This window comes from Oncorhynchus masou, chromosome 30 (assembly GCF_036934945.1).
Source record: "Oncorhynchus masou masou isolate Uvic2021 chromosome 30, UVic_Omas_1.1, whole genome shotgun sequence".
Lineage (NCBI taxonomy): Eukaryota > Metazoa > Chordata > Actinopteri > Salmoniformes > Salmonidae > Oncorhynchus > Oncorhynchus masou.
The window spans coordinates 58,595,958-58,740,136 of NC_088241.1; the positions used below are offsets into that span (position 1 = coordinate 58,595,958).

The following is a 144,179-nucleotide window of genomic DNA, read 5'->3' on the forward strand; positions in this document are numbered from 1 at the left end:
CATCACTCTTTAATCCCTTTTCTTTCTGTCGCGGTTTGAACTGTTGATTACGATCCGACTGTTTGATGTCAGGCAGATAATTACATTGAACTGCCTGGCGGGGAGACACGTTCCAGGCGTTGTTCGTTCTTGGCGTGCGTCGGTCGGAGCCTCCGGGTTCGTCTCTGTCTTTACTCTGTCAGAAATGCCTGTGATCTGCCTTATCTGGCCTCTGAGGTCTGTCATTGGTCCACTGTGTCACTGTTAATAAAATCTGAAGTGACAGCCCCATCCGTACCCCTAAAGGATGCCAACTGATGAGGATGTCACTCACAAGCTTTTTCATGTTGCGACTGACTGTAATAATATCACACTGCACTCAGTGCGCTCCATAGACGTACTATCAGGGAGCAGCAGTAACTAAAGAGGCGTTGCGATGGCGTGGTTGAAATAATGGTGATGATCCGGATATGACGAGCAGTGAATGCCAATCTCTGAGAAAAGAGCCCTCTTGTGTAGGGTGGAAAGCTAGAAGACCGGCATAGTCTCATGATCAACTTGTGCACTTAAAGAACCCTTCATTCCTCTGACAGGTCCACTAACTGCTTCTGGTGGCTATGGTCAGGATCTTAACCAGGGATCTCCAACCCTATTCCTGGTTAACTACCCTCCTGTAGGTTTTTGCTGCCACCCCAGTTGTAACTAACCAGATTCAATTTATCAACCAGCTAATTATTAGAATCAGGTGCGCTAGATGTGGGTTAGACGGTAGCTCTCCAGGAAAGGGGTTGGAGAGCCCTGATCTAAAGTATGCCTGCAATTGAAACATAACTATTCTTCTACTTCAAGGTGATCATATAGCTATCTACTTTGAACTTTTTTTGCTTCTCATTTGAATATTTTATCATAGCTAACGTGAAAACCAGTTATTGCTTTTGCCAGTACAGAGGACTGCAATGGTTGTAATGACACTGTTGAGTCAGACGGGCAACGGACAAAGACAGCAATGCATTCTAAATGAGGGGCATACAACAACCGTTCGCGACTCACAAAAGAGTTGACTTGCCTCTAAGGTGTAATGTAGATTTTTGCCCAATCCGGTAAAGAGCAGATGGCTGAGGTTGTGTGATTGATTGGCCTGATTGCCTCCCCATCTCAAAGAGACAAAGAGGACTTGCAAAAAGTACCATATGCATGAACGTTGCAGAGCATATGTTGCTATCTCCATGGGACGTAACAACGTCAGTGGTGTAATGAGGTTTCTTGTCAAAGCGTCCAATGCACTTCAACCTGGATGCTGGCACGGACCTGGACTTCAGTCACAGTCCAGAAGGTTCAACTTTAGCCATGAAATTGTAAAGGATGATATGATTCACCTGTGCCATCGTTGATGATTCATGATTCATTACACAAGTCACAACCCAACCTCATGCTGAATAGAAGTAAAAATTAATACCCTGACACAGAAGTGGTGTATTACTTCTATTGGCTCTTGGGACATTGGTGTCTATGACCTCAGTCATTACAATGAAACTGATTAAAACCGTGTCAATGCACCATTGGCTGTACAGCATGAGCGGAAGCTACTATTATTCATCACCCATTCCTTAGTCACTTGTTCGGTGGAGAACAGAGCACAGGGTCAAGATTATTCGAGGTTGTGGGGTTTTACGAATGAGAGAAAGAGTACACTACTGTTGGTATAGACTTTTTACAACAATAAAAAACATTGATAGAATGTTGAAGCAATGTTTACTGCCAAAAGCCCGAAGTGGGCCGGGTCCTCCGAAGACAGAGCGAGGCCTTATGGGAGCGTGGGCCTGTGGGTAGTACCCTTCACAATGGAAAATGTATCTGTGTATTTAAAGTATCATTCCGTAGGAGCAAGCAACTGAAAATCAATAGAATGTTAGTAGCCTTCAAGCAAGACTGATTATCTTTCGACGGATGTAAAGAATCTCTGTCTCAAATTGAATAACCTCCAAACTCCCACACACCATGAGCAGACTGTGCGTGAAAGGGTAACTGGCAGTGTTAAGCCTAGTATGTAACAGTATAGGCTTACCCACCGCAGCGAGGCAACCAGCACTGTCACTTTATACTGTATATTTCCAAGATGAAAAATAAACAGTTCATTTTCAAATGTATTGCATGTAGGCCTTGTCATTGAAGTTCACATAGTGTTTTGAACTACTTGAATGAACATTTCCCAGCACGTGTCAAGTTCTGACCTCAGTTCCTTTGTTATGTCTTTGTATTATTATGGTCAGGGTATGAGTTGGGTGGGTTGTCTATGTTCCGTTTTCTATGTTGTGTTTTTGCGTTTGGCCTGGTATGGTTCTCAATCAGAGGCAGGTGTCGTTAGTTGTCTCTGATTGAGAATTATACTTAGGTAGCCTTTTCCCACTTCCCACTGTTTTGTGGGTGTTTATTTTCTGTGTCAGTGTGTTCCACACGGAACTGTTTCGGCTGGTATTTTCACGTGTCGTTTATTGTTTTGTTTCAGTGTTCGCTTGTTGTAATAAAGAGCATGAACAAGTACCACGCTGCGCATTGGACCTCCGATCCTTCTTACTACTCCTCCTCAGAAGAGGAGGACGACGACCGTTACAACATGAAGGGGAATGGGTTTCCAGGACGCCGACAATTTCCTCAAACATGGTGTCACAATGTACTCTTGTTCCATTTCCTCAACATCCTATAGTTGCAATGAATATGCCACATAAGGTGGAGATTAGGTCTTCAAAACTGTAGTCAATAGGCTGCATGAAGTTGTAATGGAAAGGGTATGGAGCTGTCATAAATGTGTTTCCAAAAAGCTTCTCAGAAATACACAATGTTTCTCAGGGTGGCGTTCACCTCTTACTAATGACATTTTCTGTGTAGCTGCTCCAATCACTGGACTTATTTATCCTAAGGATCCGCCCCTTCTTTTCAATTTTTGCCTAAAATGACATAGCCAAATCTAAAAAATGACATATCCTAACTTCCTGTAACTGAGGCTCTGAAGAAAGGATATGCATATTATTGGTACCATTTGAAAGGAAACACTTTGAAGTTTGTGGAAATGTGAAAGGAATGTAGGCGAATATAACACATTAGATCTGGTAAAACCGTTCTTTTGTATTTTTTTGTACCATCATCTTTGAAATGCAAGAGAAAGGCCATAATGTATTATTCCAGCCCATCTGCAATTTATATTTTTGCAACTAGATGGCAGCATTGTTTGTGAAACGTTTTAGACTGATCCAATGAACCATTGAGTTTCTGTTCAAAATGTTGCATTAAGACTGCCCAAATATGCCTAATATATTTATTAATAACTTTTCATGTTCAAAACTGTGCACTCTCCTCAAACAATAGCATTGTATTATTTCACTGTAATAGCTTGTCACGAACGTCGTCTCCAAACTGTCCGGACCAAGGTACATCGTGGTGAGCGTACATTTTTTTCTTTATTTTTTAAATGTCGCCAACCAAACAATAAACAACAAAAATGAACGTGAAGCTCCATAAGGCTATACATGCATTAAACGAAGACAACAACCCACAAATGAGAAAAGGAAAAAAGGCTGCCTAAGTATGATTCCCAATCAGAGACAATGATAGACAGCTGTCACTGATTGAGAATCATACCTGGCCAAAAACAAAGAACCAGAAAGCATAGACTTTCCCACCCGAATTACACCCTGACCAAACAAACAGAGAATAAAAGGATCTCTACGGTCAGGGCGTGACATAGCTACTGTAAATTGGACAGTGCAGTTAGATTAACAATAATTTAAGCTTTCTGACATTATCAGATATGTCTATGTCCTGGGGTCCAACTCATCGAAAAAAGAACAATCACAATTGGGTTGAGGTCGGGTGATTGTGAAGGCCAGATCATCTGATGGAGCACTCCATCACTCTCCTTCTTGGACAAATAGCCCTAACACTGCCTGTGTTTTGGGTCATTGTCCTGTTGAAAAGCAAATGATAGTCCCACTAAGTGGAAACTAGATGGGATGGCATAACGCTGCAGAATTCTGTGGTAGCCATGCTACTAAAATGTGTCTTGAATTCTAAATAAATCACTGAAAGTGTCACCAGCAAAGCACCCCCACACCATCACACCTCCATGCTTCACGGTGGGATCTACACATGAAGATGAAGACGATCATCCGTTCACCTACTCTGCGTCTCACAAAGACATGAGGGTTGGAACCAAAAATCTCAAATTTGGACCCAGACCAAAGGACAGGTTTCCACTGGTCTAAGGTCCATTGCTCGTGTATCTTGGCCCAAGCACATCTCTTCTTATTATTTATGTCCTTTAGTATTGGTTTCTTCGCAGCAATTCAACCACAAAGACCTGATTCACGCAGTCTCCTCTGAACAGTTGATGTTGAGATGTGTCTGTTAATTGAACTCTGTGAAGCATTTATTTAGGCTGCAATCTGAGGTGCAGTAAACTCTAATGAACTTATCCTCTGGAGCAGAAGCAACTCTGGGTCTTCCTGTGGCTGTTAAAGAAACTTTTGCACTTAAAGTAACTTTAAAAGTTATTGAAATTTTCTTAATTGACTGACCTTCATGTCTTCAAGTAATGACGGACTTATGTTTCTCTTTGCTTATTTGAGCTGTTCTTGCCATAACATGGACTTGGTATTTTACCAACATCAACTGACTTTCTTCTGTATACCACGCCTACCCTCTCACAACACAACTGATTGGCTCAAACGCATTAAGAAGGAAAGAAATTCCACAAATTAACAAGGCAGCTTTTAACTTTTAATCTGTTAATTGAAATGTATTCCAGGTGACTACCTCGTGAACCTGGTTGAGAGAATGCCAAGCGTGTGCAAAGCTGTCATCAAGGCAAAGGGTGGCTACTTTGAAGAATCTAAAACATATTTTGATTTGTTTATTACTTTAGTTACTGCATGATTCCATATGTGTTAAAACTCTACTTTGGTATTTGTTTTATTAGTCCACTGTTGATACAGTTGATATAGTTTTTGAGTGGATTTTTCCTTTAAGCAGCTAAGGATGTAGAGTCAAGTGTTTTCTGGGTAGTTATTTGGACACTAAATACAATAACCATTGACACAGTACATGATGTTGTAAAGACAAAGTTTGTCACCGGGAGATAAATAGAACTGTATTGTCTTGATAAAGCTGCTATAAGTACACCTTATGTCCATTCAAGTGTGCCACTTTTCACAAAAGATCACTTTTTTTATAGAACCTCTAGAACAGTAATTTTCCAAAAATCACTCTCACCATCTTTATTCTCCTAAATGTTCACCCATTAAATAAAGTTCTGATAAACCACTAAAGTTCCAATCTTTTAAAGTTCACTTTGGATGTTGTATACATCTTTGAACAGTCTAGATCATTCAAGCCACCATAGCGATGCCATTATCAGTGTTTCACATCCCTCAGAAGGGATATGGCATGTTAATGTTCAATACAGCATTCGTTTTGTCCCAGATGTGCTCCATGACATAACATGTTGTGCCAAAATGAAATCACACAAAAAAATGTAATGTGTTTCCAAATGACTTTCCTGCCAAATAACATACACTGTAGCTGGGACAAACTTCAAAGAGTGACTTAGAGGGGGAATGGCATTGGTTTGGGTGGTGCTTCCCATACTGCTAATTCAATTAGCAGTGCAGCTGTGGATGACTGACATCATTCTCACATGTTTACAAGGAACGGGGGAAAAACGCTTGTTCTCATAAATGCACCAATCTACCACAAGGTTGATTCATAAGGGAGTGTCTGTCTTTGTTTTGAATGAAGGCTTGCACACTTTTGGAACAAGATTCAAAGATCTAGAAATTGGATTGAGTAATATATATTAGTGCCTTGAAATTATTCAGAACCCTTGACTTTTTACAGCCTTATTTTAAAATGGATTAAATAAATGTGTTCTCTCTGCAATCTACACACAATACCCCATAATGACAAAATGAAAACAGGTTTTCAGAAATGATTGCAAATATATATATATATATACACACACACACAATGGGGCAAAAAGGTATTTAGTCAGCCACCAATTGTGCAAGTTCTCCCACTTAAAAAGATGAGAGAGGCCTGTAATTTTCATCATAGGTACACTTCAACTATGACAGACAAAATGAGAAGAAAACATCCTGAAAATCACATTGTAGGATTTTTAATGAATTTTTTTGCAATTATGTTGGAAAATAAGTATTTGGTCAATAACAAATGTATCTCAATACTTTGTTAAATACCCTTTGTTAGCAATGACAGAGGTCAAACGTTTTCTGTAATTCTTCACAAGGTTTTCACACACTGTTGCTGGTATTTTGGTCCATTCCTCCATGCAGATCTCCTCTAGAACAGTGATGTTTTGGGGCTGTAGCTGGGCAACACGGACTTTCAACTCCAACCAAAGATTTTCTATGGGGTTGAGATCTGGAGACTGGCAAGACCACTCCAGGACCTTGAAATGCTTCTTACGAAGCCACTCCTTTGTTGCCCGGGCGGTGTGTTTGGGATCATTGTCATGCTGAAAGACCCAGCCACGTTTCATCTTCAATGCCTTTGCTGATGGAAGGTGGTTTTCACTCAAAATCTCGATACATGGCCCCATTCATTATTTCCTTTACACGGATCAGTCGTCTTGGTCCCTTTGCAGAAAAACAGCCCCAAAGCATGATGTTTCCACCCCCATGCTTCACAGTAGGTATGGTGTTCTTTGGATGCAACTCAGCACTCTTTGTCCTCCAAACACGACGAGATGAGTTTTTACCAAAAAGTTCTATTTAGGTTTCATCTGACCATATGACATTCTCCCAATCTTCTTCTAGATCATCCAAATGCTCTCTAGCAAACTTCAGACGGGCCTGGACATGTACTGGCTTAAGCAGGGGGACACTTCTGGCACTGCAGGATTTGAGTCCCTGGCGGCGTAGTGTGTTACTGATGGTAGGCTTTGTTACTTTGGTCCCAGCTCTCTGCAGGTCATTCACTAGGTCCCCCCGTGTGGTTCTGGGAATTTTGCTCACCGTTCTTGTGATCATTTTGACCCCACGGGGTGAGATCTTGCGTGGAGCCCCAGATCGAGGAGATTATCAGTGGTCTTGTATGTCTTCCATTTCCTAATAATTGCTCCCACAGCTGATTTCTTCAAACCAAGCTGCTTACCTATTGCAGATTCAGTCTTCCCAGCCTGGTGCAGGTCTGCAATTTTGTTTCTGGTGTCCTTTGACGGCTCATTTGTCTTGGCCATAGTGGAGTTTGGAGTGTGACTGATTGAGGTTGTGGACAGGTGTATTTTATACTGATAACAATTTCGAACAGGTGCCATTAAGGTAACGAGTAGAGGACAGAGGAGCCTCTTAAAGAAGAAGTTACAGGTCTGTGAGAGCCAGAAATCTTGCTTGTTTGTAGGTGACCAAAAAAATCCTACAATGTGATTTTCTGGATTTTTTTTCTCATTTTGTCTATCATAGTTGAAGTGTACCTATTATGAAAATTACAGGCCTCTCTCATCTTTTTAAGTGGGAGAACTTGCACAATTGGTGGCTGACTAAATACTTTTTTGCCCACTGTGTGTATGTATCTATATATATATATATATATAAACTGATATACCTTACATAAATATTCAGATCCTTTACTCAGTACTTTGTTGAAGCACCTTCGGCAGCGATTAAAGCCTTGAGACTTCTTGGATATGACGCTACAAGCTTTACACATCTGTATTTGGAGAGTTTCTCCCATTCCTCTCTGCAGAGAGAAAAATGAAATATATCATTACACAATGAGCAACAATAACTTGACTATATACACAGGGAACCACTACAGAGTTAATGTGCATGGGTATGAGGTAATTGAGGTAGATATGTACATATAGGTAGGGATAAAGTGACTAGGCAAGAGAATAGGTGATAAACAGTAGCAGCAGTGTATGTTATAAATCAAAAGAATTAGTGAAAAAAAGAGTCAATGCAGAAAGTTAAATAGCTATCCAGTAGCTACCCGGACTAACTATTAAGCAGTCTTATGGCTTGGGGGTAGTAGCTGTTCAAGGTCCTGTTGGTTCCAGACTTGGTGCATCAGTACTGCTTGAGGTGCGGAAGCAGAGAGGAAACCACCTGGTATAGAGGTACTAGATGGCACAGAGCTCGGCCCCAGTACTGGGCCGTGCGCACTACCTTCTGTAGTGCCTTGCGGTCGGAGTTTGAGTAGTTGACATACCAGGCAGTGATGCAACTCATCAAGATGCTCTAAATTCTGCAGCTTTAGAACTTTCTGAGGATCTGTGAAAAGCATGATCACACAGTCATCCGGAAGAGCTGGTGCTCTCATGCATGTTTCAGTGTTACTTGCCTTGAAGCAAGCATAGAAGTAATTTAGCTCGTCTGGTAGGATCGTGTCACTGGGCAGCTCTCGGCTGTGCTTCCCTTTGTAGTCTGGCAAGCCCTGCCACATCCGAAGAGTGTCAGAACCGGTGTAGTATTATTCAATCTTAGTCCTGTATTGATGCTTTGCCTGTTTGATAGTTTGGCTGTGGAATGCATGATCACACAGTCATCCGGAACAGCTGGTGCTCTCATGCATGTTTCAGTGTTACTTGCCTTGAAGCGAGCATAGAAGTAATTTAGCTCATCTGGTAGGCTCGTGTCACTGGGCAGCTCTCGGCTGTGCTTCCCTTTGTAGTCTGGCAAGCCCTGCTACATCCGAAGAGTGTCAGAACCGGTGTAGTATGATTCAATCTTAGTCCTGTATTGACGCTTTGCCTGTTTGATGGTTCGTCGGAGTGCATAGCGGCATTTCTTATAAGCTTCTGGGTTAGAGTCCCACACCTTGAATGTTGCAGCTCTACCCTTGCTCAGTGCGGATGTTGCCTGTAATCGATGCACTTATTCACGAGGGCCAGTGACTGATGTGGCATACTCCTCAGTGCAATCGGAAGAATTCCAGAACATATTCTAGTCTGTGCTCGCAAAACAGTCTCGTAGCTTAGCATCCGCTTCATCGGACCACTTTCGCATTGAGTGTGTCACTGGTACTTTGTTAGAATTTTTGCTTGTAAACAGCAATCAGGAAGATAGAGTCACGGTCAGATCTTCCAAATGGAGGGTGAGGGAGAACATTGTATGCTTTTCTGTGTGTGGAGTTAAGTTGATCTAGAGTTTTTTAGCCTTTAGTTGCACCGATGACATGCTGGTAAAAAGGAGGTATGACGGATTCCAGTTTCCCTGCAATAAAATCTCTGGATGTGCATTTTCTTGTTTGCTTATGGCCATATACAGCTCATTGAGTTTGGTCTTGGTGCATTGGTTTGTGGTGGTAAATAGAAAAATATAGAGCAAAACTCCTTTCGTAAGTTTTATGGTCTGCAGCTTATCATGAGATATTCTAAGTCGGGTGAGCAAAACCTTGAGAAATCTCACACCAGCTGTTGATAACAAAGAGACACACATCTCCCACTTTAACCTTACCCAAAACTGCCGTTCAGTCTTGATATTGCATAGAAAAACCAGCTGGATGTACGGTTGAAGTCGGAAGTATACATACACTTAGGTTGGAGTCATTAAAACTTGTTTTCAACCACTCCACAAATGTATAGTAGTTTGTTTTGGAAAGTCTGTTAGGACATCTACTTCGTGCATAACACAAGTAATTTTTCCCAAAATAGTTTACAGACAGATTATTCCACTTATAATTCACTATATCACAATTCCAGTGGGTCACAAGTTAAAATACACTAAGTTGACCCTGCCTTTAAACAGCTTGGAAAATTCCAAAAAATTATTTAATAGCTTTAGAAGCTTCTTATAGACTAATTGACACCATTTGAGTCATTTGGAGGTGTACCTGTAGATGTATTTCAAGGCCTACCTTCCAATTCAGTGCCTCTTTGCTTGACATCATTGGGAAATCAAAAGAAATCAGCCAAGACCTCAGAAGAAATTTAGACCTCCACAAGTTTGGTTCATCCTTGGGAGCAATTTCCAAACACCTGAAGGTACCACATTCTGTACAAACAATAGTAAGCAAGTATAAACACCATGGGATCACACAGCCATCATACCGCTCAAGTAGGAGATGCGTTCTGTCTCCTAGAGATTAATCTACTTTGGTGCGAAAAGTGCAAATCAATCCCAGATCAACAGCAAAGGACCTTGTGAACATGCTGGAGGAAACATGTACAAAAGTATCTATATCCACTGTAAAACAAGTCCCATATCGATATAACCTGAAAGGCCGCTCAACAAGGAAGAAGCCACTGCTACAAAACCGCCATAAAAAAGCCAGACTACGGTTTGCAACTGCACATGGGGACAAAGATCGTACGTTCTCTGGTCTGATGAAACAAAAATAAACTGTTTGGCCATAATGACCATCGTTATGTTTGGAGGAAAAAGGGGGAAGCTTGCAAGCCGAAGAACACCATCCCAACCATGAAGCATGGGGGTGGCAGCATCATGTTGTGGTGATGCTTTTCTGCAGGAGGGACTGGTGCACTTCATAAAATAGATTATCATGCGGAAGGAAAATTATGTAGATATATTGAAGCAACATCTCAAGACATCAGTCAGGAAGTTAAAGCTTGGTTGCAAATGGGTCTTCCAAGCAAACTTCCAAAATTGTGGCAAATTGGCTTAAGGACAACAAAGTCAAGCTATTGGAGTGGCCATCATAAAGCCCTGACCTCAATCCTATAGAAAATGTGCGGGCAGAACTGAAAAAGCGTGTGCGAGCAAGGATGCCTACAAACCTGACTCAGTTACACCAGCTCTGTCAGGAGGAATGGGCCAAAACTCACCAAACTTATTGTGGGAAGCTTGTGGAAGGCTACCTGAAACATTTGAACCAAGTTAAACAATTTAAAGGCAATGCTACCAAATACTAATTGAGTATATTTAAATGTCTGACCCACTGGGAATGTGATGAAAGAAATAAAGCTGAAATAAATAATTCTCTCTACTATTATTCTGATGTTTCACATTCTTAAAATAAAGTTGTAATCCCAACTGACCTAGAACATTTTTACTCAGATTAAATGTCAGGAATTGTAAAAACTGAGTTGAAATGTATTTGGCTACGGTGTATGTAAACTTCGGACTTCAACTGTATATTATCCATGTCCTTGTTCAGACACAACTCAGAGAAACATAGGATATCACAGTTCTTTAGGTCATATGATAGTATGATATGATATGATATGATAGTCATATGATAGTCTTGTGGCTATACCGGTCTGCGACAGTGGAATTGGATGGAATTATGTTGAAATAAGACCTTCACTGAGTGGCTTAACATACTGATTAAAATGCTGATTAGCACTGCCACGCTTTAATGCTACCAAACTCCAGTCAGGCATTTCTCACCTAGCTTTTATGATGTGGCCTCAAACCTTCTGAATATTGCAGGAAATGCAAACTATTCCCTATTAGGTGACTGTTCATGAATCAGGTGTGTGTAACACAATTAAGTATTTGCTCTTACCAATCCAGAATTTATTTTATTTTATTTTACCTTTATTTAACCAGGCAAGTCAGTTAAGAACAAAGTCTTATTTTCAATGACGGCCTGGGAACAGTGGGTTAACTGCATGTTCAGGGGCACAACGACAGATTTGTACCTTGTCTGCTCGGGGGTTTGAACTCGCAACCTTCTGGTTACTAGTCCAACGCTCTAACCACTAGGCTACCCTGCCGCCCCGAAGATTGTCAACTGTAGCTGAAGTTTTGTTCAAACAGGAAAAGCAGGTGTGGTTCTTGAAGGCAGCAGCATCTCTGTCTGTATGTTTCCCTCTCCAGATTCCCTCTCCAGCAGGTTACTCCTGCTACCAATCAGAGCATACAATAGATTCATTCAAACGTACCAATAGGAAAGCATACAGATTTCACATGACTACCGTAATTATTCTAATTAGGACACATCGACCCTGTTACACATACTGTAGCTAGTTGGCTTTTATAAAACGTTCCATTCTGTGTGAGCTGTGTACAAGTGGCCCCAAAATGCAAAAAGGCTGGTGGGAGGAGATATGAGGACAGGCTCATTGTTATGGCTGGAATAGAATACATGGAACGGAGTCAAATGTGGTTTCCAAATGTATGGTGTGTTTTATACCATTCCATCTATTCCATTCCCGCCATTACAATGAACCCATCCTCCTATAGCTCCTCCCACCAGCCTCTTCTGGTTTCTAAGTGTGTGTTAGCCCTACAAAGCTTGCGGTCATGTATACAGTTAATAACAGTAAGTATACAGTTCGGAGGTGCAAACAACTCGTTCCCAATCAAGATGGTCTGTCGATTATGGGATATGCCTTCGTAAGTGGAAAAGTGTCCCCATACAGGCACAGTCACAGTTTGGGAATTAAGTCACATGGTGGGTAGGTGTTATACTGTATGTTTCAGAGGCAGCCATGCACACACAAACACACACCCCCACACACAAACACACACACACACACCCACACACAAACACACACACACACACACACACAAACACACAAACACACACACCCACACACACACACACACACACACACACACACACACACACACACACACACACACACACACACACACACACACACACACACACACACACACACACATTCACACACACACACATTCAGACACACATTCAGGCACACAACCACATAGCCCAGGTTCTAGAACCTGGGCTATGTGCATGTGAAATTCTAGAACCTGGGCTATGTGCATGTGAAATTCTAGAACCTGGGCTATGTGCATGTGAGGTGCTAGAACCTGGGCTGTGTGAATGTGATGTTCTAGAACCTGGGCTATGTGCATGTGATGTTCTAGAACCTGGGCTATGTGCTTGTGAGATTCTAGAACTTGGGCTATGTGCATGTGCATTTCTAGAACCTGAGCTATGTGCATGTTAGGTTCTAGAACCTGGGCTATGTGCATGTGAGGTTCTAGAACATGGGCTATGTGCATGTGAGGTTCTAGAACCTGTTCATGTGAGGTTCTAGAACCTGGGCTATGTGCATGTGAGGATCTAAAACCTGGGCTATGTGCATGTGAGGTTCTAGAACCTGGGCTATGTGAGTGTGTTAAAATCTGCAACAGTAGTACCTTAAATCCTTCCCAAACAACTGGACACCACATATTATGAGGTATTGCTCCATGCCCTTCCAGTGCAGTTTGGGAGCCTTTTTTATACCCCTTTCCTTGATTTATTGTACGTCTCTTCTCCCTCGAGGAAGCTGACTATAGACCTTTGGTCAACAAGAGAACTAATTAAATGCAATTACAGAGGGGTTGGAGAAGGCTAGGCTGAGTGCTTTGTCCTTGCACATTATAGGAACTTAAGCCACTAGCTAACATGCTCCACTGCCTTCAATCCCTACAGGCAAATAGCTAAGGTTATTGTCAAAACAGTCCACCAATGCACTAACTGAGGACAGTTCTGTGCGACGAGGTCATTTGCACCAATGGTCATTCATTAGCAATAAGCTTCTGTTTGTATGCAGTATTTCAACTGACTGACCTACTCATTATCAGTGAAGGATGTGTTTAGTAGTCAAATCTTGGCTTTTATTTATATACATTTACAGAGTACAATCAACGTGTTCATTTAAAAGAAAAAAGAAAATTCCATGGCTAGCTGTGTTTGATAGAGATTCAATTAAGCCAAACGAGTAAAATGTCTGTTTCCAGAAGTAGGCCTACTTTGCCCTAAAAACTGAAGGATCTGCCTGACTGTGAGGGGGAGTCAACCTGTGTCTCTATCATGCTGCTCGTGCTAATTTCTATCAGGCATTACTGAGGCCTGGGTTAGGTGAGTGCTCTGACTTGTTTATTCTTTTTTGGCGCCAGTTTATTCTCCCTTTAAAAATGAAAGCCCTCTCACCGTGGGCAGAAAAAACATACTATTCTTATCTGCCTTCTCACTGCTACACTCACTGTGACAGCCTACCTCACAGACCAACACAGACACAGGTTTATATGCTACTGGGTAAATAATGAAATACTGTTTGATTCCGTTCTAATGAATACCATAGTGTAGTTTGCTGTTTGGAGGGTTTGGGGAATATAATGAAAGACTAGACAGAGGCAACATGAGCTATATAAAATGTGATTTTGTTATCTGTAAGCAACCAGCATCTAAATCAGTTCACGTAACGCACAGGAATTTATAGACACATGCCAGGCATTAGGCTACTAATCAATGATCATCAATGATCATCAACTCCAATTCTCACTCTTACGCTAGTCTACTCTTATGCTTGCCCTTTAAAGAAACTTTAAATATCACAGTCTAAAAAGGAAAGTTTCCCAGCAGTCAAGAAATTCAATTTGCACATTGGAGATAGGGAAGTGATCCCAGGATATTAGTCAGTCCAGTTTCACACTGGGCCTGGTCTTTCAATTAACAGCTATTTCCTTTCTCCAGATTATAAAACCTCATGTAGTGTTCAAAATCGATATAACTCCTCTTGGAAGATATGAACCTGCATGAATCTGCTCGTCACATAACTTTTATATTTTAATGATGGTATTTTTTCAGTCAGGTTGGTATTTATTCATTCTATTTGTTAATTGTCCTTGAATATGGTCTATTTCATGTATATTCTTACATGTATCCATGGATACAGTGCAATGCCACTTTCCGAATAGGCTACTTGAGGTGAACAATTCATTTTCGGCAGGCTATTATTAAAATGATCACTTAAGCAGCCATAGATTGTGAGAAAAGTACCCAAATTATCCGAGAAGTCATAGATCAGGGCAAATGAGGTTTGATATTGACCTGTGACATTCAACTACTAACACACAAAATGATTTAAAAAAAACTGTACTTGAGGCTCTCCCTGCACCAAAGAGTTGTAAGATATCACATTTGCATAAAGGTCAGGAGTTCAGACACATATGCATGTATGGCTCTGGAAGAGTTGTAATACTGCAGCACAGTGAGGTACATGGCATCCTCTTACACATAATGCAATCCAGATATGCACCAATAGATTTGCATAGTTCAATTACACATGCGGCGAAACACAATCTGATAATAAATGATAAGTGTGAATGTGTGGGCCGCCGTTCTGGGAACAAATAGGCGCTGGGTTCAGGCACGACATATGAAGGCATCATTGTATAAACATCATTTATTTGCATTCTTCAACATGAGAAGAGCTATAATGCCACCTCTTAGTGCGTTTCAAGCCGCCAAATAACCATCACTGTGTGTGTTAAAAGGGATCAGGGTCAAGCTTCCCACTGGTGACAGTTAAACAAATGGGGTGAAAGCATGAATCGATGCCTCCACACAAGTGCTCTTTCAGCGTCGGTACAGAAGAGAAAGTGCATGTTCCTAATGGAGCAGCAGCACTCCATCACAGAGATTATGTTGGAGATTTCAGCTGATTTCCCTGATGGATGAGTGTGTTGCATATTGTCATGGCACTGATGTGATCATGCTACATGCGGTCTGCCACCTGCCTCGTCTCTATGGTTCATGGTCTGCAGAAAGGCCTGCGTTTAGAATATGGTAAAACAAAAACTGCCTACATAGAAGAAAATGATCATGGTTTGATTAAGTGTCTGATGCATAGCCATTTCAAGTAGTGTACACACAAACCAGCTGGGTAAGATAACAGGTATCATTATGCCATATATCTGGGCCAAAATTATATATATTTATTTTCTATGATAGGCTACATTCCCGTTATTTAACTGACAAAGATCCGGTTCGGATCGAATTGTTGACAAGCAGTGAATTTGGGAGGAGAGTAAACAGTGTGAGGGCCTTCCTGTTCTTTACTGGTATTCTTTATTAGCCCAGCACCTACGTTTTTAAGGATGTGAGTATAACCATTAACTTTTCTATAGGCTACATACCCATACCATAATCACAACTAGAGTACCTACATTTGAACAAATGTAGCGTCAATCATGCTTTCACCTCTAGAACAAATGTAATCCATATCACATCAATAATATGTAGCACTTTGCATTTGAATTATATATATACGTACGAATACTATAGGCCTATTCTGGACAATCTACACACTATGTATAGATGTGTTACATTCTTGTTTCATAAGAACTGCATCATTCTGACGGCCAGGGCTATGTAAAATATTGTGTGAGCAAAATGCTGTTTTAAATGTCTTTGAGGTAAAAGCAGTTGACCCCTACTAAGGCTGTGTTTACACAGGCAACCTAATTCTGCTCTTTTCCCATTTATTGGCAAAAGAGCTGATCTGATTGGTCAAAAGATGCAATTAGTGAAGAATTGGGCTGACTGTGTAAACAAAGCCAAATCCACTCCAGTAAAAAACCTTGGCTGCATTTAGACAGACAGCCCAATTCTGATATTTTTGTCAGTAATTGGTATTTTGACCAATCAGATCAGCTCTGAAAAATATCTGATGTGAAAAGATCTGATGTGATTGGCCAAAATACCAATTAGTAAAAATAATATCAGAATTGGTCTGCCTTTGTAAACACAGCCTTACATACCAGACATTTCCAAAGTTTGATCTTCTGGTTAAGATGCTCCTACTGTAATGATAATCATTATTCACATTTTGGTTCAATCATTATCTGAAGTCATTATATAAAAAATATTTTGATTATTGCTAACATGACATTTGATTATGTGTGATACTATAATTTCAGGGGGAAATGATTGCATTGTAGTAAGAACAACATTTTCCACCAGAGGCACCATGCCTGTTGAAACTGAAGGGGCAATTTTGGGGATAAAAGTATACAAGATATATCCATTCATGCAAAGCCATGAAATTTGGCCATAAATGCCCCCACTAAATACTTTCCAGTGGTGGAAAAAGTACCAAAGTAGACACCTTAATAGAAAATGACTTAAGTAAAAATTAAAGTTACCCAGTAAAATACTAAGTAAAATAAAAGTATAAATAATAAATAAAAAATCCTTATGCTAATCAAACTAGATGGCACAATTTTCTTGTTTTTATTTTATTTATGGATTGCCAGCCGCACTCTCCAACACTCAGATATCATTTATAAATGAAGAATGTGTGTTTAGTGAGTTTGCCAGATTAGAGGCAGTAGAGATGACCAGGGATGTTCTCTTGATAAGTGTGTGAATTTTAAAATGTTTCTATCCTACTAAGCATTCAATATGTAACAGGTACTTTTGGGTGTCAAAGAAATAGTATGGAGTATAAAGTACAGTACCTTATTTTCTTTAGGAATGTAGTGAAGTTAAAGTAAAAGTTGTCACAAATGTAAATAGTAAAGTACAGATAAACCCCAAAACGACTTACTGTATATTTTTTTAAAGTATTTTTACTTTAATACTTTACACCACTGCTGTTGTTCACTATAAATTGTTTCACTGATATTAGACGTACAAATGCTTGTTTTGTCAATTATATTTACATATTTTGATTGTATCCTTGGGATAAATGAGTCTCGCATTATAAAACACATTGTATATACCATATGGCCTAAAATATGTTGTTTATTAATCTCAGAATTATTCATCTCATAAATGTTTTGTAGACAAATAATTCCACTGTGGGCGTTGTAATTCAAACCAATAACTAAATGTGTAGGCCTATCCGTAGCTTTTCTTTTCTCGCGTGTGTGTTAAATGTAGCCTACGTGAATATGTGCAAATGTGTGTTGAGAAGTGGGTGTCGCTGTGCATGCTGGTCCAAGAGGAACAGAAACACGGTGCAGAGAGGGAAGACACCTCGAACTCTGCTTACTTTGTTAAATGCGAGCCGAGAGTGCTGTGACTATTGGTGTAGGGTTCAAAGTCGATTGTCATCTACAGTTTTGGATTTTTGCCAACTCGGATTGAGTTTTGCTAGGTGAAAGCGGGAGCAATACAATGTATCCATGCCCGACCTCTCATTGCTTCGCGGTCCTCTGACGAGCTCAAACCCACTGTCTATGGAGGGACAAACGAAAAGCGCAACGCTCAGGTACCAAGTACCCCCATTTCGGTTATCTGGGAGATGGTAACAAATGAACGGCACTGGAGGGAACATGGTTGAGAGGACCAGCAAATTTTTGTTTATCGTCGTCGGATCCGTCTTCTTCATGCTGATTCTATATCAGTACGTGGCTCCTGGGGTGATGAACTTCGGGTCTCCGCAGGGGTACCTCGCCGAGGACAACATGGATATTTTCCCCACTCCGGATCCCCATTATGTGAAAAAGTACTACTTCCCTGTCAGGGACTTGGAACGCACCGTTGATTTCGAGATCAAGGGTGAAGATGTGATCGTGTTTCTTCACATACAGAAAACTGGCGGAACCACTTTTGGCAGGCATCTGGTGCAAAATGTTAGACTAGAAGTCCCGTGTGATTGCAGACCAGGGCAGAAAAAGTGTACATGCTACCGTCCCAACAGAAAGGAGACCTGGCTGTTTTCGAGGTTCTCCACTGGCTGGAGTTGCGGGTTACATGCGGATTGGACCGAACTCACAAACTGCGTTCCTGGAGTGCTCAACAAGAGAGAAAATAAATCTAAAAAACTGAGGTATGTGCGGAATGTTTTGACATTTATATTTGTCTTAACTCTCCTCAGTTGTGCTTCTCTTCCGGGCATTGTAACATAGTAGGCGATGTCGCATTAGGAAAATAACCCTACTTAATGGTAACGTTATTCGTCCATGAGGCGCATATTAGAATAAAGAGCCACACATCCGTAGTCTATGCTGTTGCCCCCGGGTCCCCCTCAACCCAGCGTGCGGGGTCAACATTATCTGCCCCTAAAAGTGTAAAATTACTACGTTTAACAACATCTCTGATGCTATGGATTCATGTTCTGTATTTGCAATATCACACCTGGGGATATGTTCACATCGGGGTCCTCAGGAATAGCAAGTACACTTTGACCACCACCTATTTTGACATGACATGCTACTTGACCAGGCATCCACGTTATTTAGCCCACTATACAACAAAATGATTAACTACGTCATCAATTCACTTGATTTCAAACCATTGTTTTGCATAGAGTGCTGCACAATACCACGAATTCACACGCATGATGACGTCTGGTCGGGGTCCTCCTCATGCTTCATAAATACCAGATTCCACCTTCGTGTTGAGAGGTGTTGTACAGGCCTGCATTGGAAACTTCGCAGGGCTTTGTTATTTGCGCTCTAGCAACATCCAATGCTATTTTGACAACCGAGATGACAGAGCTCCTCTGTGGAAATCTTCCTATTAATTTGGGCAGTAGGGGGTTTCCCTAGCTGAGTCCAGGGCTCCATGGGATGGCACCATAATAAACCAGGAGCTTAACACTTGACAAGTTCTATCAAACAGCATCAGCACTGCATTACGTCCTGTCAGTGTGACATCATACTGATTGCAGTCTTCTCCACTTCAAATCAGAATAAGACATTGCGTCACTCCATCTGTCACAATCCCACATTATATAAACCGGGGGATGTTTCAACAATCTCGTGTGCTCCCTAGCTGGGGATCACGCCATTGAGTAGTTTCACCTATCACTATGCTTCTAGGTTAAGGTATATAGGCCTAGATGCAGTGTGCCGCTCACCACTGGTCCAGGGCCATCTTCGTTTTACTCATACCCTTATCAGTTTTAATAGTCAGTCCCAGTGCTGGCTTTTATTGGCCTGATGAACCGAGTTCCACATTGGGGCTGAACATTTGACAAACAAATCATCAATACCATCAAATCGTACTAAATTATGAAGGTTGGGCTGCAATTTACTCACTCAGTGGCCAGTTTATTAGGTACACACATCTAGTACCCTGGCCAGTCACCTCTTTGCCTTCAGAACAGCTTGAATTCTTTGGGGCATGGATTCTATGTCCATATGCTGTGGCATTCAAATGTCGCTTAGTTAGTATCAAGGAACCTAATGTGTGCCAGGGAAACATTCCCCACACCATTACACAGTTGACACCAGACAGGGTGGGGCCATGGACTCGAGATGCTTATGCCAATTCCTGACTCTGACATCAGCATGATGCAACAGGATCCAGGATTTTGTCAGACCAGGTAATTTTTTTCCTCTCCTCAATTGTGCAGTGTTGGTATTCGCCTGCCCACTTGAGCAGCAGCTTCTTGTTTTTAGCTGATAGGAGTGTAACCCGGTGTGGTCGTCTGCTGCAATTGCCCATCCGTGACAAGGACCGACAAGTTGTGCGTTCCAAAATGCTATTATTTGTCTGTTTGTGGCCCGCCTGTTAGCTTGCATCATTCTTGCTGTTCTCCTTTGACCTCTATCATCAAAAAGCTGTTTTTGCCTACAGGGCTGCTGCTGACTGGGTGTTTATTTTTGTTTGTTGCACCAGTCTCTGTAAACCCTAGATGCTGTCGCGTGTGAAAAGCCCGGGAGGCCGGCCGTTTCTGAGATACTGAAACCTGCGCGCCTGGCACTGACGATGATACCATGCTCAAAGTTGATGAGGTCACTTGTTTTGCCCATCCTGACGTTCAATCCAACAACAGTAACTTGCTGCATGTCTGCCTGCTTTATATAGCAAGCCATTTTTGTGGATGGGATGATGTACCTAAATACATTGGCTACTGTATGTGTATGTACAGTACCAGTCAAAAATGTGTACACGCCTACTCATTCAAGGGTTTTTATTTATTTTTACTATTTTCTATGTTGTAGAATAATAGTGAAGACAACTATGAAATAACACATGGAATCCTGTAGAAACAAAAGTGTTAAACAAATCTAAATATATTTGAGATTCTTCAAATCACCACCCGTTGCCTTGACAGCTTTGCACACTCTTGGCATTCTCTCAACCAGCTCAACCACCTGGGATGCATTTCAATTAACAGGTGTGTCTTTATAACAGTATAACTTTAAACCGTCCCCTCACCCATACCCGGGCGCGAACCAGGGACCCTCTGCACACATCATCAACTGACACCCATGAAGCATCGTTACCCATCGCTCCACAAAAGCTGCGGCCCTTGCAGAGCAAGGGGAACCACTACTTCAAGGTCTCAGAGCAAGTGACGTCACAGATTGAAACGCTATTTAGCGCGCACCACCGCTAACTAGCTAGCTATTTCACATCCGTTACACCTTGTTAAAAGATCATTTGTGGAATTTCTTAATGCGCTTATCAGTTGTGTTGTTACAAGGTGAGGGTGGTATACAGAAGATGGCCCTATTTGGTAAAATACCAAGTCCATATTATAGCAAGAACAGCTCAAATAAGCAAAGAGAAATGACAGCCAATTAATTTAAGACATGAAGGTCAGTCCATACTGAACATTTCAACAACTTTGAACGTTTCTTCAAGTGCAGTCGCAGAAACCATCAAGCGCTATGATGAAACTGGTTATCAGGAGGACTGCCACAAGAAGACCCAGAGTTACCTCTGGTGCAGAGGATACATTCATTAGAGTCCAAATAAATGCTTCAGAGTTCAAGTTATAGACCCATCTCAACATCAACTGTTCAGAGGAGACTGTGTGAATCAGGCCTTTTATGGTTGAATGAAACCACTACTAAGAAAAGAAACCACTACTAAAGGACACCAATAAGAAGAAGAGACTTGCTTAGGCCAAGAAACACGGGCAATGGACATTAGATCGGTGTGTCTTTGTGAGACCGATGATCTCCGCATGTGTGGTTCCCACCATAAAGCATGGAGGAGGTGTGATGTTGTGGGGGTGCTTTGCTGGTGACACTGTGATTTATTTAGAATGAGGCACACTTAACCAGCATGGCTACTATAGGATGGCGTATCGCTGCAGAATGCTATCTGGTTTGCGCTTAGTCCCACTATCGTTTCTTTTTCAACAGGACAATGACCCAAAACACACCTCCAGGCTGTGTAAGGGCTATTTTACCAAGGAGGAGAGTGGTGGAGTGCTGCATCAGATAACCTGGCCTCCACAATCACCTGACCTCAACCCATTTTGAGATGGTTTGGGAAGGAAAGGCAACCAACAAGTACTCAGCATATCTGGGAACTCCTTCAAGACGGTTGGAAAAGCATTCCAGGTGAAGCTGGTTGAGAGTGCCAAAAATGTGCAAAGATGTTAAGGCAAATGGTGACTACTTTGAAGAATCTCAAATGTAAAGTAGATTTTGATTTGTTTATCACTTCTGTGGTTACAACATGATTCCATATGTGTTATTTCATAGTTTTGATGTATTAACTATTATTCTATAATATAGGAAAATAAAGAAAAAGCCTTGAACTGCTGGAGCTTCCCCGGTCAACTGTAATTGCTGTTATTGCGAAGTGGAAACGTCTAGGAGCAGCAACGGCTCAGCCGCAAAGTGGTAGGTCACACAAGCTTAAAAAAAAATCACTACTGAGTTCCAAACTGCCTGGAAGCCAAATAAACTGTTTGCTGGGAGCTTCATGAACTGGGTTTCCATGGCAGAGCAGCCGCACACAAGCCTAAGATCAACATGTGCTATGTCGACTGGAGTGGCGTAAAGCTGGCCGCCATTGGACTCTGGCGCAGTGGAAACGCGTTCTCTGGAGTGATGAATCACGCTTCACCATCTGGCAGTCCGATGGACGAATCTAGGTTTGGCGGATGCGAAGAGAACGCTACCTGCCCCAATGCATAGTGTCAGCTATAAAGTTTGGTGGAGGAGGTATAATGATCTGGGGCTGTTTTTCATGGTTCGGGCTAGGCCCCTTAGTTTCAGTGAAGTCATGCTACAGCATAGAATTACATTTTTAGAAGATTCTGTGCTTGCAAGTTTGGAGAAGACCCTTTCCTGTTTCAGCATGATAATGCCCCCGTGCACAAGTCGAGGTCCAAACAGAAATGCTTTGTCAAGATCGCTGTGGAAAAAAACATGACTGGCCTGCACAGAGTCCCGACCTCAACTCCATCGAGCAACTTTGGCATGAATTCAGGCATAATTGCCATACATCTGTGCCCACATCTCACAAATGCTCTTGTGGCTGAATGAAAGCAAGTCCCCGCAGCAATGTTCCACCATCTAGTGGAGAGCCTTCCCAGAAGAGCAGAGGCTGTTATGGCAGCAGAGGGGGGACCAACTACATATTAATGCCCATGATTTTGGAATGAGCTGTTCAACAAGCAGGTGTCCACATACTTTTGTGTGTATATGTATGCAATTTAGCCAGCATTTTATCCCATGTGACTTAGTGATGCATGCATGCATACATTTTGTGAGTACAATTCATGGTTCTATAGATTTTTTATTTTACCTTTTTTATTTTACCAGTTAAGAACAAATTCTTATTTTCAATGACGGCCTAGAAACAGTGGGTTAACTGCCTGTTCAGGGGCAGAACGACAGATTTGTACCTTGTCAGCTCAGGGGTTTGAACTTGCAACCTTCCGGTTTCTCGTCCAACGCTCTAACCACTAGGCTACCCTGCCTATGCATGCACAATAGGGTCATCTTTGAAAATGCATGCCTCATGAATGTTGCATATCTGGAAAAATCCTTCTGTCAATCAAATGGGCACCGTCAGTGTTTCCATGGCCAGTGTTAGTAGTTCTGATTTCGAGGTCTCCTGACATTTTGTTACATTTGCATGGCTGGTAAATAATAATGCATTTTGTTGTTCTTTGACACAGTTGTATTTTGTCATGGCAAACATGGCCAGCATCTGAGGTTGAATATATGGTTTACTGTTTTTTTGGTTTTGTTTTTAACATTCAGACATTAATATGGTTAGAAATTAGTTGTGTGTTTACACACATTTTGGAGCTCTATTTCCTGAGGGTGTTTTCATCTGTACCGTTGACCACTAATTGTCAGTGATTCGCCTCGTTCCCTTATTTGAGCGCGGAATACCACTGGCTGTTGTCCTTCTATTCTCCGATGTGCCTGTATCAGGGAAACATTTTGATAACGACTATATCCCTCCTTTTTCCAACCACCCTGAAAACAGCCCTGGATTGTGAGTGGACCAAAAGACACGGAAAGGTCCCAATGGCCTACCATCACGGATGGTCCACCACATGCTGATGGAAATGGGCATTTGGTGGATGGTTATGTCCAATCACTGTGAGAGAAGGGGTTAGAAAAATGAGATCAACTGGCCTAATGCTGTACATCGCTGGCTAAGCACATCAATTATGTCCTGAAGCGCGGGTGTAATCTGGCTCTGCTGCCAGCAAGCCTCCTTACTTTTACAGCGCATCACAACCTCCAGCTCTGACTGATAGATCCATGTCAACAAGTAGCCTTCCCCTCTCTGTTTTTAACAACATGGATTGAATGCACCACTTTTGAAAAATCTGATTACGGCCTTTCCAGCTGCTCATATTTTTTTTATTGTAGCCTACGCGTGACGTCTATGTGATAATGAACGTGTTACATTCACAATAAATTGCAGTCTGACATAATCACGTGTGGTAATGTGAAGTAAGCATGAGAATGCCAGGGGAAGATAGTTGTGTTTGCAAATACATCCCAATGGAGCACTTCTGGATTTTTTAAATGTAATCAATATCTGATGAGAGCGACAGCCATCAGTCATTTAAATGATGCATATTTAAAAGTCAAGATGAGTTCTCATCATGTCGTACTGGGCATTCCAAACCTGTTTGTCCTTTTGAGCACTAATCACCCTGGTTACCATTTTTGCAGTTTTGAAAGTGGCTCTCGGAGTTGCAACTCAATATTAGGTAGGTGTCTGCACCCAGTGTCTGTTATTTCCTGATAGTGTCTGGTTGAAAATACAATCCACAGAGGACTTTCTAATCAGCAGGTTTTGCATGGGTGGAGTTTTGTTTTGCTTGGTGACATCACTAGGCTTTATAGACCAGTAAAAGCTAGTTTTCAGGTTACATATCCCTCCCGTTAGGCTCCTCCAATTAGATCCTGCACTCAGACCACTCCCAGACAGTCTTAGCAAAATTCTTGCTTGTTCTTTTTTGAATGGCTTTGGTCAATTTAATGGAAAACTATTTCAATAAGGTACTTCATTGTTGCCTAGAAATGATTTGATATTGAGGGGAAACAGTTGCATTGGACCTTCAGGGATTTGAAGGTAGGAAATGCAAGAAAAGAAAGCAAGTTTGAGTGTTCTCGCAGCAAAACCTCTGGGGATTTTTCAGCGTACTCCAATGAAATATCAAAAGTACTTCCCTCAAAAGTAATGGTGTTTTTCTTTCTTCCCAGAAGTCAAGCTTCATCACTATCGTGGCGATAATAGCTCCAGTGAATGAGGTGTTACGAGCCAACAAGTGCCTCAAACTAACCGATGCACAGACCATCACCCTGTGTGTGTCACATGAGTATGTTCGTAACACCCATGTCTGCCTCTTCCATATTATGCTTTCCTAACATCCTTGCTGCCTCAAGCAGAAATAGGCCCAGTTCTAATCAGCTTGCATGATTGTAGAGTCGCTGAAGAATGAAGGCAGATCTTTTTTTCAAGGTGTGTCATGTCAACAACACTTCTGCTTGCGTCAGTTTGTGGGCATGTGACCTTGTGTAGACAGTTACTCTCACATTCTGTAATGTGTTTTGTCTGGAACAGCTGTGTCTATTTGTGAGGGACTGTCAGGAGCAGTAGTGATTTTAGCATGTAAATCTTGGTGGGGCAAACAAACCAAAAAATGTGGGATGCATGCCAGAAAAGCCACAACACTAAACAATACATTATTTGCATGATAACGGTGACAAGCGGGGCCCACAAACTGTTGGGACAGCTTTATGTAGGCCCTAACTGCAGAGTCCCAACAGCAGTCCCAACACCTTACCACTGCTACACCTGGCTATCAGCGGAGCCTTGCCTGGCAGTTCATTCAGCCTCATTTACTGCCTTTAAAAAAACATAGCTGATATGGCTGACTTGCTTAATACAAATGTGGTTTCCACTGACAATGGAGATGTACAAACTATGGCGTAAGGGAAAGACAAGCGGATAAGAGGCAATCTGTAATTTCGATTTAAGACATTAATGAGCATGCAACAAAATATTTGTTCAGCACTTTTGAAATGTACAGCGACAGAATTCAGAACATGGGCCATTCTCATAGTGTACTCCTTGTACAAGTCAGAACCATAGGATAAATAAAGGGGGTATATAAACAGGCAATGAAAGCTCTTACAATATTCAATGGTTACATTTCTCTTAAACAGGTTATAGCCTACATGTGCACCACCAAGTTAGAACAGTAGGCAAAATGTAAGAGGTGAGAATAGACAGTTATTAGGTTGAGGCATATTGAAAACTGTTTGGGTCTTTGCGTGTCAAAGATACACGTCATAACACAATTTAATGCGTTAAATAAGCTTTTAATATGACACGTCAAATAGCACAATTCTATTATGGAATGTGTGTGTGTGTGTGTGCTGAATTTGCACCTGCAAGCAAAGTGCCATCACTACTGTCGGTAGAGCTGTCAAAGCTGTACAACAAAAGTTGGCAAACAAGCACACCGGCCACGAACAATGTTTACAATACCGCCTCGATGAAACGAGACAATTATTAGGGTGACGCACATGGGTTACGAACAGCTTACTACTCAACATACTTAGTATTACTTTCTTAGCTACAGTATACATATCTTGCATGTAATATTGCATATTACATTTATGCAACAGCATACAAGATATTTTTTTGTGGGCACATTTTGTCATCAAAGTCTGGCATTCTCGAGAGCGAGAGATCTTGATTGAATAGCAGGCTAACGTTAGTGGTTGCTTTGCACTGCTTGGTGTTAGCCACTGATTCCTTCCAAACAACTCATTGTTGAATTTGCAATTTCCAACTTGTGTAATCTTTGTCCAATGGCTGATGAGCACCAATACGTTTTATCAATAATTTCTCTTCATATGACAAGGATTAAAAAGGATTTGCCAGTAGATTTGTTGACTTGATTCATAATGACTGCTGGCTTAGACTTTGGCACAGTCCATTCAAAGACACTGTACATATAAAATTACGTTAAATCACGTTATCTGTGGCTAATGACCTTGAGCATTCTTCCAAGGGCACTTGTAATATAACTCTATGGCAGGACCCAAAGGGATGTCTACCCTTACAAAGGACTTCAAATTGCCGATGACGTATTATCCCCATGAGTGACGGAACACCTGAGCCAATCACGGCGCTATGCTCCTATTTTCTGCTGGCTCCCCCACCACTACAGTAGGCACCGAGCTAGGCTAAAAAGCCTGCATTTTTGAGCTGCCTTACTCAAGAAAACAACAAGAGACTGTGTGTATGCAACTTTATTAACTGAATGATATATATTTTTTTACATTGTTTGCAAACTGATATGTGACATGTATTTTTTGCTAAAAATGTGGGGGTCAAAACATTTGGGGCTCTGGCCCACCTGCCCTGAATGACAGGTCGCAACTGGTCAGGAGAGGTCATATATGCCTATCAATTCTACAGTATTTTGCTGATATGTGATGTACAGTATGTCTTTCCAAATGAATTCAAACGATTGTACAATACCCCCCCACCTCCCCGCAGCACGAAAGATAAGTCGTCGTCGTCCCCCCCTAGGAATTGCAAGTCAATACCTCCAGTATTTCAGTTTGAGGAGTTGACCTACACTACCTGCACACTGAAAGGGACCAGTTCGCTGAAACATTTTTGCTTATCTTGACTGCACTGTGCATTTCCAAATTGGGCCTAATTATAATGAAATGGAAAACAATCTGACAATGTGAACAGGACACGTCGTCTTCTAGTCCAGCAGCCCAGACTGCCAGTCAACGTTGGTGTTGAGTGTTACTTATCGAGATCTGCCTCAATAGCAGCTCGCCTTCCTCACAGTGACGCCATTGTTCTGCATTTGGCGCTGTAGCTTTGCTTGGAACTTAATGTGGTCTATTTAATCTATTAAAGGACACTGTATACCCCCCCCCCCTCTCAGATCATATTATTAGTCAGTGGTTTTGGAGAATGTACCACAATTCAGAAAATATATATTAGTTGGGAACCTAGAATAGACTGATTGCTGGTGAGAATTTGGGTCCCATCCTCAGGAGGGAATCTAATTGACTGATCATCTTGTTTTAATTGATGCAAATTCAGACACCCTAAACATTCTTTAAATAGAAATATTCTACCGTTCTCTTAATAGAACAGTTATTCAATAGCCTTTTATTCAAGATGAAGGACAGTGTGGTGAACTACTAACTTGTCAATGCCACGCTTGGTGTATTAAAATATATGCTACGTTGAGCAATGGGCTTGGGCTCATTTAAAAAAATATATATATATATATATATTTTTTTTTTTTTAAATCCAAAAGGGGTCAGGAGAGCACGGGGCTGAGCAGATGTAAACTCAGCAAAAAAAGAAACGTCCTCTCACTGTCAACTGTGTTTTATTTTCAGCAAACTTAACGTGTAAATATTTCTATGATCATGACAAGATTCAACAACTGAGACATACACTGAACAGGTTCCACAGACATGTGACTAACAGACATGGAATAATTTGTCCCTGAACAAAGGGGGTGTCAAAAGTAACAGAAATCACTCACAGAACGAGCAGTTTTGTTGGTGCCATTGTCACGTCAGCATGAGCCTGCAGGAAGGGTACCCACATGAGGGAGGAGGATGTATTCCTTGTAACACACAGCGTGGAGATTGCCTGCAATGAAAACAAGCTCAGTCCGATGATGCTGTGACCCACCGCCCCAGACCATGACGGACCCTCCACCTCCAAATCGATCCCGCTCCAGAGTACAGGCCTCGGTGTAAAGCTCATTCCTTCGACGATAAACACAAATCTGACCATCACCCCTGGTGATACAAAACCGCAACTCGTCAGTGAAGAGCCCTCAGTCCAGCCTCTCTCAGCCTATTGCGGACAGTCTGAGCACTGATGAAGGGATTGTGCGTTCCTGGTGTAGCTCGGGCAGTTGTTGTTGCCATCCTGTACCTGTCCCGCGGTTGTGCTGTTTGGATGTACCCATCCTGTGCAGGTGTTGTTACACGTGGTCTGCCACTGCGAGGACGATCAGCTGTCCGCCCTGTCTCCCTGTAGTGTGGTCTTAAGCGTCTCACAGTACGGACATTGCAATTAATTGCCCTGGGCATCTTTCTTTTTGTGTTTTTCGGAATCAGTAGAAAGGCCTCTATAGTGTCCTAAGTTTTCAGATCTGTGACATTAATTGCCTACAGTCTGCTGTTAGGGTCTTAACGACCGTTCCACAGGTGCCTGTTCATTAATTGTTTATGGTTTATTGAACAAGCATGGGAAATGAAGATCTAGGAAGTTATTTGGATTTTTACGAATTCTCTTTGAAAGACAGGGTCCTGAAAAAGGGATGTTTCTTTTTTTGCTGAGTTTATAACCTGTCAATGGGTAGTGGTGCTAGCCACACTACCCCTGTAATCCTGTTGAAAGGTGTTCCTTAGCAGTAATAATAGCACCAGTGATTTAGTGCATGGCTGTGGGACAAGGCCTGGCCTACGTGTGGTGGAGTATGGGGGCCACAGCTAAGTTGCTAACTATCTGTGGAGACAAATGAAAAGCCTAACCCTCTCTGGCTGGCTTTCCCTTTTGGGGATGGGGGGGGCTGCGTGAGGGAGAGGCTGGTTTAGCCTCAACCATTTTTAAGATATTTTATGAGTCATTTGTTTACCCTGGGAACCTGACCCTGAGCCCTGTAGTTCATGTAGACAACCATTTTCCCTCTCTGGCTCTTTTCTTTGCCCTCACTGTTCTGCTATTCATGAAGTGAAGTGCTTTTCTAGATGATGGGTATAATAGCTGCTGTTTATTCCAAAGATGGACACTGGTGGTCAGTCTATGAGCTTCTGACTCTGGTAGAATATACACTGTAGGATAGATAGTGGCATTTAGCTGACTTGAATCCAATTCCCCGGCCCTTTGTCAGGCTATCTGCATTAGCCTCCATCCACAAGGGTGGCTACTCCAGCCACACATTCCAACTAATTGGGAGTCTTATTCCATTTCACTCTCATCCTATCCTTTTCAGGAACAGTGTGTGAACTGTTCAGTCAAGTACTGCCTGCCCACTATAACACCATTACCTTTGAGAAGAAACTGCTTAAAGTTGCTAAAAAGGGAAGAAGTGAGGAGAGGGAGGTTGGCTTCATTTAAGTAAATTATTGAAGAGGCCCATTTCACCACTGTCAGTTAGCAGAAGGGGGTCAGGCTCAAGCTATTTGAGCTCTGACTCCTCTGGATTGAATGTAGCTGTTCCTTGTTCTGCTCTGTCTTTGAGCAGAGTGGAGAGCGGGGTCTATGCCATGCCATCATGACGATCTATTTCAAGCCTTTATTTGATTTTGTGTCATCATGTATTGGAGAGTGCAGGCCTCCTTGCTGAGCATCTGCCAAATCTTATTTTTAGTGAGCTAGTCGGGCAGCAGGTAGCCTTGAAGTTAGAGCGTCGGGCCATTTTACCGAAAGGTTGTTAGTTCCAATATCTGAACCGAGAAGGTAAACGCTGATAGGCCCTAGAGCATGGCACTTAACTCTAATTGCTCCAGGGTCGCCGTTGATGATGGCAAACCCTGGCTGTGGCCCCACTCTCCTAGCGTGTCTCGGGAGTTGGAATATACTAAAAAATGCAACATGTGTATTGATTCGTACCAAATTATTATTATTATTATTAGTCAGGAGCGAGCTAATATCGTCATTGGTGCAGATGAAGGTTTGGCTTCAGAATGGAAGTGCAGATGGAAATGGAATCTATAATGGGTTTCATATCGGATAGCGCACAAATTGCCCTATCTTTGTGCAGTCAATATGTCTGCTAAACTTTTTAGCATTACATCTCCTCTCACGATAACCTGCTAGCCAGGTGACCGGCTCTTGTGTTGAGAAGATCACCTGCTCACCTGAGATGGGCTGCTTCCCTAGTTGAGTTACTTTCCTGACTTCTAGGCAAGCCCAAGGCACCAAGGCAAAGCCATGGCTTTCTGAGCCAGCATGGTCCTCGTGTTAATCCTATCAGATCACTGGGATTAAAGGCTGTTGGCACCAAAGAAGGTTCTGCGGCTATGCAAATCCTTCAACTGTGTTTGCCTGGGAAAGGATTAAACAGTGTACATTGTTCGGTTACTATGTACATGTAGGCCCATGATGTATACAAGACAAGTTAGTATTTTCTTATTTTTGTCAGTAGATGAAGAGGATTTATTTAGATTATATAGTTTGGGAGTATTGCAGCATAAACCCTGCACTAATACTATCTTGGTTGCATGAGAAGACACTAGGTTTAGATACACCTGTTTGACTTTATCCTTTAAACAAATCTTTTGATACTTGTGGTGATCTGATTTTAGAAACATTTGACTTGTTAGCTTAAGTAGGGCTGGCACAATCTATTACTGTGTTACCAACAGTTATGGATGAAGACATTCATAAAAATCATAAATGTTTTTCTTGAGGGGGGGCGAACAGCTTACTGAGAACAGGACAGACGGGCATCTGTTGGTTTTGAGTCTGTTTCTGCCGTTACATGGACTCAATGTGATAAGTCATTGTTGCTCCTTGCTGAAAGCTCACAGACGCTGTCACTATGAAGTCAAGGGCAATACATGTGCCATACACTAGAGTAATTACAGTTAACCCACATAAAAATGTAACCTTCTATGTAGAAAGACCATGCCGTTGTGACCCAACCATAGAAATGTATATTTTTCTCTGTGGACCCAGTTGTCGTTCTTCAGCCGACCTGTTCGATTTTTTTGCAAAGAGTAAGGTGTTAATTAAGTGCACTTTACAATGACACTGTAACTACAATGTTGTTACCCTGTAAAAACGCTACTGTAATGTACCGTTACCAGAAAATGCAGCTAGATATTTACCTCGGCGGCTAAACCCTGTGAAAGGAGAGAAACAACGGCATCCAAAAAAAACAGTAATGTTTGCCTCCTGATAGATGAGTCATCTATGATTGACTGCTCATGGAAAATGTTGCCTCATCATGACGTCACCACTTTCAACACTACCATTTGTCACATGCCTCGTAAACAACCGGTGTAGACTAACAGTGAAATGCTTACGGGCCCTTCCCAACAATGCCGAGATAAGAGAAAATCAAAGAAAAAGGATAACACCAAGGAATAAATACACAATGATTAAGGATAACTTGGCTATATACACATGGAACCAGTATGGAGTCGATGTGCAGGGGAATGAGGTAATTGAGGTAGATATGTACATATCAATATCGATTGCGCTACCAGGGCTGGCGAAACCCAGGCCTCTTCAGAAATTACCACTGCTTTTAATCAGGGCAAGGTGACCGGAAACATGACTGAATACAAACAGTGTAGCTATTCCCTCCGCAAGGCAATCAAACAAGCTAAGCGTCAGTATAGAGACAAAGTAGAGTCGCAATTCAACGGCTCAGACACGAGAGGTATGTGGCAGGGTCTACAGTCAGTCACGGACTATAAAAGGAAAACCAGCCCCGTTGCGGACCAGGATGTCTTGCTCCCAGACAGACTAAACAACTTCTTTGCTTGCTTTGAGGACATTACAGTGCCACTGACACAGCCTGCTACCAAAACCTGCGGGCTCTCCTTCACTGCAGCCGACGTGAGCAAAACATTTAAACGTGCCAACCCATCTGCAGGCCCAGACTGCGTCCTCAGAGCATGCACAGACCAGCTGGCTGGTGTGTATATGGACATATTCAATCAATCCTTATCCCAGCCTGCTGTCCCCAAATGCTTCAAGAGGGCGACCATTGTTCCTGTTCCCAAGAAAGCTAAGGTAACTGAGCTAAATGACTACCGCCCTGTACCACTCACTTCCGTCATCATGAAGTGCTTTGAGAGACAAATCAAGGACCATAACAGCTCTACCCTACCTGACACCCTAGACCTACTCCAATTTTCTTACCGCCCCAATAGGTCCACAGACGACACAATCACACTGCCCTAACCCATCTGGACAAAAGGAATACCTATGTGAGAATGCTGTTCATCGACTACAGCTCAGCATTTAACTCCATAGTACCCTCCAAACTCGTCATCATGCTCGAGATCCTGGGTCTCGACCCCGCCCTGTGCAACTGGGTCCTGGACTTCTTGACGGGCCGCCCCCAGGTGGTGAGGGTAGGTAACATCTCCACCCCGCTGATCCTCAACACTGGGGCCCCACAAGGGTGCGTTCTCACCCCTCCCCTGTACTCCCTGTTCACCCATGACTGCGGGCCATGCACGCCTCCAACTCAATCATCAAGTTTGCAGACGAAACTACAGTGGTAGGCTTGATTACCAACAACGACGAGACGGCCTACAGGGAGGAGGTGAGGGCCCTCGGAGTGTGGTGTCAGGAAAATAACCTCCCACTCAACGTTAACAAAACAAAGGAGATGATCGTGGACTTCAGGAGAGGGAGCACCCCCCCCTATCCACATCGATGGGACAGTAGTGGAGAGGGTAGAAAGTTAAGTTCCTCGGCGTACACATCACAAGCAAACTAAAATGGTCCAACAGCAGCGCCTCTTCAACCTCAGGAGGCTGAAGAAATTCGGCTTTTCACCATAAGCACTGACAACTTTTACAGATGCACAATCGAGAGCATCCTGCCGGGCTGTATCACCCCCTGATACGGCAACTGCTCCGCCCACAACCGTAAGGCTCTCCAGAGGGTAGTGAGGTCTGCACAACGCATCACCGGGGGCAAACTACCTGCCCTCCAGGACAACTACACCACCCGATGTCACAGAAAGGCCAAAAAGATCAAGGACAACAACCACGCCTGTTCACCCCGCTATCATCCAGAAGGTGAGGTCAGTACAGGTGCATCGAAGCAGGGACCGAGAGACAGAAGCTGTTTTTCAATCTCAAGGCCATCAGACTGTTAAACAGCCATCACTAACATTGAGTGGCTGCTGCCAACATACTGACTCAACTCCAGCCTCTTTAATAATGGAAAAATGGATGTAATAAATGTATCACTATCCACTTTAAACAATGTCACTTCTATATGTTTACATAACCTACATTACTCATCTCATATGTATATACTGTACTCTATACCATCTACTGCATCTTGCCATCTTGATGCAATGTATCACTAGCCACTTTAAACAATGCCACTTTTATATGTTTACATACCCTACATTACTCATCTCATATGTATATACTGTACTCGATACCATCCACTACATCTTGCCTATGCCGTTCTATACCATCACTCATTCATATATTTTTTTTGATGTACATATTCTTATTCATTCCTTTACACTTGTGTATAAGGTAATTGTTGTGAAATTGTTAGGTTGGATATTACTGCATTGTCGGAACAAGAAACACAAGCATTTCGCTACACTCGCATTAACATCTGCTAACCATGTGACAAATAAAATGTTATTTCATTTTGATATAGGTAGGGATAAAGTCACTAGGCAACAGGAAAGCTAAAGAGTTGGTACAAAAAGGGTCAATGTAGAGTCTGGGTAGCTATTGGTTAACTGTTAAGCAGTCTTATGGCTTGGGGGTACAAGCTGGAGCTGTACAGTAGATATCATCCAGAATTGGCCATCTTATCACAGCAACATGTCAGCTGGCCTGTGGAAAATGTAATTCTCAATGTCTTTTTTTGCTTAATCAACTTGACCTTGGTGGGGTTTCTTCTTCAAAATAAAGATTTGAACCAGGCCCTGATGGAGTGGCTTTCTATCTTCTATCACACGCCGGAAAACTTGTGTTGAAAAAGGCACCCGGTAGTCATTTATAGCACCAAAGATATGATAAATGGACATATTCTGTGTTCACCCAATTGCTTCTCCCGACAAGGAACAAATTACAATGAGATGAGTGATTAGCCGGAAAAGGGTTCTTTATTTAGGAATTGGTGACCTTAATGTATGGCAATGAAGAACAGCGTCGGGGCGATCATCGTGTGTGTGTTCATGAGGTAATGAAAGTGAAAGAAAGAGCTCTGGTTCTGAAGTTTACTCTCTACCCCATATTTTCTGTCATCTAAACTGGAATGAAAAGGCCTCCACCAGTTCAGTCTAATAATAGATAAGAGGCCTATCACATCAATCTGAGGTAATCTGTCTCTTCCAACTCCTCTGGAAGGGTGAAGTCCTCAGAGGCCACCTCTGAATCACATAAACACTCTCTGTGAGGAATTGAGTAAATCCTAGCAGGATGTGAAGAGAACTGGGGGTGTTTCTAAAGAACCACAACCAGAACTGTAAGCGGAGCCATTTATGAGCAACAACACATGAATAGATGCTAGTAGGCAGGATAAATCCAAACCGTTTGAACTCTCAGTACTTTTTCTTAGTTTCTCTAAAATGGAAGAAGAAAATGCGGAGGAAAGTGAGTAAGCCAACTGTGAGAGGGAAAACACTATTTTATTAATTCCCATTTTAAAGTCCTAATAATCTTTTTCATTTAGAAAGTATCTTATAAAGGCCCCCTCTCAACCTAGTGTCAGAGCACCATCCCCATACCTTGTGAGACTCCACATGGATCTAGTGGCCTTATCACGTTGGGTGGATACTATTTTGATCCATCTCACTGATATGATGGCCTTCTCATCATTTCCCCGTCGTAGTTCTAGTAATGTGATGGTCGTACCATACGACTCAATGTGAATGGGAAGGGTTCAGAGAGGCGAGGAGAAAATGCCTGTGGTGACGTATTGCCCCTGCAGTGTTTGAGAACTCAAGATGATATGCTGCGGAGAGGGAGAGCGGAGCCAGGGACAGTTGCTGCAGTGTTATGGCAGGTTGTGAGAAGGTTACACATTTTGGTTTGTAATGGTTCTATATTCTCCATTTTGTGTGTGTGTGTGTGTCCTCCACGGCCTCGGTCCCCACCGCGGGACGGTTTAGCTAACGTAGGCTAATGTGATTAACATGGGGTTGTAATTAACTAAACAAATGGCCAGGACATAGACATCTGTCCAATTTACAGTAACTATTACAGTGAAATACCATGCTATTGTTTGAGGAGAGTGCACAATTATTAACTTTAAATGTATTAATAAACCAATTAGGCACATTTGGGCAGTCTTGATGCAATGGTTCATTGGATCAGTGTCAGTGCAAACTTTGCCAAAATCTAAATTGCACCTGGACTGGAATAATACATTTGTAAGTCGCTCTGGATAAGAGCGTCTGCTAAATGACGTAAATGTAATGTAAATGTAAATGTAAATTATGGCCTTTCTCTTGCATTTTAAATATGCATGCTTTTTTTCTTTGTATTATCTTTTACCGGATCTGTGTTATATTCTCCTACATTCATTTGAAATGGTATCAAGAATATTCATATCCTTGCTTCAGGTTCTGAGCTACAAGTAGTTAGATTTGTAATTTTAGGTGAAAAGTGGGGGGGAAATGGTCAGATCTTTATTCACCTTTATTTTACTAGTTAAGTCAGTTAAGAACACATTTTTATTTACAATGACGGCCTACCCTTGGCTAAACCCGGACGACACTGGGCCAATTGTGGGCTGGCCAATGGGACTCCCAATTACAGCTGGATGTGACATAGCTTGGATTCGAAATGTAGTGATGCCTCTTGCACCTGAGATGCAGTGCCTTAAACCGCTGGTTCACTCGGGAGCCCATATTCTCCTTTTGATTTGTAATGGTTCTGTATTCTCCATTTGGTGTGTAATGGTTCTGTATTCTCTATTTGGTGTGTAATGGTTCTGTATTCTCCATTTGGTGTGTAATGGTTCTGTATTCTCCATTTGGTGTGTAATGGTTCTGTATTTTCCATTTGGTGTGTAATGGTTCTGTATTTGCACATTTGTTACAAAGTGTGCCCCTTGGCCGTATTCACTCCATTTGCATGTGGCCCCTCCCCGAACTTCACAAACTGTGTGAATGAGTCAGTGCAGTGGATTCTACTTCACCAGGGTCTAAAACTACAGGAGAGGGCTGGTTCCCTGTTCCCTTGTCTCATCCTTTTCTGACACGTCTCCTAATGCGTCACATTTAGAGCTGAGCGAGGAGACCTTTAGCTCAGCATGCTGCTGCTACCGCCGCTTATGCCGCCTACGATCTTGCCTTCCACTTCTCACAGAGCACAGCGATCAACAACACCCCTGTGTGTTGGAGACCGATGGTGAGTTCTGTCAGAAGGTGATCCCATTTGAATCTGGTGGCACACAAATACATTTTGCGTGTAGAGATCCACTCCTCTGAGTGTACATCATACTTTGGGACCCCCCCGGGCTAGTAAAACAAATGTAAGTTCTGACAGCATAGAAATCATACATATGGGGAAGTGAAATCCATCCACCTAAGTCCTACAGAAAGTCATACGTTTTGATTTTGCCAAACTTGCATGAGTTTAACCAATCTGTCCTTGGATGCATTGGTCATACTGTGCATAGCACTGGGGTTATAACATTTTACAAATGACCTTGACTCTGAAGCAATTTTGGATCTGTTCTATGCCTTACTCATGCCTTGTGCAATGGCTGACTTGAGATTTAGGTCTGTCTCACCATGCTACATATTCAATTCCAGCTTACTGTCAAGACCGTTGATAGACAAGAGGCGATGGTGAAGGAAAAATCCAAAGCCAGGAGAGAAATCTGAGGAAGCGAATGTCTGACAAGTAGGCGAGAGATCCCTACTCCGGTACGCATAAAAATGTGACACGTGTGGGAGATGAGTCTAGAGAGAAAAGATTGATGCGTATTCCTCACCAAAGATATTCATCTCCATGTGGGACACTATTTATACCACTGTTATTGTGCTTTACAAGGGGGATCTGAGGGCATGTGGGGATTGCTAGAGGGCGATTTACACACTACCAAGCATGATATACTGCACCGAGAGTCAGAACCTCATGGCAGATAAGTACATGGGAGGTTCCGTAAATGTTTCTCACTGCTATGTTATCTGATATTGGAGTGTTTTGGAAATGCATACACCTGGGTCAGGGTGGAAACTTGGCTTGACACCCATTGCGATTTACCCTCAATGCAGTGCTCTGGATAGTAGCATTTCTTGTGAATGCCCTGGAACGGAGAATGCATTCGCTCATCTGCAGACCCCATTTGTGACTCAGTCGGCATGAAGCCAGAAATCGTGCAGCATTTATCCTATTTTCCTCCCTCTCTCCCTGGGATATTTGCAGTCATTCTTGGACCCAGCCTAGTCTCCCGACAGCTGTTCTATTGTACCACTCGCAAATGTGCCCATCGGAGCAGAAAAAAAGTCTAAACATTAAGCTGAAAGAAATCAAGGAAAGAAAAGTAGGAAGATATGGAGGTGAAATAAGAGGAAGTGGAAAGTTAACAGTGGGGGTAGATGGTGTGTTGAGGGAGGGGTGGAAGAGGGGTCGAATAGGGAGGGCTAGAATTTTTTAATTTTTAATTTATCTGTTATTTTACCAGGCAAGTTGACTGAGAACACATTCTCAGCAACGACCAGGGGAATAGTTACAGAGGAGAGATGAACGAGCCAATTGTAAACTGGGGATTATTAGGCAACCGTGATGGTTTGATGGCCAGATTGGGAATTTAGCCAGGACACCGGGGTTAACACCCCTACTCTGAAGATAAGTGCCATGGGATCTTTAATGACCTCAGAGTCAGGACACCCGTTTAACATCCCATCTGAAAGACAGCACCCTACACAGGGCAGTGTCCCCAATCACTGCCCTGGGGCATTGGGATATTTTTTTAGACCAGAGGAAAGAGTGCCTCCTACTGGCCCTACAACACCACTTCCAGCAGCATCTGGTCTCCCATCCAGGAACTGACCAGGACCAGCCGTGCTTAGCTTTAGAAGCAAGCCAGTAGTGGTATGCAGGGTGGTATGCTGCTGGCAGAAGAAGGATGGATGAGGGTTAGAAGAAGGGGGAGGGAGGGATAGAAGGGGGTTGGCGGAATGGGGAGGGGTAGAAGGAGGGGTAATAGAGGGGGAGGGATGGGGAGGGTTAGAAGAGGGAGGGAGAAGGGGGAAGGGTTAGAAGAAGGGGGTGGAGGAGGGTGGGGTAGAAGGGGGGTTGGAGGGATGGGAGGGGTAGAAGGAGGGGTAGGAGGGGGGTGGGGAGGGTTAGAAGAGGGAGGGAGATGGGGGAAGGGTTAGAAGTGGGGTGAATGGGGAGGGTTAGAAGAAGGGGGTGGAGGAGGGAGGGGGAGAAGGGGGGGTTGGAGGGATGGGAGGGGTAGGAGGGGGTAAAAGAGGGGGAGGGATGGGGAGGGTTAGAAGAGGGGGGAATGGTTAGAAGGAGGTGGAGGAGGGAGGGATGGGGAGGGTTAGAAGATGGATGGGGTAGAGGGATGGGAGGTGGGATAGAAGGAGGGATGGGGAGGGTTAGAAGAAGGGGGGTGGAGGGATGGGGAAGGTGAGAAGAAGGGATAGGAGGGGGAGGGGTAGAAGAGGGATGGGTAGGGATAGGGGGGTAGAAGAGGGATGGGGAGGGATAGGAGGGGTAGAAGAGGTATGGGAGGGATAGGAGGGGTAGAGGAGGTATGGGAGAGGTTGGGGGAGGGGAAGAAGGGGGGTAAAAGAGGGATGGATGGGGGTAGAGAAGGGAGGGATGGATGGGGACTAGGGATTGGGGGGTAGGGGTTAAGGACGGAAGGTAGAATGTACAATACTGTAGCCTCCATGTTGACCTCAAACTGTTGCCAAAGAGTAATTGAGGACAAAAGGGAGTGATAGTTTATCTCCTCCCCTTCATCAGGGTACACAAAGGCTTCACTCCGGAAAATAACTTGGCATCGTTCGGAAGATGCCAATACCCCAGGTTCCCAAGGGGCGCTCATTCACTCTGTCTTCCGGGGCGGTAGTGTCGTGGTCAGTATGATTCCAGGAAATCATATCTTCGATCCAGGCGGTCTCCCCCCTCGCTCCACTTTTATAGCTGGCCTTAAATGAGCTGTCCATCAGAAGCCAGATGTGCTTTCCCCTACCCTAGAAACCCATGTTTCTACCCATGTCAACTCTGGCATAAATCATTTGATTGAAACCTGCAGAAATCTGACATAAGTTACCACTCGCCTTTTAAGTTTCTGTAAAGGATTATGACGCGCTTGCAGAGCTACGAGTCCAGCGCCCCCAGCGAGATCTGACAATTCTGAATGCAGGTCGTCTACTCTCTCTTTTCCATCTTGGTATTCACGTAGGTCTACTTCTGTAGGACTGGCAGTATTACTATTGAGTTTCATTGGTGCCTGTTACAGACCAAACAGGAGGGAATAGTAATGGAACAGACTGTTTCATTGGTGATGTACAACCCCAAGGTAGCAATTAACATCAGGAGATATCAAATCAACAGGGTGGCAGAGAGCTTAGCAATTAACAGCATTGGACCAGTAACCAAAAGGTCACTGGTTCGAATCCCAGAGCTGACTAGGTGAAAAATCTGCCTGTGCCCTTGAGCAAGGCACTTACCCCTAATTGCGCCTGTAAGTTGCTCTGCGCAAGAGCCTGCTAAATGACTAAAATGTTATGTCGTGTTTAAGAACCTGAAAGATGACATGAGGGTTTCAGGTGATTTTTAGTCCAGTTGGTGCCATCTGCCAAATACTGCAGAAATCCCTGATTTTGCTTTGAATTAATTTGAACAGGAAACTGTGGCGCTGGTCCAGTATCTCTCCAGAGTTCCAATGTGAGTCAGTGGTTTTATTAATTCAACGTTTAAATAGACTACCATATGTTGGACTCCTCTCGCTTGCCACCGTACTCGTCTGAGATTACATTTCTTGTATTAAATAAATAAAATGTGTAGTAGGGGTCGTAGAAAAGACGTGATCTGGAGTTTGCCCATACTTGATTTCCCTGCGTCTGGTCCCATTGTTTTGTGTCACTTGTATCTGCTTGGGCCTGGAATATTTTACAGCCAACCTTCCCAGAGAACATCAACAAACCAGATTGTTGATGTTTTTTTTGGACAAGACTTCCTATGCACCTTTTTGGAGAGTGGTGAAGATTAAGATGTTAAAACTGTTTGAGATGAAGTTGATTTATTGCCTGATTGCTTCAGGGGGGGGGGGTGATGGGATTGTCTCCCATGCACTTGACTAGTGGTTTCAGTCTGCTTTTCCCACTGTGGGGTAGTTATTAGCCCTATGGAGCCCTGATGTATTTCTTTAAGCTGCCGTCTTGGGAGGCCTTCTAAAATAGATTTTTTTTTGAGAACACAGAACCGAGAGCCATAAACCACTATGTTAGTGTGCTACTGAGCTACTAACAGAGCTGGATCCTTGAAAGACTTAACTTGGGGGATGACAGGGATGTGGACTGGATTTAAAGAATGAGTTCTTATAGAATGCGCGTGTGTGCTACACTTTCTCTTTTCCAAGGTAACACCATTTGAATAGCCCCTCAGAGGTCAAAGTTTCAAGTTGGAGTTAAAGCACCCCTGTTAAGTTGAATTCAGTGTTGTGTAGGGTGATATTGAGTTCGTGAGAGTGTTAGGGAGGGGAGGAAGCTGGAAGAAGGGGGCATTTTATTTCTCCAAAAAGCTTAGATGGGTCAGTGCGAGATGAGGGGCGCCAGTCTGTTGGATGCCATGTGAACGGGCCCAGGTGGCTGACAACCGTGCTAATTGAATTGTGGGAAAATGCAAATGCCAAACTGTTGCGCTTTGCATGCCGAGGGACATATTGGGTTCGCTTTTTAACAGTAATGCACCGCCATGGTTTCCCATAGAATTAATGAATCATTCTCTCTCCATCCTGGCAGACAACAGCAGCAGCATGCAGACTAGCTAGGCGGTTGCTGTCGGTGAGAAGTCGATTTAGGGCATTTAATTCTCTCCCGTAGACATTGTCTTGAATGCACAGCTATTGGGCCTGACGCTTCAGTTTTGGTCTTTGAATTCTAATATACCCTGTTTCCCTAAGGGCATTTTTATATTCAAATTCATGTTGCCAATGTTAGCTCTGTATTGGCTGGAATTGTAATGGAGTTGAACCCAACCTCACCTTTCTGGATTGCAATTGGTGCTTCAATCTGTAAAACAATGAAAAAAAAAGTTGAAGCAGGGAAACGGACAATTTGTGACCACTGGTAACCACTTGTGCTCTTCGTCCTAGTGTTGTGCATTGCTTACCTATTTTCACTTACAAGCTTTTGTACGCTATGTACTGCATAATTATTTTGGCATGGTTCAGCAACACGTGTTCTCTGTGGAATTGTGACAGCAATAAATACAGGATGATATCTGCAGGTCACACAACATGACCCTGAGGTAAGGGGAATCCGAGAGGGGGGAGAGATGCATCTTCTTTGCTCTCATTGTCCTTCCACCACCACCCCATCCCCCTCCCTTTCTCACTCACTCATTTTCTCTCCATCTCAGCAGGATATGAATTCTACTTAGGTGGAGACAAGAACCCCGTCTCAACACTTTCCATTTTACAGCTGTAGTTTAGAGGATGTGCATGGTGTGGAAGTCAGATTGGCGTTGCTTGCGCACACACACACACACACACACACAGAGTGATCAGAAATGGCAGAAGACTGCTTAAGAGCAGTGCACAGGAAGTTCATAGGGAGGTACAGAACACTGACAATACAGAACACCCCTCCCGTCCGTCCGCTTCTCTCCTGGAACCATCCGCTCTCAGTGCATGCACAGAGCAGATTCTGAAAGGGAAAATGAATGGAATGTGGGGGACCGGGGGGAGGGGGTGGAATGTCTCATGGAAGGACTATGGCTTATTCCCCCAGCTTCGTGTCTACTTTTTCTAATTAACAGAGGGGTGGGGTAAAATGGTTGCAGGGTATGTTTTTTTTCTTCTTCTTTTAAATGAATTATTTATCGCACCGCAGACCCGTGCTCGGTGTGGATAAGCACCAGACAAAGCCATGTGCCGGTAGTTGAATGCGGGCAGAGGGGGGAAAAAAGTGGGATATTTATTTTACCAGCCCCGCTCTCATCTGTGGGATGCATCTCTTCCACAGTGTGAATCTCAGGACACCTGAAGCTTTCGTTCATGTCAGGAGAATACTGCTGATCACTCGTTTCAAACTGAATGACCATAGTAGTTTTACAGTTGCTGCGCAACAGATTGTCATTCCAGACTATAGCGACATTAGCTCAAATCTAAACTTCAGATACGTTATGCAGAAGTGCACCTTAATGATTATAGTTAACCTAGTTATATCTTGAGTCAGGATTTGCGCCATTGGTTTCAACTTGTTGATACAGCAGAAATGTCAGTTGAAACCCTGCTAACCTGGTTTCCGAAATTGTTGGGGCCATAACCCACCCAAAGCTGTTAAGATGATCACTTCAACACAACATAAACAAAGCCTTCAGGCAGCCATGTTTCTCCATAAACTAGAACCTGGGAAGAATTAGTCACGGTCCAGCAGTTGGTCATCCTGACCTGCCATTTGTCAAACACCTCCATGCTGTATGCCTGCATACCAAAACAACATACAGATTCCAGTAGGGCTTTCTCTAGCTATCTCCAACATGTTGTCTCTCCACCACTCCATCCCCTGCTTACTCAATCACTCTTGCCCTCTCTCGCCCCCTGTGGTATGATCCAGGCCGTGCACTTCAAAGGCCCATCAGACTCATCCCAAAGCTCTTCTCTGTCCTGGCACCCCAATGCCAAGCTTCCCCCTAAAGTCAGGACAGCGGAGACCCTGCCCATCTTTTGAGTATCTTAAGCTGAATGCACTAATTGTAAGTCGCTCTGGATAAGAGCTAAATAACTAAAATGTAAATCCCTCATTCAGCCAGACTGTCCACAACATGAAAAGAAGGAGCGCAGGAAGGAAACAGGATATGGACAGGTTTAAGAGGGAGGGAGAGGGGGTCCCTCTCTTCGTGATTTACTGGGCGTCAAGTTATTCTGAGGTCACTGCAGGGAATGTAGTAGTGGGTATTAGAGGCCCCTCTGCTTCTTCAGACTGTTTACACAGCTCCATCTCTCTTCCTACCACATGATCTTCTTCAGACTGTGTACACAGCTCCATCTCTCTTCCTACCACATGATCTTCTTCAGACTGTGTACACAGCTCCATCTCTCTTCCTACCACATGATCTTCTTCAGACTGTGTACACAGCTCCATCTCTCTTCCTACCACATGATCTTCTTCAGACTGTGTACACAGCTCCATCTCTCTTCCTACCACATGATCTTCTTCAGACTGTGTACACAGCTCCATCTCTCTTCCTATCACATGATCTTCTTCAGACTGTGTACGCAGCTCCATCTCCCTTTCTACCACATGATCTGAAAAAAATCCACATTCCTCCTCGTTTGGTTTCGGATAATTGTTTGCTCCTCCACATTTTGGTCCTCCATCCTCTGCTTGTGAACTTGAAGGCTCAGATCAAGTAGTTTATGTGTGGGAGTGTAGCATATCCCTCTCTCAGTGCAAAAGCTTCCCCCCCCCCCACACAAAATGTCACAATGGTCTCTTAGCAGTTTAACACTAGCTTGTGTGTATATTACAATATTGACCAAATGCGCTTGCATTTGTTTGCATCTGTCAGTGTTTGAATGTCTGCGTGTGCTCGGGTAAACAGACACTTTTACGTTAGACTTTTATGGTCGGTGTTACGTTCCCCAAAAAGAAAACCAAAAATTGTTGCTCAAACATAAAGGGGAACTAACAGAGTCATAGAAAACAACCCATACGAAACAGGTGGGGTTTAAGGAGGGGTTCTGAAAGACACTCATGGGGGTGTCCACTGTAAGTTGACTAGCAACAACAACCGGGACCTAAAAGACAACCACCATGAGCGCCCAAAACATTTTCCCAAGAACAGGCAAACAAAATTAAAGGCCACACCAAACTTAAAGACAGGAAGCAAACAAATGATGGAGCAAAACAAAAACAGGGCAGATCAGATAAAGGATTGTTTTTCTAGAAATCAAATAGGGAGAGACAGCTAAATGTGTTAACCTTCGAAATCTGCGGGTCCCCCACGGGACGGTTGAGCTAACGTAGGCCAATGCGATTAGCATGAGGTTGTAAGTAACAAAATTTCCCAGGACATAGACATATCTGATATTGGCAGAAAGCTTAAATTCTTGTTAATCTAACGACACTATCCAATGTACAGTAGCTATTACAGTGAAATAATGCCATGCTATTGTTTGAGGAGAGTGCACAGTTTTGAACTTAGTTATTAATGAACAAATTAGGCACATTTGGGCAGTCTTGATACAAAACATTGAACAGAAATGCAATGGCTCATTGGATCAGTCTAAAACTACACTTCTGTCATCTAGTGGCCAAAATCTAAAATTGCACCTGGTCTGGAATAATACACTATGGCCTTTCTCTTGCATTTCAAAGATGGTACAAAAACATATATTTTACCAGATCTGTGTTATATTCTCCTACATTCCTTTCACATTTCCACAAACTTCAGTGTTTCCTTTCAAATGGTATCAAGAATATGCATATTCTTGCTTCAGGGCCTGAGCTACCCAAATCAACCTGCCTGTATATCATTTTAGGCCAAAATGTTAAAGGAGCGTATCCTTAAGTGGTTTTAACCCTCCATATCTCTCAAGACCTGGAGCTCTGGGCCAGCCACTCTTAAATATCACTTGGGCCCTCACATGTGAAACACCTTCCGACTAACGAGATTGAAAAATCAGCACAGGTGCAGCACATACTGACCAACGAGGTGACACCAATCGGTGCACCCCACGTGCTAACGTCCAACCTTGAAATATAAAAACAACAAAGGCTGTAGCAGTCAGGGACCCCGCCAACCCATGGCTATTAAATACAGGAAACGACCACTGCTTCATTGTGGAAGTAATCACACTCTGTGTACTGTTAGTAGAAATTGCAAATTGTGTGTGTGCGTTCGTGTTTGTGTGTGTGCCCGCAGGCTTAAGGAGATTTGAGGGTAGTTGCGACGCTTCCGCTTATCAAAAAGGTTGCAGCTGTACCTCATTTCTTGGGCTCATGGTACCCAGGTATTCAATGAAAGATGTTAACCCCCTGCCAATGGGTGGTTAATGTAAGACCCTGGACACCAACAGAAAAGGCCCAGAGTCAACATGTTGGGTCCAATAATTACAAGACACGGCAGTTGGGGCCTTTAAATCAATTTCAGGGCTAAAGAGGTCATTTTGAAGCTTTAGGACACTGTATTCTGGCCTAATATGGACACTGTATTCTGGCCTAATATGGACACTGTATTCTGGCCTAATATGGACACCTTAGAAAGAGGACTTGCTATCTCTTGCTTTTAGTGTTTACATTCAGACCCGAGAGTGTCGACTCTGGAGATTCGCTTCCAAGAATATTCCTTGCACCTATGAGACATTTGAATCTCTCCTATGCACAGATTATGTAGTCTTCATTGGTTGGATAGCTTGCCTGGAGTCTTACGAGAAGACATGCTGTGCCACAAAGCCATGTTAATCATAGCATGGCTACTGTATGCTATTTACAAGCTAATGGATCACCTAGAGATTGTACTTTACTGCTGTTGTATTCATGTATATGTATTTCCTAGAATAGGAACGGCTCATTCCGCGGTGCTATTTCCAACACAAAGCCCTGGGGGACAGTGTATTGATTGCTAATGGTCTCCTCTACTGTGTAAAGACACATCTGGCGTATTGAAGTTTGGACCACTTTAAAGCCTCAACGGGACCTGACTAGGGCTGCTGTGGGCAGCAATCAATTACGAAGTGTTTTTAGGCCTCTCGTGAACGCAACAGAGGACTATTAGAAATCAATATTTTGTTTTGGTTTTCTCTGGATGGGGCCTGTTTTTTTTTGTTTTGTTTTTTTTGTCTCCCTTTTTATAGCTGAGGTATAGTTCATTTTTATTTAAACAGGGAGTCACATTGAGATGAAACATCTATTTTACAAGAGCCCTATCTATATACATTACAATAAAAACCGAAAAATAAAACATACACGTGTATAGAACAATATAATTCAGCACACAGTAACAAAATAAACATATTTGATAAAAGCAGTCACATTCAACTACATGGACGTCCTCAATCAATAATGTAAACTGCCTGAGTGGCACCAGCACATATAACTACAGTGAACTGTGCAGATTGTTCCACAAATTAGGGGCAAAAAAACAAAATGCGGATTTTTCCCAAATCTGTGGAGACCGAAGGGATCTCTAGTGTTATCCATTACTGAGAACGGGCTTGGTAACTTATGACTTTTAACTTAATTAATGAAGTTGCATATGAAGGGAGTTTATATAAGATGGCTTTGTAACTAAATAAAATAATGCTGCTCTCTTATAGACAGAGGTCCATCCCAAATTGTTATACAGACTGCAATGATGAGTCCTAAAATTGTCCCCTGTGGTAATGGTAGACTGCATCCGAGGCTTTCAGAACAGAGGTTGCTGCATGTAAACGATATCACCAAAATTCAATATAGGCAGAAGCCTTGTTTGAACAATCTTTCTCCTATTTTCTCCTATTTTCAATACTGAGGCATGATTTATTCTTAGCTTCTTCGTCAGATTTTATATATGCGTTACAAAGGACAACTTGTCATCAATCCAGACACCCAGCTACTTATATTGAGAAACATGCCCCATTTGTTGCGCAAATATGCAAGCATTACGTGACCTAGAGAACAGCATGAGCTTGGTTTTACTTGTATTTAAGACTAATTTAAGCTCTGTAAGTGATTTCTGAATTGAATTGAAGGCATGCTGAAGGGTAGGCTGCACCGAGATGGCACAGGAATACAAAACTGTATAATCTGCAAAGACATGAATGTTACAAGTAGTAACAGTGCTCCCTATGTCATTAATATACAAGGTGAACAATGGACCCAAAATCAAACCCTGAGGAACACTCTTTTTGAATCTCAAGAAATGTAGAATTAACCCCATCTGTCAAGATGGCCTGAGTTCTGTCGCTAAGATAATTCTAAAACCATAAACAGGCTGTATATCCCAGGCCTATTCTTGATAACTTCGTCAGCAAAACAGAATGATCAACAGTGTCGAACGCCTTTGACAGGTCAATGAACAATGCAGCACAGCTCTTTTTAGCATCCGAGGCATTGACAAGATCATTAACAACTAGCGTGGTAGTACTATGCCCAGGGCTAAACCCTGATTGGTTTATATAAAAAATACAATTATCTGATAAAAAGGAACGAAGTTGTACATTAACCAAGGATTCAAGAATCTTAGCTAAACAAGGTAGTTTTGAAATGGGGCGATACTTGTCAAGATCATTTGCATCCACACCCTTATGGAATGGCTGCACATAAACTCAGCAAAAAAAGAAATGTCCCTTTGGGCACAAACCCACTGTCACTGGCCCCTTGTTTATCGTCGAAGGTTTGAGCGTTACACAAAAACCTGCACTCTGGAGCGGGATCGATATGGAGGGTCCGTCATGGTCTGGGGCGGTATGTCACAGCATCATCGGACTGAGCTTGTTACAGGGAAGACATCCTCCTCCCTCACGTGGTACCCTTCCTGCAGGCTCATCCTAACATGACCCTTCAGCATGACAATGCCACCAGCAAAACTGCTCATTCTGCGTGTAATTTCCTGCAAGACAGGAATGTCAGTGTTCTGTCATGGCCAGCCGAAGAGCCCGGATCTCAATCCCATTGAGCACGTCTGGGACATGTTGGATCGGTGGGTGAGGGCTAGGGCCATTCCCCCCACAAATGTCCAGGAACTTGTGGGTGCCTTGGTGGAGGAGTGGGGTAACATCTCACAGCAAGAACTGGCAAATCTGGTGCAATCCATGAGGAGAAGATGCACTGCAGTACTTAATGCAGCTGGTGGCCACACCAGATACTGACTGTTACTTTTGATTTTGGACACCCCCTTTGTTCAGGGACACATTATTCAATTTCTGTTAGTCACATGTCTGTGGAACTTGTTCAGTTTGTCTGTTGTCGAATCTTATGTTCATACAAAAATTTACACGTTTGCTGAAAATAAACGCAGTTGACAGTGAGAGGACGTTTTATTTTTTGATTTTACGGGAATTTCCATTCCTTTGGTATACTTAATTTTAACAATGTTAAATACAAATTGTGGTCTACTGAGCCAGCAATAAGGGGTGATGCACACTTAAGCAGACTAGGCTCCAAATGATCAGCCCCTGGGGATGTTTGTTTGTCTAATGTTAGCAAAGCAACCAGGACTTCTTTATCACTGAATTTCTGAGAACTCCTGACCAGCATTTTCACCGTCATTCAATAGATTTTCACCAACATCCAAACTCTTCTTTTCAAGCGATGGCTTTGAAATACATTAAATATATAGCCCGCAGAGAGAAAATTGTGATTTTAATTGCACTAATAATATCAATTTTGTCAGTAATGGGGCCAGAATCTACATTCATTTCTTGAGGGAGAGAAGAGGAGACACAACCCTTCAGTGATGTAACAGCTTTCCAAAATGTAGCTGTGTTCCCTGTACATTCAGATGATGTTAATACACTATTTAGTTTTTTTAAACTAGTTTTACGCACAGATTTCTCAATCGCCTGAATCTAGCTTTGGCCCAGGCAGCATTTCTGTTTTGTATGACTTCAGATAGCTCTGGACTGAACCAAGACCTATTTTTAATTCTCACTTTTTTTAAAAGGGTGCATGTTTTATCTACAATACAATTGAAAGTGGATCAGAGCCAACTCTGGGTCAGGTATATATGCAATACAATCAGTCACCAAAATAAAGGTCACAAAAAGGCCTGTTCATTGACATTTAAAAAAATCATTTTTTTGATAAAACGAGGTTTGGATGTAGGCATACATATATCCCTGACACATATAATGGGACAGTGGTCACTAATATCCTCAGCAAATACCCCACTCCCAGCATATTTATCTGGAGTATTTGTAAATATGAGGTCAATCAAAGTTGATTTCTTAGGGTCCTTTTAAGTTTGGACAAGTAGGCTTTGTAATCAGCTGGGTCAAATTTAGATTAATACAAAACTCCTTTGACCAGTCAGCATCCTGCATTCCCCATGCAATACTAAAATCTCCAGCGATCAACACCTCTGGGGTAATAAAAATGGCAATTCAATCAGTGAGTTTGTTTAGTACACACTGGACGATAGATTCCTATAACTGTTATTTTTGCGTTTGAACCTGATTTAAATCCAACCATTCAAATTGATTAGGAATGGAGGTAGCCTTTAACAAAGACACAGACAAAATATTATTTGTGTAAATAGTAACACCACCTTTGCTATCAGCCCTAAACACATTGAGGTTGCTATGGATGGTTACAGAGACAAAGGTTTTAACAGTTAACCAGGTTTCAGATAAAATACAATTATCAGGGTTTGCCTGAAAGACTCAGATCTTGACATTATCCATTTTAGATAATAAACTATGAATGTTAAGTAAAAATGTCAAACCTTATTTGTGCTTTTAAAATCTGAGTTTCAATACAGGTCAGATTACTTTGAGATTTCAGAATAACAGGAGACCCAAAGATTAGATTATACCTATTGGGAAAAGAAAGCAAAGTAGGAATAGCAATTACATTTCTTCGGTTAGCACCATGAGGCATGTCACCACGTTTAGATACATGTGGAACTCTCACAATGACCAAAGAGATGGTAAAAACTAGAGGTCGACCGATTCTGATTTTTAAATGCCGATAGCGATTATTGGAGGGCCAAAAATAACCCATGCCGATTTATTCTTTTTTGTGTGTTTTTTAATACAGTGGGGCAAAAAAGTATTTAGTCAGCCACCAATTGTGCAAGTTCTCCCACTTAAAAAGATGAGAGGCCTGTAATGTTCATCATAGGTACACTTCAACTATGACAGACAAAATGAGAAGAAAAAAATCGCCCTCTAGTAAAAACTGACTTGCATGTAATTCTAATATTGTTCTCGCATCAGTTTAGTTGACCAAGAACCTTTCCAATGGTTGAGAGCCATTTTCAGCTGGGAGCCATTTTCACCTAGGTGAATTCCTTCTTCCACACAGATTTCTCAATCGCCTGAATCTAGCTTTGGCCCAGGCAGCATTTCTGTTTTGTATGACTTCAGATAGCTCTGGACTGAACCAAGACCTATTTTTAATTCTCACTTTTTTTAAAGGGTGCATGTTTTATCTACAATACAATTGAAAGTGGATCAGAGCCAACTCTAGGTCAGGTATATATGCAATACAATCAGTCACCAAAATAAAGGTAACAAAAAGGCCTGTTCATTGACATTTAAAAAAAAATCATTTTTTGATAAAACGAGGTTTGGATGTAGGCATACATATATCCCTGACACATATAATGGGACAGTGGTCACTAATATCCTCAGCAAATACCCCACTCCCAGCATATTTATCTGGAGTATTTGTAAATATGAGGTCAATCAAAGTTGATTTCTTAGGGTCCTTTTAAGTTTGGACAAGTAGGCTTTGTAATCAGCTGGGTCAAATTTAGATTAATACAAAACTCCTTTGACCAGTCAGCATCCTGCATTCCCCATGCAATACTAAAATCTCCAGCGATCAACACCTCTGGGGTAATAAAAATGGCAATTCAATCAGTGAGTTTGTTTAGTACACACTGGACGATAGATTCCTATAACTGTTATTTTTGCGTTTGAACCTGATTTAAATCCAACCATTCAAATTGATTAGGAATGGAGGTAGCCTTTAACAAAGACACAGACAAAATATTATTTGTGTAAATAGTAACACCACCTTTGCTATCAGCCCTAAACACATTGAGGTTGCTATTGATGGTTACAGAGACAAAGGTTTTAACAGTTAACCAGGTTTCAGATAAAATACAATTATCAGGGTTTGCCTGAAAGACTCAGATCTTGACATTATCCATTTTAGATAATAAACTATGAATGTTAAGTAAAAATGTCAAACCTTATTTGTGCTTTTAAAATCTGAGTTTCAATACAGGTCAGATTACTTTGAGATTTCAGAATAACAGGAGACCCAAAGATTAGATTATACCTATTGGGAAAAGAAAGCAAAGTAGGAATAGCAATTACATTTCTTCGGTTAGCACCATGAGGCATGTCACCACGTTTAGATACATGTGGAACTCTCACAATGACCAAAGAGATGGTAAAAACTAGAGGTCGACCGATTCTGATTTTTAAATGCCGATAGCGATTATTGGAGGGCCAAAATAACCCATGCCGATTTATTCTTTTTTGTGTGTTTTTTAATACAGTGGGGCAAAAAAGTATTTAGTCAGCCACCAATTGTGCAAGTTCTCCCACTTAAAAAGATGAGAGGCATGTAATGTTCATCATAGGTACACTTCAACTATGACAGACAAAATGAGAAGAAAAAATCGCCCTCTAGTAAAAACTGACTTGCATGTAATTCTAATATTGTTCTCGCATCAGTTTAGTTGACCAAGAACCTTTCCAATGGTTGAGAGCCATTTTCAGCTGGGAGCCATTTTCACCTAGGTGAATTCCTTCTTCCACACAGATTTCTCAATCGCCTGAATCTAGCTTTGGCTCAGGCAGCATTTCTGTTTTGTATGACTTCAGATAGCTCTGGACTGAACCAAGACCTATTTTTAATTCTCACTTTTTTTAAAGGGTGCATGTTTTATCTACAATACAATTGAAAGTGGATCAGCGCCAACTCTAGGTCAGGTATATATGCAATACAATCAGTCACCAAAATAAAGGTAACAAAAAGGCCTGTTCATTGACATTTAAAAAAATCATTTTTTGATAAAACGAGGTTTGGATGTAGGCATACATATATCCCTGACACATATAATGGGACAGTGGTCACTAATATCCTCAGCAAATACCCCACTCCCAGCATATTTATCTGGAGTATTTGTAAATATGAGGTCAATCAAAGTTGATTTCTTAGGGTCCTTTTAAGTTTGGACAAGTAGGCTTTGTAATCAGCTGGGTCAAATTTAGATTAATACAAAACTCCTTTGACCAGTCAGCATCCTGCATTCCCCATGCAATACTAAAATCTCCAGCGATCAACACCTCTGGGGTAATAAAAATGGCAATTCAATCAGTGAGTTTGTTTAGTACACACTGGACGATAGATTCCTATAACTGTTATTTTTGCGTTTGAACCTGATTTAAATCCAACCATTCAAATTGATTAGGAATGGAGGTAGCCTTTAACAAAGACACAGACAAAATATTATTTGTGTAAATAGTAACACCACCTTTGCTATCAGCCCTAAACACATTGAGGTTGCTATTGATGGTTACAGAGACAAAGGTTTTAACAGTTAACCAGGTTTCAGATAAAATACAATTATCAGGGTTTGCCTGAAAGACTCAGATCTTGACATTATCCATTTTAGATAATAAACTATGAATGTTAAGTAAAAATGTCAAACCTTATTTGTGCTTTTAAAATCTGAGTTTCAATACAGGTCAGATTACTTTGAGATTTCAGAATAACAGGAGACCCAAAGATTAGATTATACCTATTGGGAAAAGAAAGCAAAGTAGGAATAGCAATTACATTTCTTCGGTTAGCACCATGAGGCATGTCACCACGTTTAGATACATGTGGAACTCTCACAATGACCAAAGAGATGGTAAAAACTAGAGGTCGACCGATTATGATTTTTAAATGCCGATAGCGATTATTGGAGGGCCAAAAATAACCCATGCCGATTTATTCTTTTTTGTGTGTTTTTTAATATATTTTTTAAATATACAGTGGGGCAAAAAAGTATTTAGTCAGCCACCAATTGTGCAAGTTCTCCCACTTAAAAAGATGAGAGGCCTGTAATGTTCATCATAGGTACACTTCAACTATGACAGACAAAATGAGAAAAAAAAAATTGACCTCTAGTAAAAACTGACTTGCATGTAATTCTAATATTGTTCTCGCATCAGTTTAGTTGACCAAGAACCTTTCCAATGGTTGAGAGCCATTTTCAGCTGGGAGCCATTTTCACCTAGGTGAATTCCTTCTTCCACACAGTAGCCAGGCCTATTCCAGATGGAGTTAAAATTGTCAACGGAGGACATTGGTGAAGACACCAAATATGGCTAAAACACTCAGTCCCACAACGGCAAGGGGGTGGAAGTGGGCCTGAGACAATTATGTTCTGCTAATTTATGAATATTTTTTAAGAGCTGTAAGAAATTGTCTCTTAGCTTTACAGATTTCTATCCCTTCCAGGCGTGTTCATGACACACAGGTTAAAATACCAAAACCAACTATATTAATTTGGGGAGAGGTCGAAACATTCATGGACATTTAGATAGGTTGCTATTGCTAGCTAATTTGCCCTGGGAGATACACATTGGGTTGTCATTTTAGCTGAAATGTAATGGTCCCTTTTCTTTTGCTGGATCTTTGTAGAATTTTGAACCATTTTTAGTCATTCAAAACCATGTGTTCTCCGACAATTTAATCCACAGATAAAATGTTTTTTTGTTTTATATGGCGGTTGGCAACCAACTTTAAGATGCATCACTGCCACCAACTTCATCTTTCAGTGATCCACCTTGGTATGTGCTCATAAAAATCAATGAGTAGATGGGAGAGGCGGGACTTGCTGCGCGTCAAGCTTCTAAAATAGAACCAAGCACCTGGCAACGCAGACACCTGTTGAATAACGTGTGCATTTATTTTGCAACACTTGCGCAACGTGGTCGGTTTAGTCAGCATGTTAGTTCTTAAAGATGATCTTATTTTAAATGTATAGCTCCGTTATCATTTCTACATACTTTTATGTTTTACTGATTTGATATCTGCCTTGTTCCTCGTGGTCACTCTGTCTAGTCTAGCGACTAGAGCTATCTTGTGTTGTGACCATGTTAACACAGTAGGTTAAGAGGCTCACTTGTATGGCTTTATCTCATAGGGATAACAGCTTAACTCTTGCTCTAGTTTTCCTTGCGGTTTCCTAATCATCCGTTTGGTCGTTGAGTCTCTGCCAAACGGCAAAGTCTGCTCTGAAGTTTTTCGGCCAGCATCTGTTTGAGGTTTGCAGCGCATGAGATGGAGCTCATGGAGTGATAAATGAGTTTTCTAACAGAAGATCCACTTTGCCTCTCCCCATGCGTTTAAAAGAAGGCTGAAAGCCTGGATAGAGTAGTTACGCCAGTGAGGTTGCGGTTGAGTTAGACTGTTATTTTTCTTGGTTAAGCCTTGATTTGGGTGCTGTACCATCTGGACTCACTCCTCAGCCCAAACCCCCTCCACTATCCATAAGGTCACAGTTCATTAGGATGAACCTCCCAAAAAACACCGCCCTGAGTGATTACCGCCTGACAACAGCAGCAGAAAGGTTAAAGGTCAGTGGTGGAAGCCATCCTCCAGAGGTGGGCAAAAGACGGGACACATTTCAGAGGAGCGTTCCTTTATTGGCTTGATTAAATTACCACTCCCGAGTGGGAGGCATCTTGTGTCAAACGCCACCGTTTATCAAGGCCTTGGTGGTGAGGCTACATCCTGCCGGGCAAGGCAGGGGGCCTAGCACGGTAAACTTGGGTCGTGACCCCGGATGCCTGGAATGTCTGTCCTTTCAGTCCTCTGATGTTGTTTATGGTATATGACCAATCATTTTGGGAGATAAAACCGGAATACTGTACCATGTGACCATGTTATCCCAAGCTCAATTTGGATGGGACAGTCACATAACTGAAAGGCCTTCATCTTGATTGATGATTGGTGTCTTTGTTTTAGGAGGGGGTGTCACTGCATGAGCATGGTCCAATCAGGCCATCACCCTGTTTTTCACTTAGCCAAAAGGGGCCAGAAAGGGGTCAAGTGCCCAGTCATCATTCAAGGTCACAAGACCTTGAGATCAAAGTACCCATCCACTGGTCCTCAACCTGTTAATAGTAGAGCAATTATAGGTGTTATGGGGTGCCAAAGGGAGTGATTATGCAACCAACCATGTAATCAAAATAGGATCCGATCAGATAGCATCTCGCCTAGCATCTTTAGGACAACGTTTGACTGGGTGTATAGAAATGGTGCACTGTACTCCGGCGAGCTAATGCTAACAACAGCTATGGTACTGACGGTGGTTTATATTAATATAATGATGGGGATGATTTATGATTGGCTCATTCGTTAGCTCACATGACAGGGAGGAAATCGCACTCGGTTGGTATCTCTTGGTAATCCCACCCCCAGAGGTCAGAAGGGCTTCTGTGTTGGTTCCCATTATCCCTTGGAATCCCTTTTGCCAAGTGTAACTACTACTAATCTGGCTCCCACAGCATATTGTGTGGCATTTAGGGGCCCTATAAATCGACAATATACTGTTCTGCACACTGACTGCTCCAATGGGGGTTCACTGGGTAGCTGCAGTAGTACAGCTTGATTTGCAGCCTCTTTCAACACTAACCGAAAGATTGGCGTCCATCCAACCTGACGTCATTTGTGAACACTGTCTGCAGAACACTGTCTGCAATCAAATGGAAGAGAATGAAAATATGTATTTGCCTTTGGTGGAAAAGTATATGATCCATTTGACTGGCCCTCTGTAACAGCTTTTCCCTTCCCCATGTTCCTCTCCTCCTTGTCAGAACGGCATCACTTGCCGCTAGCTGACAGTCTCTCTCGCACCTGGGAGAACAGGAGAATAGCACTCTGCTTGTCCTGTGTTACAGCATTCCATGCATATTGCATCAACAACTTAGTCTCAGAACCCTTAGAATTGTACACAGTGAATACAGTTGAGTGTGGGAGTGATGTGTAGAACATATCCTCAGAATAGAGTCGCGTAATGTGGCCTCGCACCTCTTTCTTTAATGTGCCATTGTTTCTCAAATTGACTTTCAAACACGCATGTGTGCATGCACACACAATGGTGGGTAAAGGCCTTAAAGGTCCTTAATGCATTCTGGAGCAACCTTGGATTCAACCTTTTACACTCTTGGGGATTGGCCTATATGGATAGGGCTAAATTGAAATGTTTCTTACAGAAGAAATATGGAAAGCATATGAATAACCATGGTGGTAATTGAAAGAACCGTTTGGAGATTTATGGGAAAATGAGTAGAGGACACAACAGTTCACCTGACACAAGACTGATACCAAACAGTACACTGTTGATTTTCTGTGCATTTGTTGATTAACAAAATCTATAAATACTCTGGATACATTCAGTTACATAAGAATTTTCCTGGAAATGTGGGGTGGGTGTAGGGTTGCACATTTTGGGGAATATTCAGAGGTGGAAACTTGCCGTGGGAATTAATGGAAATGTATGCAAATGAATATTAATACCATTTAAATATAGATGTTTTTTGCATTGGATATATTTACCATATCATATGGAGACAAACATAAACCTTTTACCTTATCTTAAGAGGACATAATTGCACATTATTAAATCATTCCAATAGAAATAAAAAAAAATTGTTATAAATTGAACTTTAATTAAAACCTCTCTGGGATATGTGGGACGCTAGCGTCCCACCTGCCCAAAAGCCAGGGAAAATGCAGAGCGCCAAATTCAAATAAATTACTATAAAAATATTTAATTATATCGCACATGTAATATAGCAAATTAAAGCTACACTTGTTGTGAATCCAGCCAACATGTCAGATTGCAAAAAGGCTTTTCGGCGAAAGCAAACAATGCTATTATCTGAGGATAGCACCTCCGTAAACAAAGAGAGAAAGCATATTTCAACCCTGCAGACGCGACACAAAACGCAGAAATAAAAATATAATTCATGCCTTACCTTTGATGAGCTTCTTTTGTTGGCACTCCAATATGTCCCATAAACATCACAAATGGTCCTTTTGTTCGATTAATTCCGTTGATATATATCCAAAATGTCCATTTATTTTGCTCGTTTGATCCAGAAAAACACTGGTTCCAACTTGAGCAACATGACTACAAAATATCTCAAATGTTACCTGTAAACTTTGCCAAAACATTTCAAACTACTTTTGTAAAACAACTTTATGTATTTTTTTATGTAAGTAATTGATAAAATTGATGACTGGATGATCTGTGCTCAATATAGGAGTAAAACAAACTGTAGCATGCTTTCTGGTCACGCGCCTCTATCTAACAGTACACTTCAAGTGACCCTCGTTCAAGATGGCCGTACTTCTTCATTACACAAAGGAAAAACCTCAACCAATTTCTAAAGACTGGTGACATCCAGTGGAAACGATGGGGATTGCAAGTCCCTTAGAAAACTGAATTCCCAATGAAAACCCATTGAAAAGAGAGTGACCTCAAAAGAAAATCTGAATGGTTTGTCCTCTGGGTTTCACCTGCTAATAATATGCACGTCTTATCTTCTGGGGATGAGTAGCAGGCAGTTGAATTTGAGCGTGAAAATACTGCCCCCTGTCACCAAGAAGTTAAAAGAGTTGACTCTTCACATGGGATGATTTCTCTGAACAACAAAAGGGAGTATTGAATGATCCCCAATGATCCATCACATCTCCCAAAAACGTTTTCAACGTACATCTGTAAAATTATAGTCTAGAAACTAAAGCTTTGGTTGTCTTTCTGTCTTCCTCACCAGTGAAAATACCTTCTGTGGTCCAAGCTCATTGATTGCCTTCAGCTCATCTGCAATGGAGAGACCGGTGTGTCTGTCCCTTGTCTGTGCTCTTGTAGAATTCTGGTTAAGGGGTGGAGATGATGTAGTTATTAATTCCTTGCCCACGAATATTCGACCACCCATCAGAGGTGATTGCAATACAGTCTGCTTTCTCTATGATTTGCTTGTCCTTCACTTGAACTCCATATTGAGAAAATGAGAAGATAAAGCATGTCTGGTTGGATGGGTGTATGCTGGGTGAAGAACATTCAGAAATCTCTACCAATACACATTGCCTGTGAGCATCAGAGGTGAACTAGTTGCATACACAACTTGAGCAAGACGTTCATCAGCATTTCTCTCAGCACGTTCCTCCACTGAGTCAAAAAAACTTCTGATTCCAGGAGGACCATGAGCTGTTGCGATCGATAAGGTGTCTGATTCATCATTTTCACCTTGAATAGAAGTAGAGGGACTTTTGTCAGAGGTTGCTTGTTGTGAGCGCTGAGGAAATGTTATGCACTTGGCCAAATGATTATGCATCTTTCTTGCATTCTTCGCACAGTATTTGCAAATGTACACAGCTTTTCCTTCTACATTAGCTGCAGTGAAATGTCTCCACACATCAGATAGTGTCCTGGCTTTTTCCTGTAAAGATTAGAAGAAAAAAAAGTTTTAAAAAACCAAATACAATTTGATATAGAGATAAATAGTTAAGCAGTTAGATTAAACAACTCCTTAGTAAGATACATGTTTTAAAATGAAACATGTATGGAAACAGGTGAATTAACAAGTTAGAAATGATTTTAACATAATTTGCGGTAGGCTACTAGTCAACAAAAAATTATCTATGTCATATAAAATATATTCCCCCCACCCAGAATTGTAAGCAAAACTTACCAGAAAGCATGTAGTCCTTGGCTCAGACAGTGTAGTAGTGTGGGCTCAATAGCATCTCATTAGTGTGCAAGATCTTGAGAATCAGATGTACATGTGATGGAAGAATGCACTGTGCATGCAGAGGGTGGAAATTCCAGTGAATTGGAGATAGTTTAACCAAATATGCAACAAGACCTAGAATTGTCTTATGTGTATCCCACAAAAAAGTGTTGCTGTTATAAGCTAACTTTTTGATGAAATTAAGCAAACTTCATGTAAAAATGTCCGGAAAAGTCCCTGAAAGTTTCTGACCCTTTGCAACCCTAGGTACGTGCAACAAAAGATGACAAAATGACCATGTTTTGAGTGAGAGGACTAACTGGTGTCTCCAAGTGTCCACACACCTCTCTAAAGTGTGCACAGTTCCGAAGTAATATCTTTTTTTGAGCTCTCCTAGTTGTGCCGTTGAGGAACTAGAGCAAAGCACAGTTGTAGTTAGTTAGTTTGGAACACAAGCCTGCATGTGCCGCCCTCACACAATTACTACCATCCAAAAATGGTCCATTATAAATCACAATCTGGGTCAGGTGGGCATCACTTGAAAATGGGTTCTATTGCCAATTCGACTTGCTAAATTATAAAATACGATGCGTTAGTGTTAGGCTTTCACATTGCAATTCGGGGAAACTGGTCATCGTTTTGGTTCACATACAAAGGAATCATGATGGCATTCAGGTGTGTGTGTGTGTGTGTCACAGCTAATGTTCTTCACAATAGTCAAACATATAGGCTCATTCTGTTCAGAACAACCCAGGGTGTGACACCATGTCATCTTGTAACTGTACATCAAACATGGTAATCATTAATGTTGACACTGTATATGACATGAGTTTTATATGGAAATGTGAAGTGTACTTTTGGACTTATTTATTATAATTCTCAATGTCTCATCGTTCATAATACATAGTCCTCATGATTTACAGCATTCCCTCACTCAGACAACCAAAAATGTGCAAAAGTCCCCCAATTTAGGGGGATAGAGGGGGGAGATGCTCAAATTCAGAACGTCTGCCAGTCAAAAGCCATGGAGCTGTGAAGCGCAGAGCCTGAGCTCTGATGTCATGTATAGCATGTTATTGTACAGCCAATGCCTTTCAATTTGGGCATTTTTATCAGTGCCCAAGTCTTTCAACTGCATACGGGTACGAGTGTAAAGGGTTATAAAGAGATGTTTTGATGAAGCTTAGATGTGTGTAGGTGACTGTATACATTTTCTCTGAGACTAAACTTTTTAATTTCTCTCTTTCTCTCCTATTTTATTGGCTCGCTGGCTGTTTACCACCTACTAACCTGGTTCAAGGTAAGAGAGAAAAAATATGCCTTTTATTGTGCTTCCACATCACTGGCTCTTTCTTGTCCTTCATCCCTCATTTCATTAAACAGCAGTTTGGCATGGCATTGGATATGTCGATTTGATTGAAATCCAGTGTTTGAAATGTTTTCTGATGTGGATGCCGATATGAATGCCCCATGAGACCCTGTCCCATTCTGCTTCGGTGCCACTGCCTTGTGAGCATATGGCCGCTGATTCACACCCAGGCTGCCTTTAAATAAGGTGGGCATGTGACGGCAAGTGACACCGAGGCCTTGAATGAACGGGTGCTCTTTTGATGTGGAGAAGGAGACACTGGAGGAAGACTAATAACTTGTGTGGAAGAAGACAGGGAAGGAGGGAGAGGCAGAAAGAGAAAGATGCCAAGGTTGACGAGAGAAAGTGAAGGCTAAGAGTGTGGATAGGGAATAAGTGCCGACGTAGAAGCAGGGTGACAATGGCTTTGCTCAATTTGTTTTCAATTTCAATTTGTTTTCGTGACAAAGATGAAAACCAAGCTATTCTTCATCTCTTCTCTTCACTGTCCTGCTCTTTCATACTCATTCTAGTTTCTCTCCTAGGTTTTTGTTTAGTTTCTTGGCCAGGTCTCCCTGAGTAGATATTCTATATCACAGAATAACTTCCTGGTAAAAGTAGTTGCTAAATATGATGAATAGTTTATCTAAGTTGTGTATCAAGGACTATTTCATTTTTTTTAGGTGAGACTTTTTCTGGAACCCAATTTGCAGATACGTATGTATCTCATTTGAGTTGATGAAGGACAGGCAGACTAAGCATGCAGAAGGCCAAGCCTACATATTGTTTCTGATATGCTTCCTTTTTTTTGTCTGTGAAATATTCATGCCACTGACCCCATGGCTGTTCTAGGATTGATAACATATTATGGACAAACATTGCTGCTCCCATAAATTATTAGGAATTGATGTTATGGCCACTACGGTGACATTCTGTATGGTAAGTTCATGTTTCTCCCAGTTGTCCGGACTGCTGATGCATGTCTATTGGAAAAGCACCATTTCCATATGTGAATAAGATTGTATTGTATGAGCCAAGGAGCAACCCTTTGAATGAACTATTCAATGTAGAGGAAATGCGGGGTTGGGGGGGGGGGCAAAAACCTATACGATAAGATTAAGAGGTGTTAAGGTCTCTTGTGTTTCCATCTTGTTTTCTTTTTGCTCCAGCTTTGAGACCCCAGGAGGAAGTGTTTGCGACCCGTCACAGAGGCCAGAACCTAGCTGGCGTAGCTCATGAACCTTCTTGGCAATTAGTGTGGTGCTCTGAGCGTTTGTGTTGCGCCTGCTACATTTGAGTGAGAATCTCACCAGTACCTTCCCACAGATTGTTGAATACATGATGATTAGGAGGATGGGCCCTGGCAGTGGTAAGCAACACCAGCTGTAGCCAAACAAACAGAGTAATGGTTATACGTCTTGCCAACCAGTCTTTTTGACACGCTTCTGTAAGCCTACTACTCAGCCCATGAAACGTGGATGATCAGGCCTGGGCGGTATAGAATCCTAACTTCACACACAACTCTTCAGTGTATTTATGCAAAGGGAAAATCCATCGCCTCTCTCCTCTGTATGTAAATTGAGATGAAGGGAGAAATGTAGCCACCGTTTTAATGACCATCATGCGTCACTTTAAATCCACAGGATGAGTCAGTGTGTGAGAGTGTTGATGAGAGGAAGGACGTGAATGACTTGTTTCCAACCCTGCCTTTTAAAACAGAGAAGGGTCTAAAATGAAAGAGGCATTGAGACGAATAGAAATGCTCACTTCCAGTATGGGGTACGGTGGTGGGGAGACGACATAAGCCCCACAGCCCACCCACTTCTTAGTTCCCCCAACTCTTCCCCGTGGTCCCCTCTCTCCCTTGTGGGCATGTCTTGAGACATGGTTTGGAGAGCAGAGGAATAATCTCTTTGAGTAAGAGCTGTCTGTGCATAATACATGTTCCCAGTACCTCCAGAATGGATGAAATATTCAGCGGTTTCAGAGGATGAAGAAATTATGAGCCAAGTTGGAAGGAAGCTGTCTCCCCTTTGTAGCCTAGATAAGAGGAAAGTCCTTACAACAGGGCATGGAGAATGGAGGCCAGCAATATTTCTGTTTACCACAAAAGATTACTTCCTGACCCTATTTTCTCTCGATGGACTGGAGGACACCTGGATAGAACTGATTTGAAATGTGTTTTTCATTTTCCATTTTGTTTGGTCTGTTGCCCTTTTAAGGGACTGAAATTGACTTCTTTGTTCCTGGTTCAAACCAGCTGTGATATTGTTGTGCTCTTCGGCGCTCCCCCAGGGTAGCAGACAGACACCAGCTAGAATCACACTGTGATTTGTGTTCTCCTTTTTACCTTGTTGTACTGTGAGCCATTATCAACTAATCCCACTCTGTAAACTCCCGTAGGTAGCCAAAATAACAAAACGGAATAATGATGAAAGTCCCCCCTCCATCATGCAGGGCTATACTCTGTCTCTGCACTGTTATGAAAGCAAAGTCGGACTCTGGTGATGGTTGGCAAGGAGGCTATGACGACAAGGGAGAATGTGAATACTTTCACAGATATTGTCATGCCTCTTAATCTCATTTTATAGCGACTGAAAAATGGGGGTGACAACCCCTCGATGAAGGTGCGAGCGTTTGGCACAGTTCCCAGACTGCACCTGGCTAAGCGAACCTGAATAAGTATTTTGTGTTGTCAAATCAGATTTCTATATTTGTGGGTTGGTCAGCCACCAAGATCCTTCTGTGTATGTATCCGACAGTAATCCATCCCAGGGTGATTTGATCATTTTGCAACAGTGATTCACAACATATTAATTTATGTTTATGCAAAATGATTCTAGGTGGATATGGCCTTGATGGTAAACTTTGTCTTGTTAGTGTAGCACGGCGTACAAACCATACAGTGGGGCTGAGGAGAGGCTACCAGGGAGGTCATGCTTCTAATAAGGCCCTTATTAGCTAGTGGGATTTAGCATCCGTCCCTTTGAGTTAAAGGAGAACAGGGAAGGGGTCATTGGGGAGCAATCATTACATCGCTCTGTTCAGACCCTCTTCGTCTCAGAGGTTAATCTCGGCGGAGTGGTGTGCTCTGCCCTGTATTGACAATAACGGAGATTAGCTCTTCACTACGGTTCCGCTGGGTCTCGGCTGATATCTTACTGCATGCAATCCTTTTGTTTATTCCATTGCACTTTGGGACCTCTCCAATATAACAGGTCCAGTGCGAGTGCTTGAGACGTCTGTCATTTCTTGGCTTCACTGAAGGGGAGTAGCAGACTGATGGGACTATAGAAAAGGCTATGGCCTTGAAGATGCCAAACATGAAAGCGTTACACGGATAGGTGACTATATTACCACAAAACCAGAGTCTGACTAACAGATGCAGCCAACACAGGCTCGAGACAACGAGTAAACGCTTGCTCTTTCGCAGACAAAGGATGGCTATCACTGCTCCATTTGAACAGGAAGGTTGATGGAGACACAAATACCAGGTTTAAGGAAAAGGAAACAAAGCAGAGGTTACAAAATAAATGGTGAGCTGGATGTCTCTGAATGATTATTATTATAGAACTTGATTTCATGTTTGCTCAACGTGCCCTTTTCATTCTCTCCCTCCCTTTAAAAAAAAAAATTGTCGGTCACTGATGTCGCAGATGTAAGTCCTGATCTTCTAGGGCAACATTACCATCTACAAAATGTCACCTTCAACTTTTTTTTATTCACTTATTTGATGAGATGTTTTAGACCTGGTAGTGTATGGGCTCCCTTAACCAAGTTGCATTGGTCAATCATTTCTGGGGAAAGAGAAACCGACAGATACATTGAGGACTGACGTTGCGCAACCCTGAACTAAGATCAGAATGAGTGATATTGAACTTCCGCGACTACATTTTCACAGACGTGTTAGAATCAGAATGCATCAACTTGATAGACCAATTTAGCATGCACTGGATGTGATCTGTGAGTTTGGCGAGTTGTGAAGAGATGGTGTTTCACTTTTGTTTTATGACTCTGAAAACTCACTGTCGCAGTCTAAAGTTCGACTCCGACTTGAATGCAGTTGTGTTTCCCCCACAGGTTTCATTCGGTTCTGAACTGCTCTGCTACAGCACAGGCCTTTTTGTTTTCACATAAACGTCATCAGTGCACAACACCTACAACTTATAGGTTTGACTCATCTCGCACCAGCAGAACGGTCTCGCGGGAGGCGAATATTGATTCTGGAGAGTTTATTACCCAGCTGTCAGTGTGTGTCTGCTGAAACAACGTCAACGCCAGCCCAGTTTGTGTCTTTGCGCTTACATCTTGGCAGGCTGTTCAAAGCGAAATCTCCGAAAGGCCCTTGTTGTTTTCGCCAATGTTTCTTTCCCCGACCGTTTTGCTGTTATATAAAAACATAATCTTTGGAGATGAATACCCTCAAGGTTTTCTTAGACCAAACTAGGAAAAAGTTTCAGTCACTTCAGAAACTCCGTTGTTCCTTCGTGGCTGGTTGTTTGTTTTGCCCCAGAGGTGTGATTCCTGCCATAGTATGCCTGGTTGGCTGGTGTTGATAGGTTGTCTGTTTACATGGCGACAGGCTGCGTGGCCACGGGTCACATATCTTAGGCTAGCACCAACGACTTGGCACTGTTGCATTGTTTACACTGCAGATTAGACTGAGGTGTGATGTTGAGCTTCTCTGATTAGGGTGGGTGTGTCTATACGGAGTGAAAGCCTTTCATTCTACAGGGCCCCTGAGCACTAATCTGTCATTTAATTAGCCGGGACATCCGTCACTCTAATTGGGGGGGGGGGATCACAGATGTCAGATTGTCCCGGGCGTACCCACTTCTTTTCCACCTCCTTGAAGTCCCAGTGAGCGGTAAAGGCTGTCTAAACCCAGGGAATGTGGCACCTCATTCTGCAAACGAGACAACAGACTGCAGGCTTCCCTTTTGAAGCTCCATGCAGCTCCAGCTGGAGTATAACCAACCCTAACCTGATTCCCTGACCCTGATGTGCGAGGAGGCACTTGTCAACGAGGGTGTCTGGCAACTCGCTCGAGGCGTAAACTCTTCATAAATGTTTAAACCGCCTTTATGCCTTCTGAAATATGTTAAAGTATCCTCGGTTACTTGACTCCGAGATAAAGTGTCCCCTTCATCCCCACACTCACACCCACACTCACACACACCTTTCACACCCCCACCCCCACACTCACACACACCTTCATCCCCACACTCACCCCCACACTCACACACACCCCCACCCCCACACTCACACACACCTTCATCCCCACACTCACCCCCACACTCACACACACCCCCACCCCCACACTCACACACACCTTCATCCCCCCACACTCACCCCCACCCCCACACTCACACACACCCCCACCCCCACACTCACACACACCCCCACCCCCACACTCACACACACCTTCATCCCCACACTCACCCCCACACTCACACACACCCCCACCCCCACACTCACACACACCTTCATCCCCACACTCACCCCCACACTCACACACACACCCCCACCCCCACACTCACACACACCTTCATCCCCACACTCACCCCCACCCCCACACTCACACACACCCCCACCCCCACACTCACCCCCACACTCACACACACACCCACCCCACACTCACACACACCCCCACCCCCACACTCACCCCCACACTCACACACACCCCCACACCCACCCCCACACTCACCCCCACACTCACACACACCCCCACACTCACCCCTAGAAATACACAGTGCTATATGTATAGACTTGTACAAAGAATATCCAGGCACAAACCCTCATGCAGTTATGCCCAATATGAATACGGGCTTCTTTCCTTCTCAAAAGGAGCATTTCAACCCTAATCCTAATCAATAGGTCAGGGATCATCAACTAGATTCAGCCGCGTGCCTTTTAAAAAATACATCTTGAGTGGATTGTCAGGGGGCCAGAACGGAATTACAAATAATTTTGACTGCAGATTCACTGCAATAAATAATCATTTCAAACCTTGCTTGTATATGACCGTGTGTCTCTTTATTATGCGTGGGAATACTTGAACAGATTTCCTAAATAAAAATCATTTGGATCTAATGTCCTGGTGTTTTTAGTCTTTTATGAAAATCCCCCAAAATCTAAATGTTTGCTCAGAACTTGAGGGGCCGCCAGTTGGGGAACCTTGCAATTGATGCTTCTTTTGGATTGGATGTCTCTCTCCCTTGCCGTGTCCCTGTATGAACTGGAATACAAATTATATTATGTACTCCTTTTGGCATATTAATTATTGGCGTGCGGAATGAAACAGGAATTGTCCCTGTCCCGGAGGGATGAGCTGTGCACAGGGAATAAAGAAACTTTATCTTCTGAGGGTATTCACTCTGAAGCGTGACAGTTGGGCCCAACCCATTCTCACTGAATAACAAACACACTGTAACCAACTGCTGAATCATATCAGAGCCTGTAATGAAATACGGCCCCACTGTTAAGGGGATGGTCTCTTTCTTTTCTTTCTTCTTTGGGATGTATAAGAGATCGGTGGGAGAGGAGGGGAGGAGGGGACTGGGGACCATAATAATGGACTTGGAATTATTATTCATGCTTTATAGGTTCCTCTGGCTTGATGTATTTGGTCAATTCCTTTTTTGTGTGTTTTTTTTTAACTGCGTTTTGGGGTTTATTTTGACTGTTTTTATTATCAATTGTAATCCATAACCTTGTTCTATATAATAGTGTGTTATTTTGTAAGACAATTTACTAGCCTGATAGGTGGGAGGCATTTATTTTTTTCTTCCTGGAGATCTCTGGCCATGATAAGTGTTAGTGAAGGTCCATTAGTGGAGGTGAGACTGACAGGACGGGAGCAGAGTCGGCCCCAACACGTCATCCACCCGGACAACGGCCCAGCGGTGGCGTCTGTATCCCTCATGCCCAGCTGTCATCCTATGCTCTAGACAGGCACGGTGGCTTTCCCCGGATGCCGGGAATGACGGCGCTGGGAACAGAGTGGCACCAGAATGGAACTGGATCTTTTCAACTGCACTTTCTTATGCTTCCACACAATCTCTGACAGATGACAGAAATGTTTAGATAAATTGGCACTTCCGAATATCCGAAAGGCTGTTAGTATGGAATTGATAAGATTTCTGAGTTTATGCACCACTACTATAAACTAATGATCTGTTGATGTTGAAGCTTTTTAGAGTGTAAACATACACATTGCTCCCCGAAGAACCGAAACTGACAGAGTGCCTTGAAGCAGTGTTTTTTTTTTCATCTAATTTATTTGAACCTTTTGAAACTATTTACTTTTTGGAATGCTTTTCACTGTGGGGAAATGGCCTACTTTAAAAACACTAGGTTGGCAATAGATTTGTGTTGTTCAGAAGTGGTCTTATTTACATGTCCTTTCTGTAATTAAAGGTGCTGACACCTAACAATTTAGAGATGATTGCCTTTGTTGAAGAATAAATTAAGTATATATTTATATTCCAGTCTCTTACATGGCTTGTTCTGATATTTAGTTGTTTCTTTATTGTATATATATTTTTTTTGTTAGTTATTACTGCACTGTTGGAGCTACAAACAATAATTTTGCTGCACCTGTGATAATGTCTGCAAATCTGTGTACGCAACCAATAAACTTTGATTTAAAATCTTAGAGCTGACTTTCTTACCCTATCATAATATAAATAAAATCTGTTTCAGGGAGTGGGCCGTGAAGGCCTGTTATAGCTTATTGCTAATGTTTTCAACTTCATTGAATGAGAACCAATTGGGAAACGGGTGATTGTGTCCGGGCCACGAGGGAAGAAACTCCACATTCAGCCATCTTACATTCAACAGTATTTCCATTCTGCTGGGCCCATTCTTCTCCTAAAGAAGAGGGAGAGGGCAGGGGATCTTTAACCTGACCCAACATTCCTTTATTCAGGTATTTTCACAGCTAATCCTTCCGCGCCTCAAGTCGATGTTTACAGGTCTTTGCAGATTTAGCCTGAGAATAGGGCCATCTGGGGGGGTTCTTTGCCGTGCACGCTTGACTGCATCTTGTTCAATATCACAACACTTTTGATTTGCATGTTAATATGGCCCCTGCTGAAGTCGCCCCATTTAGACTCAACAATAAGCAGAGAAAGATAGTCGCTCTGTCTGTGATAATTCTTGTAAGGATTCTTATTGAATCAATTTGGGAGAGTACTCCTGCAAATGAACGCCGGCATCCATCTTGATCGATACAGGGCTGCGTGGCGGAGTTATCCCACTTTTCACTGATGCCCCCGTGAGATGAGGGGTTTTCAAATGTAGAAACCCTACCCCTCCCCTTAATCTCGTCTAGGTTTTGGCTTTGTTCTGTTTTGTCTCCCCCCTTTCCCTTCCCAAAGTGGCCTCATGGATTCATCCCAAGAGGTTCCCAGTGCCATTTTTTAAAGATTGCCTCTCATTAGCGACGTTTGCTTGTTTGGCCCTGGCCCAAGTGCTCCCAACGTGTCTTTCTTCCCATCCCACCTTTATTTAAGAAACACCCCCCCCCCCCATCTTGACTGGCGTACAGTATGCTGTAGCATCCTGGGACAAGACGTTGGGGGAAAACATGTCATGAGTTGGGATTTCATTCTCATCTCACTCACATACACACACACACACACACACACACACACATACACACAGAGCGAGAGATTTGAATTAAACATAAGCTGTGGAAGGTAATTGTGAAAGCTTCACAGGGAGGTAAAACTGAAAAATGAGGGCCATTCTCATACTGAGCAGTCTTAACTCGGTTACCTCAGGTGGCATGTCCGCCTCAGTCTAGTTTGGAGAAGCACGTAGATGATCGGTGAATGACAGGGGCTCCAATTACAGTGAGAGGTGCAGCAGTTGACACATTTTTACACATCGCTCAAGTTCAGACAAGATTTTTCTGGTGCGTTTTGTTGTCGTCGTTGGTGGTGTGATTTCTAAAATGTTTGGAGATTAGGAGTTGTTCAAGATGTTTTTAATTCACCGGCTACACGAGATTAGAAACACAGCTGCAATCCCTCCAGAAAAAAAGAGCGGCATGGGATTGTAAATTGAAGGATGCCAAGAGAACAAACTTACTGTTATTTATTTTTTTAAGAGTTGTTGACGCCTGAGTTGTACAGTGGACTTCGGAGTTGCGTTTTGTTGTTCCGTGAGGGGGACAGTGTACTTTGGAGTTGCGTTTTGTTGTTCCGTGAGGGGGACAGTGTACTTTGGAGTTGCGTTTTGTTGTTCCATGAGGGGGACAGTGTACTTCGAAGTTGCGTTTTGTTCCGTGAGGGGGACAGTGTACTTCGGAGTTGCGTTTTGTTGTTCCGTGAGGGGGACAGTGTACGGAGTTGCGTTTTGTTGTTCCGTGAGGGGGACAGTGTACTTTGGAGTTGCGTTTTGTTGTTTGGAGTTGCGTTTTGTTGTTCCATGAGGGGGACAGTGTACTTCGAAGTTGCGTTTTGTTCCGTGAGGGGGACAGTGTACTTCGGAGTTGCGTTTTGTTGTTCCGTGAGGGGGACAGTGTACTTCGGAGTTGCGTTTTGTTGTTCCGTGAGGGGGACAGTGTACTTCGGAGTTGCGTTTTGTTCCGTGAGGGGGACAGTGTACTTCGGAGTTGCGTTTTGTTGTTCCGTGAGGGGGACAGTGTACTTCGGAGTTGCGTTTTGTTGTTCCGTGAGGGGGACAGTGGAAGTTCTGTCCCAAGGATCTGCTTCTGCTGGGTTTAAAGGAGTTAGAAGGTCTGGAAGAGCTGACTAAATCTCTGGGTTGTTGAGTGGATCTTTAGAGGCCTTTTGGGGACAGGCAGCTTTCGAGAATTGCCTTCCAGACAATCAAGACTCTGCCTTTTCCCATAATCCCCAGCACAAGGTCTTGGGAGTGACGGTCGGTCGGGGCTCTGACTGCACCATCTGTTTCATCATTAGCCCCATTAACTAGCACTTAATTACCTTATGGTTGACTGTCACTTATCTGACACACACACACACACTCCACAACCTGCCACTTGTTTGATGCAGTGTTTATTGCCGCACTGTAATTGTGTAATGGTAATCCACTCGTCTTGGTCTCTCTGCGTTGCTGGCCTCTTCCTCCTCCTTCCTCTCTCTCAACGGGTTGTAAAAGCATCGTTTCTCAGCTTCCTCTCCTACACGACCACTGATTTGATTGGACACGACAGGAGACCGCAATACCCAGGCCTTTTCTCTGTACATACAATCCTTCTACTTTACTCTCTCTCTTTTTTATCAGTGGTAGTGAAAGAATGATGAGGGAAGGACTTCCTGTAGCAAGGCTGCTTCATAATTGTAATCCATCAGTTCATTCAGACGTTGACTTGTATCATTTGCACTGCAGAAATGAACACCATTTTGATATGTCCTATAATTGTTTGTTCTTTCTTTGTGTACTGCCTATGGTCCCATCTGTGCTGTCCTTGTCTTTGTTTTACTGTAGGTAAGTGTCAGTTGTTCATCTCCTGCCTCTCATAAAGCCAGCTACTGTGATGAAATATGGCACTTGTTTTTGGTCATGTCATTGAAACTGTGGCCACTACAGTAGAGCATAGTGCCTTTAAGTAGCACTAAAGCAGTATCTGTCATTTCTACTTTCTGACTCTGCCACTTTTGTTTGGGAAGCTGAGGGATGGGGCTGGAGAAATGTAGGAACCAATGGGAACATCATTCATTGAAATGACCATTGAACAGCAGGAAATGTCACTGATAGTGCCTTTTGAAATTGGACAAAGAGGAAAGGTTTTCTTGCTAACCTCCATTATAAACAGTATAGTAGACCACTCAAGTGTGTGTGTGCATGTTGAGGGGAGAGCAAGGGATTTGTCAGTTATCTGCATCCAAATCTAAACTCCCTTGGCATTTGGCACTACTAAACAAATCTCCAATCCCATCAAAGGAATCGTGGAGTGATTTTTATTATTAGGTTGATTTGAAAAAAGCCTACGTAGTTTCTGTAGCACATCTCTTTGACAAACAGCTGCTAAATGAATGGCAGAATATTGTCATCAACAAGTCGTATAGCATCCTGTTCACGTTCTAATGACTGGCAGGACAACAGAGAACAAAGCAGACCACCAACACATTACTACCAGATGGCGTCCCCCATCGTGACGGTGCGTAAATAAATAGATAACCACTCATTTTGCCTGGGCTAACCGCCATTTAGTGCATTAAGTGACATCAAATGCCTGATCGTTTATTTCCCAACGACTTCCATTAGGTTTAATCTGCCACCTCTAAAAGGTGTTTAATTGCAGGGCTGCTCTTAAAGAAAAGGAACCCGGGTAGCAGTAATGCAGATTCATCTAATGGCGTCGACATTTATTGCAGTCATTTTAGGAGGAGGTGTGTTTGCTACCGGTTTGTGTGCACTAGCCATTATACCCCAGATGCTGGTAGCTGTAGGCCATATTGGGAGTGGCTTGTAATGATATTTTGTTGGTATGCATGCTCTTACAAATGTTAAGATAATGATAACGTTTATGGAATTATGTTTTTAGTGAGCCTTTATGAGACTATGATTACAGTTACAGCGTGTCAGTGGGCACCTGCAGTAAACCTGCATTAAACTGCCGTAAGTAAGAGATGTGGAAGGTGTGTATGTGTGTGTGTGTGTGTGTGTGTGTGTGTGTGTGTCTGTGTGTGTGCCCCACGAAGCACAGCAGTGTGGCACTGAACTTCCTGGGAGTTGCATTACTTTCCATTGAATGCCTTGCGCCCCTTGATGATATTCCTGTTGACACCACGGCTATAATTTAACACCCACACATGCACAGTGTTCAACGTTCACTGACGTTGCCTTGTTAACCATACAGACTTACAAGCCAACAAAACAATCAGTCCTCCTAAATATAATCTAGCTAACTATTTATGAAAATTGTTTATAAATTGTTCAGAAATAACCAGAAAACTCGTATCTGTTGCTTATTGCTGTGCATTATAGGGAAATAATGCACACACTCGAATGCCCTTCAAGCCAATAAGAAACAAGTGTTCAACAACGCCATGGTATAGAATGACACATCTGCTCAGGCGGGTCATTACTGTTGTTGATGGAACTCAGCCTAACATCACCTGACATAACCCTGTCATAACTGTTCAATGCTTTATAGCTGTGCACAGTGATGCTTTGCCTCTATTGTTGTTACTAAGACCATTTGTGTCTAAGTGATTGGTGCTATATCCTTCCCATAACAGAGTTGATATAGGCTTGATATGTTAATCCACCTCATGGAAAAGTGTCAGAGCTGCCTGAGGACAAACAACATGACCTGTTACTCCACCGTGTGTTTGTGTGTGTGTGTGTGTGTGTGTGTGTGTGTGTGTGTGTGTGTGTGTGTGTGTGTGTGTGCGTGTGTGTGTGTGTGTGTGTATAAGTAGAAGAAGACCGAAGGGGACTGTCACGCTTGGCCAGTACCCACTTTTCAATAAGGGGGGTGGGGATCACTTACTGGCATGTTTTAATAGGAGAGAAAAATGTCTCGTCACTTCCGTACTTCTGCTTTGGCTTGACAACTGTTAGTGAAGCCGTCTCTTGTTTTGATGGATAACAACAAAGGGAATCTAGATTCTTGCGTGGAATGGGAGGCCTATACCTGCCTGCCACAGCCATCTGGCGTTTCCAAGGTAACGGTATTATGGAAAATAAGCAAAGGGTTGGTAGACTGGGGGGGGGGGGGTTTATCAGCTGTCCTAGTCCGGCTATCGACTGTGTTGGAGCCTAGAGTGAATAGCCTCCTACAATAGTTGTGAGAGATGCTGTGTGAAAAGGAAATCAGTTGAGTTTTGGTGTCCTCTGTGAGATCTGAACTGTGAGTCTTGACAACCTTTTGGCAACCATTTCTATGAGACCGATGGGTAGATGTATACATTAAGTGTACCATTTAGATGTATTGTATCGCATTCCCATTGTCATATGATATTGAGTAGGTTTACATGCACGCTAATAATTCAATATTAAACTGATTTATGGCAGAAGGCGGAGTATGACATTAGTCATGTTAACCCCTTACTCGGCTTATCTTAATTGGCGTGAGGTCATACTTGAAGTAATAATATGCCAATAAAAACACCTACAGTTGAAGTAGGACGTTTACATACACTTGGGTTGGAGTCATTAAAACTCGTTTTTCAACCACTCCATACATTTCTTGTTAACAAACTATAGTTTTGACAAGTCGGTTAGGACATCTACTTTGTCCATGACACAAGTAATTTTTCCAACAATTGTTTACAGACTGATAATTTCACTTACAATTCACTTGATCACAATTCCAGTGGGTCAGAAGTTTACATACACTAAGCTGACTGTGCCTTCAAACAGCTTGGAAAATTCCAGAAAATGATGTCATGGCTTTAGAATCTTCTGATAGGCTAATTGACATCATTTGAGTCAATTGTAGGTGTACCTGCGGATGTATTTCAAGGCCTACCTTCAAACTCAGTGCCTCTTTGCTTGACATCATGGGAAATTCAAAATAAATCAGCAAAGACCCCAGAAAAACAATTGTATACCTCCACAAGTCTGGTTCATCCTTGGGAGCAATTTACAAACGCCTGAAGGTACCACGTTCATCTGTACAAACAATAGTACACAAGTATAAAGTCCATGGGACCAAGCAGCTGTCATACTGCTCAGGACGGAGACGTGTTCTGTCTCCTAGAGATGAAGTACTTTGGTGTGAAAAGTGCAAATCAATCCCAGAACAACAGCAAAGGACCTTGTGAAGATGCTGGAGGAAACAACAGGTACAACAGTATCTATATCCTCAGTTAAAAGAGTCCTATATTGACATAACCTGAAAGGCCACTCAGCAAGGAAGAAGCCACAGCTCCAAAATCGCCATAAAAAAAGCCAGACTACTGTTTGCAACTGCACATGGGGACAAAGATGATACTTTTTGGAGAAATGTCCTCTGGTCTGATGAAACAAAAATAGAACTGTTTGGCCATAATGACCATTGTTATGTTTGGAGGAAAAAGGGGGAAGCTTGCAAGCCAAAGAACACCATCCCAACTGTGAAGCACGGGGGTGGCAGCAGCATTTTGTGGGCGTGCTTTGCTGCAGGAGTGACTGGTGAACCTCACAAAATAGATGGTTTCATGAGGAGGAAAATGATTTGGATATATTGAAGCAACATCTCAAGACCTCAGTCAGGAAGTTAAAGCTTGATCGCAAATGGGTCTTCCAAGTGGACAATGGACAATGGTCCGAAGCATACCCCAAGCATACTTCCAAAGTTGTGTCAAAATGGCTTAAGGACAACAAAGTCAAGGTATTGGAGTGGCCATCACAAAGCCCTGACCTCAATCCTATAGAAAATGTGTGGGCTGAACTGAAAAAGAGTGTGTGCGAGCAAGGAGGCCTACAAACCTGACTCTGTTACACAAGCTCTGAAGGAGGAATGGGCAAAAATTCACCCAACTTATTGTGGGAAGGTTGTGGAAGGCTACCTGAAACATTTGACCCAAGTTAAGCAATTTAAAGGCAATGCTACCAAATACTAATTGAGTTTATGTAAACTTCTGACCCACTGGGAATGTGATGAAAGTAAATAAGGATGAAATAAATCATTCTCTCTACTATTATTCTGACATTTCACATTCTTAAAATAAAGTGGTGATCCCTTTCTGACCTAAGACAGAAAAGTCGGATTAAATGTCAGGAATTGTGAAAAACTGAGTTTAAATATATTTGGTGTATGTAAACTTCCCCTTTCAACTGTAGTTTTCTGAGCGATCTTTCAAATTATTAGGACATGTAAAGGTGTGTGTGTTTTTTTATCAGCTCTCCAGCACCAGGTAGAGCGAGCTTCCTTCTTATGAAGCAAGTTAAGTAAGTTTGGAGAAACTGAAATGATACATCTAATAGTTTTTGCATACAAACATTGTATTTATTTTACTAGGCAAGTCAGTTCAGAACAAATTTGTATTTTCAATGACAACCTAGGAATGAACAGTGGGTTAACTGCCTGTTCAGGGGCAGAATGACAGATCCGTACCTTGTCAGCTCGGGGATTTGATCTTGCAACCTTCTGATTACTAGTCCAACGCTCTAACCACTAGGCTACCCTGCCGCCCATGTATGCCCAAACTCAGAATCAAATAGTCTTCACAAAAATAACATGGTCACTTGGTTAGAACATTTATTTTGATTGTCGGTGTTCTGCATTTATCAAAAGTCCAGTTTCGTGTTTTCAGATGTGTCCATGTAAACAGGATTATTAGGGAAATCATTCTTCTTGTAAAGAATGTAAACATTTTAAACTATTATATTAAACCGGACTATCCACAATAATCTCATGAATGTGTGCATGTAACCGTGCTCATTGTCGAATTCTTTGGCCACAGCTGTCCCTTTTGACAGAGATGCCCCATACAATTCTACTCTACAATTCTACCCAGGTGTATTTGTTGTCCTGCCAACTCCTGTGGTCATTGCATTGCATAACAACGTCTGCAGGAGAGACCAGGCTAATACAATACGTAAAGGAACCGTAAACTTCTCATTTGTCCCCTGACTTTCTCTTTGATACCACTTTTAAGGCAAGGCTGGCTGTTGTGTGTGTGTACGGCTTGGGTGGGAACCAGATTGTCATACCTTCATACCGGCACTGAACACAAGGGGTGCTGTTTTCAAACCCCACTGAGTCTTTGTAATCCAAAGGTTAGCATTTAGCCCATTTTAGACAAATATGGCCGTTCTGCTTCTCTTTGCACTTTGCAGTATTTTGATTGATTGTGTGTTATTACAAGCATTTTGCTACACCCGCAATATCTGCTAAATATGTGTATGTGACCATTAACATTTTATTTTAATATGATTTAAGATATCTAGTTGGCAAACATTTAGTTGTGAATTCCGTACTGTAATTAGATCACCTGCCAAGTACTGCACAACACTCACAAGGCCCCGGTCTCTCGTCATGCTTGTAAACAAACACTACGTGACTGGGAACTACCGGTAAGCTTCCTAATGGAAAACAATGTGACCGGTAAAATGAAGAACTAGATCTTCTTATCATAACATATTGCAGGTAATTACTTAAGAAGCTACAAATATTCAAATGTAATAAAACACTTCAAATAAATAGTTTCAACGGTATTGACAGTATCGAAAAACCATCCTGTGGCTATTTCTAAATACCCCAGTAATTGGCCCAAGCCTAGTGTGTGCATCTGCGCATGTGTAACTGTGTATGACCACCATTCAGGAAGTAATGACTCACCACTAGCTACGCTATTCCAAGACCTCTACAACTGCACTATGCAGCACGGCCACAGGATATGTCACACTTGTGCTCAAAGGGTTAAAAGTCGTATGAAAATGTGTTTGCGGTCATAATTGATCATGGGGTGCTAGGCAGAAAAGTACAGTGTCAAAATCTAGAATAAGGGTTGCACACTGACTCCCTCATGCCCCAACACATACCCTGTATTGTAGTAGTCTACTGACAATGTCCCAGGCCTTAATCTCTTTCCAAACAAGGGTATGTCTTGGCACATGTGAAAGTGCAGCTGTGTCCCTAAGCTATAGTTCAACTTCCACATGTTCTGAAATATGAGGGGAATGGAAAAAGTGAATAATCAGTGTTGAATGAATGGAATGTTTTTTTGTTGTTTTTTCCCCCTGAGAAGTCAGTGCATCAGCTTTTACTCCAGCTGAGCAAGCAGAGGGGCAGTGGGTTCCCTAAAACAAGGTATTTCTCAGAGCTTGGCGTCTTGATGGGAAAACACTTTGTGGTCTCGGGCACCACACGCACATACGTGCGCATGCAAACACACATTTACCCGTGTATTTAGACATGAATAATCATATTTTTTGGCTTAATTCCGTATCTAATTACAAATGTTTGGCCCCATGCTGCCTCCCTCCATGGGGAAGTGACAGCTGTTCCTTGCTCTGACTCACATACTTGTGTAACTCGGGGGCCGAAATGAAACGCATCTAGCTCCAGCTTCCTGAGAAAATGCCCTTGGCTTCTTCCCAGTCTGAAGGGGAGTTTGCGGGAACGTTTTTCTGCAGAAAAAAGAAGCATGCACGCGCACACACTGCATCTAGGTGGTGTTAACCCTATCAAAGCATTTCAGGTCAACATTAGGGCTTGGCTAGGCCCATAATGTACACACATGCTTTGCTGTTATACTCGGGCCCTATAAAATCGTTTTCATTTTTTTGCCTGAGTCCCCCCCCACCCCAATTCAGTTTTCTCCAAGTTTCCATTTTCCCCAACTTTTTTTTAATTGAACATCCAATTTAGTTGTTTTCTAAGTCCACAACATGCTTAAACCACATCAGTAGACCACTTTTGAGGTCTGGTAACATTTGAGAAATTTCGATTTTTTTTGTTGTTGGTGTAGTTAGCCTTTAATTCCAGTGCAAGATGTTTAGGGGTTTTCTGTACCACACGTGATGTTGAGAGTTTTGCAAAACAAATACCCATTGGATTGTGGCAAATAATCATGATATCATCCTGCTAGGTAAGCATAGTCAACTACAAAGTTCAATTGAGAAGGTTTTTGGGAAAGCCTTTCCATCTACCAGAATACTTTTCATTAGCGTCATTGCTAGCGTCTACAAAGTGGTAGTTTCGCGCACCGAACATACACAGACAGGGAGAATTCTCATTACCTCTTCAGAAAGTTGCAGGAAATATGAATCACCAGATGCGTCATGCCCTCAGATTTGGTTCTGTTTCCCCCTAAAAAAAACATTTTTTCTCTCTCTGTAATACTACTAGCAATTTTATGAAGATGGCTTTAGCTAGCCGAGATAGCCTGAAATGGGAGAATGGGAACCTATCAGTCACGTTTAGAGTAGATAGCTTGTCTAACGATCTTAACTGGCATGCCTGCTGGCAAGGTTTGAAGACTTTAGAAAAGAAAGCAATAACTTAATGTACTGAGTAAGACTCACATTCCTTTCAATCTTTTACCCAGATGCAGAGAAGAATATTTAGTTTGTTTAAAATAAGAACCACCAGTCAGGAGGATACAGACAACTCAAGTGGTAGACTTAGATGTACAGAAAAGTTGACATTTAATTTAGACTTTAAAAAAAGTAGAATTAAGCATAATGTTAATGGTTCTAGATTGCAAGAAAAAGCTGTTTCGGGTGTTTGAAAAAGGCAAAATTCTCCACCTTCCTGACTGGGGTTATAGCCCTCTCCGGACCAGCCCCCAGCTATCCATACATACATTGTGCCCCCTCAGACTTTTGGGGTGCTCGACACCCCTGCAAATCACGAATGCATTCTGTTCATGGTTTATGATAAACTTGGGCAAATTAATACATTTTCAATACATTCACTTGATTCCCTACTAAGTTCAATAAAAACAATGTAGGTTTTTGAATTCCATTTTAATGTCTGGATTCCGTGATTCTCTCCTGTTCACTGCATCACAGATTTCATAGGACCCTTCTATACTCAGCCACATACTACTTCTCCATCTCTTATCGATCCAAAGCCCAACTCCACCCCCCACCCGCACCTGACCGTGTGCTAGTGGGAGACGTTTGCTCAGCCAAGCCCGACACCCAACAAGCACAACAACCAGAACAAAGTGGATTTTAGGGAGGAAGGGATGCCAAAATGACCCAATTTCATTTGCCAATTTAACTGATAATCATCTCAAAGTGCGAGTACAGCTCGTGGGAGAGGATGCCGTGAACTCAACAGCTGTGGTGCATACAACACTAAAACACACCCACAATATGTGGGGAAACCAATGAGCCAAGATACTGAAGGTTATACCCACAAACATGATTTCTGGATCATTTTCTATATTGTTGCCAAATCAGTCAGTAGTGAGTAATGAAAATACTCTATCAATGTCATTCTTGCTCCCCCATTCTCCTCGCCACTCTACTTTTTCTCTGTCCATCCACCTATCCCTGCATTGCTCCTCCACCTCTCTATCTCTGTCTCTGTGTGGGATTTGAGCCGTATAGCATTACCATTTCAAAAGGCCCTGTCTTATGGACTCCCTTGTCAGGGAAGGCCAGTGGCGCTGTTTAAGGGATGTGAAGTATGAGGAATGGTTTTGGAGGGCAGCGCTCCCACTGTTTACATTGCCATGTCACGTATCATCAGGCCAGGGGCGCTGTTTAAGGGATGTGAAGTATGAGGAATGGTTCTGGAGGGCAGCGCTCCCACTGTTTACATTGCCATGTCACATATCATCAGGCCAGGGGCGCTGTTTAAGGGATGTGAAGTATGAGGAATGGTTTTGGAGGGCAGCGCTCCCACTGTTTACATTGCCATGTCACGTATCATCAGGCCAGGGGCGCTGTTTAAGGGATGTGAAGTATAAGGAATGGTTTTGGAGGGCAGCGCTCCCACTGTTTACATTGCCATGTCACGTATCATCAGGCCAGGGGCGCTGTTTAAGGGATGTGAAGTATGAGGAATGGTTTTGGAGGGCAGTGCTCCCACTGTTTACATTGCCATGTCACGTATCATCAGGCCAGGGGCGCTGTTTAAGGGATGTGAAGTATGAGGAATGGTTTTGGAGGGCAGCGCTCCCACTGTTTACATTGCCATGTCACGTATCATCAGGCCAGGGGCGCTGTTTAAGACCTCGCTGCTCATCTCAGCTGGCCCTCCACACCACAAGGCCTCCATAACATGCCCCAGGCCGCTCATTGGTCAAACTCAAGCTTTTTTAAATGCTTTTTCTCTACACGCACCCTTCTCCTCATGGTGTGTGTATTTGTATTGATTATTATCCCCAATCTTCCTGGGGTCCAAACACATTAAGGAACTTACCTCACACATAAAACAAAGGATGAAAGGGGACTTCATATAACATTATGACATCACTACGTATCTACACTACAAAGTGTATAATATCACCATACAATAATAATAATATACAATGTACGTGTGTAGTGGGTTTGTGTGTGTGCTAGCACTGTGTGCATATGCGTGTGCGCACATGTGAAAGTGCTAAGTGTTTTGGAAGTAGAATTGATTCAATAACTAACTGTTTTTATATATATTGGTGCCATATGCAGATCATTTATTTCTGGATGGGAGTGTTCCGGTGATTCCGTTTAGTGGATTTCTCACCTTGTCCAAGGAGTGAAAACAATGAACAAACCTGCTATATAATGAGCTCGGCAGAAAAATAAAATAAAAAATCCCAGCCAGAATTGGCGCTTCCAATTATCACTGTGTTGATGTGACAGGCTCCCCGTGGGTTTGGATCGCACCACTCCTCCTAAGTGTTTGTGTACACATTTAGGCTCCCGAGTGGCACAGCGGTCTAAGCCACTTAATCTCAGTGCTAGAAGCATCACTCCAGACCCTGGTTCGATTCCAGGCTGAATCACAACCGGCAATGATTGGGAGTCCCATAGGGCTGTGCACAATTAGCTCAGCGTTGTCCAGGTTAGTGTTTGGCCGGGGTAGGCCATCATTGTAAATAAGAATTTGTTCTTAACTGATTTGCCTGGTTAAATAAATAAAACATGTGTAGAGTATGTGCCTTAGAAAACCTCTGAGGTGTCCAAGGGGGTGTGCATCTGATGCGCCTTGTCCTAACAGAGTTTATTCGCTATGCACATTCTCACCCACCACACATTAATCAAATCAAAATCACATTTTATTGGTCACATACACATATTTAGCAGATGTTATTGCGGATGCAGCGAAATACTTGTGTTCCTAGCTCCAACAGTTCAGTAGGATCTAACAATTCACAACAATACACACTTCTAAAAGTAAACGTGGAATTAAGAAATAATATACAGTCGCAGTCAAAAGTTTGGACACCTACTTTCTACATTGTAGAATAATAGTGAAGACATCAAAACTATTAAATAACACATGGAATCATGTGGTAACCCAAAAAGTGTTAAACAAATCAAAATATATTTGAGATTCTTCAAAGTAGCCACCCTTTGGTTTGGTAGGTAGGGTGGAATACAGAAGACGGCCCTATTTGGTAAAATATATTATATTATGGCAAGAACAGCTCAAATAAGCAAAGAGAAACAACAGTCGATTACATGAAGGTCCGTCAATCCAGAAAATGTCAAGAACTTTGAAAGTTTCCTCAAGTGCAGTTGCAAAAACCAAGCGCTATGATGAAACTGGCTCTCATGAGGACCGCCACAGGAAAGGAAGACCCAGAGTTACCTCTGCTGCAGAGGATAAGTTCATTAGAGTTACCCGCCCAAATAGTTCAAGTAACAGACACATCTCAACATCAACTGTTCAGAGGAGACTGTGTGAATCAGGCCTTCATGGGCGAATTGCTGCCATCAAACCACTACTGAAGGACACCAATAAGAAGAAGAGACTTGCTTGGGCCAAGAAACATGAGCAATGGACATTAGACCGGTGGAAATCTGTCCTTTGGTCTGGTGTCTTTGTGAGACCCAGAGTAGGTGAACGGATGATCTCCACATGTGTAGTTCCCACCATGAGGCATGGAGGTGTGATGGTGTGGGGTGCTTTGCTGGTGACACTGTCCAGTGATTTATTTAGAATTCAAGGCACACTTAAGCAGCATGCTACCACAGCATTCTACAGCAATACGCCTCCCATCTGGTTTGCGCTTAGTGGGACTATCATTTGTTTTTCAACAGGACAATGACCCAACGCACCTCAACCCAATTGAGATGGTTTGGGATGAGCAGAGTGAAGGAAAAGCAGCCAAGTGCTCAGCATATGTGGGAACTCCTTCAAGACTGTTGGAAAAGCATTCCAGGTGAATCTACTTTGACCTGACTCATCCACTTCAGAAGTCATTCCAAGAGTTGCACGGAAATAGCTAGTCCCATAATACACATGGATATATAGGACCTGTAGTCGACTGGTAGAATAGTTACTTTTCCTAATTTAGCGTTATTGTGGAGTTTGAGAACATTTGGCTCGGCAGCTAATGAGATATTCCTGTCGTTCATCAACCGTGTGCTGTTGTCAGTGTGTGTGTGTCAGAGGGAGAAAGAATAGAAGCCTGATAAAGAGGGACTTTGATGTGGAGAGACGGAGAGAGTGAAATGGACAGTGAGAAGCGGGTAGAGGCTGTCTGAGAGAAACCGTAGTCAGTAAAGGCTCTGGAGGTTTCTCCATTGTGCCTGTCGCTCACCCTCATGGCTAAGCTCTGCCAAAACCACCCAACCAACCCCAAAGCTTAAAAGCCTGCCCCTTGCCGTTAGGGGGGTTCAGAAAATGGCAGGTAATTGTTTTCCCTTTCCCTTTTTTACCAGCACACTCTTCATGTGCAGGCCACCCACACTCTCCATATTGTTTAGGCTGACAAGACAGGAGCTAAGTGACCGAGCTAGCCAGGAAAATGAAGGGAGGAAAAAAAAAGAGAACAGAAGTTGGCGGTTCTCCAAAGAAGGCAAGGAGGAGAGTGAGTAAGGAAATGAAGACGGGGAGAGAGAAGCAGCGGGAAGGAATCAGCATCTCGCTTCATCGATTCTCAAAAAGGATGAAAAAAAAGGAGTCACGTTCCTTTCAAATGGAAGCCGAGCGCGGCTGTAATCAACTGCCTGCTGCTTTACCTGGCAGTACATTTCCATGGTAACCCTATTAGAAAGCCAATATAATGGGGCCTTAGGTTGAAGGGGAATGCCAAATACTGGTGCAAAGATAGTTCACAGTGGCAGATGGTACAGGTACAGATGTAGGATCTTTAATTTGATCACCCTGTTACAAGACAACTTTCCTGCAACCCAACGTGTAGTGTATCTGAGGTTTAAAAAGGCTTCTAAAGTTTGGATTTTCCATTTAGAAATGTCAGACTTGATTGTCCCTTACAAAAAAGTACTAACCTCTACAATAAGGCCCTTTATATTTCCTGTTACAGGTTATTATTGGCTCAAATTAAGATCCTACATCTGTAGGGTACGAAGGGGGTTCTTACAGACATAAAGGGTATTGGACAGGCTTTGATTGGTATTATTGTGTTGGCTACTTCTCCTGGCCTCTTTGTGTAGAAATGCTAATGCTATCCTGCATATATCCTGTTATGTTTGTACCCAACCATGTTGTTCTCAACTGTATCTCTGTCTCTATTGAGAATCAGCCCTATCCTGGATTTGAACCACGAAGACAATCAGGCAAAATAGCTTCTCCTTCCTCACCCGTCTCCAGATCTCAAGCACAGGAATACCGCATCAGTACTTAAAAAACAATATGCCTCACTTGCATTCATTAGTTACCTTTCCCTCTTAAACACATATACACTTACTGTATGCACACACATTCTGGCTCTGAAAAGTTCCACACAGCCAGCGAGCCAACATGTCTCTACAGCGTGTAATCTTGAGGAATTTACAAAGTCCCTCTGCTTCTGCGAAAAACCCTTTGAGGTGATTTGCGTGGAGTAGTCGACGATTGAGATGTAAGGCTTTCTTTTTTTCCTCTCGTTCCTCAAGCGTGTTTTAATACACACAACTGTCCCAGCATGCCAAACAGGATCTCCGAAATGAAAAAACCTTGATGATCAAGGCTCGTAGGTCAAAGGTTGCAGAGGGATGTCCCGCCGTGGCTCTTATCTCCAGGATTTCTGGAAACCTTTTATTTTGTTCTCCTTTTATTCCTCCAGTCCTCAGCCAGACTCCACCTGTCAAGAGTTAGTCATAAATAACCATGAAGCTCTCTGTATATCACTCAGGATCTCTTGAGTTTGAAGAATAACAAATGTCTTTATTAAATCAAGCAGACACACCTCTGCAGTATATCAACTGTTACTGTAATTTCACCCCCCCCCCCCTCTTTCCTTTCTCTCCTCTACATTTCCTACCGCGTTCCTGTTCATTAGTTCAAGGATCTTCTTCAGTGGGGCTCTGGACATGATTCACCGCATGACACCTGCTCGCCATGACACACACACACACATACACACACACACTTTCCCAAGAGACCCCCCCCGGCACACGCTATCCCCAGTTGAATTGGCAATCTCGCATGAACCAAAAGGTTAGATATGGCCTATAGTTTGCCGTGAACTCCAGATGTGGCACTAGTATTGGTAGTTTTTGTAAGTGCAAAGATCAAAAGGGAGGCAAGACTATAATTGTTCCTTAAAGCTGAGATCTGTGCATTTGTTCTTATCTTTGTTTTGAGGAAATGAACGTCCAGCGTTGTGGTTAAAAACATCCTAGTTAATACTCTGCTGTTCTATCGCACTTGCAGTGATGGAGGGACGGACACATTTTGTTGTTTGAAGTAAAAGGTATTTGTTGTAATATCGCAAACAGACGTGGTAGTTTCACCTCTATGGATTCCAGCTTGACGTAGGATATGAGGCGGTGTTATGCATCTAGTTGAGTTCTGGACCATCTCCTAATGCTCATACCTACTGCGATGCCCTGTTGTAATTCTACACTCACCCTGACGGGTATAGCTAGCTCAGAGTTAACGTTAATGGCTCATTGCTAATGCTAATAGCCAGTCATTATGCAGTTGTCACGATAGCAACTGCTGAGATGGGTATTTGGTTAGGTTTGTTAAAAAAGGACTCTGGTCCTTTGGTACTATTAGTGCTTTAGTATACTGCCGATTTACCAAAGGTGTCTAGCATATCATACTGGAGGATTTGGGGCTAGTTTCTCAGAAAATTGGATACAATAAGATAACCAATACAACCAAAGCTGTCCACTGATTTTTGCAACAATCGTCACTTCGACACAATTTTGAGCTGGATGACTGGGACCTGATTTTGTATTCTGCTTCGTTATTTATGACATACTCATTCTCACGGAACACCTGCCACTGTTGAGCATTGAGCGTTGTCGTCCCCTTAGTTAACTGAGAGCCGATCTTGAATTCCACCAGTGTCTGGATTTATCATACAGTTCTGTCCTGGCACACCTGGCCGGCACTAAGAGAAACTATATCATATTTTATTTCTCCACTCCAGGTCCTCTGTCATCACTATTTATCACCAGGCCTGATTTGAACAGGGAACCTGCTAGTATTGAACATGGCCAGTGTTTACGAGACCCAAGTGTGACAGAGTGGAAGCCCATCCTTTCCTTTCTCTACCCACAGGTTATTTATCTACCACCGGTCCCACTACCAGGACCCCCGGCAGTATTAAACATGTCGGCAAAATGTCTCTCTCTGGCGAGCATGGGGTATTGAGTTGTGTGACAGGTCGGGGGTATGCGGCGATGCGCCCACCTGCCCGGATTAAACATGGCAACATTTACGAGCCCCTCATGGGACAAGAGAAGCAATCTTATTTTGGGTAATCGCGGTGCTCTTGGCTGCGGGTTCATCTGCTGCACACCTGCTTCAACTCTGAGATGAGTGGAGAGATCTTGTTGCGGCAGGGCCCGGGAATAGGAGAGTCCTGGGTCATCGGCAGTTTCCTCATTAGCTTGTTTCTCCGTAAGATGTGTGAAACATCTGGCAGCCGCCTCTGTCCTATCGATCGCCTGTTTTTGTTGTTGTTGTATGATGATTCCCACCCATTGACCCTGAAGACATGCTGAGGTTTCCTTCACAGCTGATGTCTCTCCTCCCTTCATCCCTCCTTCATTCTCTCTCGCTCAAGCTTTGCCCTTCCCTCCCGCTGAAATCATAGATTATATTGATAAATCAACTTCCTCCCCTTCTCACTCAACAAAATATCTTTCCCCCACTTCCTTCCGACACCGACAATGCCCATCACCCTGTTAGTTAGTTAGTTAGATAGTTATAATGATCGCTTTCCTGTACTGGGTGACATGTTCACAGTTCCAAGAAAAGCCTGAACTTAAATACATTTATTCTGGCTCTCCACAAAGAAGGCTCTGAGCTTCTTTGATGGTAGGGGGAAACCTAATTGAAATTCTCCTCCCTGCCTTTCTCTTTCTCTCTTTACTGCCATGCTGCTGACACTGAAAATCTCCGCCTACTGCTGCCGACTCTGCACCCACACTGCTCTTTGAGAGTTTCAGTGGTAGAGCAGAGCACGCCAACCGCTATCCATGTAATGTTGTGGGGGGATTACTGCTTGTCCTAAAACGCCACTGTGCCTTATCACCATGTACTTGACTCATCAAAAGGAAACACCCCCCTGCATGACCATCCAGTCATTTTTACTTGAAGCTGGAATCCTTAATGGTGAAACTGCCACGTCCATTTACGATATTACGAAAACAAGTTACTGTAAACAACAAACAGTTTTTCCCCGCTGACATCATTGCGCGCGCGATAGAACAGCACATTATGTACTACACATTTGTTTTACCATGCTGCGTAAACGCTCCTCAGCTCAGCAACAATAACAGGTAACAGTATTGCCCGTCCACATCTACTACAGTATTATGGCTGTAGAGGATGATCCTAGTTTCTGTTTTAGACAGAAATGGATGGTGTGATCCAGGGGGACTTTATATTTATCTTTTATCAATGTAATTATCTTCGATCAGGATAGACTATATAAAATAAATACTCCCCCTCTTGAGGTCGAAGTGTCCCTAGAGCTCTGAGACAAGATTGTGTCGGCACAAACCTGGGGAAGGGTACCAAAAAATGTCTGCAGCATTGGAGGTTCCCAAGAGCACAGCGACCTCCTGTAACGGCGTTCTTCATTTGTCGAAAGAAAGTCGGACCGAAATGCAGCGTGTTGGTTACTCATGTTTTTAGTGGAACAAATGACGATACACAAAATAACTTAATACAAAAAACAACAAACGGAAGGTGAAAAACCTATACAGCCTGTCTGGTGAACACTAACACAGAGACAGGAACAATCACCCACGAAATACAAAGTGAAACCCAGGCTACCTAAATACGGTTCCCAATCATAGACAACGAGAATCACCTGACTCTGATTGAGAACCGCCTCAGGCAGCCAAACCTATGCAACACACACCCCTAATCAGCCACAATCCCAATAACTAAAAAACCCCACTAAGAAATACAACAAACATAAACCCATGTCACACCCTGGCCTGACCAACTAATTAACTAAAACACAAAATACTAAGACCAAGGTGTGACAGAACCCCCCCCCCCCCCCCCCCCAAGGTGCGGACTCCCGGACGCACCTCAAAACCATAGGGAGGGTCCGGGTGGGCGTCTGTCCATGGTGGCGGTTCCGGCTCGGGACGTGGACCCCACTCCATAAATGTCATAGTTCCTCCCCTTCGCGTCCTGGGATGATCCACCCTCGCCGCCGACCATGGCCGAATAAGTCCTCACCCAGAACCCCACTGAACTGAGGAGCAGCTCGTGACTGAGGGGCAGCTCGGGACTGAGGCAGCTCGGGACTGAGGGGAAGCTCGGGACTGAGGGGCAGCTCGGGACTGAGGGGCAGCTCGGGACTGAGGGGCAGCCCAGTACTGAGAGGAAGCCCAGTACTGAGAGGAATCCCAGTACTGAGATGACGCCCAGCCAGGCAGTAGAATCCGGCAGATCCTGGCTGACTGGCGGATCTGGAAGAGTCTGGCTGAATGGCAGATCTGGAAGAGTCTGGTTGACTGGCAGATCTGGAAGAGTCTGGCTGACTGGCAGATCTGGAAGAGTCTGGCTGACTGGCGGATCTGGAAGAGTCTGGCTGACTGGCGGATCTGGAAGAGTCTGGCTGACTGGCAGATCTGGAAGAGTCTGGCTGTCTGGCAGATCTGGAAGAGTCTGATTGACAGGCAGATCTGGAAGAGTCTGGCTGACTGGCAGATCTGGAAGAGTCTGGCTGACTGGCAGATCTGGAAGAGTCTGATTGACTGGCAGATCTGGAAGAGTCTGGCTGACTGGCAGATCTGGAAGAGTCTGGCTGACTGGCAGATCTGGAAGAGTCTGGCTGACTGGCAGATCTGGAAGAGTCTGGCTGTCTGGCAGATCTGGAAGAGTCTGGCTGACTGACAGATCTGGAAGAGTCTGGCTGACTGACAGATCTGGAAGAGTCTGGCAGATCTGGAAGAGTCTGGCTGACTGGCAGATCTGGAAGAGTCTGGCTGACTGGCAGATCTGGAAGAGTCTGGCTGACTGGCAGATCTGGAAGAGTCTGGCTGACTGGCAGATTTGGAAGAGTCTGGCTGACTGGCAGATCTGGAAGAGTCTGGCTGACTGGCAGATCTGGAAGAGTCTGGCTGACTGGCAGATCTGGAAGAGTCTGGCAGATCTGGAAGAGTCTGGCTGACTGGCAGATCTGGAAGAGTCTGGCTGACTGACAGATCTTGAAGAGTCTGGCAGATCTGGAAGAGTCTGGCTGACTGGCAGATCTGGAAGAGTCTGGCTGACTGGCAGATCTGGAAGAGTCTGGCTGACTGGCAGATCTGGAAGAGTCTGGCTGACTGGCAGATTTGGAAGAGTCTGGCTGACTGGCAGATCTGGAAGAGTCTGACTGACTGGCAGATCTGGAAGAGTCTGGCTGACTGGCAGATCTGGAAGAGTCTGGCTGTCTGGCAGATCTGGAAGAGTCTGGCTGTCTGGCAGATCTGGAAGAGTCTGATTGACTGGCAGATCTGGAAGAGTCTGGCTGACTGGCAGATCTGGAAGAGTCTGGCTGACTGGCAGATCTGGAAGAGTCTGGCTGACTGGCAGATCTGGAAGAGTCTGGCTGACTGGCAGATCTGGAAGAGTCTGGCTGACTGGCAGATCTGGAAAGTCTGGTCTGGCAGATCTGGAAGAGTCTGGCTGTCTGGCAGATCTGGAAGAGTCTGGCTGTCTCAGATCTGTCTGACTGACTGGCAGATCTGGAAGAGTCTGGTGGAAGAGTGGCTGTCTGGCAGATCTGGAAGAGTCTGGCAGATCTGGAAGAGTCTGGCTGACTGGCAGATCTGGAAGAGTCTGGCTGACTGGCAGATCTGGAAGAGTCTGGCTGACTGGCAGATCTGGAAAGGTCTGGCAGACTGACGGCTCTGGCTGCTTCATGCTGACTGACGGCTCTGGCTGCTCCATGCTGACTGGCGGCTCTTGCTGCTCCATGCAGATTGACAGATCTGGCGGCTTCTTGCAGACTGACAGCTCTGACTGTTCCATGCAGACTAACAGCTTTGGCAGCTCCTTGCAGACTGGCAGCTCGTTGCAGACTGGCAACTCCATGCAGACTGGCAACTCCATGCAGACTGGCAACTCCAGGCAGACTGGCAGCTCTAGCTGCTCCATGCAGACTGGCAGCTCTAGCTGCTCCATGCAGACTGGCAGCTCAGGCTGCTCCGAACAGGCAGGAGGCTCCGGCAGCGCTGTAGAGGAGGAAGGCTCTAGAAACGCTGAACAGGCGGGAGACTCCGACAGCGCAGGAGAGGGAGAAAGCGCTGGCTGCGCTGAACAGGCGAGGCGCACTGAAGGCCTGGTGCGTGGTACTGGAACTGGTGGTACTGGATCGAGGACACACACAGGAAGCCTGGTGCGGGGAGCTACCATCGGAGGACTGGTGTGTGAAGGTGGCACAGGATGGACTGGACCGTGAAGGTGTACTGGAGAGCCTGAGAGCAGGACTGGCACAGGACGTGCAAGGCTAGGTAGGTACACAGGAGGCCTAGTGCGTGAGGCTGGCACATTTTTCACCAGCCGACTAACACGCACCTCAGGACTAGTATGGAGCGCTGACCCAGGTGCCATTAAATCCCCGACACGCTCCGTCGGACGAATCTTATACCTAAAGCACCAAACTAGCAACTCCCTCATTACTCTCTCCTCCAATTTCCCCATTAACTCCTTCACAGTCTCTGCTTCGCTCACCTCCAACACCGGTTCTGGTCTCCTCCTTGGCTCCTCACGATAAACAGGGAGAGTTGGCTCAGGTCTGTCCACTGACTCAGCCACTCTCCCTCTGAGCCCCCCCCCCAAGAAATTTTTGGGGCTGATTTTCTGGTTTCGTTCTGCGCCGCCATGTCACTCTTTTCGACTCCATTATCCTATAGCCCTCTTCGCACTGCTCCAGCGAATCCCAGGCGGGCTCCGGCACTCTCTCTGGGTCGGCCGCCCACCTGTCTATTTCTTCCCACGTCGTATACTCCAATCCTCTGCTGTCCATAACGTCCTCCCTTCGCTGCTCCAGCTGCCTGTTAACACGCTGCTCGGTCCGTGTGTGGTGGGTGATTCTGTAACGACGTTCTTCGTTTGTCGAAAGAAAGTCGGACCGAAATGCAGCGTGTTGGTTACTCATGTTTTTAATGGAACAAATGACGATACACTAAATAACTTAATACAAAAAAACAACAAATGGAACGTGAAAAACCTATACAGCCTGTCTGGTGAACACTAACACAGAGACAGGAACAATCACCCACGAAATACAAAGTGAAACCCAGGCTACCTAAATACGGTTCCCAATCATAGACAACGAGAATCACCTGACTCTGATTGAGAACCGCCTCAGGCAGCCAAACCTATGCAACACACACCCCTAATCAGCCACAATCCCAATAACTAAAAAACCCCACTAAGAAATACAACAAACATAAACCCATGTCACACCCTGGCCTGACCAACTAATTAACTAAAACACAAAATACTAAGACCAAGGCATGACACCTCCATCATTCTTAAATAGAAGAAGTTTGGAACCACCAAGAGTCTTCCTAGAGCTGGCCACTCGGCCAAACTGAGCAATCGGAGGAGAAGGGCCTTGGTGACCAAGAACCCGATGCGCACTCTGACATAGCTCCGGAGTTCCTCTGTGGAGCTGGTTGTCCTTCTGGAACGTTCTCCCATCTCTACAGCACTCCACCAATCAGGTCTTTAAAAACCTGTTCTTGCTTTGTCATTATGGGGTATTGTGTGAAGCTTGAATTAGGCTGTAACATAACAAAATGTGGAAAAGGTCAACTTTCTCAATTCACTGTATGTATTTACAATGCAGTATCTGTATGTACACACATGGATGCTGGCTCGTGTTGACTCCAATGCTTCCAACAGTTGTCAAGTTGGCTGGATGTCCTTTGGGTGGTGTATCATTCTTGATACACACAGGAAGCTGTTGAGTGTCAACCCAGCAGCATTGCAGTTCTTGACACAAACCAGTGCACCTACCACCATGCCTTGTTCAAAGGCACTTAAACATTTTGTCTTGCCCATTCACCCTCTGAATGGCACACATACACAATTCATGTCTGAGTAGTCTTGAGGCTTAAAAATCCTTCTCTTCCCCTTCATCTACACTGATTTGAATTGGATTTAACTAGTGGCATCAATAAAGAATATCATTCACCTGGATGGCCTATATCATGGGAAGAGCAGGTGTTCAAAAAGTTTTATATACTAAGTGTATGTACACTGTAGTATATGTATGTATACTGTAGTATATGTGTTCACATTGTAGTATATGTATGTATACTGTACAGGATTATAGCACTAAAAACAAACCCTTACCTTTTTCAAATCTGTATTTCGCAGCTTGGACTTTTGTGATGGACAGTCAGATAAGCATGTGATACATGTGATGAGCTAGTGTTCACCAGAAACAAACCATTTACCTAAGCTGCAGTCTGACGGATGAAGAATGACTGACACACACACACACACACACACACACAATCAATTCTCCCGACACACAGACTGATTGAAAGGGAGAAAATGAAAAATTCAGATAGCAGATTGTCTCCGTGAACAGTTCCACTCAGTCTTTGAGATGAAATGACTTGGACACGTTATCATCATGGTGGAGCTGTCCTCTGGAGCACTTTGCCAGCCTCTGTCTTTTTACTCTTATTTACACTGACTCTCTTTTTATTTATTTATTTATCTGTTATTTTACCAGGTACGTTGACTGAGAACACATTCTCGTTCACAGCAACGACCTGGGGAATAGTTACAGTGGAGAGGAGGGGGATGAATGAGCCAATTGTAAACTGGGGATTATTAGGTGACCATGATGGTTTGAAGGCCAGATTGGGAATTTAGCCAGGACACTGGGGTTAGCACCACTACTCTTACAATAAGTGCCATGGGATCTTTAATGACCTCAGAGAGTCAGGACACCTGTTTAACATCCCATCTGAAAGACAGCACCCTACACAGGGCAGTGTCATTGGGATATTTAATTTTTTTGACCAGTGGAAAGAGTGCCTCCTACTGGCCCTCCAACACCACTTCTAGCAGCATCTGGTCTCCCATCCAGGAACTGACCAGGACCAACCCTACTTAGCTTCAGAAGCAAGGCAGCAGTGGTATGCAGGGTGGTATGCTGCTGCACTGGCTTTGTGCACACACTGATACGCCAACACACACACACTACATACGCTCACACAGAAAAACACACACATGCATTTTGACACCACACACAGACACTCTTTCATGATCTTCACACACACTGCTTCTACTGTTTATTATCTATCACGATTGCCTAGTCACTTTTACCCCTACCTATACAGTATGTACATACTGTGTTACGTCAACTACCTCGTACCCCTGCACATTGACTCAGTACCGGTACTCCTTGAATATAGTCTCATTACTTTGTGACTATTTCCTTTTTTTTTGCACATTTGACTTACTTTTGAACTCTGTATTGTTGGAAAAGGGCTCGTAAGTAAGCACTCGCGGGGTGGTTTTGTCCAACACTTCTATAGTCTCTTTTTGGTATTGTCGTCAATGCTTCACTTGAAGACTGCTGGCATAAGTCTATATGACAGTGTCCCACTAAATGGCAAAATAGCTGTCACATCTCCTATGCCTCATTATCGGCTTTGTGACTTGGTATTTAAGCATACTTTTCATTGTCATGAACCACCAAATTGGTGTCATATCCTATTGCTGTGTGTTGACACCTTGCTGTTCTATTGCCTCTCATGGCATTATCATGGATGAGCACGGAATAAGAATAACTGCAGTGTTCAAGATGAGTCAAGTTCCATAGTTCATACTGATAATCCGAGAGAAGCACAGAATGAGACATATTAAAAATATCAATTTAAAACACCTGTCAGATACCATTTATCTACAATTCCTAGAGATACCTGTATCTCTTTCTCAAAATGGACGTCGATGAGCATTAGTAATTTAAATAGGCTCGTGGGACAAACACTTAACTCACTTGATTAATGCACTCCAGAAATCTGAAGAACTTTCTTTGAGAGAAACTTTCTGTTGAGAGGAGAGTCAACAAGGCCTGTGTAAATGGGAGAGTCTGAAAGGCTATGTAAATCCTTGCTCTATATACCCCCGTTCAAGTCAACTACTTCTGGCCCCCTGAAAAGCTGGAAAGAGGCGTTTTACGTTTGCTGTTGTAGCTGAATGCGTGCTTGGACACCATTAAGCCACTCCTGCAATCTCTGCAGCCTCTTGCTGTAGCCTAAACTCCCAACTGTGTGCCTTGCCTTGCCAGTGTAGTTTTACCCGGAATCTTCAAAGGATCTTAAATGGGTTTTAATGCAATGCTGGAATTCGCTGTGTTGCGGCATGGGTGTCAGTTTTAGGTGTAGCTAACCCAGTGGCACTCTGAAGTGTCTCTTCCCTCAGTGGTGTCAGTTTTAGGTGTAGCTAACCCACTGGCACTCTGAACTGTCTCTTCCCTCAGTGGTGTCAGTTTTAGGTGTAACCCACTGGCTAACCCACAGTTTTAGGTGGCACAGTGGCACTCTGAACTGTCTCTTCCCTCAGTGGTGCCAGTTTTAGGTGTAGCTAACCCAGTGGCACTCTGAAGTGTCTCTTCCCTCAGTGGTGTCAGTTTTAGGTGTAGCTAACCCAGTGGCACTCTGAAGTGTCTCTTCCCTCAGTGTTGAATTATTCAGCGTCGCTCTATTTCCCTAGAATGCCAGTGGGATGTTCTTAGTGGAAGACGAATAGAGAGAATTGTGTGTGGGTGTGCCTCATTGCCTGCTAGGCCTGCACGATATGGGGGAAACATTTAATTGTGTTTTTTTGTACCAAATATTTAACTTGCGATTTTCACCCTTGGCTAAACTGTTGGAATCATAGAAATAGATTGCTCATTCTAACTTTGTGGTTGGAATGCAGTTATGTTTGGCATGACAGCAAATGAAAAAGGAAGGAAGGAGGTGGTTGTGTCAGAGTAGGAACCAAAGTATTGGTCAATGTTTTTCGATAGGACCCTAATTAGATTTAAATAGGTACATTCTCTTTTCCATTTCCTCTGATTTTAAGAACAAGCCACAAACAATCATGACATAATCCCTCACTGGTACCGGCCTGTATTAAAGCAAAGGTTTGTTACAGTGATTTACCTTCTCAGAGGATTTAGCTAGCCAGGTATCACTTAGCATTAGGGGCTAACACACATTTTGTAGGCATATTTACATCTAGCTAAGAACAACAAATTAGTGTTTTGATGAAAACAAGTTAGACAAACTAAAAGTATAATACAGAAAACATGGATTTATATTAAGAAGCTAAGTGGAAAGCTGCGTTGTTCTTGCTTGGGGAAAATCTGACTGCATGCTGTGGTTTAGTCAATGTTTGCAGAGTCAGAGTGAATCTTGAGCACAAGGAACTGAGTGAGTGATGGGGCGGGGCTTGACGTGTGGGATTGGGAAGTGAACAAAAGAGGAGAAATTGAGAGAGAACTCCGTCAACGCGAGCAATAAATCACATAAAAAAACAGGCGTTACACACTAAGTGGGGTTTCAAAATATCACAGCCTATTGTGATATGGATATTACACATGGCAATATCACAATTTCGATTAAAATGTGATCAATTGTGCAGCCCTACTGCCAGCATATACAATTGAAATCGGAAGTTTACATACACCCTAGCCAAAGACATTTATACTCAGTGTTTCACAATTCCTGACATTTAATCTGAGTAAAGATTCCCAGTCTTAGGTCAGTTAGGATCATCACTTTATTATAAGAATGTGAAATGTCAGAATAATAGTAGAGAGAATGATTTATTTCTGCTTTTATTTATTTTATCACATTCCCAGTGGGTCAGAAGTTTACATACACTCAATTACTATTTGGTAGCGTTGCCTATAAATTGTTTAACTTGGGTCAAACAATTCGGGTAGCCTTTCACAAGCTTCCCACAATATGTTTGGGGAATTCTATCCCATTCCTCCTGTCAGAGCTGATGTAACTGAGTCAGGTTTGTAGGCCTCCTTGCTCGCACATGCTTTTTTAGTTCTGCCCACAAATTTTCTATATGATTGAGGTCAGGGCTTTGTGAAGGTCACTCCAATACCTTGACCTTGACATTTTGAGACAACTTTGGAAGTATGCTTGAGGTCATTGTCCATTTGGAAGAGCCATTTGCCACCAAGCTTTAACTTCCGGAATGATGTCTTGAGATGTTGCTTCAATATATCCACGTAATTTTCCTCATGATGCCATCTATTTTGTGAAGTGCACCAGTCCCTCCTGCAGCAAATCACCCCCACAACATGATGATGCCACCCCGTGCTTCACGGTTGGGATGGTGTTCTTCGGTTTGCAAGCTTCCCCCTTTTTCCTCCAAACATAACGATAGTCATTATGGCCAAACAGTTCTATTTGTGTTTCATTAGACCAGAGGACATTTCTCCAAAAATTATGATCTTTGTCCCAATGTGCAGTTGCAAACCGTAGTCTGGCTTTTTTATGGCGGTTTTGGAGCAGTGGCTTCTTCCTGGCTGAGCGGCCTTGTACCTGTTTCCTCCAGCATCTTCACAAGGTCCTTTGCTGTTGTTCTGGGATTGATTTGCACTTTTCACACCAAAGTACATTCATCTCTAGGAGACAGAACGCGTCTCCTTCCTGAGCGGTATGACAGCTGCGTGTCCCATGGTGATTATACTTGCGTACTATTGTTTGTACAGATGAACGTGGCACATTCATGCATTTGAAAATTGCTCCCAAGGATGAATCAGACTTGTGGAGGTATACAATCATTTTTCTGAGGTCTTTGCTGATTTCTTTCAATTTTCTCATGATGTCAAGCAAAGAAGGCATTATAAATGTGGATTATAAATGGAATAATCTGTCTGTAAACAATTGTTGGAAAAATGACCTGTGTCATGCACAAAGTAGATGTCCTAACCAACTTGCCAAAACTCAAGTTTGTTAACAAGAAATTTTTGGAGTTGTTGAAAAACGAGTTTGAATGACTCCAACATAAAAGTGTATGTAAACTTCTGACTTCAACTGTATGCCTTTTTGAGGCTGCTTTCTTCAACCAGGTATTACACTACCAAGCTGCTGTCTGGTGACTCTAGGCTATATACCAACTGTAATTCCATAAAACTCCAGAAAACACAAGGAAGATTTGGATGATTTGATGCTACGTGTCCAGAAGTAGTCCACATCTAGCCTGCCTCCCGTCTGTTTCAACCATCTCTCAATCATAGTTTTTCCTTTCTCTTTATTTCTCATGGCTCTTCAGTCTGAAATGTGTGTTGAGTGCCTTACCATCTGTCCCCGGGCCCCCAGAGTCCTCTTCAGCCCTCAAATCCCTGTAATTTCTCCTCTTCAGCCCTGCAGTCCCTCTCAAATCCCTCACACTGTCATCTCTCCTCTTCAGCCCTGCAGCCCCTCTCAAATCCCTCACACTGTCATCTCTCCTCTTCAGCCCTGCAGCCCCTCTCAAATCCCTCACACTGTCATCTCTCCTCTTCAGCCCTGCAGCCCCTCTCAAATCCCTCACACTGTCATCTCTCCTCTTCAGCCCTGCAGTCCCTCTCATATTCACTGTCATCTCTCCTCTTCAGCCCTGCAGCCCCTCTCAAATCCCTCACACTGTCATCCTATTCAGTACTGCAGCCCCTCTCAAATCCCTCACACTGTCATCTCTCCTCTTCAGCCCTGCAGCCCCTCTCATATCCCTCACACTGTCATCTCTCCTATTCAGCCCTGCAGCCCCTCTCATATCCCTCACACTGTCATCTCTCCTATTCAGTACTCAGTCCCTCTCAAATCCCTCACACTGTCATCTCTCCTCTTCAGCCCTGCAGCCCCTCTCAAATCCCTCACACTGTCATCTCTCCTATTCAGTACTGCAGTCCCTCTCAATCCCTCACACTGTCATCTCTCCTCTTCAGCCCTGCAGCCCCTCTCAAATCCCTCACACTGTCATCTCTCCTCTTCAGCCCTGCAGCCCCTCTCATATCCCTCACACTGTCATCTCTCCTATTCAGTACTGCAGTCCCTCTCAAATCCCTCACACTGTCATCTCTCCTCTTCAGCCCTGCAGCCCCTCTCAAATCCCTCACACTGTCATCTCTCCTCTTCAGCCCTGCAGCCCCTCTCAAATCCCTCACACTGTCATCTCTCCTCTTCAGCCCTGCAGCCCCTCTCAAATCCCTCACACTGTCATCTCTCCTCTTCAGCCCTGCAGCCCCTCTCAAATCCCTCACACTGTCATCTCTCCTATTCAGTACTGCAGTCCCTCTCATATCCCTCACACTGTCATCTCTCCTCTTCAGCCCTGCAGCCCCTCTCAAATCCCTCACACTGTCATCTCTCCTCTTCAGCCCTGCAGCCCCTCTCAAATCCCTCACACTGTCATCTCTCCTATTCAGTACTGCAGTCCCTCTCAAATCCCTCACACTGTCATCTCTCCTCTTCAGCCCTGCAGTCCCTCTCAAATCCCTCACACTGTCATCTCTCCTCTTCAGCCCTGCAGCCCCTCTCAAATCCCTCACACTGTCATCTCTCCTATTCAGTACTGCAGTCCCTCTCAAATCCCTCACACTGTCATCTCTCCTCTTCAGCCCTGCAGCCCCTCTCAAATCCCTCACACTGTCATCTCTCCTCTTCAGCCCTGCAGTCCCTCTCAAATCCCTCACACTGTCATCTCCTCTTCAGCCCTGCAGCCCCTCTCAAATCTCACACTGTCATCTCTCCTATTCAGTACTGCAGTCCCTCTCAAATCCCTCACACTGTCATCTCTCCTCTTCAGCCCTGCAGCACTGTCATCTCTCCTATTCAGTACTGCAGTCCCTCTCAAATCCCTCACACTGTCATCTCTCCTCTTCAGCCCTGCAGTCCCTCTCAAATCCCTCACACTGTCATCTCTCCTATTCAGCCCTGCAGCCCCTCTCAAATCCCTCACACTGTCATCTCTCCTCTTCAGCCCTGCAGCCCCTCTCAAATCCCTCACACTGTCATCTCTCCTCTTCAGCCCTGCAGCCCCTCTCAAATCCCTCACACTGTCATCTCTCCTCTTCAGCCCTGCAGCCCCTCTCAAACCTCACACTGGAGGCAGCCCCTCTCAAATCCCTCACACTGTCATCTCTCCTATTCAGCCCTGCAGCCCCTCTCAAATCCCTCACACTGTCATCTCTCCTCTCAGCACGAGAGCGGGTGCATCTCGATAGTCTAAGCTGGCTCATCTCCTCTCTTCCATCTGAACTGATGTGGAAGAACCTGGCAGGAGGAAGCAAGTTCACTGGTATCCTATAGTTCCTAGCCTGTGGAGGAGCATACTTCACTCCACACTTGCTCCAGAACTAGTCACAGCCCCATAGACCTTTCTGATATGGCTCTTCAGAAATCTGCCCATCCTTCTGAGAAGGAGAATTGTATAGGCAGGGACGGCTCCCCTGCCTAGATCTGTTGCCCCCACCTGAAGGACTGGAATGTTTGTGTCATTAGGACATTGCACTGTGATATTGTGTTGTAATTTGTTCCCTTGTTGTGTTCTCAACTCTTTACTTGGGCAGTATATTCAGAGGCTGGCGTCATGCCAGTTAAAGACAACATTCAGTAAATGCAGTGAAGAGAATCATAGACTTCATCTGTTTCTTACTGTCCCTTTTGGCGTTGATGTTCCCCTCTTAGAAATGCAGGGCTTTCCCTATTTCCTGTTTTTCGCGTAGAAAGTAATTCGTTTCAGATTGTAGTAGTCCCCTGTAACTGGCATTGGAGTGAGGCATTGGTAATCCTTGTCATCCATAGAGCCACAGAGGGTTTGTTTGGCTGCCAAGAAAGAGGACCGAGGAGTGACTCATTAATATCACATGGTAGTCGTAAGACACGTCCCAGTGTGCCTCGCTTTCCTTAATGTCCTACTCCTAGAGAAACATATACATTCAAACACATACATTCATAGATTCACACATTTGCGCGCACACACACACACACACACTCTGAAACTGTAGTCCCCCACACATAGACTACACACCAAAACGCAATCACATTGCCACAGAAGGGACATGTCTATATTTCAAATGGGCATAGTTTGAGCCACGCGCTAAAGTGCTTGAGAAAGCAGAGCGAATCAAGCAGCACTACTTCAGCAAAGTGTCAGTCAACAGAGCTAAAGCCTGAGCTGTATGACCAGCCTGCTGCGTCTCAGTAATAAGTATTAATACTGACTGGGCGTGCATTAAGTGGGCAGGTAGGTAATTACCAGGTTATTGGGTCGTGCAGCCACACTCTAACGTGTCAGGTCATGCATGTTGCCACCCAGTTTAATCACCTTGGAAACAAGGGGTGTTGGGTGATAACAACCCCCCTTATCAGGTGTCAGGACTAGAGGTCGACCGATTAATCGGAATGGCCGATTAATTGGGGCCGATTTCAAGTTTTCACAACAATCGGAAATCGGTAGTTTTGGCGCCGATTTTGCCTATTTAAAAAAATCCATATATATATATTTTTTTTACACTTTTTATTTAATCTTTATTTAACTAGGCAAGTCAGTTAAGAACATATTCTTATTTTCAATGACGGCCTAGGAACAGTGGGTTAACTGCCTTGTTCAGGGGCAGAACGACAGATTTTTACCTTGTCAGCTCAGGGATTCAATCTTGCAACCTTACGGTTAACTAGTCCAACACTCCAACCACCTGCCTCACGAGGAGCCTGCCTGTTATTGCTCCAACGTTTACCTAACCATAAACATCAATGCCTTTCTTAAAATCAATATACAGAAGTATATATTTTTAAACCTGCATATTTAGCTAAAAGAAATCCAGGTTAGCAGGCAATATTAACCAGGTGAAATTGTGTCACTTCTCTTGCATTCATTGCACGCAGAGTCAGGATATATGCAACAGTTTGGGCTGCCTAATTTGCCAGATTTTTACATAATTATGACATAACATTGAATGTTGTGCAATGTAAAAGGAATATTTAGACTTATGGATGCCACCCGTTAGATAAAATACTGAAATACATCTTCTTTTCGAGATTATAGTTTCCGGATTCGACCATATTAATGACCTAAGGCTCGCATTTCTGTATGTTATTATTAAGTCTATGATTTGATAGAGCAGTCTGACTGAGCGATGGTAGGCACCAGCAGGCTCATAAGCATTCATTCAAACAGCACTTTTGTGCATTTTGCCAGCAGCTCTGCTGTTTATGACTTCAAGCCTATCAACTCCCGAGATTAGGCTGGTGTAACCGATGTGATGTGAAATGGCTAGCTAGTTAGCAGGGTGCGCGCTAATAGCGTTTCAAACATCACTCGCTCTGAGACTTAGAGTAGTTGTTCCCCTTGCTCTGCATGGGTAACGCTGCTTTGAGGGTGGCTGTTGTCGATGTGTTCCTGGTTCGAGCCCAGGTAGGAGCGAGGAGAGGCACGGAAGCTATACTGTTACACTGGCAATACTAAAGTGCCTATAAGAACATCCAATAGTCAAAGGTATATGAAATACAAATGGTATAGAGATAAATGGTCCTATAATTCCTATAATAACTGCAACCTAAAACTTCTTACCTGGGAATATTGAAGACTCATGTTAAAAGGAACCACCAGCTTTCATATGTTCTCATGTTCTGAGCAAGAAACTTAAACGTTAGCTTTCTTACATGGCACATATTGCACTTTTACTTTCTTCTCCAACACTTTGTTTTTGCATTATTTGAACCAAATTGAACATGTTTCATTATTTATTTGAGGCTAAATGTATTTTATTGATGTATTATATTAAGTTAAAATAAGTGTTCATTCAGTATTGTTGTAATTGTCATTATTACAATACATTATAAAAATAGGCCGATTAATCAGTCTCTGCCTTTTTTTTGTCCTCCAATAATCGGTATTGGTATCGGCGTTGAAAAATCATAATCGGTCGTCAGGACTGGCCGTGACTGTTGGAACCACTCGGGCCCAATGGGCTCTGGCAACAACAGAGATGGGAAGATGAGCAGGAGATGGAGAAATGGGGTTGACCGAGCGAGATTAAAAAGTTGGAGGGAATATTGGTGGTAATGTGGAAAGAGAGGAGGGTATTCAGTATGATCTGGGGGAAAGGTGGTAATGTGGAAAGAGAGGAGGGTATTCAGTATGATCTGGGGGAAAGGTGGTAATGTGGAAAGAAAGACGGTATTCAGTATGATCTGGGGGAAAGGTGGTAATGTGGAAAGAGAGGACGGTATTCAGTATGATCTGGGGGAAAGGTGGTAATGTGGAAAGAGAGGAGGGTATACAGTATGATCTGGGGGAAAGGTGGTAATGTGGAAGGAGAGGAGGGTATACAGTATGATCTGGGGGAAAGGTGGTAATGTGGAAAGAGAGGAGGGTATTCAGTATGATCTGGGGGAAAGGTGGTAATGTGGAAAGAAAGGACGGTATTCAGTATGATCTGGGGGAAAGGTGGTAATGTGGGAAGAGAGGACGGTATTCAGTATGATCTGGGGGAAAGGTGGTAATGTGGAAAGAGAGGAGGGTATTCAGTATGATCTGGGGGAAAGGTGGTAATGTGGAAAGAAAGGACGGTATTCAGTATGATCTGGGGGAAAGGTGGTAATGTGGAAAGAGAGGAGAGTATTCAGTATGATCTGGGGGAAAGGTGGTAATGTGGAAAGAGAGGAGGGTATTCAGTATGATCTGGGGGAAAGGTGGTAATGTGGAAAGAGAGGACGGTATTCAGTATGATCTGGGGGAAAGGTGGTAATGTGGAAAGAGAGGAGGGTATTCAGTATGATCTGGGGGAAAGGTGGTAATGTGGAAAGAGAGGACGGTATTCAGTATGATCTGGGGGAAAGGTGGTAATGTGGAAAGAGAGGAGGGTATTCAGTATGATCTGGGGGAAAGGTGGTAATGTGGAAAGAGAGGAGGGTATTCAGTATGATCTGGGGGAAAGGTGGTAATGTGGAAAGAGAGGAGGGTATTCAGTATGATCTGGGGGAAAGGTGGTAATGTGGAAAGAGAGGAGGGTATTCAGTATGATCTGGGGGAAAGGTGGTAATGTGGAAAGAGAGGAGGGTATTCAGTATGATCTGGGGGAAAGGTGGTAATGTGGAAAGAGAGGAGGGTATTCAGTATGATCTGGGGGAAAGGTGGTAATGTGGAAAGAGAGGAGGGTATACAGTTTGATCTGGGGGAAAGGTGGTAATGTGGAAAGAGAGGAGGGTATTCAGTATGATCTGGGGGAAAGGTGGTAATGTGGAAAGAGAGGAGGGTATTCAGTATGATCTGGGGGAAAGGTGGTAATGTGGAAAGAGAGGACGGTATTCAGTATGATCTGGGGGAAAGGTGGTAATGTGGAAAGAGAGGAGGGTATACAGTTTGATCTGGGGGAAAGGTGGTAATGTGGAAAGAGAGGAGGGTATTCAGTATGATCTGGGGAAAGGCAAAGAAAAAATGAGGGCGACGACTGATTTTAGGATAGAGTGAGACGAGAGACAAAAAAGAGCGAGGAGAGGCAGAGCAATTCTGGAAGTGAGGGGGGGTAGAAGGAAAGTACACCTAATTGTGTGTGTGTGTGTATCACTGCAGTGCTCACCTCCCTCCCTGCATTGGGACTGGCCGAGGTGCCTTTGGTTCTGGTCCACATATGGCCGGGGCGGTGGCGTGTTGTATGCCTGCGCTGATGGCAGGTGAATGGGAGGATATATGATCGTAATGCCTGTGTGTAATGTGGTGTCATGCCGTGTGAGGAACGGGCCCCGTTGTAAAAGGGTGCCTACGCTAGCATTATTTGGAGGCTAAGCAGCAGTGGCCCCGGTACAAATCAAGATACGAGTCCCTGGCTGCTCTCCTTCCTCTTTGAAATGGCAATCTTTCTCATTTCACCTCATTCTGTTCTCTCATTCTCTTCTGTCATGGGGTTATATTGAACTTTCTTCCTCTTTTGAGTCTCTGTCTGTCTGTCTGTCTGTCTGTCTGTCTGTCTGTCTGTCTGTCTGTCTGTCTGTCTGTCTGTCTGTCTGTCTGTCTGTCTGTCTGTCTGTCTGTCTGTCTGTCTGTGTGTGTGTGTGTGTGTGTGTGTGTGTGTGTGTGTGTGTGTGTGTGTGTGTGTGTGTGTGTGTGTGTGTGTGTGTGTGTGTCTCTCTCTCTGTCTCTGTCGGTCTCGGTCTCTGTCTCTCAGTCTCTCTGTCTCTCAGTCTCTCTCTCGGTCTCTCTGTCTCTGTGTGTGTCAAATTCACTACTAAATTCACTACTCCTACAACTACTATCATCATTACTACCAGTACTACTACCACCACTGCTATCATTACCATCACCCTACTACCCATACCAATACTACTACTACAACTACCATCATCATTACTACCACTACTACTACTACAACTACCATCATCATTACTACCACTACTACTACCACCATCACCATTACACTGCTATCATTACCATCACCCTACTACCCATACCACTACTACAACAACTACCATCATCAATACTACTACTACTACTACAACTACCATCATCATTACTACCACTAGTACTACTACAACTACCATCATCATTACTACCACTACTACAACTACCATCATCATTACTACCACTACTACTACTACAACTATCATCATCATTACTACTACTACAACTACCATCAACATTACTACCACTACTACAACTAACATCATCATTACTACCACTACTACAACTATCATCATCATTACTACTACTACTACAACTACCATCATCAATACTACCACTACAACTACCATCATCATTACTACCACCACTACTACTACTACAACTATCATCATCATTACTACCACTACTACAACTACCATCATCATTACTACCACTACTACAACTATCATCATCATTACTACCACTACTACAACTACCATCATCATTACTACCACTACTACTACTACAACTACCATCATCAATACTACCACTACTACAACTACCATCATCATTACTACCACTACTACTACTACAAATATCATCATCATTACCTCATCTACTACAACTATCATCATCAATACTACCACTACTACTACTACAACTACCATCATCAATACTACCAACACTACTACAACTACCATCATCATTACTACCACTACTACTACTACAACTACCATCATCAATACTACCACTACTACTACTACAACTATCATCATCATTACTACCACTACTACTACTACAACTACCATCATCAATACTAAGACTACTACTACTACAACTATCATCATCATTACTACCACTACTACAACTACCATCATCATTACTACCACTACTACTACTACAACTACCATCATCAATACTACCACTACTACTACTACAACTATCATCATCATTACTACCACTACTACTACTACAACTACCATCATCAATACTACCACTACTACTACTACACCTATCATCATCATTACTACCACTACTACAACTACCATCATCAATACTACCACTACAACTACCATCATCATCACTACCACCACTACTACTACTACAACTATCATCATCATTACTACAACTACCATCATCATTACTACCACTACTACAACTATCATCATCATTACTACCACTACTACAACTACCATCATCATTACTACCACTACTACTACTACAACTACCATCATCAATACTACCACTACTACAACTACCATCATCATTACTACCACTACTACTACTACAACTATCATCATCATTACTATCACTACTACTACTACTACAACTACCATCATCAATACTACCACAACTACAACTATCATCATCATTACTATCACTACTACAACTACCATCATCATTACTACTACTACTACAACTACCATCATCAATACTACCACTACTACAACTACCATCATCATTACTACCACTACTACTACTACAACTATCATCATCATTACTACCACTACTACAACTACCATCATCATTACTACCACTACTACTACTACAACTATCATCATCATTACGACCACTACTACTACTACAACTATCATCATCATTACTACCACTACTACTTCTACAACTACCATCATCATTACTACCACTACTACTACTACAACTACCATCATCAATACTACCACTACTACTACTACAACTATCATCATCATTACTACCACTACTACAACTACCATCATCATTACTACCACTACTACAACTACCATCATCAATACTACCACTACAACTACCATCATCATCACTACCACCACTACTACTACTACAACTATCATCATCATTACTACCACTACTACAACTACCATCATCATTACTACCACTACTACAACTATCATCATCATTACTACCACTACTACAACTACCATCATCATTACTACCACTACTACTACTACAACTACCATCATCAATACTACCACTACTACAACTATCATCATCATTACTACCACTACTACTACTACACCTATCATCATCATTACTACCACTACTACTACTACAACTATCATCATCAATACTACCACTACTACTACTACTACAACTACCATCATCAATACTACCACTACTAGTACTACAACTACCATCATCATTACTACCACTACTACTACTAAAACTATCATCATCAATACTACCACTACTGCTACTACTACTACAACTACCATCATCATTACTACCACTACTACTACTAAAACTATCATCATCATTACTCCCACTACTACAACTACAACTACCATCATCAATACTACCACTACTACTACCACCACCACCATTACACTGCTATCATTACCATCACCCTACTGCCCATACCACTACTACTACTACAACTACCATCATCAATACTACCACTACTACTAACTACAACTACCATCATCATTACTACCACTACTACTACTACAACTACCATCATCATTACTACCACTACAACTACCATCACCATTACTACTACTACTACTACTACAACTACCATCATCATTACTACCACTACTACTACTACAACCACCACCATTACACTGCTATCATTACCATCACCCTACTACCCATACCACTACTGTTTGGAATGATTAACAACAATAATAATAATAATAATAGTAAAAACAATAACAATAATAGTAATAATAAGTAAGTTACTATTTACTATGCAGTTATTATTCAGTGTCCCTCAGGCTATGGCAGGAAAATACATATTTGTCTGCAAGAGGAGCCATTGCTCCTTTGCCCATGAGTATTTTTAGTGTTTCCTCTGGGTTTAATAAGTTAAAATGTGGAATAAATGTAGTCTTTTCTGTGAATAATGAATCTCTTTGTGAGGAATATTTATCACAGTAAAGGAGAAAGTGCATCTCTGTCTCTACCTCCCCTGTTATGCAGTGACCACATACACGCTCCTCTTTGGGTAGCCATGTCTTTTTATGTCTGCCAGTTTCTATTGCCAATCGGTGGTCACTCAGCCTGTACTTGGTAAGGATCTGTCTCTGCTTCGTATCTCTGACAGAGTAGAGAATCAGCCAATTCATATTCACTGTTTACGGTCAGATAGCAATTTAGTCAGCAATGGTCAGCAGTGAGATGGTGTTTATTAATTAGTGTGTGTAAGGTGTATATATGGTCAGTAGTGAGATTGTGTTTATTAATTAGTGTGTGTGAGGTGTATATATGGTCAGTAGTGAGATGGTGTTTATTAATTCGTGTGTGTAAGGTGTATATATGGTCAGTAGTGGGATGGTGTTTATTAATTAGTATGTGTAAGGTGTATATATATGGTCACTAGTGAGATGGTGTTTATTAATTAGTGTGTGTAAGGTGTATATATGGTCACTAGTGAGATGGTGTTTATTAATTAGTGTGTGTAAGGTGTATATATGGTCACTAGTGCGATGGTTGGGGAGAAAGCCAATTTGACATTTACTTATTACATTTTTGTCTTGAAGAAAGGTTTGAATTCTTGAATTCAAAACGCTACAAGAAACCTTTCCCAAGTTGCTGTTTACGCAAATTCCCTTGTAATTATTGGGGTCTGATTTGATTCCACTTTTGTGGATAGGGGAGATTAGCCCCTGGTTCCAGACATCAGGGAAGCAGACAGAAGTTAAAACCATGTTGAGTAATTTAAGCACAGCATTTTGCAGCTTTGGTGTGCTGTTTTTCAGCATTTAATTTCTGATGTAATCTAGACAACAAGCCTTTGATTTTATAGATTTAAGCTTTTCATTTAGTTCTTGTTGGGTTATTGGGTAATCTAATGGATTTTGGTTTTTAATGACTGAGTCAAGGATGTTCAATTTTTCTTGAGTTTCTAATTGGTTCTGTTGCAAGTCTTTTTGTGGGATGTTTTTGTAAAGTTTATCAAAATACGTTTTGTATGGCTAATTCTTGTGGCGTTGTCATGCTTAAACCATCTCTCTCTGTCTGTCTCTGTCTGTATCTCGCTCTCTCTGTCTGTATCTCGCTCTCTCTGTCTGTATCTCGCTCTCTCTGTCTGTCTGTCTGTCTCTCTGTCTGTCTCTGTCTGTATCTCGCTCTCTCTGTCTGTCTCTGTCTGTATCTCGCTCTCCCTGTCTGTCTCTGTCTGTCTCTGTCTGTATCTCGCTCTCTCTGTCTGTCTGTCTTTCTGTCTGTCTCTGTCTGTCTGTCTGTCTGTCTCTGTCTCTGCCTGTCTCTGCCTGTCTCTGTCTCTCTCTCTGTCGGTCTGTCTCTGTCGGTCTCTCTCTCGCTATTGGTCTCCCTCTCTCTGTTTGTCTGTCTCTCTCTGTCTCTCTCTCTGTCTGTCTCTTTGTCTGTCTCTCTCTCTCTGTCGGTCTCTATCAGTCTCTCTCTCTCTCTCGCTCTCTCTCTCAGACAGACAGACTGACTGACTGACTGACTGTCTCTCTTTCTCTGTCGGTCTCTCTGTCTGTCTGTCTCTCTCTCTGTCTCTGTCTGTCTCTCTGTGTGTTTCTCTGTCTGTCTCTCTTTGTGTGTTCTGTTCCCACCCTTTCTCTTTAACTTCCTGTTCGTACAGCTTATGCCTCGCCTCCTACACTGCTTACCTCAACTTCAACACTTCTTCTTCTGTTGCCCATTATTTCAGTTTCTTACATCTTTTCAACCAAAGGCGGGCAACCTATTGTCTGTTAGTTAGAGGATTGTCTGTTAGTTAGATGATTGTCTGTTAGTTAGAGGATTGTCTGTTAGAGGATTGTCTTTTAGTTAGAGGATTGTCTGTTAGTTAGAGGATTGTCTGTTAGAGGATTGTCTTTTAGTTAGAGGATTGTCTGTTAGTTAGAGGATTGTCTGTTAGAGGATTGTCTGTTAGTTAGAGGATTGTCTGTTAGTTAGAGGATTGTCTGTTAGTTAGAGGATTGTCTGTTAGTTAGAGGATTGTCTGTTAGAGGATTGTCTTTTAGTTAGAGGATTGTCTGTTAGAGGATTGTCTTTTAGTTAGAGGATTGTCTGTTAGAGGATTGTCTGTTAGAGGATTGTCTGTTAGTTAGAGGATTGTCTGTTAGAGGATTGTCTGTTAGTTAGAGGATTGTCTGTTAGAGGATTGTCTTTTATTGTCTGTTAGAGGATTGTCTGTTAGAGGATTGTCTGTTTTGTTAGAGGATTGTCTGTTAGTTAGTTAGAGGATTGTCTGTTAGAGGATTGTCTGTTAGTTATTGTCTGAGGATTGTCTGTTAGTTAGAGGATTGTCTGTTAGAGGATTGTCTGTTAGTTAGTTAGAGGATTTCTGTTAGAGGATTGTCTGTTAGAGGATTGTCTTTAGTTAGAGGATTGTCTGTTAGAGGATTGTCTGTTAGTAGAGGATTGTCTGTTAGAGGATTGTCTGTTAGAGGATTGTTAGAGGAGTTAGAGGATTGTCTGTTAGAGGATTGTCTGTTAGTTAGAGGATTGTCTGTTAGTTAGAGGATTGTCTGTTAGTTAGAGGATTGTCTGTTAGAGGATTGTCTGTTAGTTAGAGGATTGTCTGTTAGTTAGAGGATTGTCTGTTAGTTAGAGGATTGTCTGTTAGAGGATTGTCTGTTAGTTAGAGGATTGTCTGTTAGAGGATTGTCTGTTAGTTAGAGGATTGTCTTTTAGAGGATTGTCTGTTAGTTAGAGGATTGTCTGTTAGTTAGAGGATTGTCTGTTAGAGGATTGTCTGTTAGAGGATTGTCTGTTAGAGGATTGTCTGTTAGTTAGAGGATTGTCTGTTAGTTAGAGGATTGTCTGTTAGAGGATTGTCTGTTGTTAGAGGATTGTCTGTTAGAGGATTGTCTGTTAGTTAGAGGATTGTCTGTTAGAGGATTGTCTGTTAGTTAGAGGATTGTCTGTTAGAGGATTGTCTGTTTGTTAGAGGATTGTCTGTTAGAGGATTGTCTGTTAGAGGATTGTCTGTTAGTTATTGTCTGTTAGAGGATTGTCTGTTAGAGGATTGTCTGTTAGAGGATTGTCTGTTAGTTAGAGGATTGTCTGTTAGAGGATTGTCTGTTAGAGGATTGTCTGTTAGAGGATTGTCTGTTAGTTAGAGGATTGTCTGTTAGAGGATTGTCTGTTAGAGGATTGTCTGTTAGATGATTGTCTGTTAGTTAGAGGATTGTCTGTTAGAGGATTGTCTGTTAGAGGATTGTCTGTTAGTTAGAGGATTGTCTGTTAGATGATTGTCTGTTAGTTAGAGGATTGTCTGTTAGAGGATTGTCTGTTAGTTAGAGGATTGTCTGTTAGAGGATTGTCTGTTAGTTAGAGGATGTTAGTTGATTCTGTTAGTTAGATGATTGTCTGTTATTGTCTGTTAGAGGATTGTCTGTTAGTTAGAGGATTGTCTGTTAGAGGATTGTCTGTTAGTTAGAGGATTGTCTGTTAGAGGATTGTCTGTTAGTTAGAGGATTGTCTGTTAGTTAGAGGATTGTCTGTTAGTTAGAGGATTGTCTGTTAGTTAGAGGATTGTCTGTTAGTTAGAGGATTGTCTGTTAGTTAGAGGATTGTCTGTTAGTTAGAGGATTGTCTGTTAGTTAGAGGATTGTCTGTTAGTTAGAGGATTGTCTGTTAGTTAGAGGATTGTCTGTTAGTTAGAGGATTGTCTGTTAGAGGATTGTCTGTTAGAGGATTGTCTGTTAGTTAGAGGATTGTCTGTTAGAGGATTGTCTGTTAGAGGATTGTTAGTTAGAGGATTGTCTGTTAGTTAGAGGATTGTCTGTTAGTTAGAGGATTGTCTGTTAGTTAGAGGATTGTCTGTTAGTTAGAGGATTGTCTTTTAGTTAGAGGATTGTCTGTTAGTTAGAGGATTGTCTGTTAGTTAGAGGATTGTCTGTTAGAGGATTGTCTGTTAGTTAGAGGATTGTCTTTTAGTTAGAGGATTGTCTGTTAGTTAGAGGATTGTCTGTTTGTTAGAGGATTGTCTGTTAGAGGATTGTCTGTTTGTTAGAGGATTGTCTGTTAGAGGATTGTCTGTTAGTTAGAGGATTGTCTGTTAGAGGATTGTCTGTTTGTTAGAGGATTGTTTGTCTACTATTAGCACATAAGAACCTATCGGTGTCGGAGTCGGTGTTAGCTAATTATAAGTGGCGAACGTTCATAAAGATGCCAGAATTAAGATATGACGTTTTTAAACTACGACATGAATGTAGCGCTAATAATTCAGCACAATCTACTTTTTCAAATTGCTGGGGTCTTGAAGATAAAACTGGGATCATGTGTACTCTGCTAATGACCATAAAAAAATAGTAACACAGCAATGTACAATACGGCGAACTTTGCTATTTTATGAATGAACGACATGACCCCAAAAAACGTATGAACATCTGCTCGTCTAACATCTCATTCCAAAATCATGGACATTAATATGGAGTTGGTCCCCCCTTTGCTGCTATAACAGCCTCCACTCTTCTGGGAAGGCTTTCCACTAGATGTTGGAACATTGCTGGGGGGACTTCCATTCAGCCACAAGAGCATTAGTGAGGTCGGGCACTGATGTTGGGCGATTGTGTTCGATGGGGTTGAGGTCAGGGCTTTGTGCAGGCCAGTAAAGTTCTTTCACACCGATCTCGACAAACCATTTCTGTATGGACCTCTCTTTGTGCATGGGGGCATTGTCATACTGAAACAGGAAAGGGCCTTGCCACAAAGTAGGAAGCACAGAATCGTCTAGAATGTCATTGTCATTGTATGCTGTAGCGTTAAGATTTCCCTTCACTGGAACTAAAGGGCCCGAACCATGAAAAACAGCCCCACACCATTATTCCCCCTCCACCAAACTTTAAGGTTGGAAATATGCATTGGGGAAGGTAGCGTTCTCCTTGCATCCCCCAAACCCAGATTCATCCATCCAGTTGGTGTGATTCATCACTCTAGAGAACATGTTTCCACTGCTCCAGAGTCCAATGGCGGCGAGCTTTACACCTCTCCAGCCGACGGTTAGCATCATGGTGATCTTAGTCTTGTGTGCGGCTGCTCGGCCATGGAAACCCATTTCATGAAGCTTCCGACGCACAGTTCTTGTCCAGAGGTAGTTAAGAACTCAGCAGTGAATGTTGCAACCGAGGACAGACTATTTTTACACGCTACGCGCTTCAGCACTCAGCGATTCCTTTCTGAGTTTGTGTGGCCTACCACTTCGCGGCTGAGCCGTTGTTGCTCCTAGAAGTTTCCACAGCACTTAGTTGACCGGGGCAGCTCGAGCATGGCAGAAATTTGACCAATTGTCTTGTTGGAAAGATGGCATCCTATGACGGTGCACGTTGAAAGTCACTGAACTCTTCAAGTACGGCCCATTTTACTGCCAATGTTTGTTTATGGAGATTGCATGGCTGTGTGCTTGATGTTATACACCTGTCAGAAACGAGTGTGGCTGAAATAACCAAATCCACTAATAGTGTTTAAGAAAATAGGGCCCTACTTATTTTATTTGGATAACCCCCTAAATATATTCTGCAGATGCTAAAACTATCACCTGCCCTCTGTTGATATGCAACGACTGGGATAAGGTTAGGGATAAATATATTTCAGCATTCACTAACTCAGGAAGCCTTTTAAACCAAATCTGTCCCTGTATGTATGTCATTGACAATTACTGTTACTAATTAATACATGTTCTCAGAGATTCAACGTGACATTCTTTGAATACTGCCAGTTGGGGCGTCAAGTAGCCCCGTGGTTAAGAGCGTTGGGCCAGTAACCAAATGGTCACTGGTTTGAATCCCCCAGCTGACGAGGTGAAAAATCTGTACCCTGGAGCAAGGCACTTATTGCTCCTGTAAGTTGCTCTGGATAAGAGTGTCTGCAAAATGAATGAGATGTCAATCAAGTGGCATTGTTATGAATGGCATCCTCCTAACTAGTGCTGTGTTGTATACAGGTGCTGTGATGGCTGGGCTACCTGGGCTGGCGGTTGTGTGGTTAATACTCCCTGTTCTGTGTTTAAAACTCATCTTGTGAGCCGCTATCATGTTTTTGCTATAACAATCTCGTGGAAAATTGTGATCGTTATTGCTATCCCATTAGAATAGCACAGTCAGCATTTCCGGATGATACATTCTGCCAGTGTGGGGCCCATCCATCAACAGTGGTGCAGAGTTGCAGTGTGTGTGTGTCCCCTGAGTGAATGAGAGCTCGTGTGTGTGTGTGTGTGTGTGTGTGCGTGTGTGTGTGTGCGTGTGCGTGTGCGTGTGCGTGCAAGAGATAGAGAGACACACACACTCAAATACAACAGCTTTGTGTTTAGTGAAAACTCTTAGAGAAAAAGGGATCAGACACCAAGAGAAACTCCCAGTATTATAATGGATGGGTGTATTAGCAGGCTGCATCCATCTTGTCAGCTTTGTAACAGAGCCACTCTATGCTAGGCTGGGTCAGGAAGCTCTCTCTCTTTCACCCCCCACTCCCTCTCTCACCCCCTCACTCCCTCTCTCACATTCTCCCTCTCTCACCCCCTCCCCACTCCCTCTCTCACCCCACTCCCTCTCTCACATTCTCCCTCTCTCACCCCCCCTCCACCCCCTCTCTCACATTCTCCCTCTCTCAACCCCCCTCCTCTCCCTCTCTCACGTTCTCCCTCTCTCACCCCCCCTCCACTCCCTCTCCCACACACCCTCCCTCTCACCCCACCACCCCCCACCCCCCTCTCATGTTCTCTCTCATAGGGCCCCCCCCTAAATATATTCCCCACTCCCTCTCTCACCCCCCTCCCCTCTCTCATCCCCCATTGACTCCCTCTCTCACGTGACCCCCCCACCCCCCTCTCTCACATTCTCCCTCTCTCACCCCCCCCTCCCTCTCCAGTTGCCCCCACTCCCTCTCTCACGTTCTCCCTCTCTCACCCCCCCACTCCCTCATGTTTTTCTCACGTTCTCCCTCTCTCACCCCCCCACTCCCTCTCTCACGTTCTCCCTCTCTCACCCCCCACTCCCTCTCTCCACTCCGTTCTCCCTCTCTCCCCCCACACCCTCTCTCACGTTCTCCCTCTCTCACCCACCCCCCCACTCCCTCTCTCACCCCCACTCCCCTCTCTCACCCCCTCTCACGTTCCCCTCTCACCCCCACTCCCCCTCTCACCCCCCACCTCACCCCCTCATGTTCTCCCTCTCTCACCCCCCACTCCCTCTCTCTTAGAGAAAAAGGGATCCCCCCACTCCCCTCTCTCACCCCCTCTCACCCCTCTCCCTCTCTCACCCCCCCCACTCCCTCTCTCACCCCCCCCCACTCCCTCTCTCACCCCCCCCCCACTCCCTCTCTCACCCCACTCCCTCTCTCACACCCCCCTCTCTCTCACCCCCCACTCCCTCTCTCACCCCCACTCCCTCTCTCACCCCCCTCCCTCTCTCACCCCCTCCCTCTCTCTCACCCCCACTCCCTCTCTCACCCCTCTCCCCCTCACCCCCCCCACTCCCTCTCACCCTCACCCACCCCCTCCACCCCTCCTCCACCCCCTCTCTCACACCCCCACTCCCTCTCTCACCCCCACTCCCTCTCTCACCCCCTCCACCCCCCACGTTCTCCCTCTCTCACCCCCCACTCCCTCTCTCATCCCTCTCTCACCCCCCACTCCCTCTCTCACCCCCCACTCCCTCTCTCACCCCCCTCCCTCTCTCACCCCCCCCCCACTCCCTCTCTCACCCCCCACTCCCTCTCTCACCCCCCTCCCTCTCTCACCCCCCACTCCCTCTCTCACCCCCACTCCCTCTCTCACCCACTCCCTCTCTCACCCCCCCACTCCCTCTCTCACCCCCCACTCCCTCTCACCCCCCCCCCCCCTCACCCCCACTCCCCTCTCACCCCCCACTCCCCTCTCTCACCCCCCACCCCCTCTCTCTCACCCCCCACTCCCTCTCTCACCCCCCACTCCCTCTCTCACCCCCCACTCCCTCTCTCACTCTCACCCCCCCTCCCCTCTCACCCCCCACCCCCTCACCCCCCACTCCTTCTCTCACCCCCACTCCCTCTCTCACCCCCACTCCTCTCTCACCCCCACTCCCCCCCACTCCCTCTCTCACCCCCCACTCCCTCTCTCACCCACCCCTCCACTCCCTCTCTCACCCCCCACTCCCTCTCTCACCCCCACTCCCCCTCTCTCACCCCCCACTCCCTCTCTCACCCCCACTCCCTCTCTCACCCCCCACTCCCTCTCTCACCCCCACTCCCTCTCTCACCCCCACTCCCTCTCTCACCCCCCACTCCTTCTCTCACCCCCCACTCTCTCACCCCCCACTCCCTCTCTCACCCCCCACTCCCTCTCTCACCCCCCACTCCCTCTCTCACCCCCACTCCCTCTCTCACCCCCCACTCCCTCTCTCACCCCCCACTCCCTCTCTCACCCACTCCCCCTCCACCCCCCCCTCTCTCACCCCCACTCCCCTCTCTCACCCCCACCCCCACTCCCTCACGTTCTCCCCCCCTCTACCCACTGATTGCAGGCCCATCATATCTCATTCTGTCAGGTGTGCTGGTGTAGTGAAGCCCCCCCAGAGGGGGATCCTGCCGTGTCGTACTCTCCAACTTGCTTGCAATGTTGACTGAGCGGAGCACTAATTTGTAATGAGATCAGAACTCCCACATGTAACCCACCTCCAGACTTCACTTCTCCCCAATCCAGCTCAGCTATTCATCAAAAAACTGCTCTTATTTTCCCCCTCGTGTTAGTTCCCTCTCCTATATTCTCTAGTCACAGCAGGGGGCCTGGCAGGGACGTGAGGTGGGATGCTGAATGCTACTTTAACTTCAGAGGCTTTTGTTTTGTGCATCTCTATGCTAAAGGGAATGAACTACTTTAAACTAAGTAAACAGTTCTTGTGTTTCCCAACATGGGAATGTCATCTTTTCCACACCCGAATCCCTCTAGTTACACAATCATTTGATAATGCGGTCAAATACCCTGGAATTTCCACTTGTTTCCCGAGAATCCCGAATACCCCAAAGGCCTAGAATTCCAAACTGGAATTCTTGAACCATGACTACTACACTGATACTTGACAGGGGTGGGTGTGACTGGACACTGAGAGACAATAAGAAGAGTAATTGTCCCAGAGTAACTCTTCAAAGACCTGAAGGGATGGAAAAAGCTATTAGTCTCACCTTTTGACCTGCACCTGTCAAAATGACTCAGAGTGGAGGGAAAATAGAAAAAGGGGCCTCTCTTCTCCCCATCTCAGTTACCTGGCACAAAATGGCTGCCTTGTTGCCTCAATGTCTCTCTCAAAATTCAGCCAGGGGTGGAAACAAAGAAGCGGTTGGCTCTACTGTTAATTTGAATTTCACTGTCCCCACTGTCTCTGTTTAAAGGATGTGTTATGACCCCGTCAATGGACATAAGAGTGTAGGGATCACTCTGAATCACTATCGGACCCTCTTTAACTCAAATCACATTACCAGGATCTGTTTTGGAAAAGCAATGACCCTCTGCTGTTTCCACAGTCAGATTGAATTTCAATGTACAGGCCAGACAGTGGAGTCTAATGTTTGGAATACTGAAGTGGTTTGTTTATCTGGTATGTAACGGGGAATAGAGTTATGCAGGCGGGGGTATGGATGGTGAGGTCATGGTCGGCCAACAGAAATCCATACGTTCACTGTCCCCTGGAGCTGGAATGCATTTCCCGTTGCCTGGCTGCAGTGCAGTAGAATAACACGGCGAGGTCAGACCTCTTTACACGACAGGTATTTCTGATTACACGGATGCAGATGAATGTTTTTTTCTCTCTGGAGATGATTATGTTCCAAGGTGCGCTTCAATCCAGGTCTCTGGTCTGGACCCCAACATAATCCTTTAGGTCTGGAATGTTAGCGACGATCCGGTTAAGCGCCAACGATAATGTCCCCAATATATCAAAACCGCCGTCAATATCAACATTCACAGCAGTGATTTGTGATGACACACAAAGTACCCCTGATTCTCCATTGTCTTTAATCCCCCATAGAGTATATTTCTACTATATATTTCACAGGTGTGCGCTTCACAATTCACTGCAGTCTTTGACAAAACTTCAAGTGGTCTGTAGAATGCTTACGGAGATCTTATGTGGTCACTGTTGATCCTTCAAGGCTTCCATAGTTCATCTCATGTTGAGTAGAGCTAGCAAAACCAGATTTGATCATGCTAACATGGTCAGTCATCAGTCATTTTTTATGTTTTTGTATGACATCACTGTATTGATATTTTCATGAAGTGGTTTTCCTCTGTTGTGTTTTGCAGGAAGTTCTACTACATCACCCTGCTGAGGGACCCTGTGTCACGCTACCTGAGTGAGTGGCGCCACGTGCAGCGCGGCGCCACCTGGAAGACGTCCCTCCACATGTGCGACGGGCGCACACCTACGCCCGAGGAGCTGCCGCCCTGCTACGAGGGTACAGACTGGTCAGGCTGCACCCTGCAGCAGTTCATGGACTGCCCCTACAACCTGGCCAACAACCGGCAGGTGCGCATGCTCGCCGACCTCAGCCTGGTGGGCTGCTACAACCTCTCCACGGTGCCCGATAAGCGGCGCTCGCAACTTCTCCTCGAGTCGGCCAAGAAGAACCTGCGCGACATGGCCTTCTTCGGTCTGACGGAGTATCAGCGCAAGACGCAGTTCCTGTTCGAGCGCACCTTCCGACTGCGCTTCATCCGGCCTTTTGTGCAGTACAACAGCACGCGGGCGGCGGGAGTGGACTTGGACAACGACACGGTGGCGCGCATCGAGGAGCTCAACGACCTGGACATGCAGCTGTACGACTACGCCCGCGACCTGTTCCAGCAGCGCTACCAGTACACTCGGCAGCTGGAGAGACGGGCGCACCGCTTGGCACTTCGGAGTCACGGGCTGGACCCCCGTGATTTACTCAGAGAGGAGGGTGGTGTGGGGGGCGAGGGGACAGCCAGGCTGCCCACAGAGGACTACATGAACCACATAATTAACAGGTGGTAGCCCCTATCCCATCCCACCCCAACCACCCACTTTCCTGATCTCCCCATTGTCTGGTATGGTGAGGTTGCATCAGAGTGAATGTTTAGGAAAGGTGAGATTTGGCACTTTTGGCTCGAGAGGAAGAAAGTTGCAGAGGATTGGGTGCTGCAGTGGCTTACCTACAGACTTTGCATGATGCGAGCTGTGGGTTGCAAACCAGATGATATCACTTCCCGCTACTGGATGACATAGTCCTTCTGATCTTCTTGGACTATGTGGAGAGGTCAGATCTTTGATTGGAAGCCCATGATAAACCTGAGTCACGGGGCTTTGTGATTGGAAGCCCATGATAAACCTGAGTCACGGGGCTTTGTGATTGGAAGCCCATGATAAACCTGAGTCACGGGGCTTTGTGATTGGAAGCCCATGATAAACCTGAGTCATGGGGATTTGTGATTGGAAGCCCATGATAAACCTGAGTCATTTGTGATTGGACGCCCAAGATAAACCTGAGTCACGGGGCTTTGTGATTGGAAGCCCATGATAAACCTGAGTCATGGGGATTTGTGATTGGAAGCCCATGATAAACCTGAGTCACGGGGCTTTGTGATTGGAAGCCCATGATTAACCTGAGTCGTGGGGATTTGTGATTGGAAGCCCATGATAAACCTGAGTCACCCTCTGGAGTTCTCGGAGCAATAACTGTCTCTACTTAAATTCCCAATGGAGCAAAAGAAAAAGGATGGATAATTCCTTTACAGAGTAAACAGACTTGTTTTACTTTCCTTTCTATGTCTTGGCCCATCAGAATAACATATGTGCTTAATATGTTGTTGTAAGGAATTACAAAGCAGTGAGATGGGAGATTACCTGTACTGGACATTTCCAACGAGCCATCTTCTTATTTATTAACATTGCTTTCTGATCATTTGAAATACATATTTTTCCAATGTGAGAGACTATTTGGCTCGGCTTGAAATACAGTTTGACACTTGTAAGTTATAAAAGTCATGATGGTGACTTAAAGAAAGATCTTTCATAACATACTCATCCATTTGCTGAAAGGTTCCTAACATTTGCAATCAAAGTTTAGAGCTTTATGTTTATCTTAATAGAAATGATGCATAGTGGGGGGTTTTTACACCTGTATGTTTTTACCATTTTGTCAATGTCGTGTGAAGAGGCCAGTTTCTTTGGTTCCGATGTATTTTCATTTGCCCGTTGTACTGTGATCTGTACACTAAAGGAGATGTACAGAATTGAATGAAATATTTGGCAAAGGTTTGTCCAGGAACATTTCTGACCACAACCTCCATACAACAATTGATGCTCAACAGGAGACCGAACCAGGGTCTCGCACTGAAGGGGAAACAGGAAACACTGTCTTATTATTACTTGTACAAAATAAAACGTCTGTGAGTGTGTGCATGTGGTAAGTGTGTGTATTGTAAGTGTGTGTGCGCGTCCATTTGTTTCTGAGCTTTCATGCTCAATTAATTTCCTTCTGATTGGGATCAAATGTGTCACCTAAAAGCAGAACTTAAACGGGTGAAATGGATGGATTATCCATTGAGTTTGCTCCTCGAGATGTGCATCTGTTGGGGCATTATAAACCAATGTAACATAAAGTGCATCAGGTTCCATATTAAAGAGGTTAAGAATACACAGCCACTTGTCAACCATAAGCTCTTTTTTTTGCTAATTATACATTTTTTTTTGTAAACTGAAATATGATGATCCCCTGGTAAACTGTGTTTAATTAACATTCTAACAGAATGTGTCTGGACATGATATAACCCTCATCAATCAATACTGATGTATATGGAGCCTTCACAACTATCATATTTAAAATTCAATTCCCAAAGTCCCCCATCCAACAACAAACTGTAGTCCCACAGGCATAGACAGTACTAAAAACAGACCCAAGACTAATTGCTTGGGGAGTGTTAAGATGCTAATGCATTATTATTAAGGAAGTTTGGACCAGTGTGTGCAGATCCTGCGAATGACTGTCTTTTCATCAAGAACAGAATGTTTGTTTTAGTGACGACTACTTACATTATGTCCAATCCTCTCCGGAGCGGAGGTATAATGATTGGTAGCAGGAGACTTCTCTAATGCAAAGTATTTTTATCTTATTTGAGAAAGATAGCTTTGGGGAAGATGGATTACGAAGCTATGGGTTTAGACAAATCGTTACAGAATGAAGTGTATGTGTGTGCGTGCAGTCGTGTGAGATAAGGAGAAAGCAAAAGAGTGAGAGAACAAGAGAATTTAGTGAAGTGGGACATTTCTACATGGGCTCTGGTCTGGTTTTACCCATATTGTATTATTGCTGTGTGTATTTCTGTTCTTCAAGCAGATTGGATCTTCTATTCAACAATAAAAATAAAAAAGATATTTCTTTGTATTTGAGTCTCTGCTCTTATTCCTCATTGTTTGTTGTCCTGTTTGCATAATTGTTTTTATTACAGGAAGTTAGCTTTAAAATGACTTTCTCTTAACCTCATGGCAAAATGTATAATAGCAGGAAATTAGCTCAGGGATTCATGAAAGGACAATCCTTGTCTGGCTGGGAAACTTTTTAATTACTTTTGTTTTGTTTTTGCATTATTTGAGCTTAAAATGTACCTTTTCAGGGGAATTCTTATAAGAACAAAAATAATTTTTTGAATATTTTAAATGTTATTTATTTCCATGTCGGATGCCAATTTCAAACTCCAAAAAAGTGTTTAAATTCTGAAAACTGGCAATGGATATTAACTGGAAAATTATCGTAAGTAGGTTCTTGCAATAGCCCTCTGTGACTTTTTAATTAAAGAATTTTTATCTCAAAACTTTGATTCCTAAAAATAATGTGACCAGATTTCTGATATGAAAACCGGGGACATTTCCAGTTCGGCAGTCAATATATAATTAAAATATCCAATGTTTTTATCTATTAAATAAAAAAGGGGTACAGTTCCGGTTTCATGTATTTAGTCTAACAAGCACATTGTGATAGGCAAAGAAAACAGCTATACTACAGAAACACAATAGACAAGACAGAACTGTCCGATCTGAACAGCCATTCAGTGGTCCTGCTACAATAAGAGCAGAAGAGAACATGAGCAAAATTGAAAGAACAGACAATAGTATACGTGAAATATTGAACAACATAATAATGAAATAAGATGCTGATGAGATTGGTAACTACATAATATACTTATACCAACCTAATCTTTATATTTCTCAGAAGAATGTATTTTCTTTAGGATTGCTCTCTTTGGCCAGCTCCTCCATGAACTCCTGGCAGGGGAGGTTGAAGTTTGTCTTCACAATACGAACAGCCTTGATGGTAGGAACAGTGAACCTATTCCTTGCTGCTGTCCATAGAGCATTCATTTGGAAGAACACTCTCTCGACTGGTGCATTACCTCCAGGTAAGCACATGACAACAGAAGCTAATCTAGCCAGGTTAGTGTGTGGGATGTCATTCTCTTTGAAGTGGGTAACCCCCGTGCTCCATCTCTGACTAAGCATTGTCTCCAGAGGTTTTCCATTCTTCAAGTGATCCCCCCTTTAGGAACTCTTGCAGGCCAGTAACCTCGTCACACAATGCATCCTCATTGATGGTCACATTGGGGCATTTTTCCTGCAGTGTGACTGCTCCCTTCTGGATCTCTTCATGCAGAGGTTGCCTTTTTAAAAGGAGACAATGTAAATATTTTAGATTATCTGTGTGCTTTCCCCATGCTTGCAAGTAGTTCATAGCCATCGTGAAGAATGTTTGGGATGTTTTGAGAAAGCTCTCTTTATACATGTCTCCAGCTCTCTCAGAAGTCCTCTGACCAAAACTGGAAGGAAGTTGTCATCACGTCTTGCAGTCAATTTTGCCTCAACGTTTCTCAGAATTGCAGCGGACTCCACAGCACAGTGGTCCTGGCCTCCAAGCATCTTGATCGTGTCACTGAATACAGTCAAGTTTCCATGGGCAAAGGCCAGCCAAAGTTCAGTCAGTGGATCTTCGAACATTGTTCACAGGACAACAGGGCATTTGTCTTCAGAAAGAAAAAAGGATTTCAGTGGCACATACATTTTCAGCACTCTTTCTAGAACAGGGAGCATGGACAGCCAGCAAACATTGTGGTGTACTAAAATGTTATGGTACTCCTGGCCAACAACTCACAAAAGCCCTTCAGTCTTTCCACTCTGACGGTGAAAATATCTTTGTGAGCAGATACTCAACATCAAAGGGAATCATATCCAAATCTGTTCTAGCCATGTTATTTATTTCACCTTTATTTAACCAGATAGGCTATTTGAGAACAAGTTCTCATTTACAACTGCGACCAGGCCAAGAATAAAGCAAAGCAGTTCGACACATACAACAACACACATGGAATAAACAAACATACAGTCAATAATACAGTAGAAAAAAATCTATATATGGTGTGTGCAAATGAGGTAAGATAAGGGAGGTAAGGCAATAAATAGGCCATGTTGGATAAGTAATTACAATATCCCAATTAAACCCTGGAGTGATTGATGCGCAGAAGATTAACGTGCAAGTAGAGATACTGGGGTGCAAAGGAGTAATGTAAATAAATACAGTATGGGAATGAGGTACTTGGATGGCTTATTTTACAGATGGGCTACGTATGGGTGCAGTGATCTGTCAACTGCTCTGACAGCTGGTGCTTAATGCTAGTGAGGGAGATAACAGACCCTCCGATTTGACACACTGAACTCTATCAGAGAAGTAGTTGGTTACCAGGCGAGGCAGTCATTTGAGAAACCAAGGCTGTTTAGTCTGCCGATACGAATGTGGTGATTGACAGAGTTGAAAGCCTTGGCCAGGTCGATGAATACGGCTGCACAGTAATGTCTCTTATCAATGGCGGTTATGATGTCGTTTAGGACCTTGAGCGTGGCTGAGGTGCACCCATGACCAGCTCGGAAACCAGATTGCATAGCGGAGAAGGTACGGTGGGATTCGAAATTGTCGGTAATCTGTTTGTTAACTTGGCTTTCGAAGACCTTAGAACGGCAGGGTAGGATAGACATAGGTCTGTAGCAGTTTGGGTCTAGAGTATCTCCCCCTTCGAAGAGGGGGATGATCGCGGCAGCTTTCCAATCTTTGGGAATCTCAGACGATACGAAAGAGAGGTTTAACAGGCTAGTAATAGGGGTTGCAACAATTTCGGCAAATAATTTGAATGATGTGGGCAGGACAACCTAAGCCAATCGCCTCCCACTGCAGAGCCTTTGTAACTTTGGCATGGACATTGACCCTCCCAGCCTATTCAGTCCTCCAAAGTTGGTATTTGTGTTGTCGGCAGAGAATGCCATGACTGTTTTGCAGGTTACATTTTTGGGTGACCACCAGGATCTCAGCTGCAATTTCCTCTGCTGTTTCTCCTTTCAATTCAACAAAATCAAGCAGTTTTGTTTCCACAGATGTGCTGCCATCATATATCTTACTCACTATGGCGTCACATTTTGTCCTAGCCCATGTAAACTTTGGCTCATAAACCTTCCGTGTGAGTTGTGCTGGGCAGTCCATAGATCTGTAACTATGATTGTGTCACATGGTGTGGTATGCAAAGACACCCTCCTGCACAGCTAAACCATATTCTTCTTGGGAAGGCTCTACCTTCTTGAAGAATGTGGTGACAGAGGGCATACCAACACGGCCAATCAGAGATTTATGCTTTTTCGTCTGTTGATGTTCTACCACTGCCGTTCTTCCCCCGCTGCCAATTGGAAAAAGAGGAATTACTAAGGTTGCTGTGAACCATTCTATCGTCTTGACCTGAGCGTATAAGCAGAAATTCTCTCATGTGGCCATTAAAATGGCATTTTCCATTTCTTGGAAAGAGAAAATCTCTTTTCTCTGTCCCTTAATGAATAATGTTGCTACTGTTTACTATCTGTGACTTTATTCCTAGTTATATGTACATATCTACATCAATTATCTTGTACCCCTGCACATCGACTTGGTACTGGTACCAGTACTGTTACTCATTGTGTATATGTTATTATTTTAATTATGTGTTTAACTGCTTCGTTAATGTTGTTTTATTTTCACTATTTCCTTTTAGGGGCTACATTTTCTTTTTCACTCTGCTTTGTTGGGAAAGGGCTCGTAAGTAAGCATTTCACGGTAAAGTCTACACCTGTTGTATTCGGCACATTTAATTTGATTCGTTAGACCTTGTGACCAGATTTAAATTAAATCATCCAAGCAAGAAACATAACAGACAGAATCACTCTGGCCTTCGTCATTGGTCATCTAGGCTCATTACACCCCTGCTTACTGTGGCAGTAAAAATTCAGTAAAAATACTTTAAAGTACTGCTTAAGCCGTTATTTGGGGTGTTTACTTCACTATTTGTATTTTTTGCTTCACTACATTCCTAAAGAAAAGGTACTTTTAACTCCATATGTTTTCCCTAATACCCAAAAGTACTCATTACATGTTGAATGCATAGTAGGACAGAAAATGGTCAAATTCACCAACTTATCAAGAGAACATCCCTGGTCATCCCTGCTGCCTATGGTCTGGTGTACTCACTAAGCAGAGAACATCCCTGGTCATCCCTGCTGCCCATGGTCTGGTGTACTCACTAAGCAGAGAACATCCCTGGTCATCCCTGCTGCCTATGGTCTGGTGTACTCACTAAGCAGAGAACATCCCTGGTCATCCCTGCTGCCCATGGTCTGGTGTACTCACTAAGCAGAGAACATCCCTGGTCATCCCTGCTGCCCATGGTCTGGTGTACTCACTAAACAGAGAACATCCCTGGTCATCCCTGCTGCCTATGGTCTGGTGTACTCACTAAGCAGAGAACATCCCTGGTCATCCCTGCTGCCTATGGTCTGGTGTACTCACTAAACAGAGAACATCCCTGGTCATCCCTGCTGCCTATGGTCTGGTGTACTCACTAAGCAGAGAACATCCCTGGTCATCCCTGCTGCCTATGGTCTGGTGTACTCACTAAGCACAAATACTTTGTTTGTAAATGATGTCTTAGTGTTGGCGTGTGCCCCTGGATATCCGTAAATTTAAAAAATGAGAATTGTGCCGTCTGGTTTGCTTAATATAAGGAATTTGAAATGATTCATACTTTTACTCTTGATAATGAAGTATATTTTAGCAATTACATTTTACTTTTGATACTTAAGTATATTTAAAACCAAATACTTTTAGACTTTCACCCAGTAAAGTATTACTTGAGTAACTTTCACCCTCTACTTGAGTCATTTTCTTTTAAGGTATCTTTATTTTTATTTTTTCCACCACTATGTTAACTAACACTTTGGCTTAAATTAATGAGTTAAAGAGTTAATTAATGACTTGCTGTCGGTTGAGAACAGGGCTGTACAGTGTTGTCTGCAAGAAGTCGGGAAACGTTTTGAGAATGTTAAGCAAGTGCACAGTTCTGTTGGGTTTGAACAAGCAGCAGTGGAAACAGAGAGGGAATTGGGATTATGACGGTCTCCCTGTCCCTGCGGAACGAGTCAAACAGATGGCAACAGCTGGCCAGGTTTAACCTGGGGGTGAAGTCTGCTTGAGTTGAGCTCCACATGAGGTACCGCTCAGAGAATACCAAGGTCACGCTCAATCACCCAGGATATATCATTACTCTCGACAGAGAGCATTATTGTATTAACAATGTATTAAAGAACTGATGCAATACACGAGACAGCACCACATTAGCCATTTTCTTGGTTGTGTGTTTATTTGTTTGAGCTTGTCAGAACATACAGTAGAGCAAACCACTTTGGGTAATTTCTAGGTGAAATTAACAGTCCCAACACAGTACTTTCTGGTAAACATGATTTTGATAACATGTATGTTTACATTGTATGTTTATCATATGTAGTGATTAAGGGTTCCGTTTTTCAAATTGACTGTTGAAACATTACTTGAATGTGTTTCCTTCGTGCTCACGTACCTCCCAATTTCAGTTCCATCTTTATGGGATCCTGTTTTTGTTACCAAACCACCTAGCCTACATTATGTGTATCCACTATATATAATGTATTACTTTCGGGGCTTCAAGCTTAACGTCGGAGACCTGTTTACAACTGAAGTGTACATATTTCAGGAGCCATATAGGAGCATGAACATGTGTCCACAAACACAACCAGGTGCACTTGTCACTATAACTGACCTTAAACCCAGACATCATGAATTAACTGAATAACAAGTCTTTCGGATGATATAATGTCGACGCTGTTGGGTTGTTTCATGTTTGAATCGCAATGAATAAGTCAGAGCTCAGCTGGTGGCTGTGTCTGGAAAGAACTCCAAAGAAAGACTCCATCAAAACATTGCAATGAGTCGATTTGGCAGAGAAAGAGAGAGGCTGAGGAAATAGCTGGAGGATTGGCCGTATAGTATTGTGCATTTTTCGGTTTACTAAAGAAATGAGAAGACCTTGTGCTTCTCAGCACCTTTAAAATGTGTAAGTTGCACAAGACCATACATTCTCAACTGCCTAACCCAATTACAGTGTGACAAATGGGGACAGAATTGAATTGACAGAGCTATTCGTTTATGTGAGATAAAACAGGCTTACATTGTATAGAGCTCTGAGATCAAAAGACCGCCTCAAAACTAAGACTGTTGTTATATAACTCCAACTATTTCTCTCTTTGGTTTCCCATAATGAGTGAACCAAGGAGTGATCTCTTGCAAACATTAATTGACTTAAACACATCAAACCAACTGTGATATTTATATAATTGAGCATTATATATATATATAAGTATTTATTTACAAAACAAAAGTTTTTTGAGGTGATATAAGGTGATAGCGCCAAAACTTTTCACTGATCCTTGAGTGGATGTTGAATTAATATTGACTCCCGAGTGGCACAGTGGTCTAAGGCACAGAATCTCAGTGCAAGAGGCATCACGACAGTCCCTAATTCACATCCAGATGTGATTGGAAATCCCATAGGGCGGTGCACAATTGGCCCAGTGTCATCCGGGTTTGGCCGGGGTAGGCCGTCATTATGAATAAGAACTTGTTCTTAACTGACTTGCCTACTAGTTTAATAATGCTTAAATAAAAATAAAAAATAGAATTCAAAAACTAGCTTTCAAAGATTAGGCTCTGTCTCCATCTGCTGGTTATAAGCTGCCAATCCACAACTCCCCTTGTGTTGATATCAAATGGCATTTTCTTTTTAGTAGGTTTATGTAAAACTGAACCAAGAAATATAATGCTGTATTTCTTGTAATAAGCATGTATAAACATTGAGGGTCATATTATAATATATTTCTATGCTGTAATTTTTGAGGTTTATAATGGATTAAAAAAAGAAACGTCCCTTTTTCAGGACCCTGTCTTTCAAAGACAATTCATAAAAATCCAAATAACTTCACATATCTTTGTTGTAAAGGGTTTAGACACTGTTTCCCATGCTTCAATGAACCATAAACAATGAATGAACATGCACCAGTGGAACGGTCGGACACTAACAGCTTAGAGACAGGAGACAATTAAGGTCACAGTTATGAAAACTTAGGACACTAAAGAGGCCTTTCTACTGACTCTGAAAAACACCAAAATAAAGATGCCCAGGGTCCCTGCTCATCTGCGTGAACGTGCCTTAGGCATGCTGCAAGGAGGCATGAGGACTGCAGATGTAGCCAGGGAAATAAATTGCAATGTCCGTACTGTGAGACGCCATTAGACAGTGCTACAGGGAGACAGGACGGACAGCTGATCATCCTTGCAGTGGCAGACCACGTGTAACAACACCTGCACAGGATCGGTACATCCAAATGTCACACCTGCGGGACAGGTACAGGATTGGAAACAACTGCCCGAGTTACACCAGGAACGCACAATCCCTCCATCAGTGCTCAGACTGTCCGCAATAGGCTGAGAGAGGCTGGACATAGGGCTTGTAGGCTTGTTGTAAGGCAGGTTCTCACAAGACATCACTGGCAACAATGTCGCCTATGGGCACAAACCAATCGTCGCTGGACCAGACAGGACTGGCATGTCGCGGTTTTGTCTCACCAGGGGTGATGGTCGGATTCGTGTTTATCGTCGAAGGAATGTATCTTACTGTGTCTTATGTATCATCATCATCATCATCTTCCTGCTGTGTGCTTTCCCTCAAGGTTTTATCAAGTCTGATCCAGAACACCTCCTGGTCATGATCCTTCTTGGGCAACAAGAAGTATGTTTTCCGACGTATGTTTTCCGACGCACCATCTTGCGTAACTGAGTGTAAGGGGAGAGACAGTCTGGCATCTATCTTTGAGAAACATCAACATTTGAACATCGTTCCCCTCACACAGAAATTTCAGACTGGTTAACTGGAAGTCCAGAATGCACCACTCGGGAGAAATTCTCGGGTCACCACGCAGAGCGTGTTTCGGGCATTGTAGATGGCTGCTTCAATCTTCTCTAGGATCGCCGTGCCAGAGTGGAAATTGCAGTGGTGCAGGTACAGTCAGAATGGAGCTGATCCCAACATAGTCCCCTCTAGACAAGCTACCAGCTCCCTCATCACCCACGACTCATCCTTGGAGCTTTAAGAGATGAAGGCGTCATACTGGTAGTCATCTTTCCCCACTGCCTTACACCCTCAAAGGCGAGTCTGCAGGAGGAGCAGGTAACTGATGTTGAATTTGGTATTGTGCCAAATCTCCACCAGGGCCATGGTAGCGTAATGCCACGTGCTTTGTTTGTTTGTTCTTGTCCATAACCTTTCTGTACTTTGTCATGTATTTGTATGTTTTATGTGGACCCCAGGAAGAGTAGCGGCTACATGTGCAGTAGCTAATGGACCCCAGGAAGAGTAGCGGCTACATGTGCAGTAGCTAATGGACCCCAGGAAGAGTAGCGGCTACATGTGCAGTAGCTAATGGACCCCAGAAGAGTAGCGGCTACATGTGCAGTAGCTAATGGACCCCAGGAAGAGTAGCGGCTACATGTGCAGTAGCTAATGGACCCCAGGAAGAGTAGCGGCTACATGGACCCCAGGAAGAGTAGCGGTACATGTGCAGTAGCTAATGGACCCCAGAAAGAGTAGCGGCTAATGGACCCCAGGAAGAGTGCAGTAGCTAATGGACCCCAGGAAGAGTAGCGGCTACATGTGCAGTAGCTAATGGACCCCAGAAGAGTAGCGGCTACATGTGCAGTAGCTAATGGACCCCAGGAAGAGTAGCGGCTACATGTGCAGTAGCTAATGGACCCCAGGAAGAGTAGCGGCTACATGTGCAGTAGCTAATGGACCCCAGGAAGAGTAGCGGCTATGTGCATGCTAATGCAGTAGCTAATGGACCCCAGGAAGAGCTAATAACGGCTACATATGCAGTAGCTAATGGACCCCAGAAGAGTAGCGGCTACATGTGCAGTAGCTAATGGACCCCAGGAAGAGTAGCGGCTACATGTGCAGTAGCTAATGGACCCCAGGAAGAGTAGCGGCTACATGTGCAGTAGCTAATGGGGATCCTAAAAAAACTAAACTAAACATACTTTCGTACAGTCATATTAATGACTGGAGCACCATCCTTATCAAAATGGAGGCAGTACAACACCAGTTGTTTCAGATTCACAAGACCTTGTAGAATGGCACGAGTCAGTCTTTTGATATGGTTCCTAAATAGATCCAGGTAATCAAGGTTTTGCAGGTCCCCGAAGGATCCTTCCCCAATGTATATGATAATGTTTAGGCCGAGGTCCAACTTCAGAAGTCTGCTGAAAGATTGATTGGTGATGTATCTCACGATGTTACATCGCATGGAAAACTTTTAGGTTATGTAGGTCACTGGAAGTATTTAGAATGAATTCACTTCCGATAATGGACAAGAGTCAAAATGTTTCTTAAAGGGAGGAACCAGCTATGTTCACAATGATTTTGCCTGACACCCCTTAATTCTGGCTGAACCTGATGATGATGAGCAGCATGAAGAAGAGACAGGATATTGTCGTATTTTCTTTCACAGCCAACTGCACCTAAATAAGGAAATACAGAAACGTAACAAAAGCCAGTGATCTGTAAAAACAAGAAGATTAGTAAAACAATATTGGTACAATCTTTTAGCTAAAGAACAGTGCCATCTAAAAAAAAAAATGCTCGTTGTTTATTTTTGTTATACCAGTATACACATTTGCATCGGAAATAAGATCTAAATTAAGATTGAATGAGACAGAGACAGATAATTCAAATTCTAAGCTGGTAACATTTTCATAAGTGGTATATTCATTGTAACATCCAGGCAGGTGATCAGAAGGCTATGTGTAAATAACCCTATTTGCGATTATAACTTATCACAACAGGAAGTTCTGGACACTGAGGTGGTGGAGGGGTTCGGCATCCCTCCAGCAGAAAAGGGCGGCAGGTAGCCTAGCAGTTAAGAGCGTTGGGCCAGTAGCTTAAACGTCGCTGGTTCGAATCCCTGTGCTGACTACGGGAAAATCTGTCAATATGCCATTGAGCAAGGCACTTAACCCATTTTGCTCCTTTAAGTTGCTCTGTGTAAGAGCAGCTGCTAAATTACTAAAATGTAAAGTAGATCCAGGGTAGGAAGTGTTCAAGCCTGCACAACCATGAGGATGCAGTAGGGAATGAGAGAACAAGACTGAGAAAGAGCTAAGCCAGACAACTGCACTGACCATTCAATTGAATTAAAACCTCCACTTGTTAGTATATGCAAAGGTACATTGGCAGTCAATACATGCACAAATGAGTCATACAGGCATGAAGCTATGAACACAAATAGCAGGTCACAACCTTAAAAGCACCAATCACACAGCATCAGTGGCTCTTCCTTCCTCAACCGCCAGTACAACTGTGTATTTATGAGGTCAAGGCAGCTGAAAGGGTGAATGCTGAGTGTTAAACCCTTACAGTCAAAGCCTCTTTAGTTTTCATACGTTTTCACCCGTCTCTGTGTGGCCGCTGCCTTATTCATATCTGACAACATGCGGGAAGTTAATTTGTGGTGAAAACATGAAGCTTCTTTAGTCCAGGTGTCCCTAAACTCTGGTCGCCTAAGGGAAATAATGTCATAGTAGCTTCTGCCAGGCTGCTACTCTGCCAGGCTGCTGCTCTGCCAGGCTGCTGCTCTGCCAGGCTGCTGCTCTGCCAGGCTGCTGCTCTGCCAGGCTGCTGCTCTGCCAGGCTGCTACTCTGCCAGGTTGTTACTCCCAGTCTGTCTGGATCTGTTCGGTTTATGTGAAACGGATGCTTTCCAACAAGGCCAGGAAAGAGAGAATAAGCTTTGGGCCATGCAAGACGTCCGAAACAGGTACCTCTGAGGTGGAGGAGGCCTTTATATCAGATGACAACGTTTCTAGCCCTAAAAGCCGAGTGGCTAGAATTCTCCATCTCAGAATGTTATTTGGGGTCTCTTAAAGAAAATACAGTGACACATTTTGTTGTTGTTTTGGCTCAGTACTCCAGCACTTTGGATTTGTAATGATACAAGTGCAGACTGTCAGCTTTGAGGCTTTTCATCCATAACAGGTAAACTGTTTAGAAATTACAGATTTTTTTGTACCTAGTCCCCCACCAAAGGTTCTGACTCTGTCTGCCTGGTGGCCCGACCTGCCATAATGTGCTCCTCCCCTCTCTCCATCCCTCGCTAGCTCGCTATGAAAGATGCAAGAGTTTGTGTTCTCAGAAGTACGGCAACTAATCAGTCTCCTCCGTTAAAAAATTACTGAATCTAAGGAATCGAATCTTGACACCTAGAAATGGGAGTTGACACAGGGAGTCGATGTGCAAGGAGTCAAGGAATCAATTTTTTTGGAATCGACTCTCTATCAGTTGGAAAAATGGAAGAGAAAGTCAAGCGACAGCAGCAAAGACATGTATGGCAATACTTTCAGAAGTGAAATGAGAAGGTGGTGAAATGCAAACTTTGCATGGTGGAATTGAGGTACAGTAATGGTAGTACAGATGCCACCTGAAAGGGACGCACCGTGGAAAACCATAAAAAGGCATTTTAAACAGTAAAATATTTTTTGCTCCATTTGTCACATCCCTACTATCAATCAATGTCTCAGCCTCCAGTATTTATGCTGCAGTAGTTTATGTGTCGGGGGGCTGGGGTCAGTTTGTTATATCTGGAGTACTTCTCCTGTCCTATCCGGTGCCCTGTGTGAATTTATGTATGCTCTCTCTAATTCTCTATTTCTCTCTTTCTTTCTCTCTCTCGGAGGACCTGAGCCCTAGGACCATGCCTCAAGACTACCTGGCATGATGACTCCTTGCTGTCCCCAGTCCACCTGGCCGTGCTGCTGCTCCAGTTTCAACTGTTCTGCCTGTGATTATTATTATTTGACCATGCTGGTCATTTATGAACATTTGAACATCTTGGCCATGTTCTGTTATAATCTCCACCTGGCACAGCCAGAAGAGGACAGGCCACTCCACATAGCCTGGTTCCTCTCTAGGTTTCTTCCTTTGGCCTTTCTAGTGAGTTTTTCCTAGCCACCGTGCTTCTACACCTGCATTGCTTGCTGTTTGGGGTTTTAGGCTGGGTTTCTGTACAGTACTTTGGGATCTCAGCTGATATACGAAGGGCAATATAAATACATTTGATTTGATTTAATTTGTGTAAGTAGCGACCCTCTTTTCTGGTGTATGTTGTGGTAAATATATTCATCCCATTGTTATCTGCCTTTACGCCTGCAATTATTGCCCCTTGGGGATAAATACAGTTGATTGAATTAAATGTAATAGATAGTCCTGTGCAAAGACCCTCAAAAAGATGTACATATATACAGTACATCTTACAAGGGCAGATACTGGACATGAACAAACATCCAAACATCATAGAGAAACATCAAAGGCAGCAGTACTGCTAAGCTCATGTATAGGAAAATAAATGCTCAAAGTAAGTGTGTAGCATAGGCAGGTTGTCTCTTCCCTCTAGTCAATAACTCGAAGCTGGAGGGCGTTCTCCTTCACTGGGCCCACCAGATTGAACAGGTGCTGACAGGGGGCGAGCAAATGAGGAAAGAGGACGATGATATAGGGCCCTCTGCTGAGCTGGAGCATTGGAGCAGCCGCATGACCACTTTTAACAGGTACCCATGCTCACTTGTCATGCCACCCACCAGACGAATCCCCCCTTTTTCCGACAAGCTGCTCAGCTCTGCACTCAGTCTGTCTCAATACATAACCTTGAACTCTCGAAAATGTGTTCCAATGGATTCCAATAACCAACAATGCAGTTCAAGAATTACAGTTAAGAAAATATTTACTAAATATTTACTCAAATCAAATCAAAAAAGTACATAGCAGTAACGAGGCAATATAGAGGGGGTACTGGTACCGAGTGAATGTGCGGGGGTACAGGTTAGTCGACTCTCTTCTCTTTATACATCAATGAGGTCGCTCTTGCTGCTGGTGAGTCTCTGATCCACCTCTACACAGACGACACCATTCTGTATACTTCTGGCCCTTCTTTGGACACTGTGTTAACAACCCTCCAGGCAAGATTCAATGCCATACAACTCTCCTTCCGTGGCCTCCAATTGCTCTTAAATACAAGTAAAACTAAATGCATGCTCTTCAACCGATCGCTACCCGCTCCTGCCCGCCTGTCCAACATCACTACTCTGGACGGCTCTGACTTAGAATACGTGGACTACAAATACTTAGGTGTCTGGTTAGACTGTAAACTCTCCTTCCAGACCCATATCAAACATCTCCAATCCAAAGTTAAATCTAGAATTGGCTTCCTATTTCGCAACAAAGCATCCTTCACTCATGCTGCCAAACATACCCTTTTAAAACTGACCATCCTACCAATCCTCGACTTTGGCGATGTAATTTACAAAATAGCCTCCAATACCCTACTCAACAAATTGGATGCAGTCTATCACAGTGCAATCCGTTTTGTCACCAAAGCCCCATATACTACCCACCATTGCGACCTGTACGCTCTCGTTGGCTGGCCCTCACTTCATACTCGTCGCCAAACCCACTGGCTCCATGTCATCTACAAGACCCTGCTAGGTAAAGTCTCCCCTTATCTCAGCTCGCTGGTCACCATAGCATCTCCCACCTGTAACACACGCTCCAGCAGGTATATCTCTCTAGTCACCCCCAAAACCAATTCTTTCTTTGGCCGCCTCTCCTTCCAGTTCTCTGCTGCCAATGACTGGAACGAACTACAAAAAGCACTGAAACTGGAAACACTTATCTCCCTCACTAGCTTTAAGCACCAACTGTCAGAGCAGCTCACAGATTACTGCACCTGTACATAGCCCACCTATATTTTAGCCCAAACCACTACCTCTTTCCCTACTGTATTTAATTTATTTATTTTGCTCCTTTGCACCCCATTATTTTTATTTCTACTTTGCACATTCTTCCATTGCAAATCTACCATTCCAGTGTTTTACTTGCTATATTGTATTTACTTTGCCACCATGGCCTTTTTTTGCCTTTACCTCCCTTATCTCACCTCATTTGCTCACATCGTATATAGACTTGTTTATACTGTATTATTGACTGTATGTTTGTTTTGCTCCATGTGTAACTCTGTGTCGTTGTATGTGTCGAAATAAAGGTGAAATAAATAAATAAAATAAAATATATATGTTGGTTGGTTGGTTGAATCCACACTAGTCTATATCAAATGTGTTATATGTTTTCTCAGCCTTATGGATGAGTTCAAACTGCTTTATGTGAAGAAAGTTATTGGAGTGCTGCAGGTGGCCAAGTCAAAGACACACATGACATGGACAGAGTTGGTCAGTTTCACCATTTCTCAAATGTTTTATATGAGGAGTCAAGCATCAATTATCAGTTGCATTCAGTCAATTTTAACACAGATATTTTGAATTCAAGCAGTAACCGAAAGAAGTTTAAAACTCGAAACTAACCTTTCGGACTGAAGTCTGTCCACACGTTTGTTTTCACTCATTAATGGTAATAAATTACGCTATAGAGTACAGTGAGTTTTACTGTAACTTTTTCACAGTTCAGTGGTGTTGTGTGTGAGCAAAATGAATCCATATAGAAATGTAACCTACATCTGATCTGATGTTGGATGGAGACATCACCATTGTGGCAAGTTAAGCAAACGACAATGTGAAATACCTCCACATATTGAAGTTATATGGCCCACTTGGAAAGTGTAAGAACATTGACATGATATCAAGGTGGGAATGCGCAATAGGTTTATGAAAATACTGCCACATGATCTTCTAAGACTAGACATTCTAAGTCTACTAAGACTAAACATTCAAAGGCTTCTAAGACTAAACATTCAAAGGCTTCTAAGACTAGACATTCTAAGTCTTCTAAGACTAGACATTCTAAGTCTGCTAAGACTAAACATTCTAAGGCTTAACATACTAGACATTCTAAGTCTACGAAGACTAGACATTCTAAGGCTTAAAATACTAGACAGTCTAAGTCTACTAAGACTAGACATTCTAAGTCTACTAAGACTAGACATTCTAAGTCTTAACATACTAGACATTCTAAGTCTTCTAAGACTAAACATTCTAAGTCTACTAAGACTAAACATTCAAAGGCTTCTAAGACTAGACATTCTAAGTCTTCTAAGACTAGACATTCTAAGTCTGCTAAGACTAGACATTCTAAGGCTTAACATACTAGACATTCTAAGTCTACTAAGACTAGACATTCTAAGGCTTAACATACTAGATATTCTAAGTCTACTAAGACTAGACATTCTAAGTCTACCAAGACTAGACATTATAAGTCTACTAAGACTAGACATTATAAGTCTACTAAGACTAGACAATATAAGTCTACTAAGACTAGACATTCTAAGTCTTATAAGACTAGACATTCTAAGTCTACTAAGACTAGACATTCTAAGTCTACTAAGACTAGACATTGTAAGTCTTCTAAGACTAGACATTCTAAGTCTTATAAGACTAGACATTCTAAGTCTGCTAAGACGAGACATTCTAAGTCTACTAAGACTAGACATTCTAAGTCTACTAAGACTAGACATTGTAAGTCTTCTAAGACTAGACATTCTAAGTCTTATAAGACTAGACATTCTAAGTCTACTAAGACTAGACATTCTAACGCTTAACATACTAGACATTCTAAGTCTACTAAGACTAGACATTCTAAGTCTACTAAGACTAGACATTGAGTTTGAGTTTGAGTTTATTTTTACTTTTACAGGGACAGGGCACATTAATCAACGTTTCAGTAAAAGTGCCGGTTTTAGCCAGCCTGCTAATTTTCAACCGCAGTCCCTGGGCAGGTTATTAAAAACAATTACAATCTAGACAATAGCAACATAGAACAAGCAAGACATAGCAACATAGGACAAGCAAGACATAGCATACAGACAGAGCAACATAGGACAAGCAAGACGTAGCATACAGACAGAGCAACATAGAACAAAAATCAGCAAGACAAAATTCATAAAAGCAACAAAGTGTTTCCACACCTCACAAGCTACAGACAACAGACAACATGGAAAGCGGCAACACACAGCTAGGGACCATGTTCACAAATCTGATTGACCTTTAGCCATGTCTTCTAGTATTTTGTGAAAGCGTGATATGTGGTGCAGTTATGTGTGTCTGATGGCAGTGTATTCCAGACATGGGAAGCTCTCACAGAGAATGCAGATTTACTAAAGGTGCTTTTCCTTAGGGGAACTATACAGTCACCTCTCCTGGCAGACCAGATTCTAAGGCTTAACATACTAGACATTCTAAGTCTACTAAGACTAGACATTCTAACGCTTAACATACTAGACATTCTAAGTCTACTAAGACTAGACATTCTAAGTCTACTAAGACTAGACATTGAGTTTGAGTTTGAGTTTATTTTTACTTTTAAGGGACAGGGCACATTAATCAACGTTTCAGTAAAAGTGCCGGTTTTAGCCAGACCTTCTAATTTTCAACCGCAGTCCCTGGGCAGGTTATTAAAAACAATTACAATCTAGACAATAGCAACATAGAACAAGCAAGACATAGCAACATAGGACAAGCAAGACATAGCATACAGACAGAGCAACATAGGACAAGCAAGACGTAGCATACAGACAGAGCAACATAGAACAAAAATCAGCAAGACAAAATTCATAAAAGCAACAAAGTGTTTCCACACCTCACAAGCTACAGACAACAGACAACATGGAAAGCGGCAACACACAGCTAGGGACCATGTTCACAAATCTGATTGACCTTTAGCCATGTCTTCTAGTATTTTGTGAAAGCGTGATATGTGGTGCAGTTATGTGTGTCTGATGGCAGTGTATTCCAGACATGGGAAGCTCTCACAGAGAATGCAGATTTACTAAAGGTGCTTTTCCTTAGGGGAACTATACAGTCACCTCTCCTGGCAGACCAGATTCTAAGGCTTAACATACTAGACATTCTAAGTCTACTAAGACTAGACATTCTAAGTCTTCTAAGACTAGACATTCTAAGTCTTCTAAGACTAGACATTCTAAGTCTACTAAGACTAGACATTCTAAGTCTTCTAAGACTAGACATTCTAAGTCTACTAAGACTAGACATTCTAAGTCTTCTAAGACTAGACATTCTAAGTCTACTAAGACTAGACATTCTAAGTCTTCTAAGAATAGACATTCTAAGTCTACTAAGGCTAGACTTTCTAAGTCTTCTAAGACTAGACATTCTAAGTCTACTAAGACTAGACATTCTTAGGCTTAACATACTAGACATTCTAAGTCTAAGACTAGACATTCTAAGTCTACTAAGACTAGACATTCTAAGTCTACTAAGACTAGACATTCTAAGGCTTAACATACTAGACATTCTAAGTCTTCTAAGACTAGACATTCTAAGTCTTCGAAGATGAGACATTCTAAGGCTTAACATAGACATTCTAATTCTGCTAAGACTAGACATTCTAAGTCTTCTAAGACTAGACATTATAAGTCTGCTAAGACTAGACATTCTAAGTCTTCTGAGACTAGACATTCTATGTCTTCTAAGACTAGACATTGTTAGTCTACTAAGACTAGACATTCTAAAGCTTAACATACTAGACATTCTAAGTCTTCTAAGACTAGACATTCTAAGTCTTCTAAGACTAGACATTCTAAGTCTTCGAAGACTATACATTCTAAGTCTTCTAAGACTATACATTCTAAGTCTACTAAGACTAGACATTCTTAGGCTTAACATACTAGACATTCTAAGTCTAAGACTAGACATTCTAAGTCTACTAAGACTAGACATTCTAAGTCTACTAAGACTAGACATTCTAAGGCTTAACATACTAGACATTCTAAGTCTGCTAAGACTAGACATTATAAGTCTTCTAAGACTAGACATTCTAAGTCTACTAAGACTAGACATTCTAAGTCTACTAAGACTAGACATTCTAAGTCTTCTAAGACTAGACATTGTAAGTCTTCTAAGACTAGACATTCTAAGTCTACTAAGACTAGACATTGTAAGTCTTCTAAGACTAGACATTCTAAGTCTTATAAGACTAGACATTCTAAGTCTACTAAGACTAGACATTCTAAGTCTACTAAGACTAGACATTCTAAGTCTACTAAGACTAGACATTCTAAGTCTTCTAAGACTAGACATTGTAAGTCTTCTAAGACTAGACATTGTAAGTCTACTAAGACTAGACATTGTAAGTCTTCTAAGACTAGACATTCTAAGTCTTATAAGACTAGACATTCAAAGTCTACTAAGACTAGACATTCTAAGTCTACTAAGACTAGACATTCTAAGTCTACTAAGACTAGACATTGTAAGTCTTCTAAGACTAGACATTCTAACGCTTAACATACTAGACATTCTAAGTCTACTAAGACTAGACATTGTAAGTCTTATAAGACTAGACATTCTAAGTCTTCTAAGACTAGACATTCTAACGCTTAACATACTAGACATTCTAAGTCTACTAAGACTAGACATTCTAAGTCTACTAAGACTAGACATTGTAAGTCTTCTAAGACTAGACATTCTAAGTCTTATAAGACTAGACATTCTAAGTCTGCTAAGACGAGACATTCTAAGTCTACTAAGACTAGACATTGTAAGTCTTCTAAGACTAGACATTGTAAGTCTCATAAGACTAGACATTCTAAGTCTACTAAGACTAGACATTCTAACGCTTAACATACTAGACATTCTAAGTCTACTAAGACTAGACATTGTAAGTCTTATAAGACTAGACATTCTAAGTCTTCTAAGACTAGACATTCTAACGCTTAACATACTAGACATTCTAAGTCTACTAAGACTAGACATTCTAAGTCTACTAAGACTAGACATTGAGTTTGAGTTTGAGTTTATTTTTACTTTTACAGGGACAGGGCACATTAATCAACGTTTCAGTAAAAGTGCCGGTTTTAGCCAGCCTGCTAATTTTCAACCGCAGTCCCTGGGCAGGTTATTAAAAACAATTACAATCTAGACAATAGCAACATAGAACAAGCAAGACATAGCAACATAGGACAAGCAAGACATAGCATACAGACAGAGCAACATAGGACAAGCAAGACGTAGCATACAGACAGAGCAACATAGAACAAAAATCAGCAAGACAAAATTCATAAAAGCAACAAAGTGTTTCCACATCACAAGCTACAGACAACAGACAACATGGAAAGCGGCAACACACAGCTAGGGACCATGTTCACAAATCTGATTGACCTTTAGCCATGTCTTCTAGCATTTTGTGAAAGCGTGATATGTGGTGCAGTTATGTGTGTCTGATGGCAGTGTATTCCAGACATGGGAAGCTCTCACAGAGAATGCAGATTTACTAAAGGTGCTTTTCCTTAGGGGAACTATACAGTCACCTCTCCTGGCAGACCAGATTCTAAGGCTTAACATACTAGACATTCTAAGTCTACTAAGACTAGACATTCTAAGTCTTCTAAGACTAGACATTCTAAGTCTTCTAAGACTAGACATTCTAAGTCTGCTAAGACTAGACATTCTAAGTCTTCTAAGACTAGACATTCTAAGTCTACTAAGACTAGACATTCTAAGTCTTCTAAGACTAGACATTCTAAGTCTACTAAGACTAGACATTCTTAGGCTTAACATACTAGATATTCTAAGTCTAAGACTAGACATTCTAAGTCTACTAAGACTAGACATTCTAAGGCTTAACATACTAGACATTCTAAGTCTGCTAAGACTAGACATTATAAGTCTACTAAGACTAGACATTCTAAGGCTTAACATACTAGACATTCTAAGTCTTCTAAGACTAGACATTCTAAGTCTTCGAAGATGAGACATTCTAAGGCTTAACATAGACATTCTAATTCTGCTAAGACTAGACATTCTAAGTCTTCTGAGACTAGACATTCTATGTCTTCTAAGACTAGACATTGTTAGTCTACTAAGACTAGACATTCTAAAGCTTAACATACTAGACATTCTAAGTCTTCTAAGACTAGACATTCTAAGTCTTCTAAGACTAGACATTCTAAGTCTTCTAAGACTATACATTCTAAGTCTTCTAAGACTAGACATTCTAAGTCTTCTAAGACTAGACATTCTAAGTCTGCTAAGACTAGACATTCTAAGTCTGCTAAGACTAGACATTCTAAGTCTACTAAGACTAGACATTATAAGTCTACTAAGACTAGACATTCTAAGTCTTCTAAGACTAGACATTCTAAGTCTACTAAGGCTAGACTTTCTAAGTCTTCTAAGACTAGACATTCTAAGTCTACTAAGACTAGACATTCTTAGGCTTAACATACTAGACATTCTAAGTCTAAGACTAGACATTCTAAGTCTACTAAGACTAGACATTCTAAGTCTACTAAGACTAGACATTCTAAGGCTTAACATACTAGACATTCTAAGTCTGCTAAGACTAGACATTGTAAGTCTTCTAAGACTAGACATTCTAAGTCTTCTAAGACTAGACATTCTAAGTATTCTAAGACTAGACATTCTAAGTCTACTAAGACTAGACATTATAAGTCTACTAAGACTAGACATTCAAAGGCTTCTAAGACTAAACATTCAAAGGCTTCTAAGACTAGAAATTCTAAGTCTTCTAAGACTAGACATTCTAAGTCTTCTAAGACTAGACATTCTATGTCTACTAAGACTAGACATTCTAAGTCTACTAAGACTAGACATTCTAAGTCTTCTAAGACTAGACATTGTAAGTATTCTAAGACTAGACATTCTAAGTCTACTAAGACTAGACATTCTAAGTCTTCTAAGACTAGACATTGTAAGTCTTCTAAGACTAGACATTCTAAGTCTTATAAGACTAGACATTCTAAGTCTACTAAGACTAGACATTCTAAGTCTACTAAGACTAGACATTCTAAGTCTACTAAGACTAGACATTCTAAGTCTTCTAAGACTAGACATTCTAAGTCTTCTAAGACTAGACATTGTAAGTCTTCTAAGACTAGACATTCTAAGTCTACTAAGACTAGACATTGTAAGTCTTATAAGACTAGACATTCTAAGTCTACTAAGACTAGACATTCTAAGTCTACTAAGACTAGACATTCTAAGTCTACTAAGACTAGACATTCTAAGACTTCTAAGACTAGACATTGTAAGTCTTCTAAGACTAGACATTCTAAGTCTACTAAGACTAGACATTGTAAGTCTTCTAAGACTAGACATTCTAAGTCTTATAAGACTAGACATTCTAAGTCTACTAAGACTAGACATTCTAAGTCTACTAAGACTAGACATTGTAAGTCTTCTAAGACTAGACATTCTAAGTCTTCTAAGACTAGACATTCTAAGTCTTATAAGACTAGACATTCTAAGTCTTCTAAGACTAGACATTCTAACGCTTAACATACTAGACATTCTAAGTCTACTAAGACTAGACATTGTAAGTCTTATAAGACTAGACATTCTAAGTCTTCTAAGACTAGACATTCTAACGCTTAACATACTAGACATTCTAAGTCTACTAAGACTAGACATTGTAAGTCTACTAAGACTAGACATTCTAAGTCTACTAAGACTAGACATTCTAACGCTTAACATACTAGACATTCTAAGTCTACTAAGACTAGACATTCTAAGTCTACTAAGACTAGACATTGAGTTTGAGTTTGAGTTTATTTTTACTTTTACAGGGACAGGGCACATTAATCAACGTTTCAGTAAAAGTGCCGGTTTTAACCAGCCTGCTAATTTTCAACCGCAGTCCCTGGGCAGGTTATTAAAAACAATTACAATCTAGACAATAGCAACATAGAACAAGCAAGACATAGCAACATAGGACAAGCAAGACATAGCATACAGACAGAGCAACATAGGACAAGCAAGACGTAGCATACAGACAGAGCAACATAGAACAAAAATCAGCAAGACAAAATTCATAAAAGCAACAAAGTGTTTCCACACCTCACAAGCTACAGACAACAGACAACATGGAAAGCGGCAACACACAGCTAGGGACCATGTTCACAAATCTGATTGACCTTTAGCCATGTCTTCTAGCATTTTGTGAAAGCGTGATATGTGGTGCAGTTATGTGTGTCTGATGGCAGTGTATTCCAGACATGGGAAGCTCTCACAGAGAATGCAGATTTACTAAAGGTGCTTTTCCTTAGGGGAACTATACAGTCACCCTCCTGGCAGACCAGATTCTAAGGCTTAACATACTAGATTCTAAGGCTTAACATACTAGACATTCTAAGTCTACTAAGACTAGAAATTCTAAGTCTTCTAAGACTAGACATTCTAAGTCTTCTAAGACTAGACATTCTAAGTCTACTAAGACTAGACATTCTAAGTCTACTAAGGCTAGACTTTCTAAGTCTTCTAAGACTAGACATTCTAAGTCTACTAAGACTAGACATTCTTAGGCTTAACATACTAGACATTCTAAGTCTAATACTAGACATTCTAAGTCTACTAAGACTAGACATTCTAAGTCTACTAAGACTAGACATTCTAAGGCTTAACATACTAGACATTCTAAGTCTGCTAAGACTAGACATTATAAGTCTACTAAGACTAGACATTCTAAGGCTTAACATACTAGACATTCTAAGTCTTCTAAGACTAGACATTCTAAGTCTTCGAAGATGAGACATTCTAAGGCTTAACATAGACATTCTAATTCTGCTAAGACTAGACGTTCTAAGTCTTCTAAGACTAAACATTCTAAGTCTGCTAAGACTAGACATTCTAAGTCTTCTGAGACTAGACATTCTATGTCTTCTAAGACTAGACATTGTTAGTCTACTAAGACTAGACATTCTAAGGCTTAACATACTAGACATTCTAAGTCTTCTAAGACTAGACATTCTAAGTCTTCTAAGACTAGACATTCTAAGTCTTCGAAGACTATACATTCTAAGTCTTCTAAGACTAGACATTCTAAGTCTTCTAAGACTAGACATTCTAAGTCTGCTAAGACTAGACATTCTAAGTCTGCTAAGACTAGACATTCTAAGTCTACTAAGACTAGACATTCTAAGTCTACTAAGACTAGACATTCTAAGTCTTCTAAGACTAGACATTCTAAGTCTACTAAGGCTAGACTTTCTAAGTCTTCTAAGACTAGACATTCTAAGTCTACTAAGACTAGACATTCTTAGGCTTAACATACTAGACATTCTAAGTCTAAGACTAGACATTCTAAGTCTACTAAGACTAGACATTCTAAGTCTACTAAGACTAGACATTCTAAGGCTTAACATACTAGACATTCTAAGTCTGCTAAGACTAGACATTATTAGTCTTCTAAGACTAGACATTCTAAGTCTTCTAAGACTAGACATTCTAAGTATTCTAAGACTAGACATTCTAAGTCTACTAAGACTAGAAATTATAAGTCTACTAAGACTAGACATACAAAGGCTTCTAAGACTAAACATTCAAAGGCTTCTAAGACTAGAAATTCTAAGTCTTCTAAGACTAGACATTCTAAGTCTTCTAAGACTAGACATTCTAAGTCTTCTAAGACTAGACATTCTATGTCTACTAAGACTAGACATTCTAAGTCTACTAAGACTAGACATTCTAAGTCTTCTAAGACTAGAAATTGTAAGTATTCTAAGACTAGACATTCTAAGTCTTCTAAGACTAGACATTGTAAGTCTTCTAAGACTAGACATTCTAAGTCTACTAAGACTAGACATTCTAAGTCTACTAAGACTAGACATTCTAAGTCTTCTAAGACTAGACATTGTCTTCTAAGACATTCTAAGTCTAAGACTAGACATTCTAAGTCTTATAAGACTAGACATTCTAAGTCTACTAAGACTAGACATTCTAAGTCTACTAAGACTAGACATTCTAAGTCTACTAAGACTAGACATTCTAAGTCTTCTAAGACTAGACATTGTAAGTCTTCTAAGACTAGACATTCTAAGTCTACTAAGACTAGACATTGTAAGTCTTCTAAGACTAGACATTCTAAGTCTACTAAGACTAGACATTCTAAGTCTACTAAGACTAGACATTCTAAGTCTACTAAGACTAGACATTCTAAGTCTACTAAGACTAGACATTCTAAGTCTT

The 144,179-nt window shown here is 42.8% G+C and overlaps 1 protein-coding gene across 1 annotated transcript; it reads left to right on the forward strand.

Moving 5' to 3' along the window:
• Window positions 1–17,614: 17,614 nt before the first annotated feature.
• Window positions 17,615–118,213, forward strand: hs6st1b (heparan sulfate 6-O-sulfotransferase 1b). Its single transcript, XM_064949529.1, has 2 exons — window positions 17,615–18,472; window positions 117,046–118,213. The coding sequence occupies exons 1-2, from the start codon at window positions 17,955–17,957 to the stop codon at window positions 117,755–117,757; spliced, it is 1,230 nt and encodes a 409-aa protein (XP_064805601.1). The 5' UTR covers window positions 17,615–17,954; the 3' UTR covers window positions 117,758–118,213.
• Window positions 118,214–144,179: the final 25,966 nt, after the last annotated feature.

Excerpts from the sequence above, each read along its gene's own strand:
- hs6st1b (XM_064949529.1), top strand. The coding sequence starts at position 17,955 with ATGAACGGCACTGGAGGGAACATGGTTGAGAGGACCAGCAAATTTTTG. Across the intron at positions 18,473-117,045 it reads AATAAATCTAAAAAACTGAG|GAAGTTCTACTACATCACCC; the intron begins GTATGTGCGGAA and ends TGTGTTTTGCAG.